Below are 144,179 nucleotides of genomic sequence, written 5' to 3' on the forward strand. Positions count from 1 at the left end.
TTATCTACATCTAAACTGTTTATTAGTGTTCAGTGCCTGTGTTGAGCCGAGCTTTATGCCATGTCTTTGGGAGTTCAGCAGCAGTACGATATGGATGCTCTCCCCAAGTCTAGCTGGCAGCCCATAGGCAGGAAATGGGATGAGTTGATTATGGGGTTCAGTAGGGGCTGCTGCCTAGTTGGGAGAGGGTTCATGAAACCTCCCAACAGTGCCATGGCAAAGAAACATGGCACTGTTGGGAGGCTTTATGTAAGTGGAGGGAGACTTTTTTCTCTAGGAGAAAAGGAGGGTAATTCAGCAAGATGTCCTTCCTAGCATTTTAAAAAAATATATTTTTATTGACTTCAGAGAAGAAGGGAGAGGGGGGAGAGAGAAACATCAATGATGACAGAGAATCACCAATTGGCTGCCTCCTGCATGCCCCCACCCCCACCCTCATGGGGATCAAGCCCGAAACTTGGGCATGTGCCCTGACTAGGAATCAAACCATGACCTCCTGGTTTGTAGGTCAGTGCTCAACCACTGAGCCACGCCAGATAGGCCTTCCTAGCATTAAAAAAAAAATGTTCCCACTGATCTCTAGAGAGGGACCTATGAGTGCTGTGACCAGGTGCTGTCACTAGCAAGTTTTACCTTGGCCCGAGTCTCAGGTCTGTCTTTGGGGCTGTGCACTAGCTCTCAGAAGTTTCTTGTAGCACTAGCGTTCTATGATTTATTCATGTATTTTTTATAGTGCTCTCAACACTTCACTTTCTATAAATACACACATGCCCACACATCTACGTGCACGCATTTGGAGCACTTTGGAAGGTCACATGAGCTAAAAATGCACCTTGGAGTAGTTCACCTAAGCGTTTTCTTTTTTCCTACATTGCTTTCATTGTCCTAGTTTGTTTCTTAAATAGAAATTGACTAAATGGTACTGTGGGTGTATATAGAATCTTAACCTCTTTTGTCAGCTGTTGAACACATCTGCACTTAAAAAAACAACTCTCCAATGCATTTATTTCCTCCCCTAATTAGTCATAGGACTAGGTGAGTAAGAAGGACGAAGGTGAGATATCACCCAAACCACCATGGTCAGGCAGGGCTCCACTTGTCTGTTCCAGGTGGCTGTGGTAGTTGGGAGAAGAATTGCCACAGTAGTCCTTCCTTTAAAATGCAAATTGGGGTTGGTGATAGTGAGTGAATACCCAGTTATTTCTCTGTATATGATTCCACACTTAATATTCTGTTAGAATTAATTTCTTTCAAGTTTCAGATTTGCTCATTTACACATTTTCTGCATTTTATTTGGATAACAAGTTCCTGAGCATTATCTTTTCAAGTATTCAGACATTTATATACCCTGATCTGAATGAAACATACTTATTCTTAAAGGTACTGATTTCTATTTAAAAGTAAAGTTCTTTGCTAGGCTACCTGTGGTGGATGGGTGAAGATCATTGATATTTTGGATTTCTTGTTGCAAGAAATGTCTCTGAAAATTCTGAAGTCCTTGAGGGCAAAGAGACACTTTTTGTAAAAAAAGTGTCTTTTTTTTTTTTTTTTTTTTTTTTTTACTGATTTCAGAGAGGAAGGGAGAAGGGAGAGAGAGATAGAAACATTAGTGATAAGAGAGAATCATTGATCAGCTGCCTCCTGCACGGCCCCTACTGGGAATCAAGCCTGCAACCGTGGCATCTGCCCTGACTGGGAGTGGAACCATGACCTCCTGGTTCATAGGTCGGCGCTCAACCACTGAGCCACACTGGACACTTTTATATTGTGATAGTTCCGTGTACACCATAGCTTGATGTTTATTGAGTGAATGATATAAAACCAAAGACTTCCTTTCAAACCAAAGACTCAATATAAGCAATCATCACTTTTTTAATTTTGGAAATCCCTGTAGCTATAAAAATGAAATCTTCAACCCGAGAAAATTCTGCCTCATTTAAAAGAAGGCAGCAGTTTATCTATCTAAACACCTTTTAATCTATATATCTTTATATCTATTTATATATACATACATGTATAAAATTTGAGGTGATCACCAGTAGTGGTGCTTTTGTGTGTGTTTGTTTTTATATCTCACTAGAGGCCCAGTGCATGAAATTTGTGCACTTGCGGGAGGGTTCCCTCAACCCGGCCTGCACCCTCTCGCAGTCTGGCAGCCTCTGGGGTATGTCCAAACCGGCAGTCAGACATCCTTAGTGCTGCTTCAGAGGCGGAAAAGGCTCCCGCCACCACCGCTATGCTCGCCAGCTGTGAGCCCAGCTTCTGGCTGAGTGGTGCTCTCCCTGTGGGAGTGCACTGACCACTAGGGGGCAGCTCCTGCGTTGAGTGTCTGCCCCCTGGTGGTCAGTGCACATCAGAGTGACCGGTCATACTGCCGTTTGGTCAATTTGCATATTAGCCTTTTATTATATAGGATACTTTCAAGTGTTTCCTGGTAAGGGTATCTCTAAAGGCAAAGGGCTGTTTTGAGAAATAACATCTGGAGGGCAGTGCATCTGTTACCTAATCCAAATAGAAATGAAAAGCAAAAATGGAAGGAAGGATGGGCTGCTATGCCATTCACCATATTGAGGCTTAAAACTGGGTCCAACTGTAAGGTTTATTGGTACATAATGGACCCCGGATCTGAAAAGCCCAAAAAAGGCGCGCTTGCTTTGCAAGAACAGGAAGAGGTGTTTATGCCAGTTTTCCTGTGGCTTCTGTTTGACAAATGAGAATGAGATTCTATGAGGAGATTTAAAAAGCATTCCCTGCCCTTGAACGTACCCATTATCAAATGAAAATAGATCTCAATTAGTGCTCGAATAAGAATTTCATACATTATGTGCTTCCCCAAAATAAATTTGAAGTTTAGTTTTAAGCCTTCGTGAAACTTATTTTGAGTAGTTGAGTTTTTCTAATTATTAAGCTCACTTGCTGAAAGGGATTCCAAGTAATTGGAAGTCGCTTTCTGTTCTCACACTACCTAGGTTACAACAAGTTACGCGTCAGTAAGGATGAGGATGATGACCTGCAGTGGTTCTCAACCTTTTTAATGCCGTGACCCTTTAATACAGTTCCTCATGTTGTGGTGACCCCCAACCATAACATTATTTTCGTTGCTACTTCTTAGGCAACCCTGCTAGCGGTTCTCAACCTGGGGAGAACCGCTGCTGTAGAGCATAAGACCATCGGAAAACACAGATATTTACATTACGATTCCTAACAGTAGCAAAATTACAGTTATGAAGTAGCAACGAAAATAATGTTATGGTTGGGGGTCACCACAACATGAGGAACTGTATTAAAGGGTCGCAGCATTAGAAAGGTTGAGAACCACTGACCTAGAGTCCTTGAAAGCCTTTCTAAAACTTCGGTGGTGTTTTAAGAAGGCAAATGGGGCTGCAGTCCATTTTAGGTTGCCCTTGACCAGGAGGAGAGGGCTGGGGGAGAACCTGTGCTCCAGGTAGCAGGTTCCCATTGAAGCACGCTGACATTTGCTTATCCCTGTGTAGCTGAGCTGCTCTTGGGCAGCACCATCTGGGGCTGTGCAGTGGCCCTTCCATGAGCTGACAACGTGGGGACACCTGCCGGTGTTGGGTGAGCTGGGAGGAAGGAATAGGAACGCTTCTGTTTTAGAACTTCATTGTTACACCCGAGGTTAAGAATTCAGGGTCCTTATTCAAGTCACCCAGACTCGCCAAGCTTTCCAGCTTCTCGCTGACCGGCAGGCAGATGGGAATAATGATGACACCGGCGATGAAAGCTTGGAGTAGGATGCCGTAGTAAAGCTCTCAGAAACAGTAGCTGTTTTCTTTTCTGGTTCCTGAATCGGAATTCTTTGGAAAACTGGAGATACTCGCTAATGTTTTTTTTTTTTTTTTTTTTTTTTAAATATATTTTATTGATTTTTCACAGAGAGGGATAGAGAGCCAGAAACATCTATGAGAGAGAGACATCAATCAGCTGCCTCTTGCACAACCCCTACTGGGGATGTGCCCGCAACCAAGGTACATGCCTTTGACCGGAATCGAACCTGGGACCTTTCAGTCCGCAGGCCGACGCTCTATCCACTGAGCCAAACCGGTTTCGGCTACTCGCTAATGTTAATGAGATCACTTTATGAGGAATTATTTGACTTTAGGGCTTTATTTCTACAGTATTTAGAATCCTTTGAATTTTGCATGAGGTATCCGATCTGTTCTATGTACCAGAGACCCCTTGGATAGCTAAGGTGAAAGGCAAAGCTGGCTCTCAAAGCTGGCTCTCACAGCTTTTGGGAAAGTGAAGAGAATGCAAAACTAAAGAGCTTGGATTTCTCTTTTCAGTGATAAATAGAGCCCTTTCAGGGTTTTCTAATTCTTAATAGATTTCTTGCCCAACTGTGTGTTTCCTGTTTGGTGTATCAGGTCCCTAAAGAAGCTTAGTCTAGCCAGAAGGGACCTGGGTGTGGTAAGGCAATTACAGGCTCTCAATAGATGAGGCACTAATTAGTGATCCACATCCCTTTCAAACTGGGGTGTCGGCTGCCTGGAGTAACAGGAGTTACTATTAAGCACCAATGACTAAGAATTAATCTTATTTAGCTGGAAGTGGGGGTAGAGATTGTAATTAAATGTGAGAAGCACAGTGATCAGACTTGAAAATGTAGGCCCTTTAGATTATTTCCGTTTCTCCCACCCAGAGGGTGGGGTGGAGGGAAGAGTTTTGTAATGGAAGAGATCTGGGTTCCAGCCTTGCTTTGACCTTGAGTGTCTTAGGAGAGCACATCCTTCATTCTCCGGGTTTTCTTCTATCTGTGTGCTTTTCTCCTTTAGATATCTGATTTGCTGATGTCAAAACCAGGGGAAGGGTTCCATGCTGTTATGAGTGACTTTGTTTTCCTGTGTAGAAGTAGTAGGTGAGAATTAAATAGTTTACTTTTATTTTGGACATTTTGTGGGCAGTTGTTTGGAGACAGGTGAAAAAATTTAAAAAGCTGCTCAGAGAGTGTCTGTCATAATTGGATAATTAGCACTTTAGAAGGCTATTATGATCAAGTTTTTAATAGTTCTTCTGCCCTTCACTTCACATGACCATCACCTGTGAGAAAATTTTGTGTACCTATCAAGGAAGAAAATGATCAAGTTTTGGCTTTAAGAACCTAACTGTTAAGTCTTAATTAAATGATACCTATTAGGTTGTAATTACATCTACCCATATGAAAGAATGATAGCAGATTTGATTGCTGGTTTTCTAAAGCAATTTTTTAAGATAATGAGTTTTAATTGCGTATGTGTGCTTGGGAACCATTTTAGACCATTGAGGGGAAAATAGACAAGACATTGAAAAGGAAAAGTGTTTAACTAGATATATAGCTTTTAGCTTGTGGTTTTGAGAGGACAGGAACAGAAAAAACTGACCCTTTTGTCTCTCCCTCCTTCTCCCTCAGGCTACTGAATCAGTCAGTATTCCTTCATTTTTATATGAAACTAGAGGCCTGGTGCACGAATTCGTGCACTAGTGGGGTCCTTCGCCCTGCACTGCGGGATCGGGCTGAAACTGGCTCTACGACATCCCCCAAGGGGGTCTCGGATTGTGAGAGGCTGCACGCCAGGCCAAGGGACCCCACTGATGCACGATTGGGGCCGGGGAGGGATGCAGGAGGTTGACCAGCCGGAGAGGGACCGAGGGAGGGCTCCAGGGCGTGTCCGGCCCATCTCGCTCAGTCCCGATTGGCCAGACCCCAGCAGCAAGCTGACCTACCAGTCAGAGCATCTGCCCCCTGGTGGTCACTGCACATCATAGTGACTAGTCGACCGGTTGACTGTCTGCCTCCTGGTGGTCAGTGCACATCATAGTGAGCAGTTGAGCTGCCTTAGCATATCATTAGCATATTACGCTTTGATTGGTTGAATGGATGACCGGACGACCGGGCACTTAGCATATTAGGCTTTTATTATAGAGGAGAGGATGTTAGAATATCAGTCAGATGTCAAAAGGATATGTATGGCATAGGAGTGGTTGTGTTAGCATCACTTGGAAGGAAACTTTTTCTTTGTGCCGGGCACTGATCTCAAGTTCTCGGAGCTCTTTACAGAAACTGCAGCACAGAGAGGTTAATGTAAGCCCAGGCACAGCTAATGGCAGAGCTAGAATTAGAACTCATGCAGTCTGGCTCCGGAGTGCTCAGTTATCATGGTACTGGAGTTAGGTGTCCAGGTTTTAGACCTAACATTGTGGGCCAGTTGGAGTACTGTTTGGCTTTTGTAACTTTTTTAGCATTGGTTTTTATGAACCGTCTCCTTGGATAAAAATAACTTTGTGGAATTTAGACACATTGAGTTTAGAACCTTGTGTGTAGGAGACAGGTGAAGGACAGCTCTGGCTCTGCCACTGCTGCCTGAAGCCTTCACTGGCTCCCTATACGCCAGATTTCAAACACTTTCAGGCAGAGTTCTCCATTCTTTCCCAAGTGCCATGTTCACCTTATGAGCTTAGCCAAATAATATTTTTTTACTTGAACGTGGTCAATGGATTCTTAACACATGCTTTTTATTCATTCACATATCTCATTATAGCAATCCTAAATCCTACACAATATCCTTTTCCCACCTCCTCTTATCCCCTGTCTTTTATTTGTTCTGTCATTATCTCCTCCTACCCCCCAACCAGAACCCCAACTTTCAGTTTTCATTTCTCCCAGTGCCTGGCATTCAAGGCTCATTTAAGTGTGTATTGCATGAGATTAACTTTATATCATGAAGATGACTCACACATTTCTTCACTTAGTATTGTTTATATTTACACCGATCCTGTGATGTATTACCGACTTAAGGATCATGCATTTACTTAGGGCTGTGTTTTAAGATTTAATTTAATTATTTTTAGAAAAGATACCTTTTTTGAAGTGCTTCTGTTGTTTGCGTTTTTTTTAAAAAAAAACATGCTTATATTGTTTTATTTAACAGAGCGGATGGATGTTCACTTGGTTTTAAACAAAAAGTAGGATTTATGCTAGATTTTGGCTCATTTTTCCCCTCAAAACTTAAGCTGTTCAAATCCTATTGTTAGCAGCCTGGAACAGACCTGGGCAGATTGTATCCATTGTATATATCAGGCCATTCGAGCATAAAGGTCAGGTTAATTCAACCTGCGTCCACTTAGCTAAATTGACTAACTACCATGTCATGCCTATGGGTTGGACTCTACATTAACCAGCTTTGCTTTCCATCATCCCATTCCTCATCCTATATGCATCCCTCATCTATCACATGCATCCTTCCTGTTGGCCGTAAACAGAAGCGGGATAAAGCGAGTGGATAAGTAAACCTAAATTCCTTCCCTCTATTGTACTAAATCAGTGGTCGGCAAACCGCGGCTCGCGAGCCACGTGCGGCTCTTTGGCCCCTTGAGTGTGGCTCTTCCACAAAATACCACGTGCGGGTGCACACGTACAGTGTGATTGAAACTTTGTGGCCCATGTGCAGAAGTCGGTTTTCGGCCTGGGTGAATCTATTTTGAAGAAGTGGCGTTAGAACACTCAAGGGGCCAAAGAGCCGCATGTGGCTCGCAGGCCGCGGTTTGCTGACCACTGTACTAAATGATCATGATATTGGCCCAGTAGGGCTACCTATACAAAGGACATAGACAAGTGCAGTTTGGGATATTGTGTTTTGAAGAGATTTAATTATAGAACTAAGATTAAATGCCTTCTTGTTCAGATAATCAAATCTGTACATAGATTTTGACAATGACAATGTAAAGGCCCCCTAAGGATGGTAAACCCTGAATACCTTACTTATCAAAAATCATACCTAGTGAGATAACTCACGGATCTTGGACCATAATGATTCTATAGCAGAATTATAATCTGGCAACTTTGTGGGTTTACTGTTAGAGTGTGAAGCTGTTTTTGCCTTTTGGCAGTAGTTTGCTTTCATCAAGATGATCTCAGCTTTCATTAAGTTTTCATCTAATTGAAAAGATTGATTTTCGAGTAGGTGAGGCCTTTTATGCAAAGTCTCAAAGGACAGAGTATGGGTCAAATCACTCTTCAAATGGAGGGTAATTGTGAAGAAGAGGCTTTTAAAATGGAGATAGCAAGTTACCCAGAGCTTATTGGAACTAAGAGCTTTTATATGTAATAACCTTCTACGTTTGTAAATACCGGGAACCTCAATAACCCAGCGAAAGCACCGAGACCAAGGCTTGAACCAGAATTATGCTTTTACCTTTATTATCCTTCTAGTACTATGTTTTATTGTAGGCACTCCTTCCGTAGTGGGACCTAGAAAGTTCATTTTTTTTTTTTTTTTGATTGTGGAAATATTGTCCTCTTCATAGTTCTGTTTCCTGTAAAATTAAGACTCAATGAAAACTCCAAGGACAAAATGAGTACACTTGCTCTGTGTGATATTCCACAACCTGGTGGGGAAAAAATAGTGAGATCAAGTAAGTCATTCATTTAAGTGTTTTCCCCAATCTGTAAGAAGGTGGTGGTGCTACAGAGCAGGTTGTGAAGAGGAGTAAGTATTAAAAATGATTGCTTAGCTCTTGGAAATACTTTCCTGGAAATGATAAATAGCAATACATCCGCTTTTAGAGAGGAGACACATTGCCATTAAATGTCTTGTTTTTGTGTCAGCTTTGTAATGAAACAAGGAATATTCTTTCTTAAATATGTGAAATCTTGAGATTTTTAAATTCCATTGTAAGATGTTTATGAGTCCTACTCTGTTTGAGGTCATTTTATCTCATTTTATCTACTACTAGAGGCCCAGTGCACGAATTCATGCAGGGGTGGGGTTCGTCAGCCTGGCCAGCGATTGGGGCCGATTGGAGCCATCTTGCCCAGTCCTGATTGGGGCCAGAGGCCAACCTCCCATGGCCCCTTCTCCCACTGGCTAGCTGGATTGGGACCATTGGGGCGGGCCGGCCGGCTGGTAGGAGGGACCGCGGGAAGTTGGCCAGCCAGGGAGAGGGACCGTGGGAGATTGGCCAGCAGTGGGAGGTTGGCTGTGGGAATACACTGACCACCAGGGGGCAGCTCCTGCATTGAGCGTCTGCCCCCTGGTGGTCAGTGCACGTCATAGTGACTGGTTGATCAGTCGTTCGGTCGTAATGGTCGTTTAGGCTTTTATATATATAGATTAGTGACTATGAACCTATTATTATTCAGTACTTAAAATGGTGTCTTGTTAGTGTCTTAATAGTCACTGGTAGGATCTTGAACTCTCAGAATCTTTTTATAAAATATAAACCAAATAAATTACTTGCTTAATCATGAGCCTATTACTCTTATGGTATATGAAGGCAGGGGCTTAATTTGTCTTTCAGGGTTGTTGGCTTAGAAAATACTGCTTAGAAATGTGTTTTAATATCTAAAGAGCAATAATGTTATTTTACTCCTGTGGTTTATTTTGATAGTTGTTGATTTGTAGGGTATGTATACAGGTGTCTTTTGATTTGTGTGTTTGCTTAAAGAGAAATGTTAATCCTTTTAGCTTTTGTTAATTTTTATTTTTCTGGGAGCTACATATAACTACCATGTATAGTCCTGAGCCTTTGCTTATTACTCTAATAATAAATGGCAGAAGTATTAATGCATACGTTGCCATATTTTACTTTTATCCCATTGGATAGGAAATCTTACCAGATTTGAGAGAGAGATGCCAAGTGGTTTTGTGTACTGGCTCGGAAAAGATTAAGTTGCATTTAACCACGTACATTTTAGAGTGATTTCTCTTAAACACTAGGACTTGATAGTACAAGCTTTGTGTAATTTTAATAGTCTGGTTTGACTAATGTAATTAATTATTTGATCTGAAAAGTGTTGATATTTTGGAATTCTCAAATTCTAGGAATTTTTAAAATGGAAAGGTTTCTTATTCAGCCTTGCATTGAGAAAGGGACTCTCTAACCAGTAAGGATTAGAACATACCTTTCACCTCTTCAAAAAATTGTCCTCAGAAGCTCTTAAGAACTCTGGTAGGACAGCTTGCCTTTCCTCCTGCAAGAGGCCTGCTGTACATGTGTTGAACAGTCAATCTGTCTTAGAAAGTGGGTGGTTCTTTCCCCTTTTTTTGATGGGAAGCTGATTGCCCAGCCCTCTTGGGCACTTGGTGTTCTAGGAAAAGAGAAATGTGAAGTGTCTGCATGTTATACTATCCGTTTGCTTCTGATTCGGGACCCTGCTTGTGGATCCACGTGGTGTCATTTCTCTGTACTCTCACCGCCGAGTTAGAGTGGGAAAGCGGCGCATCCAGCGGTGTGAGTGCTCTTGGTGCCTAGTCCGTGGCGTTGGAGTGTCTCTGGTTGCTGTTGGCTGCAGGCTTCTCTGGTTTGAGTCGGAGCCGTAGAGCTAAGGCTCTTTCAGTTTAGGTCTCCGTGCTAGTTAGGTCTCTACATAGAAACTACACTTACAGGAGGAGTCATTATCGGTGGGGTCTTAAAAGTATATGATACAGTGCAAGCTAAGTGACCAGGGAAAAGCTCTTGGAGGACTGTTTTAAAAGGGAAGGAGGGACTTGAAGGCGAGTGAAGTTTTCATAGCGATGAGCACACGTCTGAATTGGAATAGGGGAGGGAAGATGCCAGGTGGAGAGAGAATGGCAGATGTAAAAGTATGGAGGGTGGGAAGGCCAGTGAGGGGGATGGAGGTTCTTTTGGGAGGATATAGAATTAAGAGCCAGACATTCAATTTGGGGAAATCTTGATGTATTACTGTTGTTTGTTTGTTTTAATTTGTCAACTACATGATGAAAATCAATAGGGGCCCTAGCTGGTTTGGCTCAGTGGATGGAGCGTCAGCCTGCAGACTGAAGGGTCCCGGGTTCGATTCCAGTCAGGGGCACATGCTAGGGTTGCGGGCTTGATCCCCAGTAGGGGTCGTGCAGGAGGCAGCCGATCAATGATTCTCTCTCATCATTGATGTTTCTATCTCTCCCTCTCCCTTCCTTTCTGAAATCAATAAAAATATATATTTTTTAAAAAGAAATCAATAGGGATCTGACATGTTGACGCTCAGTTATGTCTTCACAAAAAGAGGGTGGAGGAGTCTTGTGAAATTCTCTGGAGAACTCATAGGGAGGGGATCATTGAAAATTGGGGAAAATCTGAGCAATTCCATTATAAGTTTTATTCTGGGATAGAGGTGGTGGTGGGTTTGGAAATAAAACAGGAGTTTTGAGAGGAGACATGCTTGAACTCCAAGGTCAGTCTCCGGGTGCCTCGTGGTCTCCATACCTTATGTGAAACTTAGGATGATAACATTTCGGGGAAGATGAGAGTCTGAAACTTCCTGAATTTCAGTTATGTATGGAATTACGTACGATAGTCCCCACTTCCTAGTTATACGGAGAGGGAATGTTCCTGTGTTGTGGAAGTTAAACATCGCTGGCTGCAAGTAGAGCATGTAGTCTGTTTGCAAGGGCTGGTAGAAGCCTCATGGTTTTTCTCCTTCCTACTCTCAGACCAGAAATAGTCTGGATGTGTTATGGAATGCATGGGCATGTTATGAAATTTGTGATTTTGATCTCTTGTTTTTCTTTTACTAGATGGTTCTGTCTTTCAGATCTTGTGCATGATGCCTTGGTGGGGCTAGCAGCCTATTTGAATGAAACACATTTTCCGGCAGAGAAGCATTTTAGAGTTTTTTGTTTTTTTTTCGCAGCCCCTTTTGATGGGACAGTGTTCTTCATAACTTCTCTCTTCCAGGCATCATTTTAAAGAGGAAATAGAGCAGAACGGACATTATAAGTTGTTCGTGAATAAAAGCAAGGAAATAGAAAAATGCAAGAGATATTCACAGTATGGCTGTGAGTCATTTTGACCTTGTGCAGGGCTCTTTTTTTTTTTTTTTTATGAGAGGTTGTGAGAAAACGTTAGGGTTGGCAGATGGTTAGTTGAAAAGGCTCCTGGATGCAGGTGTGTACGAATGCAATTGATGGTATTTGAGCAGATGATATAGCATGCGATGCTCTTGGGAAGTGGAAGCTAGTTAGATTGGAATTAAGGGTAGGTGGTGAGGGGAGAGAGAGAGGAAGAATTATATATGGTAACACGGGCTTGCCCTGGTGTCATGGAAATAGAGAAGGAAGGGTGGATGTTGGTGGTAGTGAATCAAAAATGAACAGTTGTGGATTCAAACGTGCTGAGATGTGGTTCCGATGTTCACCGCCCAGGAGTCCGCAAGGTTGGCTGACGGCATTAGAAAGCAAACTATAACTGAGAGAAAGAGTTGGTTTGGGGGTTGTATCAGTCTGCTCAGGCTGCCATAACCAAATACAGACTGGATTGTTAAACAAAAGAAATCCGCTCTCTCTCAGTTCTGGAGGCTGAAAGTCCCAGATCCAAGTGCTGGTGGCGGGGTTGGTTTGTGGTGAGGCCTCTCTTCCTGGCTTGTAGATGGCCGCCTTCTCACATGGCCTTTCGCCTGGTGTCTCTTCCTCTCCTGATATGGTGCCCTGTTGGATTAGGGTTCACCCTTGTGACCTCGTTAATATTAACTACCTCCTGAAAGACCCTATCCCCAAATACAATGACATTGGCATAAGGACTTCAACAAGTGAATTTTGGGACACATTCAGTTCAGAACAGGAGTTGAAGGTATTTGATTCCTCTGGGAATGAAGGGAAACTTGTCTCTTTCCCTTGATTTTCCATCCACAGCTTTTCTTGTTCAGTGTGGATAAGAAATATTTTCTGATCTCGACAGCTAGTCAAAGGCTCCTTGCTCCCACCCCCCAGGGATCAGGCATTTCCAATGTGGAGATTCCCCATCCCTCTCCCTCCTTCCCCCGCCCCTTCCACCCTGTACAACAGCTTCTGATCAGCTCTGCCTTTTAAAGTTGGGTTTGACAATTGATATACAATTGATTTCTCCTCTCATCTCTTCACTTCTGTAGTCTGACCTCTTGTTACAATTGCTTTTAAAGGCACGGTGCCAATGCTTTAAAAGCCACCTACACAGAACATAGCTGGAAGACAGGATGCTTTGCCACAGGTGCCACGAGGGTCTCGCAGTGTTCTCCCTGCACACCTCACCTGTCTGCTGCGCTGAGACCTCTGGGCTCCCTGGGCTTGAGCATCAGGAGGCCAAGCGTTCATCCTGGGACCTGTGATATTTGTCTTGGAAATGCTGAGATGTGAGGTTAGGGACATTTTTTTTGTTTCTTTTGCTTTGTGTAGTTGCCCAGGGCCCACCTCTGTAAGTCACGACTTCTTAATGATGGCTTGGTTTTCAAACTTAGAAAATTTGCAGTGGAACCATCTATATATATAAAAGCCTAATGACCAGCCAACCAGCCAACCATTCAGCCAGTAGCTACGACACGCACTGACCACCAGGGGGCAGATGCTCAACGCAAGAGCTGCGATGACTTGGCAGCTACGTTTCTCAGGTGACACACCCGGAACCAGAGAGGAGGGAGCCCGATTCCGGGGTGCATCATCCAAGAACTGCCCTTTTGCAATCCGGGACCCCTCAGGGGATGTCGGAGAGCTGGTTTCAGTCCGATCCCCGCAGGCCAGGCCAAGGGACCCCACTGGTGCACTAATCCGTCCACCGGGCCTCTAGTAATGTATAAAACACAAAACCAAAGGTTGGACGTAAATGGCTAGCAATGACTGTATTAGCAGGTCAGTCTATAGTTACTGGCCCTGCCCTAACTTAACTATCTCCCTGTCTCTTCAGGGTAACTATGAGATTCAGCCCTTACTGTCTCCTCTGGGGGCGTGCAGGGGTATTTTCTCTAGGCCGAGGTGTGATAGGTGTTTGTGGATTGAGTTGTGAGAATGGCCTGGAGCCTGAGCTGGGTATCATCCCATTTTCTTCAGCCAGGCTGTAAGTGGAGCCTCATTTTGCTTGAAGGTGAACTCCCAGGGCAGCTGATATGCTTGTAATTAATCCTAGCTAGAAAATCCATTCCAAAAGCAAACTGATATTTTCACTTTACCTGGGCAGGCACAGAACTGGGAAAGAGAATGTGGATTCAAACGGTTTGGTGACATTATCCCATCTTTTCATCAAGCAGGCATTTCCATGTATTTTGGTGCCCTCTCTCTCCTAACGCTTTTCACCATTTTATTAGGTTTTCCATTTTAGGATTCCCTCTCTGACCTCTCCCTTCAGTATAACTGTTAGATCTATTTTGTTTCCAGCACACAACAAGAGGACAGCAACAGGCCCTTCAGTTCTTTTAGAGTGGTTCTCTAGACAAAGAATGATTTCAGAGAAAATTTCTCATTTACCGAAAGGCTTTTCCCCCCTTCTTCGCAACAACTGTCATTCCATGTGTCTAATGGGTTATCCAAGCATTATCATCTTTCCCTTTGAAAACAGGTTTCAGGAATTAGAAATGTGTGCCCCCTTATGTCTGAGAGAGGGTTAAAGGAACACAGCTCTTTAAAAAGCATCTTCAACATCTTTTTCTCATTTGTAAACCACACTTGGGAAAGGCTTGAAAGATATGAGAAGCTAATACGTTTTACAACTGTACTCTATTTTTTTCCATGTTGGCCTCCCTTCCCCTCTCTGTAAGAATGCTTATTTTCATGGGGGAAGGAAAGATACCCTTACTCAGCAACTCAGTTTTCCATCATAGTGACTGGGCATGATAGTTTGCATAAGTTATTCAGGAAGACATTTCTTGCCATTTAGAGTGTGAGTTTAAAGATCACTTAGCTAAAAGATTAGCTACCAAGTGTGTGGGAAGTCATCTTAAGACAAAATAAGGTAAGTGAAGATGATTGTTCAATAGGAAATCTCGCAGACTACTACCAAGCTTTATCATCTGGCCGGTGTCAGATTTTAAGTTGTGTGGGTTATTTTAACCAATAGTTGAAAGTTTAACCAATCCTGTTACTAGATTTGTTTCCTGAATAATACTTGACCCCAAGAATTCACTCAAGGACATACAGAGTATCATCAATATATAATTTTGTATATAAGTTAATGTACAAATTATGTACATTTAATTTATCACTTATATAAATTTACCAGCCATTTGTGAAATAGCAGTCACTTCCCAGGGTGTGTGTTCCACCTTACCATTTAGAAAAATTTTAACTTTTTTCATGGCTTGGACTGAGGGAGAGAGTACTGTGATTGAAAATAGAATTTGAATAGACAGGTGCATTTACTGAGCCTTGAAAACTATCAAGGCCATTTAAAGGTGTAATGGTAAGAAGGGGAAAATTGGGATACTGTTTTCTCATACTGTACTGTATTAGAATACAGAAGCTCTGACTCTGTTTTATTTGGATTATCTCATTTGTTCCTACCAATAAGTGAGCAAGATGATGTGATTATTTTCAGCATTTTCTAAAGGAGGCTTAGAATGGTGAATCCTTAGAAAGGTTGTAAACACTTCTGATTGTTCAGCAAGTCCTGCTCGTTATCTGTCCTTTTGTAGCTCTGCCAGTAGCTTTAGGTTAGTCAATGGTTATTTCTTCCTTATCTTTCTAAAATTTATATCCCTTTTGTCACCTTAGTTATAAAAATTATTTCCCCCCTTCTTACCTACAGTCTTTTTTAAAAAATCTATTTTTATTGATTTCAGAGAAGAAAGGAGAGGGAGAGAGAGACAGAGACATCAATGATGAAAATCATTGATCAGCTGCCTCCTGCACGCCCCATACTGGGGAATTGAGCCCACAACCCGGGCATGTACCCTGACTGGGAATCGGACCATGACCACCTGGTTCATAGGTCCATGCTCAACCACTGAGCCATGCTGGCCAGGCCCTACAGTATTTAAAAGTACAAGTTTCCTGCCCCGGCTGGGTGGCTCAGTTGGTTGGAGTGCTGTCCTGTCCACCAAAAATGTTTCGGAATTTTTAAAAAGTACAGCTTTTCTCTGTTACTTTAGTCACTGCTCTGGTGACACTTGCCCTGGGCATGCTCTTGTCGGCTCTGCCTTCACACCCCCACTGATGGCCGCAGTCCTTTTCTCCCTAGAAGCTGGGTGTGTTCCCCTGTCTTTGACTACTTGACTCTTGCCTGTCTGTACCACCCACCTGATACTCCACTTGTTTTATGAAGGTCTTTGCAATGGCGCTCACCCCTGGCTGCACATTAGAGTCAAATGGGGTGCTTCAAAACATAGCAGTGCCTGGGCCCTCAGGAGAGATTCTTCCTTAATGGGCCTGGGGAGAAGCCAGGCATTGGGCGTGCGAATTGCTCTACTGATGTGTTACAAAGAGCATGTGCTCTGCAGTCTGAATAGACCTGGGTTTACAAGTTTTGTAGTTCTAGGCAAGTTAATATTGTGAAGCCCATTTCTTCCTCTGAAAAAGAGAGATAAAATGATCCATTTCTTTAGGTTGTTAGGATCACATGGGGATTGCTTTGCCTGGCACACCCTAAATTAGACTTACAGCTACTGTCTTCCTCACCCCATCCAAGAATGTCTTCCTTCCCAAATGTCCATATTCTTTCTCACATTTGCCATTTATACTAGGATATTGACTTTTCCTCCTTGTTTGAATTTATGACTTTCCCAGTAGAATTTGTTTATAGGGCCAAGATCCTTAATGATGTTTTATTCCATTGCGTGCTTAAGTAAAGTCATACCTCTTAAAATATATTATACATAAAAAGCTTACAAGGAAAAATAGACATTAGCATAAAAATTCTTTGAGTAGAAAAGTAAACTGGGTCATTTTAAAATTTCAGTGGCTTAAATTTTTAAAGGCTTTCTTTTTCCCCCTTGTCACTAAAAGACTATATTACTGAAGCCACTGCAAGAGTCCTGCTAATATACTTTAGGAACACGGGGTCTTAGGTTTTGTTGTTGTTGTTAATCCTCACTGGAGCATATTTTTTCCATTGATTTTTAGAGAGAGTGGAAGGGGGGGGTGGGGGAGGGGTAGGGGGAGAGAGAGAGAGAGAGAGAGAGAGAGAGAGAGAGACATCGATGTGAGAGAGACATGGATTGGGTGCCTCCTGCAAGTACCTCAACTGGGCCAGTAACGAATCCCAACGCAGGTACCTGCCCTTGACCGGGAATCAAACCCAAGATCCTTTGGTGTGCAGCTGATGTTCTAACCACAGAGCGGCACTGGCCAGGCAGGGTGAGGTCTTAGTTTTTTGCCTTAATAGGTTTCTAGTCCTGTCTTTACCTGAAGTTTATTCCCCCGCCCGCCCCCATCTGCTTATGTCTTCAGGATAACTTTCTGAGTGATACAGTCTGTCTCCAGCAATAAAGGGCAAATCAACACCAGGAGTAACTTTTTTTTAAAGATGGGTTTTTATTAAACTGCATTTTTCTGGGATGAAGAGAGGGTAAAAAGAGACTCTCTCTTCCTCAAAGCTCCCATTGTTAAGTCAGTCTTCTGATAAGTCAGTAATCACCTTTGGATTGTCATCATTTTAGCAATTCAGGCTTCAGTATGTTTCTAAATCATTCATGTCTTACAAGTCTTGGTATGAAATAAGCCTGCCTGAGTTCCTTGCCTGGCACAGTCTGAGCTATATAGTTCATCTCAATATAAATTAGATCTCTATTGCTGGCATCATTTTGGTAAAATTTGGCGGTAAGGCTTTAATTTTCTTGGAGTTCACCTTGACTTTCCCAGTATATGTGCTTTTAAACGGCTTTTCTTTCTCTCTGTTACTTTTAGTGCACACGATGTGGGTTTTCACAGCAATTCTTCTGGAAGGTGACTTTTCTTCAGTAACAGAGATAAATGCTCTGGTACAGACACAAATGTTTCTGATGTCCTTGGAAAGATTTAGAAATCTCTCAAGTTCAGCGAGCCTGAGACAGTTAGTGTCCAAAATAGAGCGTAGCATCAGTGAAGACCAGCTAGCTGTTCTTGCAGTGGATCCGTCAGCATTCTGGGAGAATTCCTGTTCAGGGTGACCCCATCCGGTGACTTTCAGGGCAAAAGGGTCTGGGATTCTTAGTTGCTGTTTCTGTTTTGGGACTGTAAACTACGTGGAAAGGTTGAGATAAGTCTCCTTCACGTGGGACCCAGTGTTGTGCCGCTTCTGTGCAGAATTCCATCAGCTGGTTAACTGTTTTTCCCCATTATATTCCTGCTCCAGTTTTAACCTATTATTCTTCGCAGGCTGAAACCTGGTCATATGCTATAGGAATGTCTGTTTACAGGTTGACCTGGACCTTGAGCAGCTGCTAATGGGCAGAGTAGGTCCAGGTTTCTGTTACAGCTGAGTGCCGGCAGTGGGAGGTTTGGGTTACCCAGACATGAGACAGTGAGGGATGAATTATAATAGCTCCAATTTGAAGGACATTCCCTCCCCCCCGTTATATTTCTTCCCACACTATTTGTAAAAATTTATAATGTAAGAATTGGAATATATGTAATTAAAATGTTTCTCTTTGACTATAATTGACTTCTAAGGGCAGCTGTAATAACTTCAGAGATTGAAAGTCCTTTTTTTTTTGTCTTGCAGGACACAGAATTGCATTCATGAAAATTCTCGGTTTATAATATACTTTGCTCTGTACATGGGCCCTCTTATTTTGCTGCTGAATAGTATTCAGTTGTGGGAATGTATGACTGACTGACTCTCTTCATGTCTTCCTGTTGATCTTCCTTGATAAGGACTGGAGTTTTTTTCATTTTTATGCTTTAATGAACAGTGCTGTTATGACTTCCTCTTAGTGGTTCCCCATGTCCTCCCCCATTCTCTCTGTAATAGTTGTTCCTCGATGTTTGTATTTCTCGGCAAGTACAATAAAAAATAAAAGTGTATATGAGGAGGTGGGGAGGGGCTGAGAGTTTTGCCAACTCTATCGCCGGGGGAAGGTATTTAAAAACATCCGACAGAATCTCAATTATCACTGTCATTTCCTGGATGCTTAGACACACAAAAGTAGGATTTTCCTAATTTCAGAAGTGAAATCAAATACATTTCACTTTATGAGAAACTCGCTACGTTTTCTCATTTTCGTCCTGAACCCGGGAGATTATTCCATGATGTCTAGTGAAGTGCTTGGCACTTTAAGCCCGAATCTGCTTCTTTTCCCTACAGATACCGTGTTCCTTGTACATTGCTCATTTACGGAGCTCTGATTTTCCAAGTGAATATTCTGATGGAAAAGCCCAGTGGGCAGTGTGGGGTGACGAATGGAGCTCATAGGCTGGGGCCTCGCCTTCGCCCCTACCTAGTTTACTGACTCAGAGCCAATCTCTGGGCTTCCTTTCCTTCGTTAGAGAACAAAGGAACGGTTAACCTGGATGGGTTTCAGGCTTTCTCTGGGTTCTTCAGGTTCCATAATAGTAAAGTTCTGCTTACTGGGCTTCCACATTGTGTGTGTGCCTGTTTCCGTCCCTCAGGGCGCAGGTTGTATCTTACTCATCGTCTCCCTCCACCCCCACAACACCCAGCTTGTTGCATGGCACCATCCCCTCCCTCCAAAGACCACTTACTGCCTATATCTAAACACGTTCCTTTAGGTCTCAGTTTAAATGTCCCTTCTTTAGTGAGGCCTTTTGTATCACCCTACCCATTTAATGCCCGGTTTTCATCTTTAAGTTTTAAAAAATATTTAGTTTTCTTCTCCTCCTTCTTTCCTTCTCCTCCTCCTCCTCCTCCTCCTCCTCCTTTCCCCCTCTTCCTCCTCCTCCCCTATCCCCTCCCCCTCCCCCTCCTTTTTCCCTCTCTCCTGAGTGCCTATCTCGTGGACTGTCCTAGTGGGCAGGCATGTATTAATTGGTTGAATCCACATGTGGCTCATCCCTTATTTGAACCTACGACAATGGATAGCCTAGTGTGTATGCCCATTCTCGGTCCTCTGAACCTTTGATTTTTGTTCTGTCATCCAGATATAATCCCTCCTGCTCACAGTTACCAGATTGTGTCCTGTGTTGTGGTTCTGCATGGGTTCAGTCTTTTGCTAGACACCAAAGTGGAACTCCTTATCCGAGTTATTGTGAGTGTCCAGCACAGTGCATCTTGGGGGATATGCATATTAGAATGAATGTGAGTGTCTTTGCCCTTTATGTGTGTTGAGAGTTGAGGCACATCTATTTTTTTCCATGTCCTTTTACTTGTGACTTATGCCTCATTTGAAAGCTTCGTCTGAAAGGATTCCTGATGCCTTTTATTCAGTAACAAACTTCATTTTTGGTGAATGGCCACTTTGTAGTTGTCCATTATTGTGCAGGTTTGTCTTGTCTGAAGTTATGTGTTTCTTTAACTTCTTTGGTTTTGCTTGTAGTCACTCCTGCTTTATAAGCTGAGATAGTGCTTTCTTCCGTCCTTGGCACTTTGAGCATTTTTTTTTTTTAATGTTCACGTTGTCTATTTTTATTTGAGCAGTAAAGGGTAACAGATGTGATAAGAATAGTTCTGCCCAGTGGATTATCAGGGAGGGTGAGGATGCCGTCTTAGAGAGCGTCGAGGTTGGCTGCCTTTCACAAGTATTGGAATACGTTTCCAGATAGTTTCTGCTCTTTTGAGGTGTGAGTTTGTTGGATGCATAGAAAATGAGATGGGCTGTCGCTCTCTAGCCAAATATTTACCAGTTAGTATCTTGGGAAATTTGGGAACCCAGCTGAGTTCTCAAATGGGAGAGGGGATGAGGGCTCTTTTGAGTAGCTGAGATATGAGAAGCTAGGAGGGAAGAAGAAGGCTGGGAATATGATAAACAAGACTGTGGAAAAGCCTGGCCATTGTTGCTAAGTGGTTAAGCATCAATTCCTGGTCAGGGCACATGGCTGGGTGGTGGGCTGGATCCCCAGTAGGGGGCGTTCAGGAGGCAGCCAATCAGTGATTCTCATCATTGATGTTTCTATCTCTCCCTTCCTCTCTGAAATAAAAAATACACACACACACACACACGTGTATATATGACTGTGGGAGACATTTGGCCTCCTCCAGCTTTTCTTCCTAGTTTTCCTACCGCCTGCGCCCTCTCCAGGGCCATCTTTACCTTCAGTGCTCTGGAGTTCCCTTCCTCAGTCATGCTTTCTTCTAGTGCCCAGGTCTGTTCTGTAGGCATGTCAGTAGTTTATCAGTAAATTCAGGTAAAATTGCCTCATCAGCAGACTATAATCTTAGTGTGACATGGCAGAATCATCTTCAGGCTTAATTTTAGTTCATAGTTCTAGCTCTTTAAAAGGGTCTAATCTCTTAGACGTTTTTAGGAATGCCAAGCACTTAACATTAATTGCAGGTGAGTCAGTTTGTTGACCATGCTATGACCCTGTGTTAAGCACTATAGTAGGCCCTGAGCAGATGCTTACCAGACACCTTATTATGAATTATCTATAGTGTATGATAATTACCTACACTGAGTGGCCAGATTATTATGATCTGTGAACACATAATAATCTGGCCACTCAGTGTATATCCTATATAATAAAAGGCTAATATGCAAATTGTTCCCTCGACCAGGAGTTCGACCAGCAGGCAGGCCGGCCAACAGCCTATGTCCCCTCCCCCTGGCCAGGCTGGCCGGACCCCACCCATGCATGAATTCATGCACCGGGCCTCTAATACACACACACACACACACACACACACACACACACACTCTCACTCTGAGTGGCCAGATTATTATGTGTTCACAGGTCATAATAATCTGGCCACTCAGTGTATAGTATAGGATAGCTATAGTGTATAATTCTTAAATTGGCATCTGAACACCACCATCAGCTATGTATCAACATATTGGTTTTTAAAAAAATATATTTTATTGATTTTTTACAGAGAGGAAGAGAGAGGAATAGAGAGTTAGAAACATCGATGAGAGAGAAACATCGATCAGTCGCCTCCTGCACACTCCCTACTGGGGATGTGCCCGCAACCAAGGTACATGCCCTTGACCAGAATCGAACCTGGGACCCTTCAGTCCTCAGGCCGACGCTCTATCCACTGAGCTAAACCGGTTTCGGCAAAATATTGTTTTTTTTAATTGGTATCTGCTTAAGCATTTCTATGTTAAACAGACTTTTCTCAAATAGACTATTCTGTCTGCTGTGGTAGTTTAAATATTTGGTACTTGGAACTTACTGTATGAGAGTATTCGGCCTGTTTGCAGGTGAGTTTAAGGTAGACAATGGCCCTCTTTCCGACTGAGTGAAGAAAGTGCAGTCTCACCTATATGCAGGCGTGTGTTGTGTGTATTTTTGTTAACTTTGAACAACTTGATGTTCGCATACATTAGAAATGTGCTGTTGGAATGAGGTAGTGATAGCAGAAAAGAGTTCTCAAGGTCTAAGAAACCATACTTTATATGGTGTCCTATAATTTTTATAAGCCATTCTTTTACCTATTATCTAACTTTGCGAAAAACCCTGCTTGCTAGTCAGAGTGGGAAAATCTATACTTAATAGATGAGGGAAGTTACTGATGTTAAAAATTTGTCAAAGATCAAAAAACTACTAAGCAGTACAATTAGGACTGGCAGCCAGCTTCTTTACTTCATGCGGACTTTTACTTTGATTCTGTTTCCATATCCTCATTAGTTGTCTGTTAGACTAGGATCTGGAAGGAGATATTGAGCCCCTGAGGTCAGTTTCTGGCCCTGACATGGGTTGATGTTGAAAGCTTTTACACTCCCACATTTCCCTTGCATGCTACCAAGTATTGAGACCTGTTTTTCTCCGCCAGGGTGTTTACCTTAACTCTTCTGAAGACCTGAACTGAAGCTTTCTTTTTACTACAAATGGATGCATTCCATTCCGATATTTTAAATGTGGGAAATACTAGCTGTGCTGGGGAGCTGCTGTGTTACATTTGATCATTTTGATTCGAGCACTTATTTCTGTTACCTTGGCCCTTAATGAGGGATATAGTAAGAATCTTGGTGCAGGCCAACATAATTAATGATGTGAACTAAGAGCTGTAATTTTTAACTGCTATTCATGTATTCTAGAGTTTAACTTTATAAGGGCATAATAGATGGACCAAAAATACGAGAAAGTGATAGATAATACAGAGATGCATAAGGACTTAATACTTGCAAACTTTTGTCAGATTTGGGGGTATTAGTATGTAGAAAGCTTTTTTCCTAAATTTGTTAGGCTGAAATTTCACCTGAGGGTTAATTGTAATCGGGTATTGAGGGGAGAACTTAAATACTTGTCAGTGTTTATCCTATATAATAAAACCCTAACATGCAAAAATTGACCGAACAGCGAAATAACCGTTGGAACCACCAGTCACTATGACACATGCTGACCACCAGGGGTTAGATGCTCAACGCAGGAGCTGCCCCCTGGGGGTCAGTGCACTCCCACAGCGGGGAGGGCCGCTCAGCCAGCAGCTGGGCTCATGGCTGGCGAGTGCAGCGGTGGTGGCGGGAACCTCTCCCACCTCCGCTGCAGGAGGGTGGTAAGGAGTGAGGGGCACAGGTCGGGATGAGGGACTCCCCCAAGTGCATGAATTTCATGCATTGGGCCTCTAGTATTTAAATAAAATGTGAGAATGTCAGATTCTTTTTAGAAAATTCTCTTGTTTGACTACTTAGTTTTGGAATCTCATACACTAGATTAGTAAACAAATACGAAATTATTATCATAACGTACTGCTACGTAATGCCAAATGTTGGTCTGTTCCCGGTTCACATATTATCACATATATATATATATTATCACATAGATCCTGGAAGAAGAGAGGATCTCCCTAAATTACATCTGAGGTTTTGCAGGGTGGGCAGTATGTTCCCCATGTTTGGGACCCATTACCTCCTTCCTCCTAATAGGGATTGGAAGTTCATAAGGAAGTTTGTAAAGGAAAACTAGCAGGAGTTCTGAAAAAACAAAAGAACAAAAATCAATTCTTGGCCGCTTTGAAGATTTGTAGTTGACAGAGAAATAATTTAACAGGTTCTATAAAACCCTCAATTTTGAAGTTCTTCCGGCTTTTTATGTTTAGCTGTGGCTTTTGGCTTAATGAGAAGAGGTGAAAAGTATCCTTTTCTCCTAGTCTCCGCCTGAAATCACTGCAACTTCCAGTTCACTGAGATTCTGGGGAGACCCTTGTTAGGCATCAGGGTGGTGGTGGTGCCTGCTCTTGGCTCAGACAGACCTCTTGTTTCCAGAGATTTGCAAAGAATGGTGAGTTAATTGCCTCAGGATTTTAACCAAGCTGTAATTGCCCTGATATTGCCAAATGGACCCAGGGGCAGTTTGGCAGTACTTGGAAAACTTACACCTGAAACAAAATAGCAGCTTCGGGACTATGGGAGAGTGCATTCAGCCTGCCTTCCGGTGGCTCATGCCATCGCAGCCACCTCCCAACTGGAGCTCCCACCGGCTGGTGAAGCAGCCAGTCCTCGGGCCGGCTTCCCCCAGGCCCAGGGACCGGTCGCCTTTGTCCACCACCCCCTGCCCCCTCTGTTGGTCCCAAGCAGGGTTTCATGGGATCTTTTCGGTGAAGCTGAAGCAGCTGGAAGAGTGTGGAGTAAGACCTCTTTTTTATACACTTTTTGTCCCTACTTACACTCTCTCCTACCTCAAATGTAATTTCGGTTGGCCATGAGAGACAGTTTTTACAGACTTTGAACTTAAAGGTTGTTTACATTCATTCAGGGCTTCTGGTATAATGCAAGGTGATCTTTATCTTTTGCGTGGGCTGGTCCCCTTCCCCCCTCCCTCCCCCATCCTTGCAGTCCTGGAGATAAGCACTTAGTAGACCCCTCCCCTTCTTTCTGGTATGAAAATATTTACTTAGGACTGAGTTAGCTCAAGAAGGGGCGGGGTATACTTAATTCTTTGTGGAGGAGATGGCTTTCTAGTCCCAATCCGGGGAGCACAGGATGCCAAAATGGATCTCATTTCATAGTGCATTGAGCGTATGTGGCCTTCATATTAAGACGTATGGAACACAGAATGTACGCTCTTTTGCTTCATTCTTTGTTATGGTTACCCCTGGGAACATTTCATGGGCTACTAGGTCTAAAATTAAAGATCCTGAGTTTAGATGACTATGATATGTCAAAAGGAGTGAAGAGGAATTCACCCCACCCCAGCCCGCCATTAGTTGTACCTCTGTGCTGTCTCAACAGTGACATTTTCAAGCATTTTGCACTAGGAGTTCCCGTTTCTACCCTTCCACTCCCACGTCAGTACGTCAGTACTCCCGTCTTCCGAGATCCTCAACCATCGCGATAGAAAAGCCGTACACCCTTCAGCATGTTTGACCTTTAGGCTCTGATGTTGGACGCGAGATCCAGCCCTGGCAGGAACCAGGGCGTTCAGGCACAGGCGTAAAGCTGGTCTTCGGAGAACTGCAGAGAAAGTGCTCCATTTAAAGGGCAGCCTGCTGGCTAGCAGCTCTGTGGCAATGTGGCCTCTGTTGCCAGTCTTCTCTGCTTTTTACTGACTTACGTTACTTTGTAAAGAGAAGCCAGTCGTGTTTTTTTTTTTTAAATAAATGTGAAATTGCTAAATTGGTGAAGTTTTAAAGGTTGAGCACTACTAGTTTTATAAAAAGACATTGGCTAGACCAGATAACACAGATGTGGACTAACCCCACCTCCGGGCTTCCAGGGTGGCTCTGGGCCGAGATCCCCGTCCAGTGCTAGGCTGCTTGCTTCTAGCTCTTGCTTTTCCTCCAAGAGCCATGGGCATGATCATAGGTGGTTACTGATTGTTTGTTTTGGGACCTTTCCTTCCTCCTTTCAAATGTGATCCTGGAGCCTCTTTTTGACTTCATGCATGGATTTAAGCAGAGTCCATTGCCACCTTTTCCTTTTATTTTTGGTTGTACTAACGGTGGTTACCAGACTCGGCCATTTATTTGAAAGTGTAATAACTTAGGAAGACTTTTGAACCCCCTCCCACCGCATGCTCCCTCTCTCCCCAACGTTTCTTCCTGCTGGTCAGAGCCACGGCCCTGTTCCCCATGCCATCAGGTGTGTGATGAACTTTGTGCCAGGAAGAATGCTGCAAGTGGCCACCTGGCTGTGGTGCTTTCAGGTATTTGTTAATGTGTAGCCAACCTGGACAGATAAATAAGAGGATTCAGTTGTTTGCATTTTTGGTCCGTTCTCAGGATAGGAGGTCAGCTGTCTTTAGTCTGAGCAAGTCAAGAAGATGGGGCATTTGCAGTTAGAAGGTAACTTTGGCGAAATACTGCTGTGTCTTGGCCAGTGATGCATAGTGATTGTTCCTTCTTGATCTGATAGCAGTAGCAGTGAAATCCGCTCTAAGGAGTGTTCCAATGCAGCGGAAGTGTTCTCTGGTCTGAATTTACCACTCCTGCTTCTACCTTGATGATTCCCTTCCCCCACCAGGGCTCTTGCTCTCCTCCAATTAGAGAATGAAAAATAGTATCCCATTTCCTCAACTCAGTTCTGAGTCCTGCACTCCCTAGATCTTTGTTGTGAATCCTGCCTGGGTTCTCTTCCTGACAAAAGATACATTTCACAAAAGCATGGTTGGTTGTGGGGGGAGGGGGTGGGGGGGAGGAGGGGAGAGAGGGAGGCTCAGGTTACCATTCTGCATTTGTTATGTGATGTTTCTCAACCAGAGAATCAAGATCATGTCAAGGAACTCTGTAAAATAGGTCTAAGAAACTATACTTTTGTAGATCTCTGCTCTCTTTATAGCAGTGGTTCTCAACCTTTCTAATGCCGCGACCCTTTAATACAGTTCCTCATGTTGCGGTGACCCCCAACCATAACATTATTTTTGTTGCTACTTCATAACTGTAATTTTGCTACTGTTATGAATCGTAATGTGAATATCTGTGTTTTCTGATGGTCTTAGGCTCTACAGTCGCGACCCACAGGTTGAGAACCGCTACTGAGAACCGCTGCTGTAGAGCCTAAGACCATCGGAAAACACAGATATTTACATTACGGTCCATTAACAGTAGCAAAATTACAGTTATGAAGTAGCAACGAAAATAATTTTATGGTTGGGGGTCACCGCAACATGAGGAACTGTATTATAGGGTCGCGGCATTAGAAAGGTTGAGAACACTGCTTTATAGGAAAAAGAGTGAAAAATTTGGGTTTGGTAGCCTCAAAAATGGCTTGAGGATCCCCCCCCCCCAAATGCATTTGAGATAAAAGTAATAGATGATGGTAAAAGTTTCTTTTAGGCTGACCCGAAAGATTGCAGTCATTCCTGCTGTAGACTCTTACATATTGCCTGTTACATAGTAGGTACCTTCTGAAAGTCCTGCCAAAGGTAAAATACTGTGTTCCTACTGCCAGACATTTGGTGTGTTAAATCTACTGTATTGAGGAGTTCTTCTAAAGAAGCTTGTTCTTTTTATGGCATAGCAGGATACCAAGCAACTCTTAGCAGTCCGAAATCAGAAAAACTTCAACCTTTGCTGCTTTGTAGTTTCAAATTTTTATAATGAGGCAGAAATCCAGTTTAATGTTGAAATGCGAAGGCTCTGCACAAGCTCCTATTATTCTCTGGCACTTTAAACATTCGGAAGCAAAGTGCTTCATGTCTTCTTAAATATATGCCCAGGCTCAGATGTGTAAGTTAGATGTGGTAGTTTCCATAGCAGCAATGACTTTGCCCTTTTATCTTTTTCTTAGATAGTACAATTTTTAGCATAGGTCACCCAGAGAGAGTGTTATTTCTGACTGTAGGTTCTTTAAAGACTGCCTGGCAAGCCTTTGACTTCTGGGGGTGCAGGTGTGTCCTGGAGGAGGTCCTTGAGGGGTGGAATACGAGTGCGTTGGGGGTATCCTTGTTTTCCTCGCGTCTAGCACGGTGCTCCTGTCTTGTCCACTGAGTCAGAGATGTTGCCTTCCGGGCCCCAGGCCGTTTCTTCCCAGCTTCTGGAGACCTTGGCTGGGCTGGCAGAGAGGGGGTGAACATCTGGGGCGGTCTTGGTTTTTCACGTTGGTGGTGAGTTTTGCTTATTTTTAACTGTGATTTGATGGCGATGGACCACTCCTGTCTTTCCCTCTCTCTCCCTTCCTTCCTGAGGCTTTTGTTGTTTTAACAAAGGCTTCTAGTTAGGATTTTTTCTTTTTTTTTTTTGAATGCTGATTCATCTTGAAGCTTGAGCAGATAATATAAGCATTAGTAGGTGTATCTGGAAGGGAATGTGTGTGTGTCAGTGGTGGGGGAATGACAGCCTACGACAAGGCTATCTTCCCCTTTATTAATGATCTGTGGAGATGTTGGCTCCTCCAGGTACAGAGAGTTGCACTGGAAGGTTTCCCACTTGGCAGGGAATGTAAACCCCATGAAAAATCCCACAAACAAGTGGGAATTACTTTTACATGCTGTGTTCATCTCATGGCAATGATGCTCTTTCTCTCGATGGATCTCCGCACATTTCTTGCTGAGGTGACAAAGGTGAGTGAGTGTCTGGGCTAATAGCACGGAGACTAAGCAGTCACAGAAGGCTTCCTGGAGGCATTGTGCCTCCTTTTGAGAGCTTAGGGTGTTTGCATTGCCAGGAGAAGAATGGTAATGAGGCGGTTACAGGCCCAGAAAAGAGCACGAGGCACAGTGGGAAGCAGCCCGGGCCTGGGAGGAGCCACAGGAGGTGGTGAGGGCCTCTGTGCAGCCGGGAGTGGTGGGCATGCGCCCGGGAGGTGGGTGGGAACAAGGTCAGGTGGGGTGCCTGGCTGCGGAGCTGTGCTCTGTAGGCAGTGTGCAGTCAGTGAAGGTCTTAGAAAGAGGAGTGGCTGTGGGCTGCTGGCCCCTTGTTAGGTAGATCGCTGTAGCACTGGAACGAAGAATGGATGGAAAATTGGAAGCAGATAGGCTTTAGATCAAGTTTTAGCACTGGTTTAAAAATCCTCGTTTCTCTTCTTAATGTCTCTATGGGCTCTTGAAGTTCTGCGATTCTCATTTGTAAATTGAAGCTACTGTACAGAGCTCCTAGTACATGAGAGGATTAAGTGGGATTTTGTTTGTAAAATATCTAACTTGAGGACTTGTCTGGAATGAGGGATCAATAAAGGCTGTTCCCTACCCTCTTTCAGTAGTTAGGATTCATTAAATTCTACAAGAGGCAGTCAAATAATCTGAATCTCTTTTCGGCAGCAAAAGGTATCCAAATCCTATGATTTGGTTCAGAGAATTCAGGAGGATGCCATATTTATTTTTATTTTCTTTTAATTAAACATGATCTTAAAACTGAAGCGCATGCTTAGAAGAAAGATGTTTAAATTCAGATCATTTTGAAAATTGCAGTAGGAGAAAAATGGGAGGGGACGGTTCAGTTGTCTGTGAGGTCATTTCCCTTATGTGTGAATTGTAGAAGCCGTGACACCACGTGATACGTCTCAATCTGCACGTTATCAACGTAGATTTTAGAGGACAATCATGGATGAGACTTCTACACTCTCTCCCTCTGTTGTAAATAATAAATCTAAATATAAGTGCAAGATGCTTGTATCATCCTTGGTGTTCTTAGCAAAAGGAACAGAGAGGTAGCAATTTCTAATCTTAAATATTAGAAACCCAAGTGGCTGAGCAGCTGAGCATGAGCGGACTGAGTTGGAGAGGATGGAACACATGTGCACTTGTGTGTGTGTGTGTGTGTGTGTGTGTGTGCAGGGGGCGGGTGTGGGGGCAGCAGTGGTGTACTTTTTAAAGTAAGGTATACTAAAATAGACAAGGTTGAAATTGTGATGTGAAAGACTTAGGCTATTGGTATCCTGTATATTTCAATAGCCCTTGGCGGTCTGGGATCAAAAATTGCAGCACTTTAAAATTCTTATCCTCCTTCGTCACCGTTTGTGACTGTGTTAAATGTAGGTCAGCGTAGCATCTGCTCCAGAGCCCAGCACGGGAGCTGGCGGCCATGATGGAGAAGTCTGCGCACTGCACTTTCCATCCACGGGGTTCTTCACGTCAAGAAGCTCCCAACAGCCGAAACCGGTTTGGCTCAGTGGATAGAGCGTCGGCCTGCGGACTCAAGGGTCCCAGGTTTGATTCCGGTCAAGGGCATGTGCCTTGGTTGCGGGCGCGTCCCCAGTGGGGGGTGTGCAGGAGGCAGCTGATCGATGTTTCTAATGCTCTATCCCCCTCTCTTCCTCTCTGTAAAAAATCAATAAAATATATTAAAAAAAAACAAAAAAAACAAAAGAAGCTCCCAACACAGCTCTGCCACCTTGTTGTCCATTCAGACATGGAAGGGGGAAAAAAAAAAGGCTAATCCATGACCTCAAAGCCAGATAAGCAGATTCTCTATGGTAACATTCTAAAAGAGGCATCTTCCTTTGTCCAGCGATAATGATAATAGCCTCTAATATTCACTTGGCACTTCACAGTGTGTAAAGTGCTTTCACGTATTATTTGACTAAATTATATGTGTTTAACCAAAGCTTTTTGAAGAACACAGACCCCTCTATCCCCTCTCCCTGTTTATCAATGTAGAAATATTTCAAAACCTAGATGCTTCTGTGGTTTGAGTCTTAAGAAAAATTTTTCCCGTGTTAAGATGCATCCTGTTATTAACATATGTGCCTTTTCCCCTAACTTCAACTATGGGAAATGGGATATTGCTTATCAACTCTTAGAAATAATGTGTGTACCTACATAAATAAGAGGTATATATGTTCATTCAATCAAACCCTTGCTTTATTGTTCATTTATGCAGAGAAGGGCTTGCCCCAATATACTTTGAGATTTCTTAAAGCACTTAGTTAAAATGTGCTTTACCTCAGTGATATTAAGGTAATTTTCAAAGAGAGACGTCAGACAGAAGTTGAAGTGACAGCCCTTGTCGGGGAACCTAAACGTTTTGACTCCTTTCCCTGTTAGGTAGCCAAGATCTGCCGCTAGGGGTGTGGGTGCCTGCTATGCATACAACAAGCAAGGGTCTGAGGCTGAAGACTTTTCCTGCTCTGTAGTCTATAGAATGGACTCCCTTTCTCCTTCCCAGCTTTAACTCTTCGCATTCTTAGGCTGCCGATTACCCAGAAATTTCCCCTTGATCCTCTCCCTCATCCACCTCCCCTAGTTGGAATCACTGGGACTAAAAATAACACTTTAATTGAATTCCAATTCTCCCTGCCCTCTTCCCTCTTGAAATTGTAGTAAATAACCGGGAGCTTAATTACCATAGGAAGGCGCAGTGGTACTTAGGTGTTTTTTTCCTAGCTGGGATGAAGTTTAAAGAAAGTTGTCTTTGGAGGAAGAAGGAAAAGAGCTAGACCAAAGGAAATAAAGTCTCTTTCTTAGTGTGAACCTTGTTTTTTAAGATGTTCCAGCTTTCCATTCTAAATAATTCCTAGTCATGTTTCTAAATCAAAAGGATGTGTCTCTTGGGAATCACAGGACTTTTAAGTATCAACTGGAAAGAAAAATACATTTCCTAGTGGAAGTCTAGGGGAAGTATCCATTGGAGACGCTGACATTGCAAGAGGAAGCAGCTGGCACCGGTGTTGATCAGGTTTACTCTCCTGCGGTGGCCGGGGAGACCTTTCCTCCTCTCCCTGGTGTATCAGTTCATTACAAGATTTTCTATGTCCCAGGGCTGTCTCGCATCATTTTCAGTTTTTCTGAAGTTCAGCAGAAATGTTTGTAGCCTCCCAACATTATTAAGGAAGTAGACCTTGTTTTTCTTACATTTTACTTGATTGACTTTATTTTGGTGTAAGCTAATTGAAGTTAACTATACTCTTGGCTTTCTGTCTGTGAGGCCTGCAAATGACAGTGACGAGTGAAATAACTCCTCAGGGCCGCTCGGAGTACCGTGGTCCTTTATTACACTGGTGAGTTAAAAATGGTACTGGTGACCATAAAACTTCCTTGTGTTTTCCATTCCTGGCAAGACTGGGCATACTGCCCTAGCCCAGTGGTCGGCAGACCGCGGCTCGCGAGCCACATGCGGCTCTTTGGCCCCTTGAGTGTGGCTCTTCCACAAAATACCACGTGTGGGCACGCCCGTACAGTGCTATTGAAACTTCGTGGCCCCTGCGCAGAAGTCGGTTTTCGGCCTGGGCGAGTCTATTTTGAAGAAGTGGTGTTAGAACACTTAAGGGGCCAAAGAGCCACATGTGGCTCGCAAGCCACAGTTTGCCAACCACTGCCCTAGTCGGTTTGGCTCGATGGATGGAGTGTCGGCCTGCAGACTGAAGGGTCCCGGGTTCGATTCCGGTCAAGGGCATGTGCCTGGGTTGCGGGCTTAATCCCCAATGTGGGGCGTGCAGGAGGCAGCCAATCAATGATTCTCTCTCATCATTGATGTTTCGGTCTCTCCCTCTCCCTGCCTCTCTCTGAAATTAATAAAACATATATTTAAAAAAAAAAAAGACTTGGCATACTTTCTGTTTTGGAACTTGAGTATGACAGTTCTTAGGAGCTATGTTTTTCCACCTACCGAATGAAAACGCCCAACTCCCGGGATTAGAAGATTTCCAATCAGTCTTTCACAAAGTTCTACTACCCTGAGGGGGCGGGGGGCCCTTTAGCTGTGACTTTTGTAGAAGAATGTCTTCACATTCTCATGTTATACTCATATCCCTCTTTAGGTTCCGTAGCCAAATAATGACATGGACGTTAATTAGGCCCACTGAGGTTAGAATGAAAGAATGAGGTTGGAATGATTCATCACTAGAAGGTAGTGAGTGTATGCAAACCTGTAACCAAGATTGAGTTAACTTCTGGCTTAACCATCCCTTAACTACTGTGGAGGTATATAAATAGCCCAGTTGAAGAATACAGATTTTAAAGTTTGCTTCCATTTCACAAAATAATAACTTATTCTCATCTGATTTGTTTCAAATGTTTGGGGGGGGAGGGGAAACTGGGAGATATTTTCTTATTTTGCATTTTTGACAGCTTTAATGGGGCTTCGTAAGTTACAAATCAGTTTCTGAATAGTACTCTATTTAGTAGTTGCATCTTTCAAGTTACTCTGGTTTTTTCAAAAAATTTACATTTGCTATTAAATGAATCACTTGCTCACTTCTTGGTTTAATATAAATTCAGGTTTTCATATGTTGGGTTTCTTTCAAAAGACCTTTCTTGTGTTTTTTTTTTCTTTGACATGACAAGCTATTTCTTTACTTACCTTGTATCCTTAGTGCCTGGAAATTAATAAATGCATTGGTGGTTTGTTTGAATGTGAGCAGTTGAAATCTAAACGGCTATCTTGATGATGGATTGAAACAGCTCACTTGAGGTAATTAAAGTTAGCCCGTTAGTAACAGGTTTCCTTCTGGGTATGCGCTCTTCCCTCCCCTCTGATCCATTCCTGGCTGGAGTCACCCCCATCAGACACCTTGATTACCGCAGTTGTTTTCCCCCTGGTCTTCCTGCTTCCAAAGTAGCTGAGTCCTCCCACACAATCACACAGTGATTTACTTTCTTTGGCTTAAAACCTCCCTGTGATTTCCTTTCTGACACTGGCCTCTGGTGGGGTTTAGGACACGACCCCAAAATATGGCACCTTGGCGTATGGACTGTCTTGAGCTGAAGGAGATTGAGAAAGCAGCAGGAGCAGAAAGTCCACTTTGGCCACCCCCACCCTCCCCCTTCCTCCCTGAAACGGGTCCCAAAACTTCGCAGGTGAAAGGTTCCCTCCGTGTACCAGGAGGAAGGAAGACATTCTCATCACCAGAGAAGGGGATTCAGGGCCAAGGATTCTGTACAAACTTCATTAAACTTACCTTGCTAGTTCTTCATCACTTAACTGTCCCTAGCCCGGACCCTTTTAATCTGTCAGTTCTTTAGACATTTAGTGTTTGTCTAAGCATACAAACATGAAAAGCTTTCTACTCGGGTCACATCTTTGGGTCTTCAGTTTTCTTGTGACGGCTCCCATGTAGATGTAAACATTCAACAAAGATCGTATGCTTTTTTCTCTTGTTAGTCTGTCTTGGTCAGTTTAGTTTTCAGACCCAGACAGAGGCCTTAGGATTTTTGAAGAAAACGTGTTCCTCCCCACTATGCCTCCAAGACCGCGTGTGGTCTGGCCTCAGCAGGACTGGCCTTGGGAAGACTGTAGTTTCTCTGGAGGAGCCGCAATGGACCAAGAGAGAAATGCCAGCATTCACAGCCGAAGAACATTCCCCTCTGTCTCAGGCAGCTGTTGCCCTTGTTAGCTAGCCCCAAAGCCCAAAAGCTACTTTGACAGGGCTGAGCAATCCATAGGGCAGGCAAGGCAGGTAAAATGGTGTGGGAATGGGGCGGGGACTTGACAGGGATTCTGGGATTGAGGAAGTCCCGTGAAGAGCGTTAAAACAAACGAATGGCTCATTCCTGTAGCTGACACACCAGCCCCATGGATTCGGGGCTTGGTGGACTCTTCTATTGCTTAATTCTGTGAAGCTGAAATGTGTCCCCAAAATGCCATTGTGGTGGGAAAGATAAAACACGGTTCTGTAGGAACGCTGTCTGCTAGACAGATGACCCCATTTGCTGTTTATCCAGTTCTCTCACCTGTAAGCTCGCATCCCTTCCCTGATTGTTTCCAGTGCTTAGATGTGTTTTGGCCAATGTTGCTGTCTTTAGGTAGGTTCTGCTCTTACACTTGAGAGACAAATGGTTTCTATGTGGTCAGAGGAAAGGTATGCCCTGGTACTGATTCTGCCCTGGTATCTTGCTACTCAGAGAACCCTCTTGCTGCAAATAAGTGTACAGACTAAGATCACTTGACCCAAGCTGGACCTTTCTAGTGTGAGAGATGCTTGCCCTTGACCTTAGCCCTAGTTCTTTTTAGAGCTGTTGTCTTGTAGGTTTGCTTAAACTTTCTAGTCTGTGTTGAATTCAACCTGTTTGAAGTTCATAACTTAATTATGATGTGTTTTTAAACACCTTTGTGTTAAAATCTGTTCATTTTTTTCACACATACCTTTGCTCCTGCCATTTTTCTCAAGTTAGATGCAGAATCCAGATGCTACTGCTCCAAAGCCCTGCTGGCCAGAGGTTTGGAGCACATTTGTGTCATGTTTTTGGATTTGTCTTGGCTTCTAGCTTTTTTTGTAGTTGGCAAGTTGGCATGTTAAGCTCTTGAAAAAAAAAAAAAAAGTACTCAGGTGGCTCCTGGCTGGTATGGCTCAGTTGATTGTAGTCCTCCTGAAAACCGAAAGGTCTTGGGTTCAATCCCTGGTCAGGGCATATACCTAGGTTTTGGGTTTGATCCCCAGTCATGGATTGTGCGGGAGGCAACCGATCGATGTCTCTCTCTCACATATATATTTCTCTCCCCCCCTTCCTCCCTCCCTCCCTTTCTCTAAAATCAGTGAAAAAAATAATTTTTTTTTTAAAGTACACAAGTGGTCAAAGTAATTTCCTTTGTTAGGCCATTTAACAATTTTTGGATTTTAGTTCGTAAGGATGACTGAAGAATTGTGCCAAAAGTTGACAACAGGTTTTCATGAATCTCTCTGGTTTGAAATACTTGAGATGGAATAGGAAAACAAGCTACCAAGTTTGCATGCAGTTAGGGAGGTGATTGCCCATTCCCGCTCCAGCTTTTTTTTACAGGAACTGTTCTCGTCCTTATTTATGTTTTCAAATGCTTAGTCTCTACACCCCCTGACATGGATGTGGGGTGGATTTGGCTGGAGGCCTTCCACAGAGATGGAACCTCATGAGCAAAGCCAGAGAATGTATGTCTGAATGTACTGCAACTGTTTAAGCAACACCAAGTGTTTCAGATTTTTCGTTACTTGAATAACTGGGCTTGTAGAGGCTCTCCAATATTTATAAAGTTTGTACAGAGTACTTTGTCCTTCATTTGATAGGCAGGAGTGGGGGGGTGGCTATTGAGGGTTTAGGAAAGTCCGTCTGGGAACAGTGTTGGTGTGGATCAGAATGATGAGGGGACCTTTTGGGAGGCTGGAATGCAGTGGTCCGGATGAGAGGTGAGGGCCCAGGTCAGAACGGGAACCATAGCATTGAAGAGACCGGTGCAGACAGACGGGCCTTACCAGGGCACGTGCCGCGGCCCTCGCAGCAGTCCTGCGATGACATTCCCCTGCAGAGGTCTGGTCCCCAAGTCATGTGGGTTCCAGGTCTTAGAAGCCTCCACTGCGGCCAAGGTCCTCAAAGAGAATTCTCGAATACATTTAGGATGCTTTCGATTAGCAATCTATTTTGTTTGGTGGCGGTCTCCCAGAGGTTTGAAATAGCAAAGAGGTTTTCAAGATTTTTTTTTTTTCAATTGGGAAGATTGGAAAATAGGAACTTTTCCTTTTCTCTCATGTGACCAGAAAACTGTTGGTCCCAGATATGAGAAATCAGGCACTAACATTGGTTTCCTAAAATGTACTATGGTGATTAACTTTTGAAATTAAAGTACACAGAGGGCCATTGAAGTAAAAGGGAAAACAATTCCATTTTAAACGTTTGTATAGATATATGGGAAGTAAACTGTGCGTGGGATAACATAGAGGTCACTCCCCCCTCCGATAAAATCATGCCACACCAAAACTAACACCTCATCATTTTCTCTTGGAATCCAGGGAACCTTTAGAATATTCTAGACTGATCTATGAGAAATTGCCTTTTCATAAATTACCGCTTGCCGAACAACAGGAGGAAAAGCAGTCTCAGTTGGCACAATTGATGTCAAAATTGAGACGTGAACATACATTGAGACATTTTTTTTTAAGCCTTAAAATTAATGGTTTTGTGTCATTCAAATACGGCCTTTTTCCCTCTTTCCGAAGCGTTTCAGAGCCAGTGGAATCTATAAATAGTGCCCGCCTGGTTGTCTGTGGTAGATTGAGTAGAGCAGACTCGCCTGTCCTTAAGTGAAGGGGAAGTAGCTTTACATTTTTAGTAACTGAATTGTTGGCCAGCATAAAGGTAAGGGCCATGTGAGCAACTTATTTATAACTTCCCATAAAGGTATGTGTCTGCCTCAAGCAGGGAAACTGTCTGGGGTGCGTGAAATGTAAAAGTGCAGCAGAATCATTTTCCGTACCCAGCTTCCCCTAGCTGGTTGGTGCAGTACAGTGATGGTTGGCATCCCTGGGGCTTTCAGAAACGGGGGTGTCAATAGATGAGTTCATTAGTGTCCCCTGCTATGGAATAGAAGGGGACTGAGGCCATTACGTTGGAATCTATGGTTTTATGTAGTGAACATGTTTAGATACGAACTCCCAAGGGGACTCAGGATATAACAAGCTTGGTTTGGCCTGTTGGGTGAGATCCTCCACCTATTTTACCCATGTAGGCGAACCATAATTAGGTTGCTGTCAAAATATTTCATGGGTTTAAAAAGCACTTTATTTTTTCACAGGTTCAGTTCAACTATAAGTTGTTGTGTTTTTGTTTTTTAAATAAAGAACATAGAAATCAGACTGAATTCTCTGGTAACAGTGGGAGAAGGGAAGAAGACGAAGCATTGTCATGGCATCCTGTAAAGATGGTAGATGCCAGAACATGGACTCCATTGTTACATGTTATTAATGCCATCACTTGCATGAAGAGTAAATCGCAGCCAGATTTAACTCTGAGGATAAAGTCTTTATCATCATAAATATGCAAGTGAAAGCTCTTTTTGGCCCCTCTTCGTTGCTCATTGTTTATTTCAGAGACTGAGTTTTTTGTTTTTGTTTGTTTCTTGAATATTACGTTGACCATGTAAATCATCTGCATATATGGCTAAATGTAAACTCTGGCTTTCCAAAACCGGTGGCTTTGTTTAGTATTCGGGCAAGTTGTAATAAGTCGTGAATGGCCCATTAACTATATTGGAGGGCCTCATAGCAGCACTAATTTCAAATCGTGCTGGGTTTACAATTTACATATTAAAAAATGTTCACTTGATTTCGTTCAGGGACAAAGCTGACATCCTATATACGCATTACTCCAAACAATCCTATTTATTGGTCCAATTATTTCAATTGAAGGATGCTGGTTTACTGCCTCTTAGTATATGTGAACAATTCTCAGTGAAACTGTGGCAGAATAACCTCACAGGGTTCCGATTCACTTTTAATTTTCAGTCCCAGGATTAAGGATCGTTTAAAGTATAATGTAACATTGTGGGCAAATATAGCTTCTCTTAATGCCCTTCTGATATTTTGAGGAAAGAGCGCTTTTATGCAAAGCATTCACTTATGAATTGCATGACTGCCTTTCTCACTATAAAATTTCATTCACATTTCCTCCCTTCTCCCACATCCATAAGAGTTAGGACAGCATGCCGTGTTTTTCTTCATTTTACGATTTAAAATATATATTTTTAAGGTAGTTCTTTAGGATAGATGCCAAGGTAACTAGTTAATACTGTTTTGAAATCAGGCTCTTAATTTAAAATGCTTAATTTGTGCAAGAAAACGACATGTTAAAATGAATTTGGAAAGATTAGATTGGAATTGCCTCAAATTCAATTACGCCACACTGCATGGACGTGCTGGGAATATTAATGCAATCACTGTAAATTTTGTACAAACTGATCTGTTGCATTATCTTGCTCATCTAACATACGGTACTTTTTGTGTCCATATTGCAGACGGCAACTCCAAACTAACATGGCAGTCAGACTGTGTGATGTGGCTTCTCTGCTTAGAAGTGGTTCGTGGGCAGCAGAGCCTTGGACTGGGGTCTGTGGGATTTTTCTTAAATTCTGTAGGCTGCTTTTTTCAAGCATGTTGCAGGAAGTGCTGAGGCCATACCAAACACTTGAACTTTTCATTTGGCATACGAATTACTCTTACATTCAGCCGGTGACGGTATGGCCATCATTAGGACTTAAAGCCCATGGCAATTTTAACCACGGTGGTATATGCAGCATCAGAACCATGCTTTTGTCTCTTGACTTTTTCTATTCTAAATTAGGATCTAGTGCAGACTCAAAGAAAAAGAGTGACAAGCTTTCTTTAAATAAAAAAAAATACAAAAAAGTTTTGGTATGGTCTGAATACTAAGTTACCGTAATTCTTTACATTCTGTTTACTATGTATTTTTTTGGTTACTAAATTTTTGAAGTTATTCACAATTCCTGACGCTCCCCAAAAGTTGTTGAAATGGTAAATCTGGCTGGAAATTATTTGCCCAGTAACTGTTGAAAGAGTTTGCATTCTGTGAACAGTTGTGTTGAGCCTATCAATGAAATATGCATTATTTGTAAAATATAGCACATTAGTATCATTTTATTCTGAGCAGATGGTCCTATAGCTGAGAGATGCTGTAATTTTCAGTGCACACAGCCTACTGCAGCTGTTCACTTGAATGTTGGCTTAGGAGCTCATTCTTGCCACCTGAACATGGAAATAAATGTGCAATTAAGTGAGGAGTGTTTGTTGTCCTTACTAAATCCTGCTAATTTCAGTCAGTGAACACTTTTATGTTTCAAATGCCATCCCAGTGAGCTTCAGTCCAAATCTCATCGTGGAGGCTCATCTAGTTTCTACACGTGCATAACCCTAACTTTTGAATAGCGAGTTGTTTTAATTGGCCTTGGCCTCTCTCATCTTGCAGCTCATTGTTTTCATAACTGCTGGGCAAAGGTTAATCCCACAAAAATTTTGCTGTGGGAAGTGACCCACAGCTAGTGTTCTACAAATTGGAACAGTTATGCTTTATTAGGAGATCTGAAACCTCCTTTTTCAATTTCAGGTAAATTTGGTAATTACAATAAAATGCACATCTTGAATTGTGTCAGATTCCCCCCCCCCCCCATTCAGGTTCCCAAATGTTTCTTTATTCCTTTAAGCAACTCCCTGAGAATACTTGTCCTAGAGCTGTAGCTTGCAGCTTGAAGAATAAAGACCCATTTCTTTGAAAAGGAAATGAAGTCCTGGAGGGGCTATGGGCTGTTCGATGTTTCCTAGGTCCTCTGGCTCTGTCTCCTATTTTTTATCACGATAGCACTGATTCTTGTCCCGTGCGGCCAGCCTCAGTCTGGTCAGTCTCAATCTGTTCTCTGCTGCCTTCTTTTGTAAACATCTCTTGCAGCAGAGATTTCTTCCTGTTTGCTTATGCACTGTTGTGTCCTTTTGTTTTTCCTAGGCAATACGGTTTTTTTTTTTTTCTAAAAATACTTTTTTCCCCTCTTTTCCTGTAACACCTTTTTCCTCTACTTTGCTTTTTAAATTTTGTCTCAGATTCTTTGCTTTTTTTATATGTTAAAACATCCCCCAAACTAGTATCCCATCCATTTAGAATTGTCACTTTTGAGAAGTGGTTTTTTGGTAAGATGAGTGGTGTATTGGATGAACGAGGAATGGTGATCCTTTCAGCGATGCTTTGGATTTTGGATCCCCCCACAATCTTGGCTATCCTGGGTAGATAGCTGTTGAAAGATGGTTTTAGAAAACTTGGGGCTGTGGTTATGAATGACTCTGTTGCTCAAAGAGCATAGGATTGATTTTTAGGGAATTAGATCCAAATTTCCTTAAGTGACTTTTAGAGTAGCCTGAAAAATTTGAGGCTATTTCCCCAACTCTGCTGTTGATGCTGCATTTGGAATTTATAGATGCATTTTCAACAGGCTGTGTGCTCAGTTGAAAATTCCTTGGGCTGGTCTGTTTGCAAAAGTTGATGTATTTACACTGCTGTTTCAGTGGACTGGATAGTTTTATTTTTTTTTAAATGTCAGACTTAAGGCACAATATCCATGTTGAATTGTTTGGGGATTTCATTTTGATGCTTTAGATCAGTTGCCTTGTTGGTGATCTTTAGCTGTCAAGGTTGACAAAAATGGCTAGTTAGATTCTATAAGGTACACTATAAGTGCTCATAGCTTCTTTCCCAAGATATCCTACAAATCCTTTCCACACCCTAGCATATAACATCTGATATTTTCTTATTTCTTATCAACAGAAGGGGTATAAGATATTGTCAATCAAAACCATTTTCAATATGTAACCAAAACAGTACATGTTGACAAATTTATATTTTTAAAGTACCTTTGCTTCTTCGTTTTAATTAATGGATGTCTGTCAGTTTTTAGAAGATTGAAATTCCTAGGCTAACTGAAAATCTCTTCAAAGTTAGGTAGGACATTTTTTTTGGTTTGTTTGTTTTTGGTAGCATGTTAAGCCTTTTATTTTCTAGTTTGTTTTTTAGTCAGGGTTCAATTCTGTGCCTTTTGGTGCTAAATTTTCTGAAGTCTGTGGACACTGCAGGTGAGTAAGGGTATGTGAGTAGACTCAGAAGGTGGTCCTAGAGAATGTTTAAGATTTAAATTGTGCTTATGTGCATGTATGGAATATGTACGTGTAAGTATCACTGTGATCTTAATTGAATAGCTTAATATGAAGTAAAAATCAGCATAGGCATTGCACTTTGTGTTGAAGCTTTACTGTCATTTCAGCAGAACAACTGTGTTTAAATTTTGGGGTGGAATTTTTAATAGGGGTGAAATATGAATTCTGACAGAATTCTGACATTTCTTACTGTCTCTGTGTTTAGCAGGTAATTGCTGCCATGGAAACACAACTGTCTAATGGGCCAACTTGCAATAACACAGCCAATGGTCCAACCACCATAAACAACTGCTCGTCACCAGTGGACTCTGGGAACACGGAGGACAGCAAGACCAACCTAATAGTCAACTACCTTCCTCAGAACATGACACAGGAGGAGCTCAAGAGTCTTTTTGGAAGCATCGGAGAGATCGAGTCTTGTAAGCTTGTAAGAGACAAAATAACAGGTATGCAGTTTTATATATTTACTCATCTTTAAAGGACCGTGTTCCAAGGTGTGAGAACACAAGTTTACTACTTGGCCTGCATTTTACACATATAGTTATTTCCTGTGTGAAACTTCGCTTTAAGAGTTTTATTTCCCTTTTTTAAAGCATAACATTGTTGTATGGGCAGTATCTATTATAACTAGACTTTTATATACTCTGAACTGTATAACAACATCTTGGAAAAATGTTTTAAATGTGCATGTGTCTGGGACAGCAAGTATCATGTTAATCTTTGGTTTTTAGCTTCCTGAGCTTACATGACTTAGCATTTCAGCAGTGAGATAATAAGGATACTAGTGTGTTAGGAGCGGGGAAAAACCCTCTTTGAATGTCCTTTCCCTTGAGTCTATATAGTCCTTCTGCGTATAACATATATGAACAGAGGAAATGGTAATATTCACATTGTCAGTGTATAAATATTTGCACTGATGCCGTTTGAGTGTAGCAAGATCGCTTGTTTTGTTCCTTGACAAGGAAAGGATTGCTCTTCTTATAAAGATAAGAATGAAAAGGATGGGTAATTTGGCCTTTAATGATGGGTGCTACATTTTGAATATCAGGTAGTAGAAAATCTCCTTGGTATTTTGTAAGATTTGACTGAATTTTTAGAATAAGCCAGAATCCAATTCGGAGCATGCTCTTGGGATAGAAGGGTTAGCGTTCCTGCAGGAGTTCTTTTCAAACACTGAGGCTGTATGACGTTAAGTGTAGACAGACTCTGTGGCTTTTTCACGGTGTTGTTAAATGTGAGTAATGATGTCTGTCAAATTGGTTTACCTGGCTTATAACAAAAATAAAACTGAATATTCCAAGTGAGTAAAAGAGACTTAAAGACAGCGTGACCAGTCAGACCTGGAGTCTGAACTTCACTCAATTACCTTGGACATGTCAACTCTTGGCTTCAGGTTTCTCCTGGTGAAATGAGGTAGAGGGCAGACGACAAGGTCACACTAGGTAATTTCTGAGGTCACTTGTGACCTAAAATGGCTTTAACTGTTCTTCTATTCAAGATAGCAGGGTTTTCCCAGCCGGTGTGGGTGGGTGAGCATCGACTTATGAACCAGGAGGGCACCCTTTGATTCCCAGTAGGGGCACGTGCCCAGGTTGCGGGCTCGATCCCCAGTCGGGGGGAGTGTGCAGGAGGCAGCCAATAGATGATTCTCTCTCATCACTGATGTTTCTTTCTCTCTCCCCCTCTACCTTTCTGTCTGAAATCAATAAAAATATATATATTTTTAAAAAGATAGGACTTATTCTAAGATAAGTAAGTTCTTAGAGCTATCACCTTGTGGGGGCGGGGTGTGCTGTAGCTCAGCCCAGCCTGCGCCCTCTCGCAATTCGGGACTCCTTGGGTAGGGTCCCTAGGCCTGGCCGGCAATCAGAGCCTGTTGGGCTTTCCTTCCCCCTGCTGCCGGCAGCTGGCCCTGCCCCTGCTGTTGCCACTGCTTGTCATCTGTGCAGCACTGTTCCCCCCACCCCCGCAGCCCCTCTCCCCACCTGTTGCCTCCCTCTGTGGGCGACAGGCATGGGGTGCAATTGCTTGGCTGGCCTGGGCCTCCCTCTGCGGGGCGATTGATCGCAGGGCTCTGAGATCTATGGCTCCGCAGAGGGAGGCCCTGCCCACCCACTGCAGCGCTGCCTGCTGGGTAGCCTGGCCCTCCATCTTTGAGGTGATCAATCGAGGGGCTCTATGATTGATCACAGTGCAGAGGGAGCCCCTGCCCACCCGCTGGGGCTCCATGATTGATCGCCGTGCAGGGGGTGGCCTGGGCCTCCCTCTTTGGGATCATTGATCACGGAGCCCACCCCACCGATAGCCCCACAGTGGCTCAGGTCTCCCTCTGTGGGGTGATCTTGGGGTGATGGCGGGGCCCCCCGACCAATCACATTGCACCCACCTTGGCTGGCCTTGTGCCAGTGTGTGTCATAGCGTGGTTATCCAGCAGGTTGTCCGGATGGTCATTCTGCTGTTTGGTTGTTTGGTCAATTTGCATATTATGCTTTTATTATTATAGATGTGTCTGTTATGATACTACTATTTTATTATTTTTAGCAAAACAATATCCTTTATGTATGAATTTTGCAACCTCTTTGACATAAATGGCTGTGTGGTAAATGGTATGAAAGCTGTGTTATAAATATGTGTTTTCTGGTTTGATGGCTTAGTAACTATCCCTGCCATTTAAAAAAATTGATGCTTGAATGAATACTGGCAAACTATATTCATATTTGTTGTCCATTTCTTTCACCCCACCCCCACCCGACTCCCACCACCGCCCTTGTCTCTTCACTGAAGGGAGCTAATAGCGTTTCCCACCATGGTAACATTTCTGTTTGACATCTCTGGTAAGCAAGTAGAATACCCAAGAAAACTGACAGCATGAGGGTCAAAGGATGTTTTCTAAGTTTCATGCCATATTTCTTGGAATAAGTCTTGCATTGACAGACAAGTTTGAGAAATTCTGCTCTCCCACCGTTTCCTATTGAAGATCCACACTGCAGATCATTAGCACATTAAAACTGTTAAAATGCTGCTGTAAAGAGAAACTGGTTTGACTTATAGTTTCCCAGCCTTATTTGACCACGGAACTCATTCTGTGGATCCCCCCAGACACTATATTCCCATTGGACATGTTGCTATAAAAGCTTTTGAAGCCATTTGTTAACTGGTTATCAGACAATTCTCCCGTGACCTTTTCACATCAATAAAATATGAGCATGTTTCATAAAATGAAAGTCCATGGTAATGAACTATAAGTTTAAAAAGTTGGGTTGCAAATCTGAATACAAAGGACCCCTTCTTCTAGTAATCCTGTTTTGATTTGGCCCATTGACATCCTTTGGATAGGTTTAAATAGTGTTCAGAATGGTCTGACTTCGTTTCAAGCATAAATTACTTTTTTTAAAAAAAATTCTGAGTTTCTGTAAATTGTGTGTATTGAACAAAATAGTCTACGAAATTATAGATTTCTAAAACCTGGTTTTAATGGTTGCACTTTGCAAAGTGGGCATAGCTTCCTAAGAACCTATTATTACCATTTCTCCAGAAGTGTTTGAACGAATTTGTGGGGATTTGGACCCTGCCCTGTGGTGTTTGGCTTTAGCCAGCTGGTGCAGTCCCTCCGTTTACACGTTTAGGGACAGGTCAGAGTTCCTTGGTCTCTCTCTAATTATCCAATTTACCCTTCTTCCTGGGGAGCTATTTGGGCCAGCTCTTGGTATTCTGATTCTGTAGGAGGTGCGCATTAATTGTCTGGGTCATCAGAAAACTCTGGGATAACTCTTTGGAAAGAAAATTTAAATCCCTCCTTTTCACTTCTCGTAAATCTTTTCTTAAAGAATGCTGAATTAGGAAACAACCGCAGGTATAAAAATAACTACTTAGGAAAGTGTAGGCCTCATTCCTGAGTCCTAAAAGAAAGTATGTAATTTTCAAATTGTGTTGGTGTTAGCAAATTAATGTCACTATTTTGATAGAACGAGGATTAGGGAAATACATTAAGACACGTCTTCAGTAGCAAATACAACAGTCTTCTCTCCAGCCTACATTCTATTATGTTGTTCTCCAGGCCCTCTCTTTGGGCTCGTCCCCAGCCTTATGCTTGCTTCTGTTTCCCATCTACAGGCATTCATCACGAGAAGCTGCTGCCGCCGCTTGTGCAGCTTAGCTGATGTGGGTTCATCCCTTTGAGTTGTTAAATGCACTTCAGAGTCCTTGACACCTGCTGATGCTGCATTCTAGAGGAGTGAAATGGATTTTATGATGCAAGAAATGAATAATAGAGCCTTTGAGTCAGAAAAGCCCTTGAGGTGACCGTAGCCAACTCTCTCACTTGACAGGTGATGAAAGGCTCAGCCTTGTTGAAGTGACTAGTCCAAGGCCACGTGGCAATGAAGTGGTAGAGCAGGAACCAGAATTCTGGTTTTCTTGTTCTTTCCTGGAATGTTTCCTCCTTGCCTCTTTGGAGGCCAGAGTCTTGAATAATGGAAGCGCAACAGCAACTGATGAATGTACAGTGAGACACAGAACTTGTACAGGAGGGGAGCACCTTGTGGGGGGGTGTGGCTCCGTTGGAAGGCCTATGGGAGATTTTTGAGAGTGGAGGATTGAGGGATCCATAAGACGAAGATTACCCTTGCCTCTCTAGAAACTTTATAATCTATGGTTGCAAATTTGGATATTTTAGTCCAGTTGTCCCAAATCTGGCTGCATTCTGACCTTTAAAAATAAAGATTCCAGAGGCTTTGTGAATCTTGTCAGAAAGCTCCCCAGGTGATTATGATGGGCAAGCAAGCCCTTTGGGGACTCAGCTTTTTGAAGTATGGTCTGTGGGTTGTACCTGTATTAGAATCAGTGGGATGACTGCCAGAAATTCATGTTCCTGGGCCTTGCCCCAACATACTGAATCAGAATCTCTGTAGGTAGAGCCTAGAATGTTCCAGGTATCTGGGAGTTATCCGCTTTTTTTCCTAACCATTTTGCAGAGAGATACAACCATAGACGGACTTCCAGATTTACCTGAATTCTGCCTGGCGGTGGGGGAGAGGTGTTATAACTGCAGTGCCTCACTCTATGGCAGACTAAGTTTCAGGTGCTGCCCCTTCGCATCAGTGGTCGCCGATGAGTTCATTCTGGGGTTCAGGACTAGAGATCTGCGTTTAAAAGTCATGAGGCTGTGTCTTTATTGAACCTCTTACCTGTCCCTGAAAGCCTTTGTTTGTGTATGTGTGCATGTGTGTGCGTGTGTAATTTTCAAAACTCCAGGATAGCTTATTCTGTTGTTGCTTTCCCTTTCTTCTAAAAGAAGAGGTAGAGAAATATGGTCTGTTGAAAAACCCCAGGGAATGAGTGTTGCTCTTTTCTTTTAAATCTTGGTGTGATGGCTTCACTCTTACTCTAGGAATTGTTTGAGGTGGGTCCTATGCTGACCCCATCAGCTGCCAAGTAGAAGCTTTCACACCAAAGGAAAAAACAAAGACGAAAACAACCAACCAACTACAAAGTACAAGAGGCCCGAGGAGGCACCTTGCCAAGGTGGATTATGTCTGAACTGGCAGTACCATGGATGGTACACTGGCCTCCCCTTTTTTCCCCTTAGAAAATCATATCTACACTAATAAAAAGAGTAAGATGCAAATTGACCATACATTCGCAACGCCCACCAGCCACTCAGGAGTGAGTATACAAATTAACCCAACAAAGATGGCATGTTAATTTGCATACGCAGGTACTGAGTGGCCGGGGGCGGGGCCCCAGCCGCTCCAGGCCTCTGGGCAGCGTTGGAAGGCGGAAAGGCAGCTCTGGGCTGGAGCGAAAAGGCGGCTCTGGCCGGAGCCTCGGCGGTGCCGGCAGCCAGGGGAAGGAAGGCCTATTCTTGCACGAATCTGTGTATCGGGCCTCTAGTATACACTGAGTGGCCAGATTATTATGATCTCTGAACACATAATAATCTGGCCACTCAATGTATATCCTATATAATAAAAGGCTAATATGCAAATTGTTCCCTCGACCAGGAGTTTGACCAGCAGGCAGGCTGGCCAACCACCCATGTCCCCTCCCCCTGGCCAAGCTGGCCAGATCCCACCCATGCACGAATTCATGCACTGGGCCTCTAATACACACACACACACACACACACACACACACACTCACACTGAGTGGCCAGATTATTATGCGTTCAAAGATCATAATAATCTGGCCACTCAGTGTGTGTGTGTGTGTGTGTGCGCGCGTGCGCATGTGTGCATATAGGTTCCCACCTAGGTTTAAGTTATATCTGTATTGCTTCTTGACAACTTTAAAGTTACTTTTTTTTTGATCCTGGTTTATTTTATCAGAATAATGTGATTTTAAACTTCATTTTAATGGCATGGTATCCTCCCTTTCTCTTTTTAACATACAATCATAGCTCCTTGGGATTGAAACAGATAAGTGGTATTTTATCAGACTAATACATAACTTCAAATTCAATAGCATTTATTTACTGTGATGCAATCAGTCAATCATACTGAGCTTGGGGGTGTTTTGATGAACATCAATTTGAAAAGTTGGTTGTGTGTGTCAGTTACAGTCTTAATGTCAACTGTTAGACGTCCATAGATAATATCAAGAGGTCAAGAATCTTGATTCTTGAAGAACAGTAGTTGAAAAAAGTAGGGTGAGTGGGTGGGGGGGTGGTGGTAGCCTAATAAACACCTCACTTTGCAGACTTGGGGTGCTATTTAGTTAGAAATTTGCCAGAAAGGGTGGTATGTGGCCATGTCTTCAGGAAATAAGATAATGGCTCCATGGATAAATGCTTTGGAGGGCCCTGGTGTGTTAACTGTGGGATGAGTACATTTAAGTATGGCTATCTTGAGAGTTTAGTGACTACATTTGTAAATAATGAAATTTGTATTTTTTAAAACCTAATTATTTTTACATTGTACCTTTGTCTTTTTCAAAGGTAATTACTAATCAGTCATTTAGAAAATTTGATGTTATCACTATAGAAACATTTCATAAACTTTAAAAATTGTTTCTTCTTGGTTCATTATTCCTACTCAAACCGTGAACTGGGGTGTTTTAGAGAACAATTTTCAGTGTCAGTATTGATTAACTTAGACAAAAAAATTTCAGGACAATGAAATTTGAAATTTATAAAGTTTAAGAAATCAAATACAGTTTTTTGTTTTGTTTTTGATTTGTTTGTGTTTTTTTTACAATTGTTAAGGCTGAAAAACTTTTTTTCTACCCTCTTTATTCACAGGCCCTCAGTCACTGAACCTAACAAGACAGATAATACAATGTTATATGTTGGTTTTATCTCAGTAAAACTAAGGGGAATAGTTTAAAAGGAGAAGAGGCACATAATTTTCATTAATATTTTAAGTGTACTGGAGTTCACAGGAAATAGTTGAAACTCAAGGAAGGGGGCTCATATTCCATTTTTACGAGGGAGGGAGGGTCTGGACTCGGAAGCTCAGGAAATTGTGGGGAAGTGACCAGGACATATATGGCGGAAAGTCATGGAGAATATCAGGCTATTTTAGCAAGGATTGAGTATGGGTCTTGGTGTTGGCTCTCCACCTTGGGTGGTGAGAGTTGCTCTCTCTTCCTGGTACAGGAAAGGATTCCTTCATTCACTGGAAATTTATGACCTGCTTTTAGGTGGGAAAGGAGAGGGCCGAGCACCCTTCCTGCCTCCGTTGCTTCTTAATTGCCCCCAGCTAAAAACAATCCTTATGCCAGAGTGGCATATTTGGGGTGGTCCATTCTGGAGCCCTTCACCATGAAACAAATTGTCTCTCAGTAAGCAAAACGAAACAGAAGAGTTTCTTCTTTGCATATTCTATGGTAATGAAACCTTAAATGGCTAGTTGCTGGGAAGAAAAAACATCTATTGAGAGGATGTAGACACACTTGAAACAACCATTCCTGGTTAATTTGTACATCATTTGGGTTTTTTGTTTCCCTGATTTCTTGATGCTGATGTCTGTGTTACTTTATATTTTATTCTACCAGAAGGAAATGAAATAAGTATCACAACTCCCAAGAACTAGATACTCATATGCCAACAGCTTTTTAGGACTGTTTGCCGGGAAATAGAGGTTGAACCTGATGGGTAAATGAGGTTTAAGAGTTTGGATTCTGTGTATTCTTGGCCTTGTCACTAGGATTTTTAGAGTGACCGTACTGTCTTGCCAGTTGACTAGGAACAACTGTTGGGCACCGTTGGCTTTCCTTTATTAGTTTGATCTGAAACACAAACTTCAGTAATGCATAATCCATAGAAAATAAAGTGCAGTTGAAGTTCTTCTGTAAGGATTTCCCCCTTAAAATTTAGCAAGGTAGGACTGCTTGTGTGCTATTTGCTATTCCAGACCTTCCACACTGTTTTTTTTTTTTCCCCCTAGTTTCTGTTTACCTTCGCATTGGGAGATTGCTGGTACTATATAGAAACCATGTTCAATTTATTAGTTATTGGCTGTCCTGGTAAAGGTGGGAAAATGCGGATGAGAAAAAGATCGTGAATTAGTGGGCGAAGATAAAGAGCAACTAAATTCTGATAGAGGATTCCTTCTTCCTTTTGTAATCTGTAGAATGTTAAAATCCTGTTTCTCCTCAGGTATGAAATTGACTTAATCCGCCCTGCCTGCCTCTCCTATTTCACCCCCCCCCCCCCCCCGCAATTAAACCTGCTTTTCTTTGGCTGATTTTTATTCTCTATTACTCCCTTATCTAGTATTATACTACCTGAGCACACCAGCCTTAGTTTTGTAACTTTCTAAATTATGACTAGAGCAAAGCGTTTTTATTTTGCACCTATTGGAACATTTCCTTTTAAATATTTCCTGAACAAAATACTATCAGAACTCGCAATTTCTTTTGCATATGTTCTAAGTTAATTGCCTTTCAGTGGAGTACACTCCTGCTACTGAATTTTGAGAGCTGTGGAAAGTGTGCTTTTCCAGCTAAAAAGGTCAATTTAAAAAAAATTTTTTTGGCATTTATGTTGTGTCATTTGATTTGTCAGGCCTATGTGGCGGCTCATTTAGCATGTTTGGTTTAGCTTCTTAAAGTTTTAGATCCAGTGTTTTGACACCATTGGATGTCTCTTCTACTGGTAATGGTACCTGTCATCAGATATTTTTTGAGGAGCTCTCAGCTCAGCTGTAAAGCCGTATTGCAGCTCTTCCAAGTTTCAGTGCATATACAGATCCTCAGTGAAAACTACCTTTTTGTGTTCTAACTATTCAGTAATCTCTCCCATCAACGTCATCGTTAGCTAATGGAGGGGTGATCATTCTGCATTGTTCTAAATTAGAACAAAAATTCCCACTCTGTATGCCTCCTTGAAGGAAAAAAAAAAAGCAAGATGGCAGTGTTTAATTTTTAAACTGTTTATAAGCATTCTTTTACATCTTCCCATGTGCAGTGAACCTGAATACAGTGGTAATAGGATTTTCCAAAGCCCTATATTATTATTCTCTTAGCTTGGGATCAAGTTCTCAGGATTAACATTGAAACAAAACACCTGCTACCTTCTCTCCTGCTAGGGAGGTGGCCTACAATTGTACTAATTTTAGAGGTTTTAGCCTAGAAAGAACATGTTACACTTGGGTTCAAATCCTAGCCTAGCTACTTACTTGTAACGTAGCCTTGTATGAGTTATTTGACTCTGAGCTTGAGTTTCTTCCCTGAAGTGCCTGGCACACAGCAGTACTCTCTCTCTGCTATTCCCTTCTCACCAGTTAATAATCAGCTACTTGACAATTGCAGCCTATTTTCTTCGGGTACATTCCCCCCCCCTCAATCCTTATCTGAGGATATGCTTATTGATTTGAGAGAGGGAGAGAGAAACATTGATTGGTTGCCTCCTGTACATGCGCCGACAGGGGCTCAAACCAGCAACCTAGGTATATGCCCTGACTGGGAATGAAACCGGCAACGTTTTGGTGTATGGAATGATGCTCATCTGAGCCACCCAGCCAGCATGGGAAAACTCATTTTTGATAAAATCTCCAAGGACAGCGTGTCCCAAAAAATGTATACATATGCTTTAATAGCTGATAGCTCAGTTTTGAAAATGAAATGTATTTTAATAAACACAGCCTTTGTAATTATTCAGAGTGTGTGTGAATACTTTTTTGGGGGAACACTATAGATCTGTTGTCTTAGCACTCTTACAGTTTCTCATAAAGTGGGAAGAATGCAAAGTTAATTTTCTATCCTTTGCTTTCTAGGTGATTAGACCAATGCAATTGATTTTCTAGGGGCGATTGCAAAGTGGGAATAGGAAGTAAGTACAAGTCAGGATTTGGGAGTCCAGAGGATGATTAATGCTGTTACACTAACCCCTGTGAATTAGAGCTCTGGAGTGTGGAGATATTGCTCTGTGTGGTGTTGTGCGAATGTTACTCAGAATGACCGAGCTGGACTTAAAATATGAAGGTACTCTCAGCCCAGCTTCCCCATTGGACTGTCATTGTCCAGGAAGGTCAGCAAGTTGTTAAATTGAGCCATGACGTATCGGTTAGATAAAAACTAACTGGAGGGCTTGCTTTCACTTTTACAGCATCTTTTCCCTTAAGATTAATACCCCTTTAACATAAATTGTAAATCCTATTACTAACTGTTCTGATTTAATAAAATAAGATGTTCAACTAGGGGAATGCAGGGGCCTGCGTATTTGGTTGTTGAGATATTCCTGTTGTGTTAGCAGATCAGAGCACGTAGAAAAAAGATTGCTGTCCCTCTGTTTTCTTTCTGTTGAAATATTCATTGAAAACATTTAAAGCCTTGCTTTCTTCAGTCATCAAGACTTTACAGATTTCAGTTTGTGGAAGGGGGCTGGTGATTTCCATGAGGCCATGGTTAACTTAGCAGATGCAGTTTTACATCTTGTTTTCATTTTTTTTTGTTTTGTTAAAGCCTTATGCATATTGTGAATTAGAGTTTATTTTTAGCTCTTAATGAGTTCTTTTCTCATCATTGTACTTTTTGTTGGAACACTGTTTTCTGCATGATGCTTTGATTTTGTAGGGGGAGTGTATGTGGCTTGCAAGTTTTGTAATCCCACCCTTCAGCTCAAATAAAATTTGCATTTTTGCATTTGAGGTGATAGATCTGGTTCCTTATTTCCTTGTAGAGTAGATGTGTAAATGCCCTGACTCTTCACCACCTGTCTGACTTTCAGGCTTTATCCTGAGAAAGTCCAATTCTCCTTTTAATTTAAATTTTTTACATATTTTTATTGATTTCAAAGAGGAAGGGATAGGGAGAGAAAGATAGAAAGATCAATGATGAGAATCACTGATTGGCTGCCTCCTGATCAAGCCCCCAACCTGGGCATGTGCCTTGACCAGGAATCAAACCATGACCTCCTGGTTCATAGGTCGATGCTCAACCACTGAGCCATGCCAGCTGGGCTCAAATTCTCATTTTAAAGTGAGGTTTGAAGGAGTTATAGATGCATGTAAACAGGTAAACCAGAATCATTTCATTGGATTCAAGGTCACTGGAGCCTGAGGGAACAACTTTCTTTCCTCATATTTTGATTCTTTAAATTCAGTCTTAAGGAGTCACTGGGTCAGTAACACCAAGGCAGTGTTTTCTGAATCCTTCTTCGACTCTGATTCTAGTCCTGAGAGCTTTGAAATAAATTATAGTTTTCTCTTATCATTAGCTAGCTCTAGAATTCTGTGATTTTTTCTCTTTTGTGACCATAACTGCTAAGTTATCTCTTCTTAAACACAGTGCCAAAGGATTTGATGTAAGGTGCCAACAGCACATTACCTTCTCAAGCAGAATAGTTTGGGATCTAACATTTTAACCTCAAGGTATTAATTAAACCAGTTTTTTTTTAAAGACCCTTATATTCTGAGTATTTCTGGGCCTTTATTTCAGGGATAAGTACCATCATTCCTGTTATAATAGGATTAAAATACAGAACTGGCAATAATGATTTGTGACTGTGTTTTATATGAATACATTTATTATTGTAAGTGTTGAAAATTAGAAACCTTTGCAAAAAGGCACGATACCATACCGTTGGATGTATTATATCCCCAAATTCCATATTCTAGAACATTAAAAGGCTCTGTGGTGCAATGGATAGCGCATTGGACTTCTAGAACATTAAAAATAGGACCTAATATGCCATATAGAAGTGCATTGTGGAATCTTTGGGGCTTTGCTTTCTTGCTCTTACTTGACATTTTAGTTCTCTTGAGTGTTTATGGAAAGCAACACATGTGGGCATAGGCATAGTGTAGAGAGGGCATCTGATATTCTTTGCTGGCTTCTAGAGCAGGATGGTGGGCTTTTTAAGAGTCCCTCCCCCCTTTATTTTAGGGGTGAGATTATTGCAAACGGACCTATGCTAGTTTAGTTTATACAGCTCGTAGGTCATTTTGGGTAGGTAAAAGTGGACACCAAAGAGGGAGGAGTGAAACAACCTCTTTTCAAGACCCAATTCTGCCACGTGTGCAGACATTTAGCAAGGAGGCCCGAGTGATTGACAGAACTGCTTTGCTTGTGGAAGCCCCAGTTCTCTGTTCTTGTGAAGGTGCTTGGATAACACCTACAGGAATTGTTCACTCTGAGCTGACACCATTCCAGAGGCAGGGATCTGTGCCCCTGTTTGCTTTCTTCAGTCATCAAGACTTTACAGATTTCAGTTTGTGGAAGGGGGCTGGTGATTTCCATGAGGCCATGGTTAACTTAGCAGATGCAGTTAGAAATCCTGCAAAAAGAAACCCTTCTAAACAGAGGCTGGACCCAGGACCATTTCACATTTAGGGGTTCTGTCCATAAGGATACAAGTGTCCTGTTTATACAATAGTGGCTGGTGTCTCTAATTCAGCCCATCTACATACCCTTGAATACCTTTAATTTTACCAACGAGACCCCCGTTTCTAACTCGCATTACACTTATTAACAAGTAACTAGCTTAAGGAACAAAAGCTCATTATGCTCATGAGCAGAGAATTGGTTGTTGATTTAGCTGTAGAGAGTAGATAGGCATGTAGTAGTCACCTTTGTATTCTGCTGCTTAATGACTACTGGACTGCATTCATGATAGTGTGTTAGATGACCAGCCCTAGAATTAAGGCTGCAACTCTGGGTGTACAGGTAAACTTACACTGATTCATACCAAATTAAAAAAATAACTTTAGTGTGATAAAATATACATAACATAAAGTTGACCATTTTAAGTGTGCAGCTAAGTGACATTAAGTACATTCACAGTGTTGTGCAACCATTGCCACCATCCTTTTCTAGAACTGTTTCTCATCTCAAACAGAAACTCGGTACCCAATAAACAGTAACTTCCCACCCTCAGCCCCTGGAAACCACCATTCTACTTTCTGTCTCTATGAATTTGCCTGTTCTGGGTACCTCATATAAATAAAAAGTGAAAGCTATATGTCATACCAAAGCATTTAAAAAGTAAATTATAGTGATTGTTTGAGGAGATGCTAGGTTTCTTTCTTGGGCTGTAAGCCAACCCCTCTCGACCCTGAAATAGCTTATTTATCTTCAAACTTAGTTCTTGCCACTTTCCCCATAAAAGGAATATCCAGTTGTGAAATCGGGAATTTGTGTAGCCTCCACCACATTGCGACTGCTTGCCCCTCCGCAGTTGCTCAGCCCGGTTCAGCCTTGTTTTCTTCTTCCTGGAAGTTGCCTCCAATCTCCATCACTCAGCGAGATGGCAGGCCACCTGGAGGAGGAGGCAGTGGCATATGGTAGATTCAGAAAGGAGAGAACAAAGCAGGCTTGCTCCCCAGTAGTCTCTGCCTTCACGCTTTCCTGCTTTTTCCTCTCCCAGAGTCACAGCAGCCAGGGAAGAACATCTGAGGGGGGTCCTCTGATTTCCTTCTCTACCTCGCATCCTTGTCTTCTGTTGAGAACCCGATGGAAATCTTGGCGGAAAACCATTCCTCAGTAGAAGGTGCCAAAGAGGGAGAAGTAGAAATTCTCTTCCAATAGTTTTAGCTTTTTCTTTCATCCCCCCCATAAAAAACAACAACAACAACAACAACAACACACAACACACACACACACACACACAACCAACTAGCCAACCAAACAAACAAACCAAGCCTTACAGAGCAGAGGCATTCCGTTTTTAGCCCGTAGAACCAGCCACTGGAGCGGAGGAAGCCTTCAGCGTTTTCCTGAAGCACCGTTGGGAGACAGATGCCGATGTGGGTTGAATTTAGAGGCAGGTGGCCTGTGGCCTATTTCTGCCTTTACGTTCTTTCAGATTCCGTGTTACCGAGTAGAGCAGTCTTCCTTTAAAATTTCAGGTCTCATAGCTTGGCCTCCTGCCTTCTCTGTTGGCATCAGCCAAATGCCTGCTGGCTGCAGGAACATCATTTCACACTTAGTGACTGTATTTATTTTCAAACGTTGGCTATTGACAACCGAAGAGCAATTCCATGAATTGAGACCTAGCAGAAAGCCTCCTCCAGGTTGTGCGAGTTTAACATAATAAAGATAATGCTTCTTATGGCTTAAGGTCTTAATTCAAACTTCATCTAGACTTTTCTTCTCTCCATTGCCTGATTAGCGGGGAGCTTCCCTAGGCCTCTTACTGGGATGAGGGAGATCTGCCTCGGGGGCTGTGAGGTCTTGCCTGGGAACAGTGGTGAAGGCCATGCAAGCTCAGCCCTTAGTTTGGCAGGCTTGTCTAAGAACCGTGTGCATGCTAAAGAATGTCAGCCCGTGTTGGGACACTTGGTTTCAAGGTAGGTTCTGTCTGTTGCCAAGATCCTGAGTTCTAAAACACTGATAGTGTAACTTCTTATGGTGGCACTTTATTATTGAGGTGAAACAGGTCTGCGGAGGGACCTCCCTGGCCACCCTTGGGAAGGAGGTGCAGAACGTGCTAAACAGGCAACTTTATTTTTGAGCAAAATTTAGAAGCAGTGTTTCATATATACATGGATGATCTGGTCTGTGAATGATTTGTTGATTATCCTGTTTGATGGTTCATCTTTGATGCAGTCTTTTATTTAAACAGAAGTAGGAGATGCATTTTTTTCTTTTTGTATGGAGAAATGGGTAAGGCCTTTTATGGATCTAAGGGAAGATTGTCTCCCTCTTTAATTAGGACTGTTCCATATTGGAGAATTCTCTTTGCTAGTAGATGGCTTGTCGGAGGATAATTCCAGAAGCCAATGAGGAAGGTCCTCTCTGTCCCTGCCTGAGTGTAGGCAAGGGGCCAGTATGGGGCCCACGTTAAACCAATTAGGTATTTTCTGCCAGGACCCGGACTCTTAAGGAAGTGATAGAGGGATGAGATAGTGACAGTGAGCCATCTCATCCGAGTCTGTCTGTTCTGGTTCTGAGATGGTGGTGGTTCTTTGTACTCTTAGCTCTCTGGAGCCAGGTGGCTCCCAGCCCCAATTAATTCTGAAAACCTCTGTGCCTCTCCCATAATCCCCTTCAGCTAGTTAGCTAGAGTCAATTTATATTATAATTTAGAAGTCCACAGAAACAATATGTGTTATTCACATTTTTATCTCTTTATGTCAGAGGTCCCTTTTCAACACATCCAAAAGTAAGCTTATTGATTTTTTTGTTGATAGTTTTTGAGCCATTAGAGGGTAACTTTTATAATTGCTCCGAAGTCCCTGCTTTGAACTCGCCACCTTGCCATACAGGCTTGTCAAAGGAAGTGGGGTTTCAGGCATCGTCTTCTGGATGCCTTTGAAAGTCCGAAGTGGAGCTGCCCGCATCTTGTTTAAAACAGAGTTTTCCATTAGGAAGTTCTTTGAATCCAAGTGGGAGACTGAGTCCTTTTCTGGTTCAGGTCATAAGACATGCCCAGTTAGTTGAATACCTTTCACACCTGCATCATCCTAACGTGAACTTTTAGTCTTCAAAGTACCTTGCACGCTCAGCTAGGTTCTGTAAAGCATCTATGCTGTGGAAGAACTTGGGTTGCTTTCTAGAGGCAGCTCTTCAGATGTATTGCTGAATAGGGACAAAAGGCATAGCTTTTATTCTTTTGTCTGGAATGGTTTGTACCTCTGCTGACAGAGTTTGAGGGCTCTTGTTTACAAACTATCTTTCACTTCTAACAAAATAGTCCCCCCTTTTGTAGAGTATCCTTCATTGCCAGAGCCCTCTAAAGTTTACATCCTGACCTTTTCCCCAATGTCTGCAGGGCCCAGTTTTCTCCCTTTGAACCTATTTGCCATAGCTGTGATGGATGAACTGCCGAAGCAGACTACCTATTGCCCACAGACCTTTTTCTTTGTGGGACAATGTTTTCTTAGTTTATTGAGTTGGATTATAGTTCTTTTTTTTCTTCTTCATTGAATTTATTGGGGCGACATCTTCTACTAGTCCTATATCATAAAAGGCTAATATGCAAATGGAACGACTGGTCACTGTGACATGCACTGACCCCCAGTGCATGTCAATGCAGGAGCTGCCCCCTGGTGGTCCGTGCCCTCCCACAGGGGGAACGCCGCTCAGCCAGAAGCCCTGAGCTGGGCTCATGGCTGGCGAGTGCAGCAGTGGTGGCGGGAGCCTCTCCTGCCTCTGCAGCACCACTAAGGGTGTCCAGCTGCCAGCTTAGGCGTAAGCCATCAGTTGGACATCTTCCGAGGGCTCCCAGACTGTGAGAGAGTGCAGGCCGGGCTGAGGGACTCCCCCCCTCCAGTGCACGAATCTCGTGCACCAGGCCACTAGTATACATATAAAAGCCTAAGCAACCGGTCGCTCTGACATGCACTGACCACCAGGGGGAAGTCAACTTGGACAGATGGAAAGAGAAACAGGCCATTTAGTCTATGAAAGATCTCAAGCATATGGGGCTGAGCTGCAGTTTGCATTGAGAGGCTGGGACATTGGCCCAAATTCCGCCGCTCCCCAGGCACTGGTCCAGAGGCGTGGTGCCCCAGACCCCCGTCAACCCCTCTGGCCATGTCTTTCCAGGCAGCCAGGACCAAGGGATGGAGGGAGGGAAAAAGGAGACCAGGAACTCCTTCCCTAGTGCCCACCTCCTCCTGTCAGACCGGAGCCACCCCAGGACTTGCAGGATGGTGCGTGAAGTGGGCAGCCTCACCATACAGCTACGGCGACTGCCCAGGGGCCCCTCGGGCACTCACCCCACTTCTCCGAGCCTAAGTCTACACCCCTAGCGAGGCCACGTGACTCCGCCCTAGGGACCCACTTCTCCATAGCTGGGTGCGGCAGACCAGGAGATGCAAGAGATAGTGGTGGAAGAGGGGGGCAGACACTCAGCTGACCTGGATGAGCAGGGCTGGGATGGGCAGGAGCGGCTCCTCCCCAGCCGCCTGCTGCTTCGCGCACTACTATATCCCTCGGGGATGTTGGATGCTGGTTTCAGCCCGATTCCCGAGGTAACTCACCAGTGCAGGAATCCGTGCACCAGGCCTCTAGTTGGATGACACAATTATATAGGTTTTCAGGTGTACAGTTCTATAATACATCATCTGTAGGTTGTATTGTGTGTTTACCACCCAAAGTCAAGCCTCCTTCCATCACCATTTATCTCCCCCTATGCCCTCTTCTACCTCCCCTCACTCCCTTTCCCTCTGGTACCCCCAGACTTTTATCTTTGAGGAAAACAAAAGCTATTGGTAAAGGAGTTTGTCTGTGCTTTGAAAGGTATGTATTTTGAAAATAAAGTCATTTGTCTTTCAAATAGCTGATTCATTTGATTCACATTGTAGGTATTAGGGGAAATCAAAGTTCTGATATAATTATGCAAAAAAAAAAGAGGAACAGTGAGGAATATTGATTTTCCCACCAAAGCAACATCTTGTGACAGCTCCCCCATTTTATTATGTTTTACTGTCGCTACTTTCATTGAGTGTGACCGAGAACAGCCTGGAGAATGTCTGAGAGGACTAACAGCAGTGGCATCTTCTGTGATACCCTTCTGGGTGTTTTATCTCTAGTTTTTAATCTTCAGAGGTCTGTAATATTGTGACTCCTGCATGTGTAGCAGCTTATGAGAGCCATATATACCTTGCACAAAACAGGCTTCCTGTGAATGACCCACATTTATTTCTTCTGCTACTTAGTCATCATTTAATTAAAACCCTTTGGTGTCTAGTCACATGGGGTCATAGGTATGCTTGGAGGTGTTAAATTTCTGTGTCTTATGGAGTCAGTGAATACATCATCAGCATCAGTGTGTGTGTTTTTTGGGGGGTGCAGTCTTCAGTTCTCTTTGTAAAGATCAAATCCTGATTTTTATCTTGGTAGTTTTTTGTTTCTAACTAGTCACTGAGGCAGAATCATAACTGTAATTGTAAGAATATCCAGTCAATTTGATCTGCTTACCTTGCACACTGTTTAGCTACTTAGGTAAGCCTAAAGCATTAGAATGGGCTTTCTGGTCAAGTAGCTTCAAGTAAAAACATGGCATGGAGTGGGGAGAGGGATGGCCTGGCCAGGATAGCACCAGGTTTTAGGAGATGATACAGAAAATCTTGGAACAACACCTTAATTAGACTGTAGATTCTGCATTGGGATAACAACATTCCTATGGATATTGTAAAAATCTAATTTAGCTCCTGGTCACAGTGTGTGTGTGTGTGTGTGTGTGTTTTCTTGCTGGGAAATACCTTGCTTCAGGAAAACTAGATTGGTGATCTAGGTATAAATGGAATACCTTAATGATGATGGTGTGTATTAGGAGAATTGGAATTAGCACCAACTTCATAGGTTGTAGTTGTTATATTTGGGAATAGGGCTTAGCTAGTGAGTGACCTAAAGCATAAAATTTTTCAAGTTTTCCCCAAATAAAGCAGATTAGTTTGCAGTATATAGCTCTTTAGTTCCCTGCTACTTTATAAATAGCAAGGCAGAAATTGTCAGCAACAAAATAGGAACACTCCTTGACACTAAAGGCTGTTGGATATTGGAATGAGCTGGAAGACTAATGTTTAGTGAGATCTTCATTTGAGTGGTGTACTTGCAATTGAGTACCTAGTGTTTTGTATAGCTTTTTACAGCATAGCCTGCTCTAGTTCTGATGTATAGGTCTGACTTTGTTTTTGAAACAAGGGAGGTGGTGGAGAGGTGGGGGAGATAGCACCTTGAGCCCACCTCTTTTTATAGAATCATTTAACAGATCGGACGTAAGGCTGGCTAGCAGAAGCTTTAAACGCCCAGTCATCTCCTTTTCTTTAGGAGACACTTTGTGGCCAAAAGATAGATTCTTCCGAATGAAACACCTTTTGCCACCTCTCTTTCCCCGAATCCTGAAATGTCTTCGCGGAGTTGCCATGTAATATGGGCCCAAGAGCTGAGAAGCTCTGTCTATAGAAGTTACTTCCCACATCAGATACTCCTTATAATTAATTGTTTAATCTGGTGCTGTGAAAACACAGCCCCTTCCCCCAGAGTGAGCCTCAGATATGTGACTAAGCAAGTAAGTAACCAAGTAACTTCAGTCACGAAAGAGCATCTTCAAAAAGGTTCTTAACATGGGGAGCTCTTTCTCGAATATGATTCTTTTTACTCCACCTTGTTGTTGTTATAAGCTCATGGGTACTTGAGGTGATAAAATGGCAATAAATTAAAAAGATTATTTTTATGTTTAGATTTTTCCCCGTTTCATGGGAGGAAATGTGTCTAGAGGTCGCATCAGTGGTCCGCTGTACTAGGTTGTGGAGTACATGACTTGAACATTTCATTTTTAATAACATACTCGTCAGTGAGAGAGAAGTTCCAGCACTTCTCTGGGTGGGTGTGATGGTGCACTTACCGCGATGCTGATGTGGACGGCGTCTCATCACTTTTGTATGCTCATGAGTCATTGTCTGGGCAGAATTTTTTAAGCATTTGCTGCTTCTTAATCAAAGTGTTTATGTGAATTTCAAACTGGGAGGATGTCAGCAGCTAACCTTTCCAACTTCTAAACCAGGTGACTTTGCACGAAATGCTCCTGTGTGATATGAATGTGGCAATCATCAGAGCTAGGCCATTTTGCATTTCTCTTTCGAAGCCATCTGTTAATTGGTGGGCAAATTGCCCTGTGGTCTCAGAGTGGCTTGCTGTCACAGAGCTGTCCCTTTATAAAAACAGAACGGATGTTTATTTCTGTCAGGGTACCTCTTGGACTTAATTTGTAACCATGGTTCCCATCTGACCCACAGCCTTTAAACTTTTACCGTGTGCAGCTCCGCTTCCTCTATAGAAGGTGCCCCTCTGGGATCCTTTCCCTTTTACTGCTTCAGAGAAGGCTTCCTTGAGGCCCTGGAAGCTGGAAGCTGTGTCTGCAATATTTAAATAGGTTTCTTTTATAGTCAGCATTTATACCCTAACCTGCCCAAACACAATGGGTCTGTTTGGGGATTTCTCCTAAGAATAAAAATCAGTGCTTTTGTGTGCCTATTTTAAATTGAGAGGGTAGGGGAAAAAAAACATGTTCCTTATACTCTCTTGAAAATGTAACTGCCTTTCTTTATTAAATATAAACCAAACACAATGTTCTGTACAAAGAAGGAAAATCACATGTTATTTATACCTGATTCTTTGTGTCGGCTGGGGACAATGGATGTCCTCTGGAATTTTACCTCCTTTGTCTTTGCTAAAAATATCACTAATGTTAATTATGGTCTTTCTTTTTGAAATAAAATGAACTACAGTGGAGAGTTGTGCCAGATGGGAGCCTTATAACGTACATGAAGGATGCTTTATCAGTGATATAGATAGGAAGGTGAAAATATCCATCTGCTTTTACTTTATTTGAAACTTTTTTTTGTTTGCTCTGATGATACGATGCTCTCCACTGGCCCTTTCGTGAATGACCTAGTCTTCCTCTCTCACACTCTCTTTTTCTGTTTTGATTTTGTATTGCCATATTATATGGGAAGGACTTAGGTATGTGTGTACGCCCAGAAGTCATATGTAATCTTGTGATTGCTGCATAAAATGTCAAAATAAGGTTTGTTAACATTTGGGCCAACTTACCGTAATTATTAACATTTTCTGTCCACTCATAATAGCCGCTTAACCATGGGAATAAAAGGATTCAGGTACACACGTTTTTGCAGCTATATAAAAGCTTTTCCCAGGCAGTTGTCTTGGGTTTTACCTTCTTGGTGGCTGGGGTTATCATCCATACCTGTGAGATGCATAGTGAATACATATTTGAGAGACTTTTGGGTTGGTGCTCTATTAATTTCTGGGGATTAACCTAAATTCAAAAGGTTCCTTGCCCTCTTACTTCTCTTACAAAGGTGAGAGGTTATCACGCCAAGGAACCGCAGATCCTGGGGCATTGAGGGTTGCCTTTGATTCCAATCCTGGCTCTGATTCTGGAAGGCTCACTGAAGGGGAAAAATTACTGGGCCCAGAAGTTCATTTTTGGGCAAAAGGGAACTTGGATTGAGTTAATTCTTATTCTAAGCTACGAGTGAATTTGGCACAGGCTCAGAGAACAGCACGAGCAAAAAGGTTTTGTGTGCCTTGGATAGAAGATTTGGGCTGGGGTTTGACAGAGGAGAGGTTAGCCATGTAGGATTGGGGCAGTTTGTAGGGATTTGTGAAAGAGATGGTGGATTGCATCCTTAAGTTTTGCTTTTAGAGCTCCTGGGGACTTGATTGGAAGGAGTCCAATTGACTAGTCAGGAGTCCAAATCTAGTCAATTTCTAGTCAGGTCTTCTTCCTGGGCCAGCACAGCTTCTTGCCTTGATCCTAGACCTGCATCTCCCCTGTGGCCCAGGCCACCACAGCATCTTCCCTAGGTCTTGCCTCATTGCACCTCCCTGCGTGATGCATCCATTGGTATGACCACCACTAACCTTCCCAGGGGACACCCCGTTTTCAGGGTGAGCATCTGCTCCCTCACGTCTGCTCAGACCACTTACAAAGAGAAAGTGAGTCTTTGGTGTGACCATCTCTATACTTCCCTACGGATTAGCTCTTCTCCAGAAACCTACTTCCTTAATTAGGCTGTTAAGAAACCCCTGCATTTTATCCCTGTTTCAACCAACTGAAGACTTCTCTTTTCTAGATTGTTCTGGTTACGTGTGACGCCCACTGCTTAATCATAGGTATTCCATGTTCATTAGGTGGCCCACATCTCCCTTATTTACTGTCATGCTTTAAATTTCTGAGCTTCAGATCTTAGAGGGCAGAAACCATGTGGTACCGATCCCACCTGCTTTTCTACAGCTCTGGAGCCACCCTCTGCCTAGGAAAGCATTTTAGTGCAATCTGCCGACGAGAGAAGTGTCTTGTGTGGGAGACGATTTTGGCAGTGGCAGACAAGTTTGGCTTTAGCCATGAGAATTGCTTTCTGAGTTTCTGGAAAAGGAGCATGTAAATCAAATCCTATTTTAAATGAATCTTTTTATAACGTGGATATCTCTAATCTATCTATTTTGTAATGATAGAGTTGTTTTGAGGGTTTACGTGATTTGTGTACCTGCAGGATGCTATTCTTTTTCTTTTATACATAGTATCTTGATGGATTGAGAAAGAATGTTGAATTTCTAGTCAATAGATTACGTGACAAGTAACCAGAAAAAAATGCAGGTATAGTTGGAGTTTATGATGAATATACTGGTTGCAAAGTTATGAATTTTGGGTGCATAGGTGTCTGCCTCAAAATAATTTCCCAAACTTGGCCAGAGGCAGCGAAGTGTATGCCAGGAAGACCAAAGTGGGAAAGGTCAGTTTTGATTTTAAAACCTACCTACCTCTTACCAGCTAGTTCTGTGCCTTTGAGCAAGTGAATCAGTAACTAGACCTCCATTTTTATATCTGTAAAATGGGTAGAGATGTTATCTACACAAAGTGTTGTTGTGAGAATTAAATGTGATAACTGTATGTCCCATAAAGCTCTTAAGTTGCTTAGTAGCGGTTTAAAACTAAGCAGCGACAATGTATGCCTCCAGAAAGCTACATAGAAACATTTATGGGAACAGACTTTTCCTAGACGTAGGGGGCTTTTCAGATTGGAAGGTTTTGGCTGGTGAACCTTTTAACTTTTGAATGAGAGAGATACCGTTTTTTAAAAAAAACACAACATTCTGTGTTCAAGAAGAAAATGAATCATGTCTAACAAGAATTTTTTTTTTATCATGTGGACCTGGTAGGATTTTTGTAGTCTGACCAATGTTTCCCCATTGTCTGGTCAAAACTGGGAGCTCTCCACCCATAGTGGTTGCAGGACTGACAGGATTTCAGAAAGGGCACTGAGCTCATTATAGTGCCGAGGGTCTGTAGTGTGTTTTTTCTTGCAATATCTGAGGAAAAATGATCTCTTACACAGAGAGAAAAACACATTAAGAAGCCATACTGCTTTTTGATGGACGACTTACTGGTTTCCGTGTGTGTGTGTGTGTGTGTGTGTGTGTGTGTGTGTGTGTGTGTGTCTAGATTGGCACCAGCTGGCAGGGTAAGCAACAGCAGATGCCCTTTTTACTACTGCACTTGTTAACTGGTTTCCTTCTTTACCACAATAATCTTTGTGGGATATAGTTCGTTTGCCCTCATCTCAAATGATACTTACTTGAACAAGTCCATCGCCTTTTAAGTAAGCACAAGATAAAGCAAGTCATGCAAACTCCCCCGCCCCCTCTGTGGTGAGGGGAGGGAGTGTGTGGCGTGGAATCTGTATACTGGCAGAGTTAATTATAATTAAAAAGTAATGAGAATATTGCAGCAGACCTACATCTCTCACTGAGAGTAGATTTTGCCTTAGCTCAGAGTTGTTAATGTTGTAACTTTTTTTGAACTGTAGAGTCTGACTTTCTGGCCAAACTGACAGTTTTTTGGCTTTTGCTCTTATCACGGGGGCAGCTCCAGTGTTTGAAGGTAGAAGTGCTGATTTTTCTTTTAGAGCAACTACCTAAATCACTAAGTAATGAGAACTGGCTTTTGTCTTAACAGCGGTGTTAAGATGCTACAATAAGTCACTCACTTGTCTCTCAAGCTAGAGAGCCTGCTAAGTTTAAGTCTTATCCCAGGATGTGCATTCCAGGTGAATTGGTTTATTTTCCCACTTTAGATAAAGAGCATTTTCCCCAATCTTCTTGGTCTTGGATACAAGACGTCTTAGTACGCAGGGGCAGGATGGAGGACTTAGAGGGTTGAATATGCCGTTGCTGTGCTCCACAGCCCAGGACTGAATCGTGTGGGAGTTCTTAATGTTTCCTGAAATGGTGATGTATTAAGAGCCCACAGTTTCGCCAGCTTAAGCAAGGTCACGCTGCATTGCCAGCAGATTCATAATTACTGGGACTGGAGCTATAGGAAAATAGACCTCTACCAGTTACATAATCTGAGGAGAGATATGGCCATTAAAATGAACTAGGAAAGAAAATACCCTGCTGCCCAGGTCATTGCCTGCTCCCTCTAGAATTAGGCCGCTTAGGGAATATTTACCAGATGATCACTATTTACAACTTTGATTTCAGCAGACAAGTTCCAATCGAAACATTTCTAGGTTACGTCTCCAAGTCTCTGTGAAGTCCTGAAAATCGCTTTAAAATCTTGGGGCAGTTTCGTCAGGGGCCAGCTTGATCAGCATTTGGGTGGAAAAGGCTTCGGAGCGAGCCATCTGTTCTGTATTGTGCCAGTGTCTAGGTTGAAGTCTCCAGCCTGGTGCTAATCCCTGGGGATGCTCTTTGGGGAGCTGGTCGAAGTGCTCCAAGCTTTCAGCGAGGCTGGCTGGGTCTGCAGCAACAGCATCCCACCGGTCTCCCACCTCACCATCTGACCTCTCTCATGAGAGGGCGGCCAGGAGGACCCCTTTCGTTTGACCTGCGTGCACCGGCTGTTTAACTGGGAGGACCTGCTGCATCGGCGGGGACTCAGGCTGAGTCAGGAGTTAACATTCGGAGAGGAACGTGACTAGGGAAGAGTGCACCCCTCTGTTGTTCTAAGATTCTCTCAAACCTTTCCCCTACTATGCGGTACCTGCCTGGTTTTGTTACATATCAGATATGAGATCCTTAAAAGCTCCTTTGTCAAGTCTGGTGTACGTTGCTCTGGTGCCAGAGTTGCAGTGCACAGCCTGTCTGAACAGACACACGTAATGAGTGCCCAAGAACAGAAAGTCCATCTGAAAAAATACAGCACATTTGCAGCTTTGTTGTATGTTTGAGGAGGAAGAAGGAAGGGTATTAAAATGAGGAAAAGCAGTGGGTGTGTCCTTAAAAACCAGTATTGCCCCTCTCCCCGCCCCCCCCCCGTCCCCCCCCCCCGCCCCACACACACCTTGGAGGGAAAAGTTGCTTTTCCATATCAAATTATTTGCTTACTTAAAAAAAATGAATGTTAAGGGATGCAGTTTTATATAGGGCTGTTTCTGAAGATAGTTTAAATTTGTCTCTCTGGCCCCGCCCCCCAAGTGTTACATTATTAGTCCTTCGGTTGCAAATACTCTTGCTTGTCAGAGAGGACCACACCATAGTGACCTGTTCCTGCTAACTGTGGGATTTCAAAAAGATTCATGCTGCTCTTTGTCCTTTTTTATTTCATAATACATCACTACTGCTCTAAATGAAATAATAGATACACATCAATCAGCGTAGTCACCTTTAAATGTTGATTCAACTACCCGGTTTTTACAGAATTCACTCTGCATTTTATTTGACTTGTACTTGAATAGTCTCGGCAGACTTAATTATATTAGCGAGAAAGCACTTTCAACAAAATTATATGCTGACATGCCATAATTCATACTTACAGATTTGTGAAACAGATTTATGTAAATCTATCAAATTACTCGAGGTGACATTATTTTTTTTTAAACTGGGACTTGATTTAAATGGTATTTGTAGAGAATTTTCATATGAAAAATTTTACAGGAACTATTTAAAAATATCTCTCACATCACTCCCTTACCAAGTCAGAATACGGTAACATTTGAGCATCTTGTCTTCCTTTGTTCTGTCATCCATCTGGTACAATGTAGGGACATGGGGAGCATGTTTATAAGGGCATCTCTCGTCTTCCTGGAAGGCAGATGGCTGTTTCTTCGTTTGTTCCTTGTTCATTAGCTCGCTTGTTCATTCGTTCATTTTTTTTTTCCCCATTCAGTGACCATGTCGTTAATAATCTGTATAGGGTCTTCTGAGCCTTGCTCAGTAGTCTGAAGGGGAGGCAGCCAGATGGACCCAATACCCATATATGTACTAAGATGAAAGGGTAATATAAGGACTGTGGAAGGACTAGAAGGAACATGGAACACTGTGTATGGGAGTGGGACAAATCGGGGTAGGTAATGGTCTCAGAGAAAGTCTCAAAGGATGTACGGGAGTTGACAGTTTGAGAGGTCCCATTCCAGGCGCAGGGCGATGGAATGTGCACTTTAGGGAATGTGCACTTTAGGGAATATGGTGAACATAAGCAAGAAGACGATGATGACCTTGGAGACTACAGCACAGTCAGACTCGTCTTTTAGAGAGATCGCCAGACAACATCGTGATGGAGGATGACTGGTTTTGAAGTTAACAGGAATCTGGGGAAGGCATGCTGGGGATAGGGCATTGTAGCAGTAATCCAAATAAGACATGAGGACCTGTGCTGAGGCAGAGGGGAGGGAGGAGGGGCAGATGGGGCTGGTAGACTTGGTAGGAGGTGATACCTGTGTGGTAGAACTGGCCTTGAAATAAGTCTGCTTGCACAGCTTCCCTATTAGACTTGAAGCTATTTCCTTCAAGTCTTCGATTAAATGCGACCGTTAGGATGAGACCCACTCTGACCACTGTGTTTAAATAGCAGCCCTGACCCCTCAACCCCCACTCCCCACACTCAGCTCTCTGCTTCCTTTTCCTTCCTTAGCTCTTATTTTCTTCATGGTAGATATTTCTTTTATCCCTTCTACCAGGATATAAGTTTTATGAAGAGGAATTTTTTGTCTCTTTGCTGTAAACTCGGGGACTACCAAAATGTAGACTTTCTATAACTGTAGAGCGAATGAATGCTAAATGTTGCTGAGAAATAATGTAGTATGACCTTTTTGTAAATACAGAATTTTATTTTTTACAATTCTATGTTGAGAAGGTTCTCACTTAGTATTGGTTGGATAAAATTAAATTAATGTGCCAGGTTTATAATCAAGAATTATGGCGGTCTATTGCCTTTACCTTTAAACCTGAGGGGACAATTCTGTACACTGGTAGTAATTTGAAGTAGAAAAGACTAAATAAAGTGACCTTTGAATTAAATGGGTCCAGAAGATTGTGTATTTTTAATTAAAATATGCAATTAAAATTTTAATTAAAGTGTGCCATTAAAAGCAGTGTAGGTGGCAAGGGAATGCTGCTGGTTTGAATTATGCACAGTTTGGCATAAATTGGAGTTTACTGTGTCTGCCACCAGCACTTTGTCACTACATGGATCCTCTTCCTGTTTTGCCCTTCCTGCTCTGACCCTCACGTGGCTCTCACCAGGCTCTGGTCCCATTCAGAGGCCTGTGAGAATCTCTGCTCTGTGCTTTAGATTACCTGACCTTGGTTCTAAGCAGCCTGTCTGTAACCGTTTTCTTTTTGCCAAGCATAGTTTATAAGCGAGTTTCGTCTCTTGGGAAGAAGAGATCCTTTATTGTGGCAAATGTGTTAGATTAAAAAAGAGGATGCAAAGCAAAGGCCCTCACGCACACTGTACGTAAAACATGTGCTGAAGTGCATGTCGACCTGGAGTTCTCAGCACTGGGTGACGGTCTTAGGCTGTATGACTCTTCACATAGCTTGCTCCATAGTGAAGTCCCTGCCATGGCTGTCAGGGCCAAGGCTTGCTTTAATGGTTCAAAAATGCCTAATAGTCTGCGACTATAGGTAGTTTGTGGGGACAGGTAGTGCTGACCTCATTCTTGATGTTCAGTTACCAGAAGGCATTGTTTTTTGGTTTCTAAAGCCAGGATATATATATATATATGTGTGTGTGTGTGTGTGTGTGTATATATATATATATATATATATATATATAGAGAGAGAGAGAGAGAGAGAGAGAGAGAGAGAGAGAGAGAGAGAGAAGGGGGGAGAGAACGCCTTAGTTTTGTCATTTTGTTCAAAATTTTCTTTTAATCATATTGATTTCCATAATGACTATATTTGGAATTTAAATGTAGAGCTTCATAAATTTTTTAAAGAAACGATTCTTGGTTTTGGGATTGTCAATGTGCACATTCTAAATTCAGAATGATTTGAAGAGTAGATTTGGGTGATAGGGATAAACGAGGCTTGGCTTGCAAGCCTTCCCTGGTGGGTTATGACTGCCACTAGCTGATGAATATAAGAGCGGGGAAAAGTAGATCCAGGCTATATATTTTTTATTGATGATTGACTTGACATAGTTTTATTTTTAAAAAATCTGCACTCACAATATCCTGAAATAGGCACTGTATAAGATACAATTTACTTAGTCATTGGAATTAATAACAGCAGAGTAATTCATATATAGGGATACTGATATTTGTATAAGAAATACAGGAATTTGAAAAACAGTGGGCCACTGTCACAAAACAATTTTTTTTTCTTTTGCCCTGTTAGAAAATGCCTGCCTGTTACATGATACTTCAGGCATATTAAAGATGTTCTGGGCTCAGATATAAACTAGTTCGAATTGAGTAAGAATATAGCATTTGAGGGTCATGGATTCAAGTCCTGACACAGCTTCCTACCTGCTTTTTTAGTCTGAAGAAGCTGATTGACTTTGCCTACCTTCAGATATCATTTCTCCCTGCAGGGGAAGAATGAGTCTCTCACATGATTAATGTGAGGCTAAATTTAAATAGTAAAACATTACACTGAGTGGCCAGATTATTATGATCTCTGAATGCATAATAATCTGGCCACTCAGTGTGTGTGTGTGTGTGTGTGTGTGTGTGTGTGTGTGTGTATTAGAGGCCCGGTGCATGAATTCGTGCATGGGTGGGGTCCGGCCAGCCTGGCCAGGGGGGAGGGGACATGGGCGGTTGGCCAGCCTACCTGCTGGTCGAACTCCTGGTTGAGGGGACAATTTGCATATTAGCCTTTTATTATATAGGATATACACTGAGTGGCCAGATTATTATGTGTTCAGAGATCATAATAATCTGGCCACTCAGTATATATAGCTGAAAGGTGAGAATGGGAGTCTTGCCTATCTTGGTGTCATCTGTGGTATTCCTATTTATTTTAAACATCTAATAAATATTGGCTGACTTGGCTAACTCACTTTAAAAAGAAAATCTGTGAGGTTCCTAACTCCTTTGTGTTCCAGTGCCAACATTTTAATGCATCTAGGAGAGTGTATTTAGGAATGCAGCCTTTTAGCTGCAGATAGACCCCGTCAGATGATTTTGCTGGGGCTAATAGTAATAGCAATTTGGCTGACTCATCGTTATTATAGCTAGCCATGATTGCTCCAGGGGGTCAGGTCAAAGATCCATTAAATGGATGGGCCATGTGATGGTGATGTTGATAATACCTTTGGTTAAATACACAACACCATAATGCTTCTCATTTATTCACTTAGCAAGCTTTTGAGTGCCCAGTGTGCTGGGCATGAGAGCTCAGAGGCCAGCCTGGGGGACAGCTAAGCAGGGACTGGGCTTTTCCCTTCACCCGGTGACCCAGCTCCGCAGGCACTACTGTGCTCAGCGTGACCTCAGCCGGCCAATGAACTGTTTCTCTGAAGTGATGGGTAACGTGATGATTTTAGAAGAAGGATATCCACTTATACCTTAAGGCATCTGTGAAAGGCACCCTTCCCTGCAGAGTCACTTCACGTGTCCAGACTACAGCACCCGGCCCTCCTCAGGCTCCCAGAAGCCTCATTTGTAGCCCTTAATTATCTCTCCCCATGAACACTGTGACTCTCAGCGTTGGTCACCAGGATTTATAAAACCTAGTACAGTGCTTTGTAATAGGCCAATAAAATAAAAATCCTTGGGACTGGGTCTTAGACCTCAGTTTGTTTTTCTTTTTTAAAGCTTTGAGGATTATTTTATTGTGCAACCAAGATTGAGAAAGCACTGTGATTAGAAGCTGCTGAAATGCAGGTGTGAGGGTAGTGCCAGAAGCTAGGAGAAATGGACTCCTAATGCTGGTACAAGTGATGACTTGATTTATTTTGTCATAGAATAGCAGTGTGACCAGAGGACACCATGTTTGGCTTGCCTTTCTATTTCTCATCTTCCTGATTTAATGTAATTATTAATTTATTTGTGAATTTGTCTTTAATGTTGAAAGTCATACAGATAATTCCTTTTTCTCCCCATGGACCTCCTCTACCCTGCAGCCCTCCAGGCCTTCACCAAAGTATTATCTGTGTCCATGCATTATGCATATACGCATATAAGTTCTTTGGTTGTATTAAACACCTTAACCTATAGTAGAAATACGTACTTTTTCCTCACTTTATGTTTTTCTTTCTTTTTCCTGTTTTTTTTTTTTTTTTTGGTCAATCCTCACCCCAGGATATTTTTTCCATTGATTTTTAGAGATCGTGGGAGGGAAGTGGGGAGAAAAGGAGAGTGGGGAGACATCAATGTGAGATAGACACATCAATTGGTTGCCTCCCGCATGTGCCCCAAATGGGGCCAGGGAATTAAACCTGTAACCCAGGTATGCACCCTTGTCTGGGAATCGAACCGGATTCAGTGCGGGGGCTGATACTCTCTAACCATTGAGCACACCGGCCAGGGCTCCTCACTTTATCTTTCGGCCAGAATAACCTTCCGTCACAGCAGATGTTCGCAGCACTGTTGCAGCAACCTCATTGGGTAGGGATTCTCCTTCTCGTTTTAGAAATAAGGAAGTGGTGACTCAGGGAGGCTAAGTAGCTTCTCTAGAGTCACACAGCTGGTAAGTGGCACAGCCAGGATTGGAAGCCCTTGTGTCTTTCTCCAAAGCCCGTATTCTTTTCATCATAAACTGCTTCCTTGAGCAGGTATTTTTATGTTCAGCCAATTTGAATCCTTCTCAGCAACAGTAGAGCTGAGGCACATTTCCTCAGAAGGCACTCACTACGCTTGCAGTGCACACGTGGTGTTTGTCAAATTAGTATAAAGCTGAGTGCTTAAAATTACAGTGGTTTCACCTGCAACGTTTAGAAAATAGAACCATGAGTAAAACACAGTCTCTATGATTAGTAGGAGAGAAGCGGGTGAACTGAGTTAACTTTAGCTGTCCCCTACCGCCCCCCCTTTAAAAAAAACAAAACAAGAAAAAAATACAACTTGATAAGAGGGCATACGTTAGCAATGATTAGGCCAAATAAGGATAGTGGTCTCCAAAGTATAATCACAAGTTTTCATGATTGTTAGGTATTGTGTTTAGCCTGCCTCCATACCTTCCCCCACCTCCATCCCCCACTCCCTCCTTTCATCCCCTCCCCTCCCCCTCCGTGTCTTTCTTGTTTTCTGTGTAGAACCACATCAGGGTAACCAGAGTGGCTATTCAAAATTCCAGTATTCATAACCACTAAGGTATCCCTTAACACAGGGGTGGGGAGTCTTTCTCCCCCAAGGGTCATTTGGGTATTTATAACATCATTCCCAGGCCGTACGAAATTATCAGCTTAAAAATTAGCCTGCTATATTTGGTCAAGCATTTAATTAACTCACCCCTAATGCCTTGGCAGGGCCAGACCAGATGATTTTGTGGGCCTTAGAGGGCTGGATGTTCCCCAGCCCTGCCTTAAAAGAAAAAACAATCCCTCATCTCTTTATGAACTTGATACAAAGATGCTGTTTATTTATTTACTTTTTTAAAAAAATATATTTTATTGGTTTTTTACAGAGAGGAAGAGAGAGGGATAGAGAGTTAGAAACATCGATGAGAGAGAAACATCGACCAGCTGCCTCCTGCACACCCCCCACCGTGCATGTGCCCGCAACCAAGGTACATGCCCTTGACCAGAATCGAACCTGGGACCCTTGAGTCCGCAGGCCGACGCTCTATCCACTGAGCCAAACCGGTTTCGGCTATTTATTTACTTTTAAAATAAGTTTTTATTGATTCTAGAGAGAGAGGAAGGGAGCGGGGGAGAGAGAGACACACATCAATCAGCTGCCTCCTGCATGCCCCCTACTAGGGATCAAGCCCACATCCGGAGCTTGTGCCCTGACCCGGAATTGAACCAGCGACCTTCTGGTGCACAGAATGATGCTCAACCAACTGAGCCATACCGGCCAGGGCCAAAGATGGTACTTAATGCAAAGCATTTGTACCTCACTAGGCATCTTCCAGGAAAACCTGCATTAAGTGTGGTTTTCCTTTCAGTGGACCATCCCTCTTTTTATGTGCGTTTTGTAGTGCTTCTCACCTTTTCAAACCGAGAAACCTTCCCCTTGTTGAAAAGTCGAGGCCTCTAGGATTGGCTTTCCTAAATGTGCATTTCATTGATTCCAACCCCTTGTCATTTCCTGTTGTTTTAGAGTTGGGGCGTGATTGAGCCAGCGGTGAGAGGGCTCAGATGACAGGGAAAAGCAGCCGTCAAAATACTTATTTGAAACAACTCTTACTCCAAACATCCTGTTTTGTTACCTTTGTCTGTGCTTTTTTTTTCCTTCCCACATGCGCTTGGGCATCCTTAGTGCAAATCTTTGTGTTCATATTTCCCTGCATTCCTCACCTAGGCCAGTGGTCGGCAAACTCATAAGTCAACAGAGCCAAATATCAACAGTACAACGATTGAAATTTCTTTTGAGAGCCAAATTTTTTAAACTTAAACTTCTTCTAACGCCACTTATTTAAAACAGACTCGCCCAGGCCGTGGTATTTTGTGGAAGAGCCACACTCAGGGGGCCAAAGAGCCGCATGTGGCTCGCGAGCTGCAGTTTGCCAACCACGGACCTCGGCCATCAAACCCCTTTTAGAAAATTGGGCTCAGTTTATCTGAAGAAGCTTTCCTCTGAAATAAATGTCTGCCTACATACAGCAGTGGGCAAAAGTAGGTTTACAGTTGTGAGTACACAGAACAGAGTTTATTCTTGTATTATTTACTAATTATTTGTATTACAACTGTAAACCTTCTTTTGCCTACACATACATAACACACACACATTAACACACACATACATATGATTTTTCACCATTTTAGACTCTGAAATAATTGTACTTGGTAAAGGCTGTTAGTCAGGGTTCGATGTACGGAATACTGACAGGTTTTTGGGTGGTGCTTCCTGCCCTCCCGTTTTATGGGTAGGAAACTGAAGTGAAAAGGTCGTGTCCGTGGAGCCCACTCCATGTAGATATAAAAGAAAAATCCGGTTTCCAAAGCTGAGTGTTGCCTTGCTGTGCGCTCCGGCTCAGGCAGGGCCGGTGTGCTGCTAACTCGGGGGATGGGTGTTTCTTTAAGTGGCACAACTTGCCGAGTTCTTATTGATGTTTGAACGTGCACACGGAGTGGAAAGGAGATGAAAAAGACCACGTCTGTCTTCCTAGAGGAATTAAAGGGGACTTCTTTTTACTATGGAGAAAATACGCTGGTGTTAATGGCAAGACCACATGCTGGAATGAAAGGGGATCTCTGTCATCAGCATGTAGAACTGATGTATGCCTTTTTTCTTTCTTTTCATTAGGACAGAGCTTGGGATATGGCTTTGTGAACTACATTGACCCTAAGGATGCAGAGAAAGCGATCAACACCCTCAATGGATTGAGACTTCAAACCAAAACAATAAAAGTATGTTGATTTTTTTTTTTTTTAATATCTACTTGCAGAACAGATTTAAAAAGATTAAGGTCTACTTTTAGTTCTTTCCTTTGTTCATTTTGTGCCCACATAGACACTTCTCTGGGGGTTTAGTGGAATTTTTTGTTTGGTGACATGATGGGGAAAGTTTACTTGGGAGTACTTCATGTAATCACTCCTGTATTAACAAAGGGACAGCAGCAACTTTTTAAGACAAGTACCTTATGAAGCCTCGTGAATTAAATCTCCTTTCTGTATAGCTAATTCCCTGCCATATAATTCGAGGAATCCTTAGGCCAGTTCTTGTAGTAACGGCATACTTGTTCTGTAAAGGGCCAAGTGGCAAATATGGTAAGGTTTATGGGCCACAGTGATTGTCACAGCTTCTCAGCTCTGCTCTTGTGGCTTTAGTTCATAGCTACTACATGAACTCATAGGTGTGGTTGTGATCCTGTAAAACTTTATTTATGGACCCCAACAGGTGAATTTCGTGAAATGTCCGTGTGTTGCAAAATGGTCTTTTTATTTTACCCCAATCATTTAAAAATATAAAAACCTTCCTTCTGTAGTTCATGGTCTACAGAAAGACAGGTGCACACCGGCTGCAGTCCTGGGCTGGAGGTTGGCTCTTATCTAGCAGGTTCAACTTGGCTTTGAGGAGACTGACAAAGAGCGCTCCCATGCCACACAGGTTATTCCTCCTGTTATATTTTTCTTTTTAAGACACATGTTAAATAATTTTGTGGCTATTTTTCTGTGTTGTTGTTGTTGTGTGTGTGTGTGTATTTTTGAAGTTCTTATGTGGATTCTCTCTGGTAAGAAGTTAATCCAATTGGCGGTATAGATTTTTTTCCCTTTAGAAAATAAAAGGGATGTTGCCTCTGGCAAACTCTTAGTACAGGAGCCATCGATTTTCCCTCTCCTGCTCGGTGCAGACATTGCCAATCAATCACTGTAGTCTTTCTCCCTGAGTTTGGATGTGGCTCCCAAATATTTTTCAAAATAGTGTTCCAGACAACCTCAATCAATTGACTCGAGTTGGAACCTGTTTTCCACACTTGATTTAAGAAGTGTGCTCAGATTATAGCCTGAAGTGGTGAGGGGAAGTTAGTCAAGGCTGACGGTGGCATTCATCTTGCTTAGAGACTTGTCTAGGAGATTTCTGCTCATTTCTTCAGGCATCTGGAAAGGCAGTGTCATCTTTGTGCTTATAAGTGGCTTCTCTTAGAATTGTCAGTTAAAGTACTTCATTAGCCCTGGATGGTTTTGTCACCTCATTCTTTATATTTATTGGCCAATAGAAAAAATGCCTCCCAACTCCTGACTCATCCAACGGAGAAGTACATGTGTTGGCCCCCAAATGTACTTGGATGTAAGATGTTCAAGAGTTCTACATGTTTCTTGATCAAGAAAATGTCCTTTGTATGAAAAGGTTCACCCTTGGATCAGAAAATGAATTGGTTACTGTTATCAGAATTTGAGGGGGAAAAATTAGATCTCTAATACAGTCTCTGCTCACCAAGATTGAAGTTTGCTTTGACCTTGGTTTTCCAGTCTGGACTGCTTTTTCTAATTGTTCTTCCTACTCTGCATACTTTCGGTTTGTGTCACAGAGATGATCCTTTTAAAAGCACTATTAATTAAGCGAATGCTCTTATTAAAGAAGATATTCGATATCTGATTACATTCGGATTGGTTTGTGTGTTCTTGATCCTGTTGCACATTTTCACGGGCCTCCCAGCTTAATTTTATTGTCAGGATTGCTGCTGAGGGATCATAATTTTGAAGTTCTGGGTTGTGGTTAAGAAACTGGGATAGATGGTTGGGATGGCTCGTTTCAGGATATACCCTTTTCTCTGCTCCAGAAATAACCACCCTTATTTTATTCTAGTGAGTTAGTTACTTTGCTCCACGTCAGTTCTTTGTCACATTGTCCACAAGAAAGCAGAAATGCAGGGGAAACAGGTCGCCATAGAATAGATTCCAATCGCCTGCAAGAAAGCCCTTTGACAACAGCTGCTTCCTCACTGTCCATGGCCGGCCTTCTCCGCAGGGCCCAGCTGGCCTGGGCGGAGTGCATGGGAGATAGGACAGTCATGCCTTGTGGCTTTTACTCTGTGACATCTGCTACTTCTCTTCTGATTTTCTGAAATGGGGGTGGGGGTGGTGGGTAAGCAGCAGGCTCCTTCCTTCCCCACCCCCATTCGGTTCCTTCAAAAATATCAGATAACAGCTGGTCTCCTCAGTTTGGCCCAGATTTCTCGAGAGGCAAAGCAGACCATTTTCCAAAACTACATACATAGTACCATTTTTTGGTCTGTTTGTTCTTTCTGTGTATTTTTTTTTTTTTCAATTAGATGTGTTTTGTGTTCTTATCCAGCATCTTGAGCCAGTTCTTTTCTGGTGTTCAAAGTTACCTTTTGGAAGCTCTTTTTAAGCCCCTTTCGTTCCCTGGGATACTGTTCTATAAATTACCCTTTTTTTCCTTCCTTCAGTCCACCCTGGAGGAAGGTGTCAGGATAATCTTAGAAAAACACAGTTTCCTCATGTTACTTTTCAGAATTCTCGAGTATTTCCCTACCGCTTCACCATATCATCTGGCTTAGCAAGGAGGGCCTGGGAGAAAGCAAGAAGCAACAGGGAGAGCCCAGACTTTGGCTCCTTAGGAAGGTGATGGGAAAAAGAAGAGAGCCGAGGTGGGGCTGCCGTCAGCTCACTGGGAAGTCAGAGAAAATGGGGCCTTGGAGACAGGTTCAGGGTGTTGCTAGCCCGGGACAAACTGCCACTGCCCATTGCCCTCCCCTGCTTGCAAGTCTCGTGGGGACCCTTAGAGTTTAGGAGAAAGAAAATTCCCTCGAAAAGGAGATTTCAGTGGGTGTGCCCCAGGGAGGGCACGGTGGCGTAACTTTGGAGCCTCCATTGATATTAGGTTATTACCACCCTCCACCGTAGTCAGACGGGCCCTTTGCTTGCAAGCTGATCTTATTCCTCCTCGCCTCTGCACGTATCTCATGTAGCTCCCACTTCCTGGCATCCCCTTTCCCACGCATTTTAGTTTAATAGTGGCCATCCCCATCTTTCGGAGCCCATCTGAAGTCTTCCCTTCAGCGGCTGCCTTGCTGGGTTGTTGCAGCCTGGATTGGGTTTTCTCTTCTTTGAAATCTGTTCTCTTTACCCTTGAGAAACCACGGAATCTTTGGGGTTGAAAGCACCCATGTATAATTTAGACTTAAGCATTACCCTCTGTCCCCAATGAAAAAGTTGAGACCAGTAGTTTAGCTAAGATCAGGGAGTTAAAGATAGAGCTGGGACTCAAATCCTTGTCTTCTGATACCTCTTTCCTGTAGAGCAAGCATGTCAAACTCAAAGGCTAACACGGGCCAGATACACAAGGTTTAAGTTTAAGTGGGCCGCAAAAAAACACACAAAAGCTTCAATTTTCGTGGAAACGTAGGTTTATTTCGATAGAGACATGCTGAATACAAAGGGCTGAAATAAATGAGTAATTGTTAACATAAAATAATAGAACATTTTAATAAAAATTAATATCTTTCCTTGAGCATTAACTTAGCAGACACTGAATAACTGCACAGATTAATAAGTGTAGTGCAAATAAACCTATTTTTCTTGTTCTCCGAAAGTGAAATATTTCCTGTTTCGCACACCAAACAAGTCAGTCCAAGACTAATGACGTGGCAATCAGCTGCTAAAATATTCGCTGCTGGTATTAGTGGAGAGAAATGGTGCGCCTGTATGTAAGGCTCATAAGGGAAATGAATGCAACATGATTATAGTAATCAGTCATTAGCGAACATTGTACTTATTAATAATTATGTATAACAGGATATTGTAAAAATTAAGTTATGAAATTTTTATTAAAAGATCTCTTACATACCGTTATATTGGCTGGGCCGCAAAAATATTCGTTGTGGGCCGTGAGTTTGACATGCTTGCTGTAGAGAGCTGCAGCAGATTAATTAACATACATGGTATATACAGGTATACACGAGTTTGTGTACTCCTTGAGTGCAGGTTTCTGTTGTTTTCTAAGCCACCTAGCATGTAGTATGCATTTGGTAAAATGCCTGGTTATTGGAATATTGAAACAGTGCATCAAGTGCTGTGAACGGTGGTTTATTTAGCAGTTTCTCTCCGGGCTTCCTAACAGCATTAGCCCAGTAGGGTTTTGTGCAGATGGATCTTGTGTTGAACAAATGACAACTATTCAGTATTTCTGCAGTGCATGACGTGGAGTCCCTCGGGCACTGCCAAACGTGGTTGCATCAGAATCACAAGGCGAGGGAGTTAGTAATACAGGTTCCGGGAGCCACTTCAGACCGATTAGGTCAGTGTTCAGAGGTGAGACACAGGGATCTCCTCAAGTGCTTCCCAGGGAACGTGTGAAGGCAGGTCTAAGACCTAGCACTTAGGAACCTCTAAAACATACCCTTTTTTGAATGGATTTCCTAAATATTCAATAATTTTGCATGCAAAGTTCAGTCTGTCTTTAGCTTTTACCTTTGTAATCCTCTTGTGGATAATTCTTTTAACCGCAGTATTGCCCATGCTTTCTCTCGAGCATGCTGAACGATAGCTCAGCATTCAGAGTAGAAAGTAGTTCATACTGTTTTCACTTTTTAAAAAGCGAGGCTTAGAAATGAGAAAACCTTAATTATTCATCTAATTTAGAAAGGTATTCATTTTAAGTAATAGCATTCATAAGTTAAAGTCTCAAGGTGGTTATTTTCTTCTCCTAAGATCACTTCTTTCTCAGGTTGGGGCGATGTCCCAGCAGTTTACCTGGCTGGTGACGTTACACCATCTCTGAATTGTCTGGGAGGCAGGCAAGACAAGTAAAGCCTGTCCCTGGCATTGAGATGGTAACTGACATGTAATATTACAATATTTTTAACTTCTGCTATTAGGGAGGGCAGTGAAAAGGTAGCACATGTGCAATTCAGACGTGCAGGGGACAAGAAAAATCTCATGGCCATGTTAAATATCGTATGCTGGGGTTGGGTGAGGGGCCAGGGTTCTCCTCTGAGCCCTCTGGTCCCCTGTAGGAACCCATCATTTTGTGGACTATTCCGGCACCAGTGGTTGTGACTGCTTTGTTCAGTCTTTGTGTGATTTCTCTACTCATTTTGGTTTTAAAGGGGGTTAAGGACAGCATTGATAAAATCTAAAGACTTGTGAAACATTTATGGCTTAAAGCCAATACTTTTAACCTTTTGCCTGGGTTCATAGTATCACACGTTAAGTGCATGATTCAATTCATGCATTTCTAAAAATACTTAGAGGCTTTTTTCTCCATCAAGTACTGTGACTAGGTGATTATCACCCACACAGTGAAGTGGATGCCTGGACTCAGGCTTCTCTCCTGATTCCCCCCTCTTCTGCTACAGGCTTAGGAAGCATAATTATTCCTGAAATGAGCTTATTTTATCAGGAAAGTAGGAGCCCTGATCTCAAGGAATAGAGCTTTTCATTATTACTGATAGCTACTACCTCCAGGAATCCATCTATTCCCTACCCCAAAATCCTGTCTGAAAGTACTCCCAGAATAGGAAAACTACCTCAGTTTGGTTTTAATTAAATGAATCTTTTTCTTAATCATTCAGACATAGACCAGGCTAAATTTTACCTTTGCTTAAAAATTAATTGATACTCTTGAGATTATCACATTTAAGCGAAGGAAGTCAGATAGGAAAGGAGAAAATGGTATGATTCTACTCATATGTGGAATATGGAACAGAAAGTAACAAACTAATAAAATGAACAGAAACAAACTCATAGATACAGACAACAGAAGGGTGATTACCAGTGGGAGAAGAAGGTGGTGGGAGGGCCAAGTGGGTTAAAGGGGGTCAAATATATAGTAACAGAAGGAAACTAGACTTCAGGTGGTGAGCACCCAATAGAGTGCACAGATACCCCATTATAATCTTGTCCACCTGAAAATTATAGAATATTATTAACCAGTGTTACCCTAATAAATGTAATAAGAATTGGTATACAACAATGTGAAATTTCTTTAAAAGAATTAAACCACTATTTAAGCACATAAGGAGAAATTCTCTTGTAAGAAATTTGGGATATTAATTACAAATAATAATATCTACTCCTTAACGTGTTTGATTTATTAGAGAGTAAAGAAAGCTAATAAACATTTATTCTAAGCTACTGTATTGCTTTTATTTATTTTTTTGTTAAATTTATACTTTTTCCTAATTAGTCTTTCCTTTTCTCAATTAGTAAATGTCATATACACAGACTTTTTTCTTTTTCTTTTCTCTTTCGCTTGGACTCTCTTTAATATGGAAGGAATATAGAACTACTGTTTTGAAATCTTCCCTTCCTGGACAGTGCTAACATGATTTAACTGGTTCTGTGATCTTGGACAAAATCTTGGTCTTTTAAGTTTCCATTTACATCTATAAAATGAATGAGTTTATTTATCATTTAAAATAGTTCTTCTTTTAAAAGTTTTCATGGTCTGCCAAAGTGCATATTAAGTAACTGTTTTTGATGCGCTCTTGCTTATCATGTAGAATGACGTAGTGATGAAATGCAGCACCGAGGACATAATTTTAACTGTTTCCTTCCACTGTTGGCAGTTAGCAGCCACAGTAAACTGAGTGCTGGGAAGCATTTTTCTAGCTCAACCTTCTTTTTGGTACAGGCTCATCAGGGGTAGGGTTGGTAGTTACTTATTCATAACTAGCCTGTGGATGCTGCCTAATCCGACTGCCCACTGTGGAGAAGGAAAGGAAGGGCATGACGGGGAATGCAAGTGAAGCCAGACTCCGACCTTGCCACCTGGTCGATGCTCTGCCAAATTCCTGCAGCACTCACTATTCTGGGTGTTTGCTATAAACGGGCTTTATAGTAGCACTGATGCCGAGAGTTCATGCTTTTCTAGGGAAGTTTGAAAACAGATGTGAAGGAAACCACATGTGCTAGAGCAGAGAGCAAGGATTGGGGAATAAGGTGGCCATGAGCCCCAGAGCAGATAGGGATCACAGAAGGTAGGAGTACCGTGCCCAGGAATCACGATTTTGTGTGGTAGGTGAGAGAGAACCACCAGAGTTCGAGCAGAGCAGTGATGGGATTGGACTTGAGTATTTATTAGGAGGGGAAGGTCTGCTTTGGGCTTAAGCTCCCCATCTCTCGGAGCATCTCAAGCCACCCTTATGGAGTTGATGTTAATTTCCATGAAGGTACAACGACTTGTTGAAGAAGTGTGGGCTTCGCACCCTTATAAAGCATCTCCTATAAAGTACCCCTTATTTCAAAACTGGCATATACAGGTCATTAATGACCCTTTTACCTTGACCAGAGTTGGAAAATTTGGAAGTAATAGTCTGAAGGATAGGCCTCAAATTAACTGGAGCTTTTGAAGTGTTAGCCTAAATTGTTTAGCTGGTCAGAGTTCTGTTTGTGGAGGGACATAAAAGGTATAAAAAGTACATATCGGGAGTGGAGGCAAAAGTAGAAACTGAGTAAGCAATTTATTTGCCTTTTTAAAAATACAGACTGAGGGCATATTTTTCTAACTTAGTTTTAGCCCACGGTCTGGAGCGTTCTAGAGCCCAGTGCAAGGTTTTAACAGTATATACCTACATCTGATTATCAGAAGCTCTTCAGTGCATTTAAACAAATTCTTACCTGTTTTGAGTCCAGTTTACACAGTCCTGTTTGAAATGAGGAATAACAGGTAGTTTAGTGTGCTGTGTAATGCCCAGCATGTGTCTGTAGGCTGCTCCATTGTCAGCTGTGATTTTTTTTTTTACACACTTCCTTTTATTTTTATTTATTTATTTAGAAAGGAAATAGTATTTTTTAATCCATGAAAAGTAATTTTAATTCTTTAATTCTTCATTGTTGAAAGTATTACATATGTCCCCCCTCACCCCCCACTGACCTCTTCCAGCTCAGCCCAGTCCCCCATCCCAGGCCTTCACCACACTATTGTCTGTGTCCATGGGTTATGCATATATGCATACAAGTTCATTGGCTGATCTCTGCTGTGATTTTTTTTTAAAACACAAAAGCCCCTGAGGTTGTTACTTGTACAGGGTGATCTAGAGCGGCGGTCACCAACCCCGGTGGTCCGTGAGGTCTGAAAGGTTGGCGACAGCTGATCTAGAGAGCGGGGTGGGTGGCCTCGCGGGGTCCACAGCGTGGTGGTGTTGACGTCAGGCCTGTTGTCTTACTCCTGCTCCTTCCACGCTCTCACCAAAGTGGGAATTAGACATTCGAAAATTCCGAGAGGGCAGAGGCTGGGTATATTCCCTGAGTGGCTCTTCTGTAGATACTTTCCCACAGTTGTTGGGGCAGAGCCTGCGCCCGCACAGAGGGAAGGCTGAGGCGGAGGGTTCCCCTGTCCGAGCCTGTTTCCTGCCCATGCCTGCTGGGAAGCCTTGGAGGGTGGTGGTGGAGAGGGTCTCTGCCGTTGACTGAACCATCTTCTTTTCAGGAGGGGGTTTATAGATCCTTTTCTTACCTGAGCATGCCTCCGCCGTTCCTGCCTGTTTCATGGAAGTGCATCAGCAGAGGCATTTCTGCCAGCACTGTTACCGCCTGTCTGCGTGGTTCTCCTCTTGCCCTTTAAGGGTAGGGCAGGCTAGGGCTTGCCTTTCATTTATGGCTCAGGAGTAGGTCAGTTTGGTGGCTGCAGTCTGTCTTACCAAGCTGGTTTGAGAGGTTAAGTAGGTGTGCTAACTTCTGAAGAAGGGTCCCTTAATTCATTGTTGCACCTGCTTTTTGTAGTGTTTTCTTAGGGCTTTTATCCTTTTACTTGTCTGGATTCAAAAACAACCATCTCTTGTAGGTAGGCAAATACTCCCTTTGATCAGTGAAATGAAGCTCAGGTTAAGAGACTTGTTAAAAAAAAATATATATGGCTAACAGTACTTGTTACCGGGACCAAAATATAATGCTGGCTGATACCTGTAGCTTTTATTGTTGTTAGTTTCCATCTCACATTATTGATACTCAAGTGTTTTCCTTAGAACCAGGTTGTAGATTCCGCTGTAAACAAAGTGGATGTTCTCTTGGGGACCTGAATTTGGGACATTTAGTGTCCCGCGACTTTCCGAACCAGATCTCTGTAGGTGCGAGGATGTGGGGCTGTGCCTAGTGGCGGGAAACCTCTGCTGTCTTCCAGGCTGAGCGCTCAGCCAGCCAGACCTCCAATTTGACAAGAAAACACATATCTGAGGGTCATATTAAGCAGCTCGGTGAGTTAACATCGATGTCAGTATTTTCACTGGTAATGGGACAGTAAAGGAGTTATTAGAGTGACTTTCTGAATCTCTTTTATAGGGTGCTACCCATTCTTTAACCATTTTTTTTTCCTGGTAAGTTCTTGCAGGTCATAGATGGCTAGTTTAAAAAATGCAGCAAAGTGTGTCCGTCTCTAATTAGTGTGGACTCTGTAGAAAAGCACCTGTGTCCGTTTTCTCTTACCCCGCCCCCCCCCCCGCCCCCCCCCCCCCCCCCCAGCCAGATTATCCTGCATCACCTTGAGCGTCAGCTCTCAGCCACAAGTGCCGAAGCAGAATTACTTGTGGAGGTTTTACTTCTGGGAAGTTTCTCAACACACTGTTTATGGGCAAGCGAGAGAGGGGGCTTTACATTTGTTAAAACAATGCAGGAATCTGCTACTGGCCTGCCCACCCTCCTGACCCCTCCTGTGAAGAATCCTTTGAATACTGCCTCAGGACTTGGAGTCGCAAGTCCTGGATTTGAGCTCTGCTTTTGTTCTGTCAGTGTAGTTTTCTCATTTACAAAACGAGGGCGAGGGTACTAGGCTACACAGTTATTGTGAAACATTTTGCTTGACATCTGGAGGTAGGAAGTGCTTGTGCTGACCTGTTACTTTCAGAGAGAGAAGATCGAGACTATTCCGTGGTTTTCCCATCTTCCTTTTCCATAGGAAGTCGTGTTTTAGAAACCTAGTTGGGGAGGAATGAAAAACTACTTTTACTCTTAAGAAAGTCACAGTATTTAGTTGGATATTTTAAAAATTACAGTAGTTACCTGGTGTTGCAGAGAGATGGATTTTGAAAAAAATCTATACATCGTGGTAATGCGATCTGTTTTGTGGTCATTAATGTAAGGTTACTTTCTCCCACAGGAATGAGAAGTTCAATCCTTCCTGCTTAGGTTCCCAGGGTTGCTAATGAGTCTTGAAGTGAGCAGCAGGGCAAGGAAAAGCAGAGCACCTGCCTGGTCCTGGAAACAGGCAATTCAGAAAAAGCTTCAGTTTCCACAAATTTTGTCGTAAATGACTCTAGGAACCCAAAGGTTGCCGCTTGCTTTACCCAGACGACCCTGTTCTTATGCCCAGAAAGCTCTGACCTCAAAGTCAATGAAGCACAGCAGCCCTTTGCAGAGATTGGCCAAGCTGATGGGCTGCCTGATCCAGCTGGGCCACACCCAACCAGTCTGTTTTCTGGAACTACCTTTGGATTGATTTTAATGGGCTTTGTTTTACTTTTACATTTCTGTATTTGTGGGTAATTTATATTCACATGTTCTTTACTTTCAAGATACCTGGGAAATTGTCTTATTCAGAAACCAGGAACTTAACATGGGTTGGTGGTGAGGGAGGAGAGTTCTCCAGGGAACCCGGATTCACCCCAGAGTTTGAGGATCACCTATATTAAATCCCTCTGCATAAGGGACTGCCAAAACGTGAGTGTTCCTCAGGATCACTGACGTAGGGCAGATGGTAAAGTTCAAGTTTCTGGAGCCCAATCAAGAATTGTTGTATCTGTTTATCTACAGAATGAGGCCAAGGGAGTTTTATTTTGATGCCACCACAGGTGAGTCTTACCAGGTGGTGGTCTGATGGGAGAACCATAGTGGACCCTAATGATTTGTGCTTGCATAGGTCTGGGTTTCAAAAGAAATCTGTATGTAAATAAGATGTTTGCTTGTGGATTCTGTCATAAACTATCTGGGATATTTAGGATTAACAGATATACTTTTAATAAATATAATACCGGAATTACTTTAAAAAATATACACTTATTTTCTCTCTCTCTCTCTCTCTCTCTCTCTCACTCTCTCACACACACACACACACACACACACACAATTTGCTCATTTTCGGAGCATTTGAATGATGTTAAATACTTTTAGCATTACAAGTACATAAACATCATTTAATATTTGATTCTGACATTGGGGAATTTATAGTATAGTTCTTCTGGCACCCATTTATTTAAAATGAGTGTTTTGTAGTATAAAGTTGGGGAGTTGAATTATATGATCCAGGGTGGTTGTGAATCCTTAGATTATGGAAGTTGCTTTTATAATGCAATTAAAGTTTGACTCATTTATAGGCTCCTAACTGCACTCTTCTCCCAGCCCTCCCAGTATCTGGATATTTGAACTTTCTAGTCAGGGTTTGAACAAGTCAGAATTTGCTCTATTAACATAAGAACATCCCTGCAGAACATATTATAAGTATTTAAAGGGAAATATTAGTGTATGCTGCCTTAATTTATAAACCTTTTGACTTATAAGCTGAATTTTGTCCCACATTTATATGAAAGCCGTGTATAGTATTGCCAGGTAGCTTAGCATGCCTCTGTTCTGCTCAGATTTGCAAAAATGGGTTAATAAGTCATCGTCACCAACTTGCAGGATTTTCTTTAGTTCTTCTTCATTAACCAGTGTCTTGGGGGAATTGTGAAATATGCATTGTCTGCAAACCACTCTGGTGCACAAAGTCAAATGAACTGTGAAGGTGAGGGCTGAAAACACCCCTCTCACCTCTGTGCTTTGTTCTCTGAGTATTAAAGAACATTGATTTACCAAGTGGCAAAGGGTCTCCTCTTTGGCTGTTTAATTACAGCCAGTGAGTGTTATTGATGCTATCACTCAGCAACCCAGGGAAGGACATGGTGCCTGACCATTCGGTGCTCCCAGCAGTGCAATTAAATGCCGCAGGACCGTCTTCTGAAGGTAAAGCGAGGTGCTCCCACACGCCGGGAGCAGGGGAGCAGCCAAGGTACTGCCTCTTTAAGTTTCTGGAGGAGTTCTATGAATGACAATGAGTGAATGATACGATCTCTTGATTATGTCCAGTGAAGGTTGTTGGTAAGCGCTTTCCTTAAAAACACTCAATTTTGTAAAATTGTGACAACCGCCATATAGAAGGCTTTAAGAATACACTAATTACTTTCTGTTAAAACTGTTTGGGGGAATATACAGCTCAGGTATCTAATAGGTATTTGGAGGATGAGGGATTGTCTCAAATGAGACTATTAGTCCTGCAAATCAGTTCATTTAGAAAAGCGTTCCCTGTGATTATCCTCTAATGTCTAATCATGTTGAGAGAAAAAATACCTTGGCAGGTTTGAAGTTATAAAACATTTAGTAATGTTGTAGGGACTAGTAATGTCCTAGTAATATTTCAGGGGCTATTCCTTTTAAATTATATACTGAATAAATTTTTTATAGTTTTATAACTTATGCCATATTTATAAAATATGTATAGGTAAAACTTTCTTTGGCTCTGGGAAGGCTTGTAATAACATTTTCATTATCCTTTTTTCTATCATATGATATATGTTTCTTTTTCATACATTACACACACATATATACATCTCATATCTCACACAAATTTTCATGCAGGCCTATTTGAGAGATGGGACATGCCAAAGACAATCCAAAGTATTTCCTGTAACTGCCCTGCTTTTTTTTTTTTTTAATATTTTTAATTGATTTCAGAGAGGAAGGGGAAAGGAGAGAGAGAGAGAGAAACATCAATGATGAGAGAGAATCATTGATTGGCTGCCTCCTGCATGGCCCCCACTGGGGATCGAGCCTGCAACCCAGGCATGTGCCCTGACCAGGAATCAAATTGTGACCTCCTGGTTCATAGGTCGACACTCAACCACTGAGCCACTGTGGCCAGGCTGCCCTGGTTTCTTTTTAATGGTAAATGGTTTATACCAGTCAGGCTTACCAAGGACAGGCTTGGTAGAAAGAAAGTGAGTTGGTTTCCTAAAATTTTTGTGCTTGAAAGAAAGTGAGTTGGTTTCCTAAAATTTTTGTGCTTGTGTGTGTGTACACATACACATATGTACACACTAGATACTTGACAGTTGGGTCAAAACACTAAGTCTTGGCTATAACAGTTTAGTTGTGATTCTGGCATAACCCAGAGATGTGGGTTTGAGTCCAGACTACCACAAAATAATTGGTAATAATCTTTTTGCTAGTGTAGGGTCTTGCCTTCAATTTGTAAAAAAATACACACAACATCTGTGAAGCACAGTAAAACCTGAGGTCTGCCTGTTGTACAAGCAGGAGGTCTGCCTGTGTAAGCATGTGGTCTGCCTGTACAAGTATGAGGTCTGCTTGTATAAGCATGCGTTGCAGACTGTTTAACATTTACATCATGTGTTTAAAGGGGGATTATCCAAATAAAATGTCCTTTGTTTAAGAGAAAGATTGTTAGAGGTTTTCCTTTGGAAGTTTGAATACTATTTTACTATGCATTAAAGGTTCAGTGAAACCGATTATCATCTTCAAGAGTCCCATCCCAGCCCTAGTTGGTTTGGCTCAGTGGATAGAGCATCGGCCTGCGGACTGAAAGGTCCCGGGTTCGATTCTGTTCAAGGGCACATGCCTGGGTTGCAGGCTCAATCCCCAGTAGGGGACATGCAGGAGGCAACCGATCAATGATTCTCTCTCATCATTGATGTTTCTATCGCTCTCTCCCTTTCCCTTCCTCTCTGAAATCAATAAAAATATATTAAAAAAAAAAGAGTCCCATTCCATTAGGGCCTTATTATATTATAGGCAGTCCTCAGGTTATGTCGGAGAGCTGTTCCTACTGTGCGACGTAATGTGATTCTCACTGTAAGTCAGAACCCACCTGCATAAGCACCTACGTCACTCACATGGAGCACATACACAGCAGTAATGAAGTGACACAGTAAAAAAAAAGATTAAAAGAAAGATAACGATTCCTGACCTTTCCTTGTGGTAAATAAATAATAAAAAACATAAAGCACATATATACATGTGTCAAAATGACGGAACTTTTTTTTTTTTAATAAATAAATGGGAGATGGCAACGTAACCACGAAATGACGTACATCGAGTCCAACGTAACCCGAGGACTGCCTGTATATGGAACCATAACAAGAGCAATGGTTAGCCGCTAAGTTTTCAGGGAAGATCATGTGCTCTAAAAGTTATTAATGTTCATCCCCCTCTCTCGCACTCTCTCCAAATTAAGGACAAAAAAAATTAAAGGTAATGTTAAAAACATTTAATTGCAAATTGTTTTCTAAGTCTGTACAATCATGGTTATACCATCTGGGGTGGGGGATATCTGTGAGTAATTAAATAAGTACTTGATTCATCAAGCATTTTAAGTGCCTAGTTTGCACCAGGCAGCGGTGCTAAAATATGACAAGATGTGGCCTGTTCCTTGATGTCATTGTGTAGCAGAGGGCACAGCTCTGACTCATGTGGCCATCATCTGAATGTGTAAGGGACTGAGAGCGCAGTGGATGGATAAGTCACTGAGGAAGAAGAAAGGTAACACATGAAGGAATGCCTCGTCCAAAGGCACAGACACAGGCCTTTAAGTGACATGTATGTACTTTTTGGAAAAAACTTCCACCTGAAAACAATAAAGTGTGCTTATTTTACCAAGTAATAACCTTCTACCAAAGAATGATTGGTAGCAAAATTTGATTAAACCTGGCCCCATGTTTTACATGTATACTTCTTAAGTGACGACCTAATTTATAAAAGCTACAGGGATGAATTTTGGGCAGATGAATTCATTTGCTTGTGGACACATCTGCCTCGTTCTGCAAAGATCCCTGGTGACCTGTGAGTCTCGGTTAAGATATTTACAAATAGCAACACAATGGACATTTTCTATGGAGTATTTAGTGTCCACACAGAGACAGGATCATCGTATTTTCATTACTGTGTGTGTACGTCGGTCAAAGAAGACTTGGATAGCTGAGTGAACTTAAGCTAAGCAGCTTTTCTTCTAGCTATAGGACAAAAGAAAACTTATTGCAGATGATATTTAAATTAGCTTTTTATTGCCACACTGATTTTGACTATTCTCCTCACCTGGCTTCTGATGGCAAACCTGTGTGCATATTGTACAGGTATGTGACATACACATTTCTGTAGACTGTCTCACCTGACATTGAAGAGCTCCAGAATCTGCCCCAACTCTCCCTATTCAGTGCTTTCATTGTCCTACAGAATTTTTATCTCAGCTGGGTTCTTCATCCTTAAATATGTAGAATCTGAGTCTTACCGCTGCCTATACCAGTGGTTCTCAACCTTCCTAATGCCGCGACCCTTTAATACGGTTCCTCATGTTGCGGTGACCCCCAACCATAAAATTATTTTCGTTGCTACTTCATAACTGTAATTTTGCTACTGTTATGATTCGTAATGTAAATATCTGTGTTTTCCGATGGCCTTAGGCTCTATAGTCACGACCCACAGGTTGAGAACCACTGCTGTAGAACCTAAGACCATCGGAAAACACAGATATTTACATTACGAGTCATTAACAGTAGCAAAATTACAGTTATGAAGTAGCAACGAAAATAATTTTATGTTTGGGGGTCACCGCAACATGAGGAGCTGTATTAAAGGGTCGCGGCATTAGGAAGGTTGAGAACCACTGGCCTATACCATTGTCATTGTTCACCACGTTTTATTTGGCGCTTAAAAGGACTTAGTTTTCACTGCACGTGACTTTTCTCTCCTGTTTGTGGTTTGCTCTCTGAGGGCAGGCGTCTTTGTCTTCAGAGCACCTCACAGAAAACTTAGGCTCCTGGTGGTAAATCCTGAATGAGGAAGTTCATCCATATTGTTTATAAGAAATAGTAGAGACCTTCTCTGAATTCTCAAAGAGAGAAATATTCACAATTTAAGTGAAATTAAAAGTGCACCTCTCACTTCTTGGTAGGCATTACTACTCATTGAAGATACAGTCAAATGAAGGATGTGTGAAGGACTTACCTGCTCCTTTTTCTTCTTTCTTCAATAAATGAAGATTTCACTGTTGTTAAAGATTTTCTGCGTAATGTCTTCTGCCCTTGTCTTTGCCTGTCAGTCTCTCTCTCGTATATTTTCTCCCTGTCTAACTGTAGATGAAGGAGTTTGTGAAAGCCCTAGGATGTGTATCCACCGACATTGTCTTGTTGAAAACCGTTTTCCCCATACATTGCTAACCAGTACTGGCTTTTATTCTTTTTTTTTTTTTTTAATCCTTCCATGAGGATATGTTTTTGGTGACTTTTAGAAAGAGAGGAAAGCGGGGGAGGGAGGGAGGGAGGGAGGGAGAGAGAGAGAGAGAGAGAGAGAGAGAGAGAGAGAGAGAGACAGACAGACAGACATCAGTGTGAGAATTGTCGATTGGTCACTTCCTGTACGTGCCTTGACCAGGAATCAAACCCACAACCTTTTGGTGTACGGGATGATGCTCCAGCCAACTGAGCCACCAGGCCATGGTGGTTTTTCTTAAACAGCTCCACTCTGCTTCCACCAGGTAGTGTATTGAAAGGACCCTTCAGAAGCTGTTACTGGAGAACGGCTTTCGAAGAAGTGGATGAGTACGTCTGTTTTTCTGCCAGTAGAAGCCAATTTAACTTTTGTATTGTTTCCAAGAGGCATAAAAAGCCAGGTAGTTTGGCAAGTACTGCACCTTCTAATCATCTTGCCTGAGAGGTACTTCAGAAGTAGCCCCTGCAGGATGCCCTGGAAAATATTTACTCGGCAGGTATTGGAGTGCCTACGTGGGGTATGTGTGTGTGTATGTATGTGTGTGTGTGTGTGTGTGTGTGTATGTATATACATATATATATATATATATGTATATATACATACACACATACACACACACATACATACATACATACATACATACATATATATGTGTGTGTGTGTGTGTGTGTGTGTGAGAGAGAGAGAGAGAGAGAACAACCCTGTAGGAGCTTAACGCCTGATAATCTAACAGCATTGCTACCCTGGGAAGAGGCACTGAGGCAGCCTGCTGTCTGGCTGCGTAGAAGCCCAAACACCTGGGATACTGAGTCCTGAAGCCTTCCTTTCTTCCTCCGGTCTCTTATGTCCTCAGAGGGTATTTAATGGAAGTGTCTGGAGTGAGGAATTCACAGTGCTACCTACTAGTGTAGCCTTCTTAGTGTTGGTTTATTCCCTGTGCAGTCACGTTGCTTTAGGCACTGATCGCAGAGCCTTGTAGCCCATTCCACATGCAGAAACATACGTGTAGCCCTAGCCTTAAATCAGGCGCAGCTTGAAATCCCTTCATTGTTTCTACCACTGTCTCCCCAAAAGGTATCCTCTGTGTTTCATCCTGCACCTCTGAGGATCTAGCAGATCTCTACAAGAGAGAAGGAGGGAGTGGGAGGGTTTTGATTAGAGAAATAAAATGAAGTTGGCCTTTTGTACCAGCCTCATGCTTCATCCAGGCTTCAGACTCTTCACACACTCATCTGCCATTGCCTACAAAATACAAGCAATATTTTATAATATCATAATTATAAGTCATAATTACAAATTTATATTATAAATTGTATTGTAATGTAATAATTAATATACATTCATTTTTTAACTGCCATGGACTTGGAAAACACCTTAGTTATTTCATCTTTGAACTGCTTTTCTGTTAAAGCGATGCCTCTTCGTTGTGTCAGGTTCTCCCTCTCTGTGTCTTCTTACCTGATCTAAGAGACAGTGGTATGTTTGAGTTTTTTCTTTCATAAACTGGGCTGCTGAAAATAATACTCGGTTCATACACTTGTGAGGATCAGTTGAGTTAGTATATGTAACATACCCAGACTAGTGCCTGGCACATGGGAAGAACTTAATAAATGTCAGGGGCTGTCATTAGCTGTGTTGTTACGAGATTATACACATGAAATCATTACATTATAATTAAAACATTACTATGGTTCTCCAGCTCTGTGTTAATAGTTCTATTACTCTATTTAATCCTTATGAGGTCCCTGTGAGGTAAGGAGTATTAAACATCAAATTACAAATACAGAAATAAAGGTTTCAAAGTACCAAAGGGAATTATTCCAGAGTTATGTGACTGGCAAGCAAGCAACAGAGTCCAGATCTGGACCTAGCTCTGTGCGACTCCATGCCTTATGCTTTTACTCCTTGACTTTGCTGTGGTGCAAGCATTAATTTCTGGCCACTACTTCATATTACACTCTGTGGTAGCCAGAGCCTCACCAGTAATAATGCATTTTCTTCCACCTCCTATTCATGTTTAAATTTTTTAAAGATTATGTGCCCATATAAATCTCATTTTTACTTACTTTTAATAGTTTTTTAAAATTGATTTTAGAGAGAGAGAGGATGGGAGAGGGATAGAGATTTAGAAACATTGATCAGCTGCCTCTTGCTGGAACCTGCAACCCAGGCATGTGTCCTGATCGGAATTGAACTGGTGACCTCTTGGTTCATGGGTCAATGCTCACCCACTGAGCCACATTGGCTGGGCTATGTCTCATTTTTAATGTTAAAAGTAAAGGAGTCTGCTTTCTTAACCACTACTGACACTTCCTAAGGCAGAGCGGGTAGGAATGGACTTTGCTGGTTACAGTTGGAACTCCATCTATTTTGTGTGTATGCCACTTTCGTGTAATCGCTTCCTAAAATTTTAATGGACTAAGTGATGGCTTTGGGTTTGGAAATGGAATATGGAATATTTTGATGGATAGATTCCTGCTTAGACCTTGGCATGACTAATCCACCACCACTGCGGTAGTGAATTTCATTTAACTGCCACCACTCCTTCCTCAGATGCCATATTCATACCATTGCTCTGCTTGTGTTTTATTCTTTGTTGAATTCTTACATGCAGAGGTCTTTAGGAATTTGGAAGGCATTTGTGGCTTCTCTGAGTTGCATTTCAAGAATATCTCTACCGTGGACTCGCTGTTGGCCTTTATCAGCACGAGAACCCCTTTTTGAACCAAGTGAGTACAGCGGCCAAGCAGAAGCAACAGTACAAGGACAGATAGGATCTGCCAACTACCACACTTCAATAAAAAATGAAGATGTCTGTCAAAGACAGCCTCTTTAGACCCTCATTTAGTTGATACACACGGATGAAACGGTGTTCGGTAGCATTTAATAAATTCTGCTCAGCCTAGGTTTACAGAGGCTGAGTTGAAGGCGTGTGAAAAAGGAAATCTAATTTGCCATCTCTCCAGTTTATGATTCGTTGCTTAGTACAAATCTTTCAACCAGAATACTTTTGTTTTTCTGTGGCTATTCAGTAGGCTTTGTGTTGCTTTTAACAATGCTGTCTATAATCACTTATGACATTATTTAGCCTTATCTTTGTCTGTAACTTGGATGTAAGAATCAGCTGCGTGGAAGTTTCGTATGTTGCACTAAAGCTCTAACATGATGTGAAGTTGGGCAGTCTCTCTTCTGTAAACAGCCACTTGCTGTTTTCACTTGCCATTAAATGGCATCCAGTTTTTAAAAAAAGCAGGCATGTTTGATACTTAAGAGATTCTGACTATTCTAGGTACTTTTTAATTTAATTGGTGTAAAACACTAGTTTTAGGATTCATAGTTTGCTTTTTCTCTCTTCAATCCTCCTCCCCACATCCCACCAATATTAGATTTTCTCAAATATGTAAATAATTCTCAGGAATTACTAGAAGAAATACAGTAACTATCGTAATGGGATGACTCATTTTGATTTATGTCAGATGTATATAAAAAGATATTTAGCAAAGCTAAGGTGGTTACCTTCTTGAATATCTCTTCTGGTATTTCCTTGTAAATGTCTGGTCATCTTCCCAGTCACTCACTTTGCCAGAAACTTGTGTGGTTTCAGACTGTTGCAGCCAATGGTTTAAAGGAAAACCCCTTGACAAAGGGTTAAGGTCCTTGACTCCCCCTCCAAGGTTTTGTTTGGTGTCTTTGGACACAACCAGGGAAGTGAGAGAGCAGAAAGCTTTGGGAAACATTGAAGGTTGTGTGTTTTTATGTGGAAGACGTACTTAGTGTCCTGAGCATAAAGGACTGAGACATTTGAAATTAATCCTAGAGCATTAGGGAGCCCCTGAGGGAATTGAAGCAGAGCATAACATGATCAGATGTATTCCTCCGTATCTCTGAGCTACTCGCTTGAATGAACACAATCTTTGTGTAGACTTAAAGAATTCAACAAATCCAGTCTCGGTAACATTTGAGGTTCCATCTGTATTTCCCATTGATGTAGTTTTTCTAAATTCTGTGTCTTGAAATACCTATTAAAGGTGACTACCCCATTGTATAATTCCTTCGCTAAGCCTTCCTGCTAGGTGTGATTATTCCTTATAGCTCTAACACCTTTGCTAGAGCTATTCTTTAGTTTCTGATGGACCTATTTCTGTTTGCTCTATTCTCTCAGGCTTACTCATTTGCAACCCTTCGTGAAACATGTCTGTTTTTATGTAAAACCTAATCTTGGCCTAAGATACCTGTATATGCCTCAATGTGTGTTTGAATCCTGTTCCTGCTAGGATTTTGCATTTAGGAGATCTAAGTACACGTACTTGTTTTGGGTGAATTTTGAGGTCTGTGGCCTGAATTGAGGTTAGAGATCACATTCTTCTGTGTATTTTACTTCTGAGCTCTTTTGTAGGGTCCAGTGTAGTCACCTGTCTATAAGCCTTGCTGTTGCCACAAGACCTCTGTTACTGTGCACCAGAGTCACAGCTGACTTTCATTTAGTGATAGTGTCATTTTTCAGACAGTCCCATCAAGACTCCATTTTTTATAAGAACAGCAATTAACTCTCTATTTAAATAGGCACGGCGATGACCGACTATGAGCACCCCCTTTCGCGGGAGAGATTGAATGGAGCTTCAGAAGTGGCAAGTGTCTAGTTTTCAGGATGTTTGTAGTCCTAGGTCAGTAATTGACAAGTGATAGAAGTTGTTCAATGGTGATCTCACCAGTGGGAGATTTTTTCAAATGCCCTCCGTTTAATGAAGAAGGAATTGCTTTGTTCACTTATAGACCTTATCATCTTAATCTCTTGCATTAATGTCCATTGTCACTGATCTTTTCCTTGATGAATCAGAGAACCGGAGGCAGTTGTGTTTTTGGAAAAAAGCATTTAAATGGGCTTGTATTGAAAGTAATGTTCAGGGATTTTAAACTTTACTATGCACATTTAAAATACCAGTTATTATCCATATTTCCATTCCTTTTAATTCTGTATATTGTAATTGTGTACTTTTTTTTTAATCCTCACCTTGAGGATATGTTTTTACTGGTTTTTAGAGAGAGGGGAAGGAAGAGAGAGAGAGAGAGAGAGAGAGAAACATTGATATGAAAGAGAAACATCAATCTGTTGCCTCCTGTACCCACCTCGACCGGGATCGTACCTGCAACCTTTTGGTGTATGTAATGACGCTCCAACCAACTGAACCACCCAGCCAAGGTGATCAACTTGGTTTTGATAGCTCATTCTTCATATGCTTCCTTGAATGTTTAATGTATAATTAGTTTCACTTGCTGATGAAGAAATGAGTTTTTAATTATAAGAAATATACTGTGTTTTAAACTATTCCGTTTTTGAGACCTAATTATTTTGATACATCTATTTTTATCTCTATTTTGTCCAATCTGATCTCATTCGTGAAGAACAAATGGAGAAACCATTGGCCAGAGTATTTATTTGCCTGGTACTTGCAACTGCCTCCCTCTCTCTTCCCTCAAGTAATCTCAGTATTGCTTGTCTTTGTTTATTATATCACTTGGAAGGTTGTGGGAAATTCCTGCATCAACCTGAGCTTTAAATTGCTGTCATTGGAGTAGATTGCTGTTCAGTGTAGTACTCCCTGTGTTATCTTTAAATATTTAAATTGCAGACTCTCTAGCTGCCTCTTAAATTAGATCCTTCACTTAGTAGTTTTGACATTTTGTAACCTTGCTTCTCAGGCATTAAATATTCACCTGTTTAAATGGCAGTGAAAATTTAAAACCCAAACCCATCTATTAATCCAGAGAACGTTGTTTGGAGAACAGCTTGCACTTGGTGAAGGAGTAGCTGTCCTGACCCCCCTGGGACAGACGCTGGAGGCTCATCCTGCTGAAGTATTTCTCTCTCATACAGAACTCGCCACAAAACAGAACCATCTCTTGGGTCTTCTCCGAGGGATTTTAGCCTGGAAGAACCACAAAGATAGACAACATTTCGAGGTGTAAGGTAGCCCAAGAGTGGTTCTCTCAGTGGGTATTAAAGCAAGGCACCAGTACGTACTCCAGAGCCCCAGAAAGCGTCAGAATAAGGAAGGTAGCTGACAGTTGCCAGATGCAAAATTTGATCTGGAAACTTATTTGGACCTTCAGAGGTGCAAGTCCTTATCCTACTGCCAGCCTTCTTCCTCCTTTGGTCTCAGTCTAGTTTCTGTTTATAATCCTTCACGGTGGAAGAAAGAGAAGAAGACATATTTTCCTGGAAGGGAGGGTGTGGGTTATAGTGCTATCCTTGCTAGAGGGAGAGAAAGGGAGCCGCTTTGCTCCCAGAAACAATCAAGTTTCAGGCATGAAACACAGCATAACGGTCTGGGAGGGGGACAGTTGCCCTTACAAAATTCCGGGAAGTGGGCAGGGGTGGAGTGGGGGTGTTGCATTACTCACTTAATTACATTCTAAAGATAAGAGAGTAATAAAACTAATTCCAAAATTCTGATAGCGATGTGCAGTTTCTCTAGTTCATTGCAATTGGTGGCCACTCATCCTTTTCCTGGAAAAAGTGACTTTTAAAAAAATATTAATGGAAAATGAAATAAAGTAACTTTTGGCTTAATTATAATTTCTAGTACCATCTTGCTTTCTGCTCTGCTCACTTTCACTCTGTGAGTATTTAAGAAACAACCAAGGGACATTTAATTTTTCTCAACTCTCAGAACAAGTGTACCAAGCCAGTTACTACTGTGTGGTGTTGAGAAACCAGACAAGTAGACAAGAACATGGGGTCAGAAGATCGGAATTTGAATCAAGCATTCAACACGTGTGTGTAACCTTAGGCATGTTATTTGCCTTGTCGATAACCTATTTCCCCAGCAATAAAATACTAATGTGTGCCCTACCTGCCTCACAGGGTTGTTGTGAGGCACAAATAAATCACTGTATTTGAAAATGCTTGGCAGATGAAGTCTCAGAAGCCCCTCACTATAAGGGAAATGGGATTAGGGTTTGTCACCTCCACGAGTTTGCATACAATTTCGTACCCCTGTCCTGCCTATGGTGATTGGAACCAGTTCATTGACAAAGTTACTAAAAAATACTGTTTTGAGATTTGTTATTAGTTCTTGGGGCCTTTACAATATGGTTATGTGCTGAAAGTGTACCCAGGATTTGTGTTAATCAGGTATGATAAGACCTGCAGACGCAGAAATGATAGTTATAAAAGAAGTTTATATTCACAAATGTCTAGAAACCGACACAACATGCCAAATAGGGACATATGGGGAAGCACCAGGGGCAGTCAGGTGTCAGAGGGGAGAGGGCAGAGCCTCCCCGAGCCTTCACTGGGGTTCCTGTGGAAGGAAAGGGTGAGGCAGGATAGAGTAAGGTGAGTCAAGTTAGCATTCGATAGTTGGAATAATTTTGGAGAGCTCTGGGCTACAGGCTGGTTCCTAGTTGCCTAGTACCTGGCCCTGTAGTGATTTAGGGCAGGGGAACTATTGGTTTGGTGAGTTAGATCAAGGAGATAGCAGTGTGGGCTCTGGATTGGTTGGTTTGTATCTCAAAGTTGTGCTCACCAGGGGAGTCATTTACTATCTCCAGGAAGGGGCAGGCTCTTCAGGATCAAGGCCCTGCATGTATCAAGCACACAGAAAATAAGACCATATAGTCAGCACAGGCTGGGAATTAAAGAAGCAATGTGAACTGAAGGAAAAATAAAAGCAGATAACATAACTGACCCAAGTATGTTTTCAAAGCTTTTATATAAGCACTAAATATAAACCCGTTTCCCTAAATATATTTTAGGATAACTTTTAAAACACTCCACCCACACTCCTCTGAAATGCACAAAGCAGTAAATGTCACTGCGTGAGTAAATTTTCTGGAGCACAGTAATGGGCTCAGGTTACTCCCAAGTCTAGTAGTCTGGGTCTTACCTACATTTTCAGGTGCATGTAGAGGTAAATAATACTTATAATATAGTCACCTAGCTTACCCAGAGGATTGGGAATTGTTCTTTTAGGCTCTGTGCTCAGCATTTTATGTGCTTTAGAGATTATTTATTTAATTATTCCTAATAACCACGTAAAGCCAGTACAGTTATGTGGTAATGGACTTAAAGAATTTGTCCATCATGAAGGGAGCCTAGTTTTGAGGCCAGGCACATTGCTTAGCGAGCTAGCACCTTGACACCTACTATGTTACACTTTTCATGCCGTGTTTGAGCTCCTGGAGAGCCTGCCCGCCTCTGCTGCCTGCTTCATCAGCCATTGCACGCTAGCCGCCTGACTTTGAGAGGATGCTGACTCTGTTGCCCATGGGAAGTGGCTCTTCCTAAAAGGAACACTTCTTTCACCTGATCCGGAGCAGACTGACAGCTGACTTGCTGAGAGCTCCCTGCCCCTGAAATAAAGCCCCGGAGACCGTTCGATACCAGGGGTGTCCAAGCAGTGGGATTCCAGCTTACCCGGAGAATTGGGAATTGTTCTTTCCTCACTGACTGCATACGAAGACATTGGCTTTATGTTTATATCTGTTTATCACTGTCCCAAGACTAGAGTCCATTTCCGTTGCTTTGTTGATCACTTGGAATTTTCCTTCATTTGTTATTTTTCACTTCGATTATAGTTCCCCAAGTCCATTGTTCCTCAAGTTCATCGTTCTTAAGGGTGTAGGCAGAAAAAAGAGTAGCGTATGAGTAGTTATTCATCTTCTCCTTTTGCCTGTAGGTCAGGGCAGTGCTAATATAGCCTTTGGGACAACAGGTGTATTTTCGCTTGTTAATAAGCAAACTTTGAATGAAGGATAAGAGTATTCACACTATTAGGACAGGGATAAAATATAGCAAGACCTTTTATTAAAGTAGTATTAAACCCGGCCTGCTTTTTAAACCCCCTGGGAAATTTAAAAAAAAAAAGGTAACAAAGAGCTATGAGCATAATAACCACGGAGAAAATATTTCATATCAAAGACTGTTTAAATCAATAAGTTTTTAAAAATATATATATATTTATATATATATATTTATATATATTTTATTGATTTTTTACAGAGAGGAAGGGAAAGAGGGATAGAGAGTTCAAAACATCTATGAGAAACATTGATCAGCTGTCTCTTGCACACCCCCTACTGGGGATGTGGCCGAAACCAAGATACATGCCCTTGACCAGAATCAAACCTGGGACCCTTCAGTCAGAAGGCCGACACTCTATCCACTGAGCCAAACCGGTTAGGGTGAAAAGAATTTTTTTTTAAAATAAGCAATGAAGTAGATTAAAAGTGGATACTAATGGATGAAAGCAGGCAGAAGTTACCATAACACGGTACCCCGTAAGTCAGTCCTAGAATTAGACCCATTTGCCTTTGTCATGAACAATCTGGAAGAGGGGATATAATGTGAAGTTTTTACCGTTTAGATAGACTCAGCTATCTAAAACTTGGCAGGGATAGCTTATAGGCAGAGAGCAATCAATTACAATTTGGGTAAGGTCTAGATGACTTGATGAACTGTCCCTTAAACGCTGTGGTCCCGTAAGCTGCTGTGGACCCATCGGATCAATGGGGTATTACATTGGCTTTACTCAGCAGATATTTTAGCATCTACCATGTGCCAGGAGATTGAGGATACAGTGATAAGAGATAAGAGAGTTAGCCATAGTTCCTCCCTGCGTGAACTTAAGTAAAGAATGTTGATTATAACTTGGACTTGTTTTCTCTTCCATCCCAGTAGGATTTGGGGTACTATATGTCAAAGATGGGAAGCTTTTTGATAGGTTACATAAAATTGCAGGTAAAGTCAATAAACAGATTTAAGATGTTTTGAAATCAAGATTAAAAAAGCTTGTGGGCAAGACAACAATAGACAGGATGATAGGCGATACAGCTCAATCACATATTTAAATCTGGGAATTTAGAGGCGATAAAAAGTTATTTTGGAGTAATCAAAGGGACATACTTAACGATAACAGGGTATATTGTTTAGAAATGTGGCACCATCTCCCCCGGAGATGGGAGAATTGACAACAGGTTACAGTAATATCAGATGACTTTATAGAGTCCTTAAGCTTAGTCATTGGATTGAGCCTAAATCCCTAGCTGAGGACAATCTGTTAAGCACAAGTAGCCATGTGCTGTGTGCATCACTGGTCTGTTTTCAAACTTACAAATCTAGGGGAAAATATTCTCTCCACCCAGGGGGGATGGCATTTCCCATTTGTTTAGAATTTCTCCAGCACTGAGTAAAACAGTCAATGCTGGGCTTGCTTTAACTTCAGTGTTTGTGGTACGGTCCTTACGGACAAACCACTCACTCACTTGAGGCCACCTTTGAGGTTCTGCAGGGAGGTACTTGAGTTTGCATGTAACGTCTGATTTTGTTCCCCTTTCCAGGTTTCCTATGCCCGCCCAAGTTCAGCTTCTATCAGAGATGCAAATTTGTACGTCAGTGGACTCCCGAAGACGATGACTCAGAAGGAGTTGGAGCAGCTTTTTTCACAATACGGACGCATTATTACTTCTCGCATCCTAGTTGACCAGGTCACTGGTAAGTAGGCAGCCGCCCCGGGGAATCTTTCACACTTCCTGCCTGGCAGATTGTGAAATGTGCTGCCTTCCCATACAGCAATCTTGCCTCTGGAACACATCAAAGGTATATGTGGGCCAGAAAATGCAATTTTCTGCTGGAATTGTTCATAAATATGCATGGATAAAAATAGGTTGTGGAGTGGAGTGAGTGAGCTTGAGTCAGTGCCACCCTGAAGGTGCAGGTTTGAAGCCTGTTTCATGGCCTGTAATAAATTTACAGATGCTGTAATCTTCATTTCCAAGCTGCTCCGTGAGAGAAGGCCCCATCCTCCTCATAAAGTACTAATAAGCAATTTTATTTTTGTGAAACGCGTAGTTCAGTGCAGCAACATGCATCCAGTTCTCCAAGGACAGGTCATACTACAGCAACGCTGGCAAATTGCTGTTCAGGCTGATTTCCAGGCCCGTGCTGTGTTGTGTAGGCACGTGTAAGACTTTGAAATTTTGAATGTTAAGCATTTATTTTATGCCTGATGTTAACTTTTAGCCGGATTGAAATGAGAAGACTAGTATGTTTATTAAAACTTTTGTATGCCAGGGAGCTCTTCTGGAAAGCTTTTAGTTGAAACCTAGCAATACAGATTTGATTATGGATTTTAAAAATAAAGTACAGGTATATTTTCCTATTACAAGCGCAGTACTTATTCTATTTAAAACATATTGAAAATAGAGAAAAGAGGGGGAAATCACCTGTAGTGCCATAGACTCAAGCACTCACATTAAGATTGTGTGGGTTTTTAAAATGAAAACAGTAGGTTTTCCTCTTTTCTTTGTGTTTCTTCTCTCTCTCCCCTCTTTCATTCTCCCTCTTCTTATAATGACAATACCACTAGAGATTGTGTACCAGAGTATCATATTTTGTACCAGAGTATCATATTTTGTTTCTTTTAAAAGAGGCGGATTAACCACAGAATTAAATCAGGCCAAGTGTTTAATTCTTCAAGAGAAGACCAGTTAGTTGATCTGAATTTGATCAGGAGCCACCCATGTTAAGCTCCCCTGTGCTGTTCATTGGACTCACAGGAGGCTAAGCACCACACGTAAGAGCTGGTGTGTGTAGAGCAGTCGCTCCCATCACGTACATGCTTGGGAGGATGACCCATAGGTTTTGCAGTGGATTGTGAGGAGGTGTCACCTGTGGTACAGAAGGGCCTTGTCTGACCTGCAAGTCTGTCCTGAGTCCTCAGGCTCACAGGTGGACCTGCCCTGCCACCTGGTTTAGGCGGTGATTCTCACTCGTGGTCCTGCACCTGCAGCATCCGCATCCTCCTGGGACATTGTGAGAAACACGAAGTCCTGGCCGCCCCACCCAAAACCCAATGCCTAAAACTGGGAGGGTGGGCTTGGCGCCTGCTCAGGTGTGAGGACTCCTGGGTTAGATGACAGGCTGTGTAGAGGCCATTTCAATGCTCATCCGATGTTTTCTTCATGGAATGGGTAAGCCCCAGGGGTTACTAATTCCTAATAGGAGCAAGTCGATAACTAAAAGAATATATTCCCTGTCATTTCACCATTTCATCTTTATACATACGCTTTCAAGGCAAAAACTATTCATTTTACCTGACAGGAAAAACCTTGCAGTTTTGTTACTCACCCATCAGGTGGTAATAACGTGCAACAGATATACCTAAAATAGGGAAGGTGAAGTGACAGGGGCTGTCTGAAGTAAGCATATTGGGGAAAAAACCCCTTACCTACCTTAGAATAAAATTCTAAGCCATTGACCGTAAAGCAAGGAGACCTGCATGTGTTTTCAAAGTTTCCATAAATCAGGACGGTCTATTGTGTTTTCTCAGCCCATCTTTCTCAGTAACCTCTCATTCTTTTCTTCGATGACATTCTCTGAATCATCCAGACGTTTCTGGCTACTAGTCCCAAGCTGGTACTGCTGGTACCGATTCGCTCGCCAAGGAAGTGTTTCCTTTCCCTGCAACTGCTCATCTCCGGACGGCCAGCCGCGGCCACCCCCACTGGCCTGTTTAGCTAATTAAATGGAACGCGTTGGGCTTCCCCCTACCATTTCTCAGAAGCTGGGCCGGTATTAGGTCATCCCTCCGCTTTCCCATTCTCCTCTCTCCACGTGGGAGCAGCGGGAGGCAGGGAGCGGCGTTCCGTGCTCAGGAGTAATGCTGCTAAAGCCAGGTGCTTTGAGGCTTCCCTTCTGTTTTATTTATTTTTAAAACCTCTTTCACCTCTTTAATATAAAGCACAGCTCGGCTAAAGCAGCGGAGAAGCCTCAGGGAACCCGGAAAACCTCTTCAGACATTTTCCTTAAAGGACCGGTATCCTTATATTTTATTATTAAGTTGAATTATATTTAAAAATTTAGCCGAAGTAAATCTTTCTACCACTGTGCATGTATTTTTAGCATAGCTTTTAAAGCGTTTTCAGCGAATGCCTGGTTCTGTTCTCCTTGTTACAAGAAATGGAGCTACTGTGCCCGTCATTACTGTGTGTCCAGCAGCATAATTGGGAAAATGAAACTCAGGCATGCAGCTGACATTATTGAAGAGAGTGTATTGGAGGGAGAGAAAACATGGACGTACAGTGTGTTCCCTCTTCTTGTTAGTGTATCGGGAGGTCTGTGATGATGGGTATTCAAATTGTATAGGTGGCTTCATGCATTAAAACTTGTGATTCTAGACTTAATGACTACTAAGTTAAGGTAAAAGTCTCATCCTCTGATTTTGTGGCAGATGTAACGTGGGGGTGAAAACACATTCTTGAAAAGGAAAAATTAATTTTATCCTTTCTTCTTTTCCTCCTCTCTCTTTCCACTCTCTCTTTCCCAAATCCTTACCCAAATCTACCATAGGCATATCAAGGGGTGTAGGGTTTATCCGATTTGACAAGCGGATTGAGGCAGAAGAAGCTATCAAAGGCCTAAACGGCCAGAAACCTCCTGGTGCCACAGAGCCAATCACTGTAAAGTTTGCTAATAATCCAAGCCAAAAAACCAATCAGGCCATCCTTTCCCAGCTGTACCAGTCTCCAAACAGAAGGTACCCGGGACCATTAGCTCAGCAGGCACAGCGTTTTAGGTAAGTCTGGTCTGGCTCTTAAGCCAGACTACTCAACTCCGAACGCTCAGGTTCACTGTCCAATACTTGTATTAACAGGATCTCTCGTTTGCTACTATTGTTATTGCTGCTTTCCTTCTTTCCCTTAGGGCACAGAGTAAACCTCCTTGGGGAATAGTGTCTTTTGCTAATATTGCAAGTGGGGACAAAGGGACAGTAACCTACAGCATCGAACCTCAGCGGGTCAGGGGACAGGGGGGTGGGGGGGTGTTATTTTGCCCATCAGGGGACACTTGGCGCAGGGTTGGCGAAACTTGGGTGGAGGGTGCTACTGGTATCTAGTGGGTAGAGGCGGGGGATGTAGGTGAACATCTCGTAATGTACACACAGCCCCCAACACCGCAGATTATCCCAGCTGCCAACATCAGCAGTGCCAACATTGAGGATCCTTGACCTACTCAATACTGGGTTCTTCTTAACTGTTTCCAGTGCTTTTGATCCCCCACCCCTTTTTTTTTTCTTCTTCTTCTTCTTGATAACATATTTTTTTCCCTGTTTCTGATTTTAGGTCAAGATCTTTCAGTTACTTTGGTTTATAATAGGTCTACCACTAAGGATATATAACCTATTTGACTACATTAAGTTTCTACAAGTGGGTCCCTCTCCCCTCTTTAAATTTGTATAGGGGTTGGCGAACCTTCACTGTAAAGGGCCAGATAGTAAATATTTTAGACTATTTGGGTCAGGGTCTCTGTTGCATGTATGTCTTTAAAAAACAAAACAAAAACACAACTCTTTAAAAATGTAAAAGCCATATTTGCCTCCTGGACTCCCCTGAAACAGACTGTGTCTGGACTTGGCCTGTGGGTGGTACTTTTCAGACCCCTGTATAAGTCCATCGAATGCTCATGCATCTTTCGCAGAGAAGATACTCTGTCTGATAGATAAGTAGAAATATTACAATTTTTGAAGTTCTGTTCTAATCCTGAGATAACAACCAAACCACGAGTCATTTAAAAAAGCCTCCCTAAATTTGAATGTGCGCAGAACAGTAACTTTAAGATGTGAAACAGAGCGCACAAGGCACAGTCACTCGGTTTTTATTTTCCAGAATGTTTTTTAATATCCTTTGTGGCCACGTTGTGTACTGCAGCCACAGTGCCATCTAACCCTGTGCTATTTATTTATTTATTTTTTCAAATCACAAGTGCAATTTTAAATCAATTTTCTTCCTTTCCTTGCTGGGGCAGAATAGTTAATTATCAAAGATATAGTCACAAATGTAACTTAATAAGGAGTGACGTGTTTTTAAGCGTAATCACGTGCATTTTTTTCATTGAGGTATTTAAAGTGCTGAAAAGAAAGTGGGAATAAAAACCAGTCAGATATCTCCCTTTAAAAATAACAGTTGTGTCATCTGAGGTCTGGGAAAGAAATTGCTATAAACACTATGTTCATTTCCTACCGAGGGTGGCTTTGCTCTGGGAGAAGAGGTGACACATTGAAAAGGCTCTGTTAGGAACCGGGTGAATGGGTACCAGTCGACTGAGCCTGGTGTTCACTTTGCGCTTTAACTTTGTGAGGTTAAAAAAAAAAAAAAAAAAAAAGCGTTGGTAGGAAGGAAACACTGCCCCCTCTGGCTGAGGTGGGTGGTATGGTGATGGGCTGGAGGGAGGCTGCATGGCCCTGCTTGATGCCGCTGCCCTTGGGGAGAAAGAGATCCTACAAAGCCTTCCGTTCTTTCTTTTTTTAGCTATGCCTGTAGGATTCCTCTGTGGCATCTTAAGGGAAGAATAGCTTTCTGTAAATTTAGCACAGACGAGCTTGCAGGAATTCTGGAGGTGTTTCCTAGGCAGGCCAGCTCGTTAACGTCAGAGCTCCTTGGGGCTTAGGCAGGGAGAGGCAAGTTCTTTGGAACTTGTTGATTTTAACGCTGTGAGAGTATAACATGTTTGACGTTAGTAGGAAGCTGTATTCATTTAAATTGTTATTTTTGGTGTTTCCAATTTAAGCTCTGGTTTTTGTTTTATGGTCATTACTTAGTAAAACTAAGTTTTTAGAATCAAGATTGAATCCTGAGGAAGAGATTGGGCAAAAGGACTGAAGTGACAGGATCTCCAGGAGAGTCCCTGATTATGGAAATGGCAAGGCATGTTGGTGACTCAAATATGAGGCTGTTGATAACCACTGTATCTGCTCTCACCTTGATCAAGTCCCTCTGCCTGCAAGCTCTCTGCTTTTTATTTGCAGTTGGGTAACGTTTTATAGGATGTTCCCACGGTCAAATTTAATACCTTTTAAAATACCTTGTGCCCATTATGCGCTTTTATCTCTTAGCTCCATATGTTATTAACTTGGAAAATCTTTCTTTCCTTAACTCCTATAAACATTTGTTTCAGGGTTGAGTGGGTGAGGGAATGAGTTGTCTGCTGTAAGGGAAATTTGGTTTCAGAAAATAGGGCAGAATCTTATTGTCATTTCATGTTCCTAACTCTTGTCTCCATCACTCCACTTCCCATTCCCCCCCAAACCTCTGTCCAGATGGTAAGTTCTGAACTAGTCTTTGAGCTCAACGAAGGTATGTGTCTAGATGGAGTATTAGGAGAAATGAGAGCCTTTATTCCTAGAGTTCAGGTTTAACCTGATGTGTGTTTGGTTGTTTTGTTGTTGTTAATTATCACCTGAGGATATTTTTTCCATTGGTTCCTGGTCAGGACACACACCTGGGTTGCAGTTTGATCCCCAGTAGGGGGCTTGCAGGAGGCAGATTGATGAAGTTTCGCTGTCATCAATGTTTCTCTATATTCCTTTCCCTTCGTCTCTCTCTAAAAAAATCAGTAAAAAAATATATTTTTTTAAAAAGTGGGCTTGTGACGTTTATGACTCAACCCACATGAATCATTAGAAAGAATTCACATGAGCACTGCTGATCTAAATTGCTTATTTAATTGATTACAGTTTTCAGAATAAAACCATTCTTACTTATTTGGATGGCTAGTGTAATTTAAGCCCCTTAAGTATATTCTTGGGACATGGTGTCTGAATGAAACTTTCAGCCAGATTTTTTTCCCTCTCTCTCCATGTGGAGCAGCTTTAATTTTATTGAATGTGATCTAGTCTAATGGCTTGTGTGCCGGCTTCGATAAGCCTTTATGCATTTTTCAGGGAGCCTTTCAAATCAGCCCTGGAGTTGCATTTAAGGCATTTGCTGGTTGCATTATCAGAATTTCCTTTTGGGAGAAACTAGTATCAATTCTCCTGAATGATTATTTTCTCTCTTAGAGAACAGATGATACTACCTAATTGGATAAGGGGGTAAGTTGGTGATCTTATGGTTTAACCTCAAAGCAGATCTTGGTCAGTGCTTTGGAGCACTTTTGAGAACTGATACTTTTAGGGTCCAGAGTTCTATTTTCTTATCCTTTGGAAGTAATCTCTCTTTATATTTTTATTTGACTTGAGTCAACTTTGAATTTTCTCTTTTACTTGTGTGTGTGTGTGTGTGTCATAGTGTGCCCTAGTGTTTACTCCCATAGTGTGTTAGCTAAATGTGTTGGAAACTAGGCAGGTACCTTCATTTTAGTCTTTACTTATCAACACCTAGCTTGGAAATGGGAATGCTCTCCCTAATATTTGGTTCTGTTCGAAGTACTACCTAGTTATAGGCTGAGTTGTATTCTTATATCCACAGTATATATTTTTCCATAAACTGTAGGCACCTGGGCTTGTGCTATTGTATTCATTCATTCAGAAACCCTGATCAGACATAGAAGATTAAAATAGGCTGAAGATGAAATAAACATATCAAAGGTCTTGCTAATTGTGATGACTGGCTTTATATTTCATTTACCAATATCTTAATGGGTAATATATACCTTTTAAAAGCAAGAGTCACAAAATTATCTTCATAATTTTGAACTTGTGGTCTGACTTCAGGTGCGACATGGATTGTCTTGTGTCTGACCTCCTGATGCAGTTGGTACTTGGAGTAGAAGACTTAACCAGCCCTCCCTTTCCTTCCTTATGATGTGGGTGACCCTTACTGTTGTCACCCTCACTCGGATCGTGATGATGGTGGTGGTTTTCGCAGGAATCTTTTTGAAGCTACCTATTCTTTGAGGATTAGTTTCATTGAAGCTAGGTTTGCGTATCTAATCCTCCAGATCCACTTAGTGAGTTATTTGTAAAGTGTATCCAGTCTGAAGGCTAGGTGAGAGAGAGTGGCCCTGTCCCTCGGCGGACTGCTCCATCTTCCCTCAGGAGAGTATGTGATGCACGGGCAATAAGTGAGGGTACTGGGTGTAGTGCACTGATTAAATATGAGTGAAGAATACATTTTTAAAGTTTAAAAATACATACTTGATAGATGCTTGCCACACTGTGCTACATCATCCCACAGACCCCCTGGATCATTCTGGAGGCTACTTACTAACTTGGTCTCCACTAAATATTGGCTTCCATTTTTAAATGATCTCCCAGAGAAGATGTGTAATCTGGAGATTGGGGGGGGGGGGGGCAGTCCTTGTGTCTCAGCTAACTGTAAACAAGGCCATTACAAGAGAACATGATGTGGCGTGTGCCATGATCGCTTATAACTGTCTAGTTTATAGTTTGCCGGCTGCTGCAGGACTTGGGGTGTGTGGTACCCATATGGAACCCCCGTGCCTTCTCCCAGTTCTCATGAGAAACATGGGTGTTGGTTACTGAGAGAGAAGAGAAGAGAGACCTGCTGGGCCCACCTGCTCCCAGGTAGGAGTTCTCAGCATCACCTAGGTCCTGTTTCTTAAGTCCAGTGGTCCTCCCTGCATACCTTGTTGATGTGGGAGAGGGGAGGGGAGAAGGAGAGGTAGAGGCAGATAAATTGGTTTAAGTTTCAAAGAACTAAATTTCTCCTAAAATGGGCACTGAGTAAAGAAATCAGTGAGAGCCCTAGCCAGTTTGGTTCAGTGGATAGAGCATCAGCCCACAGATTGAAGGGTCCTGGGTTCGATTCCAGTCAAGGGCAATGTACCTGGATTGCAGGTTCCATCCCCGGCCCTGGTCAGGGCCTGTGCTGGAGGCAGCCAGTTGATGGGTCTCTCTTACATCCATGTTTCTCTCTCTCTGTGTCTCCCTCCCTTTATTCCACTCTCTCTAAAAATCAATGGAAAAATATCCTCGGGTGAGGATTAAAAAAAGAAAGAAATCAGTGAGGGTCCTGGTATCACAAAGGATTTCACAGGTCAGATAATTGTGAGACCCACTGGGAGGGTCCTCAGAGATCCTAGGCTAAAAGCCCTAGGCCTCCCTCCTCCCTGGAGATTCCTTGGGTGGAGAGTGGGGAATGAATTCTCTCTCCCTTAACGCATATAATTCACTTCGATTTCCACCCTGTCTTAAAGATAGTGAAAGCTTGCTTAGGAGAGTCTATCCCGGTACTTTGGTTGGTGTCTAAGCTGCTGTTGGCAGAGTGTAACAGTTCCTGCCTGGGCCCAGTTAATGGGCACAGATGATATAACTAGTTGAGTGAATTAATAAGGTTACTTCTGCCTCTGGACCTTTCACACCTTGGAAGGAGACCTCAGTATCTCAGTATGCTGTTCTGTTCTACAGGTATCACACGCCAGATGCATTCTCTGTTGGTCATTCCAGCAATTTTATGAAATTACCTGTATCTTATTACTTTATGGTTGGTGATGGGATTTGTGTGCATCTTTATTTCTGGTATTTGTGGCCTTTATTTTGGAGTATAAAGACATGGCATCTTAGACTGTAGTCATCACCTCTGCAGAAACAAAGCCCATTCGCCTGTGCAGTCTCTCCACACATGTGCTTTCTCCCATGCGTGTCACACAGGCTCCCCAGCCAGCTCTCCTGATTACTTTTATTCTGGATTAAGCAGTTAAGGATAATGTTGGTAGCCTGATCGTTTTTATTCAGTTAAACCTGCAGGATCCCAGATCCGTGTTCCTGCATCAGTGATACAGTGAGGATGAACTATCCCTGGTCATGAGAGGGTGGTGGGACAAGACTCTCTCACTCTCTCTCTCTCTCTCTCTCTCTCTCACACACACACACACACACACACACACACACACACACACACACACACGGATCCTTGGTCTCTCTGATTTGTTCTGTCTCCTTACACTTTGCATTACATCAGTCCATTTCTTTATTTGCATTTTAACAAAGCACACAATTGCCCAGGGGTGATAGGGAAGAGGAATGTGTGAGATTCTTTTTCTAATTCTGAAAGACCAGAAAGAGAGGTGGTGTGGTTTTTGTTTTTGGCTTTTATAACACTAGAAGGAGTTTTCTCAAGTGAGTTTGAGCTTCCCTTGAGGCTGAAGGCTGTTAGACCATACGGGTGAAACATTTCATTTCAAACTTACCTTTCACATAGGGATTAAAAGAGTAAAATTATTCCCCGGACCCAGGTCTTCTGTGGAGAATGTCCAGCATTGTGGCCGTTAAGGGTGGCTACATGGGCAGTGCATTAAGTTGTGTCCACCGCTCCTAAACACATGTAATTAATTGGTATGCATTGTGGACATTGGGAACTCTTTGCAACTGCTAAGTCAAGTTCTATACAATCCATTTAACTTCTGAAGTAGGAAAGGGATGTGGAGAGTTCTAAATTAGAGTACTGACTCACCCCAAATACTTGCTTTTTAAAACATTTAAGAGAAGTTCAATTTGGTTGGTTGGTTTGCACCTGGCTTCTTACACCTTGAGCAGGGTTACACTCCTTGTAGCAAAATAAGCCTCAAGCTCGGGGCCTGAACTCCTCCCTGCACAGCTCCCTGGTGTGGGGAGTCTCTCGTCTTTCTTTCTCTGGTTCTTGGCTGAGCACAGGGAGAAATGGGAGGTTTAGCGGAGGCTGTGTATAAGGAAGCTCCTTTCTACCTGTTATAACACACTTTGATTCTAAGAAATGAAAGTCCTTCAAAGTTGGGAGGTTGAAGGGAAGTTTATGGACACCTGCAAACTGCAGAGTTTGACTATCAGTGCCACCCCTGACTAGTCCTGTGCTCCTGGGCAAGTCACTTAAGCTTGTATGTGCGTCTCAGCATGCACAATAGAATTGTGAGAAATGAAGGTAGTGTTAAGTACGTGTAGGTGTATGTGGAGCGCTCAGAACCTCCTGGCAGAAGATGAGAACCCAGGTGTTAACTACTCCGGCACCTTCACACTTCCTCTCTGAAGAGCATCCTCAGTGACCACCAGTGTTTTCTCTGTGTTGCACTGGCCCTCGTAGAGATACACCGTATCCATCAGAAGAGCTAGTGTCTTGTGGCAGTGGGAACCCACTCTCTGGGAAAAGCCCCACTTTTTGATGTCCCATCCAATTAGTATACACATATCCCCTTGGAAGATGGCAGTAACAAGCCCAGCTTTCTTGGACATCAAGGGGAACAATTAAAAACTGAAATTTGCTAAATGTGTGTTTTGCAGGTTGGACAATCTGCTCAATATGGCTTATGGAGTGAAGAGGTAATGATAGAGGTTCATGACGCTCACAATCCCTTCCCTGAGTGATTAGTTTCTTTGATTTGGGGAGTGACTCTCTTCTCAGTTTGTGTTGGGTTTTCTTTTGCATGTACGTACCCAATGAAAAGCTGCCTTTTGAAGCACGGTTGACTCAAGGGATATCTTTGTATCACTGGATGCCACCCGGTCTTTAAAAACCCATTATTCATTTTATATTGCATTGCGACGTTATAGCATGTTTACATATGTGTTGCGCCCCTCCCCCAACCCTGCTTAAATTCCTGAAGCCCCTTCTCAATATATATATATTTTTTTGCTATTGTGGACAATACTATTCAATACAGCATATAATGGCCATTCCATAACGTATTCATACCTCGATAGTACAGCATGTCGCTGCAAGCCACACACAGACTTTGGTTGAAACATCAAATAGTTGTATGCATCTGTGGGGGGAGGGGAGTTCCTTAAAGCTCTGGGTTGGGAAAGGGGAAGGAAGTCAGTCCATTGCTGTAACAGCCTGTTTCTGTTGTGTGTGTGTTTGTGTGTGTGTGTATGTGTGTGTGTGTGTGTGTGTGTGTGTGTGTCCGTGTTTCCCATTTTGTTTAGTAGGTTTTCTCCAATGACCATTGACGGAATGACCAGTTTGGCTGGAATTAATATCCCCGGGCACCCAGGAACAGGGTGGTGTATTTTTGTGTACAACCTGGCTCCCGACGCCGATGAGAGTATCCTGTGGCAAATGTTTGGGCCTTTCGGAGCGGTCACCAACGTGAAGGTCATCCGTGACTTTAACACCAATAAATGCAAAGGCTTTGGATTTGTGACTATGACAAACTATGACGAGGCCGCCATGGCCATCGCGAGCCTCAATGGATACCGCCTGGGGGACAGAGTACTGCAGGTCTCCTTTAAGACCAACAAAACGCACAAAGCCTAATGCGCTCTTGTCCTCGGTCCATTTCTATATGAAAACTACCCAACAAAGGCAAGTTAAGAGAAACTTTCTACATTAGTAAATGTCTTTGTAAGTCAGTGTTGAGATGGGGATAAAAACGACTACTTAGCATCCTAAGAAATATGTGAGATTTTTTATTGCTAGTATTTGAATTAAAACTTCTTAAATATCTTTTATGTTTGAATATGGACAAGAGGTACAGGGTTTTTACCTGTCACATTGCATTCTATTGCCTTCTTTGAAGAAGGTGGACCTTTTAAAGTGTTTCAGCTAAGGGATGACATTTCTTTTCTTTTTACATAACTGCCTTGAACCTGTGAGTAAACCTGGAGGCTTTGTGTTGTAATTCCTCAGTTGGTTGTGTCTTTTTTTCCCCCCCCTTTTTTTCTTTTTCTGATTAGCTTTGTGTTTTGTTTACATTTGAAGCATCGCTGTTATGTCTAAGAAAAGTATTTTGAAGTTTACATTTTTATTTATGAAGTTACAAACAGTATTTATTTTATAATTATGATTTGGGTTGGGGCAGGGGGGGGCTACATTATAAACGCTTATTGTAAGAATACTGGAGAACTTTTCGTAAAGCAGTACCTTGCCAAAGAGATAAGAGCCTCTTTGATGTGGGTTTAAAAAAAAGCATCTATTTTTATAAAAAAGAAAATTTGGAGAAACTTTTTACTGGTCCTGGAACAAATATTTTGACTTGAATACTTTGAGAAATCTCTTCATATGACACCTAGTGAGCTTTTAAAATTTACCAGGAAATTTGCAGTGGTTGGAAAATTTAGAAAGATTTATGATGTAGAAAAATACTTTTGAGATCTTTGTACGAAAGGAGTAGAATCAGTGGGGGGAAACAAAGGCTGCTGGTTTCGTTTTTGTAATCACCAGTGGAGTGTCTGGTCATCCTGGTTATTATGTGATAGGTGGCTCACATTGATTTGTGATTTTGAAACAAATAAAAAAAATTTACAAAAGAATATATAAGAGCAGGCAAGAAATTTAAATTACCAAGAGATGGGGGAAAAAATCTGTTCTTCCTAAAGAAATCCCTTCAGATAGAGCTCATGGTGTTTAGTGATGTACTTGCAGTATTGTTTGAAGAATTGTTTTGTCTTAAGGAAAAAGATGTTGCACATGATTTGTACTGCAGCAAATCGGCAAAAGTGATCTGAGTTGGATATATTTGAAGGTATTTTGAAAGTTCTGTTCAAGGCTAACACCTGAGCTTTGTGTAATGTAAATAAGACCTTGTGTTTATGACCCTTTCAGCTAATTTGATTTTCTTTTTCCCCTTACATGCCAAGTGATGTTCAGGATTTGAATGTTTTTGTATCCGTTTTTTCCTTTGTAAATGGCATTAACATTGTTACTTGAGGTCTTGCTTAATCACTTTTGTTGTCCTGAGGACTTGAATTTACAGTGCATCAGATTTGTTGCTAATTTTGTCTGTAGATAGTCTAGCTTCAGCTGTTTATGGTGATGCTACCTTTTCATTTATAAATATGTTTGTGGTAAAAAGAAAATGAGTATAACCATAGGTTTTGAACAAATTTCCTTACATTTTTCATACAAAAATCATAAATATCTGTATGCTATTGAAATTTAACTTTGTATGATGCTTAAACCACTATTTGGGGAAAATAATAAAATAAGTCTTTACCATGTATGAAAGAAATTTTAACAAATACAAAATATTTTCTGATTAGCATCTAGCTTATAATAAATTTTCAAAAAAGCTGAAGGCAGAAACGCCTTCATCAGGATGCACTGAGAACTATATAGTTACGTCCTGCTTTTTGTATAAACTGAGATGCTCACATGCTTCCCCTTAGAACAGGCAATGTGCTATGCATAACATAGTTGTACATTATCTTTGCAGTTGCGTTGAGTTTAATTTTTTATTATTTAAAATTGTAGTTATAAAAATTTTCAGTATAGTACAGTACATATACTGTGAGGCGCGTGCTAAAGTGAATAAGCGAGTTTTCATGCTGACCCACTCAATGCTATTCCGAGATCAATTGGCTTAGCACTTTCTCATATCCTTAGGTGCATTTAGATTGTCAGAGTTAACCTTCTGCGTTTAAAAAAAAAAAAAAAAAAGCTAAAAAACTAAAAAACAAAATACATGTATATACTTAAAAAAAAAAAATAAGGTTTCCCTGGCGGGAAAACAGCATCTACATGCTTCTTTCCTATACTACTGTAGCAAACCGAGGCATTGATGAGAGGGCATGCAAATTGTGCTTCACTTTACAGTGTTTATCAGAGCACTTAATAAAATGTAAGGCTGGTATTTATTTGAAGTTGTACAGTATGACTTAATTCACATCTGTTGGAATAGAAAATATATTCTGTTGAGTATTTAAGAGGCTGTACATGTTTTCTTTTGTGTTTGGATTCTTTGTACTTTTTCATGTTCAGTACATCAATAAACAAAGTTGAAGGGAAAGAACAGTGTGGTGAGTAGGTCTTTACACACATTTTGGGGGCTCTGTGCTGTCTAATCAACTTGCTCTATTGAATTAAAAGAGGTTCCCTCCAAGCGTTAGTTGAAAGCTGAGTTGTCGAAGGTAAGAATTCCTAAAGGCATGCCAATTAAAGTAGAATGTGCAAAAAAAATTTTTTTTTGAATGACATCTTCTGATTAGGTAGCTTTCACATACCACTTGGTGAATAATTTTTATAGGAATACGTGCTTTCATCGGCTAGTTGTAAAGTTTGGGTAATTGGATGCTGACATCATTCTATAGCTTTGATTTAATAACCATCACCTTTTTTTTTTTTTTTTTTTTACAAATGGGAGTGGTTCTCACACATTTCTTTGAGCAAAAGAAAAAACAAATGGAAGGAAGGTAACTTATTCTGCTTTCCCTGGCGAGATTTGACTCACCTGTAGAGCTAACTGTTGGTGTATGAAGTTTGTATTTGTTGTCCAAGAGCCTCTTCTCTAAAATCAGAAACTCGGTTTTCATTAAGTTAGAGTCCATGTGAGTAGTGCATGGGTACAAAGCATGAGCTGTGCCCATCCCGTGTTTCATGTATATATTCCATTCTTGTGACATCCCAAGCACACCCGTGGAGGGAGAAGTATGTTTCTTGCTGATCTTTTATGCAAAGGTTGTACTTCTATAGAACTTCAGAAAATTTATTATAAAACATTGATGTTCTTTTTTTCTTTTTCTTTCTTTCTTTCTTTCTTTCTTTTTTTTTTACAAAATCTACTAAATAGCTTCCTTTCATTTCCTTGTATCTGTCAGCTTTTTTGGTAAAAAGCTATTCTAAAAAGTAATTGTCCTGAATTCACAACTTAGCAGTCAAGGGCGTATCTGAGTGACAAGACGATTCCTTTTCTTCCAGCGTGCAATTAATCACAGATCTCCACACTCCCTTTTTTATTATATGAATCTATACTCTAACTTTGTGGTGTTAGAACGTCCTCCCTCACCTCTCTCCTCTGACATGCTTATCAGTATTTTGACTTGCTTGCATGCCAGCAGTGCTCATATTTGATTAGATAGTGGAAACATCTCAAGGAAAGGTGGTTTGTGAAACTGCTTGACTTGAGAAATGTGTTTTCCTTAGAATCCTTTCTCACCTAATGCTTGGAAATAAATCATCTAGGGTATCACCATTCAGTGTTGGAATAGCCGGCGTAAATTTTTTAATCTTAACATCATTTGATATTATTTTAATACTAGTAGCCCATTTGCAGGAAGAATCCTGCAAGTGGCCGCTGCCGCCAGCCCCGCCCACCCCGCCCCGCCCGGGCTTTCCCTCTGGCAGCCACCTTGCTTTCTGCTTTTCCTCCCTCTTCCTTCTAAGTTGTCTTCAGTCTTCACTCCTCCCTCCCTCAGCGTATGCAAGTTAACCACCATCTTTGTTGGGTAATTTGCATACTCACCCTGATTGGCTGGTGGGCGTGGCTTGGGTGTAGCGAAGGTGCGGTCAATTTGCATATTACTATTTTATTAGGTAGGATTATTTGAGAAAAGTGTTAGCAATTTAACATTCCTGTGTTTTTTGTGTGTTTTTATTTTTTAGATAAACAGATTGCAAGAATCCTACCATTACTTTATAATGAGGATCAAAAAATGTAGTGGAAACTTGTAACTTCCTGTTCAAAGCATTACCCAGAAATAAGAAAATGCATGTATTTTAACAATAAGTATGTTGAAATTTTAATAGCCTTGTAGAACAACATGCATATATCTTTTATTGTGTAGAAGATACAAAAAAAGGAGGCAGTGGTTTTGATCCTTTATGCCCATGCCTCCATTTCGGAACCTCAAACAGTGAAGAAGACAGAAATATCGCTAAAATTCTGACAGAATTTGTTATTGTTTAAAGAACATTTATAGCTTCAGTTATTGCAACAAATGGTTTATTTTTTACTATTCTTTGTACTGTTTCTCTGAAAATTCACCAAAGTTGGCTCAGTGCCCTTCAAATTGGAAGGATTAAAACATCTACATCATTAACACAGGAAGCCTGTATTAAGCTTTCCAGAATTCTGGAAATAGAATTCATAGAAATAAACCAGAATTCTGGAAAAAGGTATTTTTTGGTTGTGCAGCACAGGCTCACTGGTTATTCTTGTACTGTGCTGTGCCCTAGGTCTATGGAAATGAACAAAATGTGGCTCTTAATCTTCTTGGAAACGGTCACCCTGGAGGGAGGACAGACAAGCCACCAGGCCAGGCTGTACTGTCCTTGTGCTGGGAAAGTCCAGGAGCAGGCGTCAGGTTAACGTGCTGTAGTTTTTTAGAAATAAACCCAGTTACAACTTGCAAAACTGAGCCTGCTCTGCCCTTCTTACAGAAGCTGCTTTTCCTTATTTGGATTGATGATGAGCTCATTTGCATATGTTTCATTCTGACATCAGTATCCTTCAGCTTGGCGAATCTGAAGATGCTCTTAAATTCATTCAGTTGTCTAAATCCTTTCTGAGACAACATAAAAGTTACATACCTTAAGACACTACCTGGATAGTTGGGTTGCTGGAGGCATTTGGATGTTCTTGCTTTCTCTAAACATTTAATATATGGAGTAATAATTTGCAGAGTACTGATATGGTACGATACCCTGAATATTAAAAGTATGCTGACTGACTTTATTCTACTTTGAATTAAGACATGTCACAGTGTTGGGGTCTCACATTCAGTATTAACATTCCATTTAGTTTAAATAACTAACCACGTAGGTTAAGATGTAGTAGTTGATACTAACCCCCAGAAATACTCATGGCTCCTGTGTTTACAAATACCTGATAGCCACCAGGCATGAACCCCTGCTGTGTACAGTGTCTTAAAAAGAGCAGACATAAGTGTGTGGAAGGCATGTGCCTCTGTTCTCACTCAGCTGCTCTTGTGCTCCTCCTCTGGCCACGCCCACAATTAACCATACAAGTCAACGTCAAGGGTGCCGTGTAGAAAGTGTGTGAGTGTGTGTGTGTGTGTCGGTGGGGAGAGTAATTCCTTGGGTGGGAGTGGGAGATGGCACAGGAATGAGAGCAGTTGGACTGGGCCATTAAGAGTATGTGGGATTGGAGAGATTGAGAGAGAGAATTCAAGAAGAGAACACTGGTCAAAGACATGTTACCTAGGGTAAGCCTTTGTCAGCCCAGGTCAGCATTTAATATAGACCTGAGTTCATTAAACGTTGTGTCCAGGACTAGTTAAATATCAGAGGAGTCATAAATTTAAGTCCATAATGAATTACAAAATATCTACACATCTAAAAATATCTGCCAAGGTAAGCTATATGTGATTTTTTTGGAGTGGAGACATTTATTTAGAGCACGTGGTTCAGAGTACTCAAAAAGGCCAAACAAAAACACAATCTCCCAATAATACCATTCTGGACCAGTGTATTTCCCAGAGTATATACCTTTCAAATGCAATAATTTGAGATGATGAAATCCTTTTTTTAGTATTTATAGTATTTATAGTGCCATAATGCCTGGTTTATGCTTAAGTTTTGATATATATTTTATATTTTTTCTTACCCATATCACTCAAGTATCACCTTCATAGAAGGTAAGGAGAAAATTATAAAACCAAATGTGTTTGGGATATTTCTAAGATGAGGTTTCGGCTTCATAGCTTTTTATCTTTGGTTTGGAAGCAACATGGGTTAGGAGAAGACCAGGAAAGAAAGCCCATTTAGATAGCTCTTTAGGGAAAGGGCTGTCTGCTTTGTTTTTTTACTCCGAGGGGTAACCTTGATTGTCGCTGTGCACTCCTTCCGAGAAGCCTCCTCGCCCAGGTTCAGAAGCAGCCAGCCCCTCCGTGCACCTCCTGGGACACAGGATGGAAGCAGCCGCCACTTCCAGGGGAACCTACCCTCTGGATTGAAGCACACAGTTGGCAAGGTAGCTCCGTCCTTGGATTGCACTGCAGATGGGACAGAGGTGTGGCACACCGTGGCACTCAGGTTGGGAAGCTCTGCTTTCAGTACTTTGTCTTTTTAAAAACGTCCCTTTTGGCAATTCTCTGACTGACTGTACATTGAGCTTCTGCTCTATGCCAGTTGCTGTGCTGTCTTTCAGGGCTGAAGATTTCCTTTCTGTTTTTACTCGGGTTTTGAGTTGTTCAGCACCTTGTTTTGCAGAGGTGTCAGGCCCAGGGAAGTTAAGGTGCTCCACGGTTCTTTTGCTAACTTGAGACCAGGTGCTTGACCCCAGCTCTCACAGCTCTTGGAATGCTGTCCTTTGTTGTCATTAAAGTACTAAAATAAACACTGAATTAATGTGCATTAACTGTGCCCTTTTGTGGGGTCAGATTTCTTGAATCTTGCAGGAAATGTAAGGCATCTAAAAATTGACTGGAGGTAAGTACATTAGCATTCTATTTGACACATTCTATATAATTTACATCCTTGTGGATAATTTCAATCAATAATAATGTAGTCACTGGAGAAAATTTATTAAGTACAGCAAGTACAAGTGGAAAGTTATCCAGTCCTCCCCTGAAAAAGATACCTATTTTCTCTTGATACTTTTTTTTTAAATATATTTTATTGATTTTTTTACAGAGAGGAAGGGAGAGGGATAGAGAGTTAGAAACATCGATGAGAGAGAAACATCGATGAGAGAGAAACATCGATCAGCTGCCTCCTACACACCTCCTACTGGGGATGTGCCCACAACCAAGGTACATGCCCTTGACTGGAATCGAACCTGGGACCTTTCAGTCCACAGGCCGACGCTCTATCCACTGAGCCAAACCGGTCAGGGCTCTCTGATACTTTTTGTTTTAAGATTGTGGTTACATATCTAATCTTTTCTTCATAAAGATAAAACATTCAAATTTGTGAGGGTTTTTTTTCCCCTCGAGAAGGATGTTTTCCCTCTTTTTGATTTATTTACATGAGTTGTATGGGAAAGGTTTTTTTTAAATAGACATAAAATAATGCATTTCTAATTTTGGTTTAAGACACGGTCCAAGCAAGCTGTTGTCTGGTTTTTATTGCATGGGTTGCTGCTGACATTTTGTCAGGGAGGCGTCAAAATCAGAAACCCTGCTTGGTTTTCCATCAACACTCCATCCTCCAGGCTTTTATCAAGGCTGAAGACAGATTGATGTCCAGAACCTAGGGGTGATGTCGTCATATCGCAGTTTGGGGAGGTGCCTGCATGCTTACTGCCACTCTCAAGGTGGGCAGTTTGGTTTGCAAGTTTCAACTAAGGAGCAGGAGCCTGGCGGGGGGAGGGGGGGGGGGGGAGGTCAAGTAGGAAGCTCTGAGTCCTCCTTGGAGACAGAGGACACAGAGATGCCCAGAGTACTGATAAGTCAACTTCTCTCCTTCTTCTCTTTAGCAAAAGGAAAGGCTCCCTTCCTGGACAGAGACAAAGAGGGGAGGATGACCAGCCCAATTGTGGGTGAGTAATTTCCCCTCTTTTCCACGGGTCTCTGATTGCAGTGATGTGTCTTGCCGGGGTCTGGGTAAATGCTGGCTCCTTCGTGCATGGGCTCAGAGAGGTCGTTGATGGTAGATGAGCACTTTAAAAAGGATTGAGGGAGCTGAAAGATGCTCGTTAGAGTGCACCTGGATCCTGCCATGACATCACAGGCGGCCCATAAACAGCGCTCCGGGAAGCAGACAGCCTTTTCGCCCCTTTCTTAACAATGAGACGTAGATTGGGCCTGTTCTCTATGCAGGCATCCGTATGAGTAAATGTCTATTTTTACGGTAGAGCTGCGATTTAAAAATAGCTCCAATCAATGCGACTCTTTTCCCCCATATGTTAAAAAGTTATACATGAGTTAAAATATCTCAGATTGCTTAAATTCTCCCAGACACAAGGCACTTTCCTTTTTCCTTTTTTTCTCTTTGGAGGTGAGGGTGTGGGTAGCAGAATGGGATGAGGGCATTAATGGTGAAATGAGGACTTTCCTTCTGGCTTCCTCAACCCTGTTTGTGCTCTTAGACTTCTTTATCAGAAGCAAGGCTTTCCAACCAAGCTTTGAGCTATCCGCCTGTTGAAAAATTTATTAATATTTGGCGGGTACAGTCTCCTTCCTGGAGCGATTGTTTATTTTGGTTGCTGAGAGCAATTAGCTAGAACAGTCACAGTTGCAGCTGTTAGATACTGTACACTCCAGCGGAGATCGCAAAAGGCCTCCCGTGCATTTAGAATCTGTATGGGGACGGTTCTTCATGTGCTGCTTCTAGAGTCTTCTGTGCTAGCCAGTTCAGTTGGGTGGTCCGGAGCCAGATCAAGTGCTCGATGGGATCGTCAGCGTGCTTGCCTCCATCAGAGGCGCCCGCACACCTTGCTTTGTGGAAGCCCGTGGCTGTGGCCGCGTAGTGCAGGAAGAACCTGTACCAGCCCTTTCTCTCTGAATCCTCCCCACGCTAACCTGGATATGGCTCATCCCAAAACACTCCCCCTTTTTTCTCTCCAAAATGTGTCCTTTTTGTGTGTTATGGCTGTTGACTGCTTGGGGCTTTTGTGGGCTCGTCTGCATGTGTAAGTGTGAGAAGGAGACCCACAGACACACGAGCACATGTTTAAGGGAGAGGGTCTTCCCACAGTGGCTGCAGTAGGATGCCTGCCACTCCAGAAAGAGCGGTGAAATCCAGGGATTGTTTCGCTGTTTTTATAGTGCCTGCACTTTTGCCTTTGGAAATAGGTTTGATAGAAAAGAACGGGTGTGCACATATTTAAAAAGCATACTGCTCAGAATTCACAATATGCTTTTTTTTTGTCCATTTTCTTGTTTGGATCTCACAGTAACCTTGTGAGGCAGGGACTTGTCCTTATATTACAGAAGAATGGATAGTCTCAGAGTCGGCAAGTAGCCAGCCGCCTGCTTAACTTTTCTGTGCTGTAGCCAGTTACTTTGGTAAATAAGACAGTAACGTATTTGGTGTATTTCACTCCTGGCGTATTGAGCTGAAGCAGGCTGATGAACTCGGCTTGATTTTAAAGGCTGCCGGAACTAGCTCTAAGACACAAGACCAGTTTATAGTGGGTCCTCGGTAGAGTGGGATCTGGCTCGCCCAGTAGAGTGAACTCGTGTCTATATTTGAAGGAATAACTTGGGAATCTTAGAGAGTTTTGGGGATCCAGAATGTACAATGGAAGTTGTTTCCTGCTAGCTAGCATAAGTTAATTAGAAGTCATTATGTTTTGATTAGATGTAGACACTTCTATGAAGATATATTTAAAGCAGCCTTTCACATGGCAATTGGTTGACCAGATGGCAACCTGCTTGTTCAGCCAGCTTAGATCTATTACTTAGTCAAGTGGAGCAGTTCTTTAGTCACACCCCCTTCCAGTAAAAATGTTCATATAAATGGAGAAGAACACCGGTGAGTTAAATAAATGTTAACTTAGTAACTTGAATGAAAATTTTCTGTGAAATCTTTCTCTTTTTGGTGACTTTATTTTTAAGCAACAGCATAGTCTTCTAACTTGAACAGAAAACATTCAGCGGAGTGCAAGACTTTGTTCCTTCCTCCCTTCTGAAGATTAAATATGTGTAATAATATGACTGGTGGGTGGCTTTCTTGATTTTTCAAACTCTGTGAGACAACGTCTTACGTTTATAAACCTTTTGGAAACCTAACCAGTATACACTAGGGCCGTGGTCGGCAAACCGCGGCTCGCGAGCCACATGCGGCTCTTTGGCCCCTTGAGTGTGGCTCTTCCCCAAAATACCACAGCCTGGGTGAGTCTATTTTGAAGAAGTGGCGTTAGAAGAAGTTTAAGTTTAAAAAATTTGGCTCTCCAAAGAAATTTCAATCGTTGTACTGTTGATATTTGGCTCTGTTGACTAAAGAGTTTGCCGACCACTGCACTAGGGTACCACATATACTAGAATTGAAGTGTGTCTGTTAGACAAAGTTTTTACTACTCAGATTTGATTATAGATACTTTTGAAAGCAACGTGGCAGTGTACTCTGAGGTAAACTAGTTCACGTAGATTGGCCAGAATATTAGAACAGAGGAGCTAGGGGACCTCCATGTGACGCTATCCTTTCCATCGCAGCAGACGGCGGCTGAGGGGAGCACCCCGTTAAGGAGACTTCTGGATGGGATTTTGAACAGAGATCCTGAGGTTTTGAAGACTAGGCAGCGATATTAGCCTCAAAGGAAAGCATCATATCTGAGCGGAATCATGTCTAAAGCAGATCTTGCACTACTTGTCGAATGTGCTGCCCTCCACAAGGGTTCTCCAAAGTAGGTGTGCACGATACTCCCTTCTGAAGCTTGTTGATATAGATGCTTGAGGCTCACCCCTAGATTCTGGTTCACTGCCGCTAGGGCAAGTCTCAGGCTCCGGAACAGGCTCCTACTGGTCTAGCGGTTGGAATGAGCTGCTGAGGATGTAGGAATGCAAGGTGTCCCTACTCTGCCTATTTTCCCTTCGTTCTCTCTGGTTCTCTTCAGGTCCTGAGAAGCCTGTGGTTGTCTATTCCTACCTTAGTTTTCACCTAAAAAACTTATATTTGTTTGCATATTTTGAACATGTTAAAAAGTTTATAGGGAGCGTGTCAGATTTAACATCACAAGAGAGGTACCCTAATGATCTCTATTTTACAGAGGAGTAAATGAGACTTAAAGAGGTTAAGAAGCTTGTCCAAGGACTATAGGCAGTAAATGATTTGAGCGGCCAGACTGCTGTGCACCATCTGACTTTAGGGCCTGCCGCCCTCATGACCAACAACCGGAATGGTTACCAGCGGGCTACCATGTTGGAAATAGTAGATTTTACCCCAAAATGAGGCAGTTTGGTTTTATTGCTACAGATACATCTCCTATTGGAAAAGAGTCCAGCTGGTACTTTCTGTTTGTTTTTGTGACGTCTACAATATGCAGATATGCCATTTCATGTGTTAGCTCGCATTCTAGACTGGGAAGTCCCTTAGGGTAGAGTCTTTCTGTGGCTGAGCTCAGTTTTCTTTCCCTCTGTGCCCACCATGGTGCCTTATACATCGTAAGTGCTCAGAATCCTTGTCCACATAAAAGGGAAGCAGGAAGTTCGAGCAGCTGCTGCTTGCTCACCATTAGGGTTGTTGTGAGACATAGTTTATTCTTACATTTATGTTCTCTGTCCGGAAATTAGTGTTTCTAATATCAGTGTTTCGCAGGTATTTCCGGTTCGCTTGCTTTGTTTTGAGGGTGAGTCAGGGTTGGAAATCATACCTAAATTGTAAAAGGATGATGCGAAGAAAAGTGTGGAAAAGGAATTACTGTGCTCCAGGAGGAAGTGCCAATCGATACTCCAGGGCCTTTTTGCCGCACGTTCTGTTTTTATTCCCCCTGGATAAGAAGGTCTGCAAAGTGTGGCTATAGGAACATGAACAGTTGATTTTTTTTTTTTTTTCTCTTGGACAGTGTGTGAGCTGGTCCCATGTCTGAATGGTGTGTGAGGCAGAACTGTAAAGAGAAATTGAAATCTTTGGTTCTGTGTCTCCAGGATCCCAAGTGACCTGTTATTTGGTGTACATTTATCTATATAAGATTTCACAGCTCTTCCCATTTTTATGTGTGTATTATGGTGTTAATAGCCAGAAAACAAACCTGGCCTCTTTGAATTTGCTCTGTGTAACAGAATATTTCCTGGATAGAGTTTATAGCTTGACTAATGGGATTTCTTGACCAAATCCAAGTCCTAAGAGAGTCATATAAGAATATCAGGATGTTAAGTATAGTTTCTTAGTTCAGGCTGCTAGAACAGAGTACGTAGATTGGTAGGCTTATAAACAGTGGAAATTTATCTCCTAGTGTGGGGGCTGAGTTCCGAGGTCAGGGTCCAGCAGGTGGCGTTCTGGTGAGGCCCGTCTCCAGGCTGCCGGCTGTAGGCTTCACCTTGTGACCTCACATCGTGAGAAGTGGCAGCCTGCTCTCTCGGACTTACTTGGATAAAGTCACACCCCATTCATGAGAGTCTACCCTCATGACCTAACCACCTCCCAGCGGCTCTGCCTCCAAATACCATCACACTGGGGATTAGATTTCAACATGTGAATATTTTGGGGGGCAGAAACATTCAGTCAGCGACATACAGTGTGGAAGTGTACGGTGTATTTGGACAGATTATCTCTAACTCACTATCAGAGTCATGCCATAACACTGTCTTGTCTTTAACGGCTTTCTTCCATTGAAGGTCAGCCATGACTCTGTCACGAGGTGGGGCATTTCACCTGGGTTATTGCAGATTTCGTGGTCATTCTGAAAGGTCATGATATTACCACTCTTTTGCAGCTGGGGAAACCTGAGGCTTGGGGAGACCGTGGAACTTGATGGAATAAAAATGCCTTAGCTTCTTTTGTCACTGCTAACTAACACGTAAAGGAGAGTTCTCCATCTCCAGGTAGGTAAGCGATAAAGGATGTGCCATAGTCCCCCATCCACAGTTTCACTTTCCATAATTTTAGTTAGTTATCCATGGTGAATTGAGGTTAAAAAAAATATTAAAGGAAAAATTCCAGAAGTAAACAATTCATAACTTCAAAATCACCTGCCATTCCGGGTAGCGTGATGCAATCCCACGCCATCCCACCCAGGATGTGAATCGTCCCTCTGTCTAGCCTCTCCGCACTGTAGATGCTCCTCACCCACTCGTCACTTAGTAGTATCTTGGTCACCCATCAGATTAGCTGTCATGGTATGACAATGCTTGTGTAAGTCACCCTTATTTTCCTTACTAAGGACCCTAAAGCACAAGAGTGGTGATGCTGGCGATTTGGAAACTATAAAGTGCCTCCCTTAGGTGAGTAATAAGATATTTTGAAAGTAAGAGAGACCATACTTTGCATAAATTTAATTAAAAATATTGTTACAATTGCTTTATTTTATTACTACTGTTGTTAATCTCTTGCTGTGCCTAACTTACAAATTAAACTTTATTATAGGTATATACATAGAGGAAAAAATGTAGTATAAATAGGGTTTGGTGCTATCCACTGGGGATCTTGGACGTAACCCCTGTGGATAAGGGGGAGGGTACTATTGTATTTGGTAACTACCTTTGGGACTGGAACTCAGATGATTCCTCGTGTCTTGTAGTACATGCACCTCCAAGAGATCAGAAGTCTTGTAAACTTGAATGGGACCTCCTTCAAATTAGTATCTTAATGTTTCTGTCTTCAGAGACAGGAGGGCGTGTGTTCTTTGGTGGTAAGATGCTCAATTATCTTACTGCTTTCTGTGGATAGAAAATTCTTCCTCGGTAGCAGTTGTGGCTATTTCTGTGTTTACTGTTGCCTATTGGTCGTGCATGTTACTGTGCCTGGAAAGAGGATATACGCCTGTGGATTAGTTGGTAGAAATGCCTTCGTATGGCAGGTGAAGAAATCAGGGAAGGGAGAAGCAATTGAATTGACCAGTGGTGAGCACTTACTGTGTGATTAGATCCGCAGACCTCCAGGTGCCGGGCTGTGATTTAGAAACTGAGCGGTATCGTGTGAAATGATACCTGGAATTACATTTTGCAGCAGCACTCACCGTCTAAATTGAAGTGCATAAAACTGGAAGGTATGGGTTTTTCTAAAATAAAATGCACAGTATTTCAGGCAGGGGTCCATTTACACCATCACAGCCTCTTCCCTTCAATCTCACATCATCTTGGCTTCCTAATTAGATTGCTAATAAATTATTACAGTGCACAGAATGGGAGTGTTGGACTCTGTTCTCGAAGGTCTTGCTATTCTAAGTGTGGTCTGTGGCTCAGCAGCATTGATGCACCTGGGAACTTGTTAGAAGTGCAGACTGTCTCCCACCGCCAACCTACTGAACCACACTCTGCATTTTAGCAGAATTCCCCGACTGATCCCCATGCACACCCACACTGGAGAAGGACTCGAAGGCATGTTTCTCAAACTTGAACGTGCTGGGGAGTGACGTGGAGAGCTTGTTAAGCACAGAGTGATGGCCCAGAGATTGACTCGACGAGTCTGGGGTACATGTGTTGGGAGTTGCCCTGTCCCTGGACCCCCCTGCAGCATTGGTTGCATGGCCGCTGGTGCTGGGATACTACTCTAGGTGTTATTTGAATGGTTGAACTCAGTGAGGTTAAGGTCCTGTGCAACCACCTCTGGGCCTTTTACTAAGGGCTCAAGAGGGAGTCCACAAGTGTTCCACTTTTATTTATTGCAGAGTTACTCTGTAAAGGACTAAGGTGGATGGAAAACTCTTCTGTGGTCACTAGGAGAAGGGAGGAACTATGTATACTACTAGATAAATAGAACAGGACAGCCACATCCAAAGCAGTTTCCAATGAACCATTTAACAGGTTGACCAGGTGAAGCATTGCACTTTTTATCCATTTAAAAAAAAAAAAAAGGTGGGGGAGCACATCTGAGCTTTTCTAAGATTCCACTTTTTCCAAAGAACGTGACAATTTCTCATCCCTCCCCTTGCCAAGTACAGGACACACAGACCAGACCTTAGCAGCTGACGTGGCCATCCGTGTGCTCCTTTTAAAATGATTTAGGATGGTTTTTGTGCAAGCAAGCGTTGGCCACCTACTACGTTGCCTCAAGGTGTATTTTTGTGTTTATCTATTGAGTGGATAGTGTGCCTCTGAGGCTTGCAAACAATCCTGCTGATTAGTGTGGTCAGGAAGTACAGAACCCACAGGGTAAGACTGCTAAATCTGCAGGGTGGTGGATATGGATGGGTTTCAGTAAGTATGAGTGCCTTTGTGTCAAAAGGAAAACTCTTTGAGTTTAAGCGTATTCTGGTTTGCATCATGAAATTTAAAAACAGCAGTGGCACTGGAAAATGCACACATCCACAAAATAATTTTTTCCAGAGGATTTTACCCCTATAAAGTTTAAGTATTTGATGCCTTAAAAAAAGAAAACAGCCGAAACCGGTTTGGCTCAGTGGATAGAGCCTCGGTCTGTGGACTGAGGGGTCCTAGGTTCGATTCCGGTCAAGGGCATGTACATTGATTGCGGGCACATCCCTGGTGGCGCGTGTGCAGGAGGCAGCTGGTCGATGTGTCTCTCTCATCGATGTTTCTAACTCTCTATTCCTCTCCCTTCCTCTCTGTAAAAAATCAATAAAATACATTAAAAAAAAAAAAAAAAAAAGAAAACAAATTTGGTGGGTCTGATCCTCAGCAAATTGCTTTTTGAACTTTGCAAATGAAGCTTGTGTAAGTGGCGTTACACACACACACACACACACACACACACACACCCTATGTAATAAAGAGGTAATATGCAAATTAACCCTCACACCCTCACAAAGATGGCTGCCTACGGCAGTGGGGGATAGTGAGGGACGACCAAATGACTGAACAGCAGGCTGCATGGGGTGACCAGGCCGGTGGGGGGGCCGTGAGGGGCAACCAAGCCAGTGGAGGGGGCAGTTGGGGGTGACCAGGCCAGCAGGGGGGCAGTTGGGGGCAACCAGGCTGGCAGGGGGGGCAGTTGGGGGTGATTAGGCCAGCAGGGGGGGCAGTGAGGGGTGACTAGGCCAGCGGGGAGGACAATTGGGGGAAACCAGGCTGGCAGGAGGGGCAGTTGGGGGTGATTAGGCTGGCGGGGGGGGGGCAGTGAGGGGCAACCAAACCAGCAGGGGGGGCAGTTAGGGGCGATCAGGCCAGCATGCAGAGGCAGTGAGAGGCGATCAGGCTGGAGGGGGGGGCAGTTAGGGGCGACCAGGCAGGCAGGCAGGTGAGCGATTAGGAGCCAGTGGTCCAGAATTGTGAGAGGGATGTCCAACTGCCTGTTTAGGCCCACTCCTGTGGACTCCGAACCTGGCATGCTTTCTCAGGCCTGCCCTACCTGTTTGCCAAAAAGTGTGTATAAAAGAGGCTGGACACATTGTTAAGCAGAATATCTCAGGGCAGTTTATAAAAAGGCAGTTTTTATAAAAAGGCTTTTGAAATATACCTTTTCCCCCCCCTCCCCCCATCCCATGTAAACCGTCTCTGGCAGGAAGCTGTGTGCTGGGGAAGACCACCTGGTGAAACGTGTGATGACTTGGGGCCTGATCTAATACTATTTAATGCCATTGTCTTCAGAGCTTAATTTTCCTGGGAAAAGGTTTTTAAATGTGCTCCCCTTTTGATTTTTATTATTTTTTAATATATATTTTATTGATTTCAGAGAGGGAGGTAGAAACATCAATAATGAGAGAGAATCATTGATCTGCTGCCTCCTGCATGCCCCCCCCCCCCCCCAGAGACAGAGCCCGTAACCCGTGCCCCAACAGGGAATCCAGCTGTGACCTCCTGCTTCATAGGTTGATGCTCAACCACTGAGCAACACTGGTGGGGCTGCCGTCCCCTCTTTGTTTTTGTTTTTCCCTCCCCTTTTTAAAGTTAAGTTTTCTTTCCAGTGGATTGATCATGCTTACTGGAAAAGTTTGTTGATCTTTTCTCTTGTGTTGCAGTTAATGTTTGCTAAATCTTTAATTTGTTTTTGTGTGTGTACATAAAAAAAAGAGCCCTTACTCACCATAGAACATTTTAGCCTCTTTGCAGGAGAGACCTTTAGAGTTTGAAGGTAGTGTCCAGTGTGAACACTGTGTCTTTGATGGTGAATGTCACAGGGGTGGGTTTTTTCTCCCTGGAGGGTGACTTTGCTTTCATCATGACCCATCATCAGACCCGAGTGTCTGGCTCTGCCTAGTCATGTGTGTGGGTGTGCGCTTCCTGACTGGTCCCCCAGGCTTGGGGAGTGACTTGTGACCCTGCCCCGAGAGCCTGCTGTAGAGGGCTGGCAGACTCTCCAGTCCTGCCGTGAGTCCCTCAGGCTGGGGGAGGGACGACAGATGGTTGAGCTAAACTCGGAGCCACCTCTCTACGTCACGATGAAAAATGACCAGCCTTCGGTAAGTGGAAATCAGAGCCCATGCACTTTTAAAGTCTGAGAAAGAAACAGGACATTGAAACAAACACGGAGTGAAGAAGGGGAGGAAATCCTTTCATAAGTTACCAACCTGCCTTTGTTGGTACTTTACTTACTAGTAGGAAAATTCCTCATGTACATATTTGTTCATCTGTATAGTCAATATGCATGGACTGTTGGGACTGAGCACTAATCCTCTGTGCCCTTTGGATATAAATAACCTCTCTAAAAGCTGAAACTGTGAGGCTGGATCACCCAATACAGATGCAGAGTCTCATTCTGTATGTATGAGCAGCATGAGGCCCTCGCTGCTCACAGCCCTTCAAGGTTGTCTGCCTCCCATGACTCATGCTGAGGCCATGGCATCTGCAACCCTTGTGGCCCGGGCTTTTTTTGCACCATTGGTACCTGATTCAGACAGTCTGTCAGTGGGCTAGTCAGGGAAAGCTACAGCATGGAAGCAAGTTGGTAGAGGGCAGAAAAGCAGGTGGGCAGAGTAGCTGAGTCCCAGCTGTCATGGCATATGAATGAAGACTCTTGAACTTGGGCTGCCTAACCCCTGTAAGATCCCTATCTTCCTCATTACCATTCACATCCTATGATAACACTAGTTTAAGCTGGCCCACTCGAGGTGCTGTCCATGGTACTGGAGCACAGCCATTGTACGTGAGTCTGAGGGCTTGGCTTTAAAGCCATCTGCCCTTTCGTAGTTGATGAGTTTTGGGAAGGGGTCCTTGCCCTATGTAAGCATCCGTTTTCTTCCCCTATAAAATGATAACAGTACCTGCCTCAGAGTGTTAATACATAACAGATGAGGCCCTTTGCATAGTGCCTGGTACAGAGTAGGTGCTCAAAAAAGATTAGCTGCTGCTATTGCTATTACTATTTTTATTGTCATCACTCAAAGGAAACTAAGGAATATACTCCCCCCCTATACTGAGAAAGTAGGAAGTCCCAGGGCTATCATTGTTCAGATCTTGACCTCTGCTACGATTGTGTTGGACCTTTAACCAGTGACATTAAATCATACAAGGTTTTTCTTTCCTTCCCTTAGCTAAACCCCTAGAACTCTGACTGTTGGCCTGACCTTTGTCTATAAACCTGAGGCTGTTTTCCACCGCTCCTATTTGAGAAACATTAGCATACAAAGGGAGCCCCCACGTCCCATGAGCTTCAGACTACTGAGGGAGTTGTCTTCCTTAAGTACATAGGCACTTTAAATGTCTCTCTGCAACCAATTATAAAAAAGGGATTTTAATGATGTTCTTCCATATTTTCCCAGATAACCGTGGTTGATCACTGAAGTATGCAAACTGACCATATCTTGTTTCCCTTGGTGAGCAGGCTCTAGGTTCTCTCCTGCTGGTGCCTGGACCAGGTCAAGAAGGTGAACAGACAGGTCGTTTATCTCTGGACTGTTCACCTTTGGCTAAGCGCCCTGCTTGTGTGCAGGAAAGAGAAGTAAAATAATTATTGAGGAGAACTTCCCACTGTTAGTGCTGTGACCTCCTTCTCTGGCAGCCAACTTTTTAAACAAGCATCTTACTATTTCAGCAGATGGTGCTAAGGTTTGTGCAAGCAGCCCACAGTATTCCCAGTTCATTCCCACACTTCTGGATTCTTTGTAATTAGCTGACAACATGGATGAAACTGAGCTCAGATGTAAGGGAGCCGCTTGGAGCTGGGAGGAGAGGCATCTGCTGAGGGTGTGGGATGACCTTGCTGTGCTTTTAGGGAGCTGCCTTGGGGGTGAGCTCGGAGATTAGCAGCGGCTCCCAGCCGCTTCGATCCCTGCAGTGTGTTCTGTGGTCTGTCCTGGCTACACGGGCACGGCCAGATACACTTCGAGTACTGAGTTCACTTACAAAACCCTTGGTAATTTTTGTCCCGAGCCTAGTTTTCTTGAACATTGGCCCTCACTCCTTGGTTATTTTTAGTTCATTGTCTCTGCCCCTGTGTTTTGTACATGTATCTGGGGATCACATGTGGAAGGTGTTCCAATTTTGGAAAAAACATTGAGTTAGATTTTATATACTAAGAACTAATGTGTCAACAGTGACATGAAATCGTATAAGGCTTTTCTTTGCTTTCCTCAGTGAACTCTTACTGTTGGTCTCACCTTGAACTCTGAACAACCCACTTGGTGCCTAAATAATGCTGGCTGGCTGGCAGTTATCTCTTGATTAGTTGATGTGGCAGAGCATCATGTGCAGACACCTCTGTCATTTGAGGCAGCATCTCCTCCCTGGATGCTGCAGCTTGGGTGAGGTAGTGTTGGATGCCCTGCAGGTTACCCCACAGCTGGTTTGGGACCAAAGGTATTCTACGCGTGGGAGTGTTGTAGTATTCTTAATGATAGGAACAGTGGATGTAGAATTCAGTAACATTTCTTCACTAAGAATTTTCCTTGTCTCCAAGTAGATGACTGAGAAGAAAGTCAAGGAAGATATCTTTCCCTCAAGACTGCTTCCAGCCCCCCTGTGTTTCTTATTCTAACAGCAACTGTGCTCTTATGTGGAATGTGGCTCAGGAATGGCTGATAAGTACACCTTCAGGACCTACTGTGACTCAGGGACAGCTGAGTGATCTATGTGTATTTTCATTCAATTCTTACAATAACTCCACAGGTAACTTGGTTATGATATAGTTTAACAGATGACGAAGAATGTGAGATTATCCAGATAGTATATAATACAACTGGGACTTGAACCCAAGTCCATCGGACTTCAAAGCTGCCAGCTGAGGCCGAATGAAAAGAATCCTTCATGCCCCTGTTTCTAAGTTTCCTAAATTTTCTTCTGTGTCAGTTCTTAATTTTACCTACTCTTTATCTATGGACTGAACAGACCCAGTGTACACCCTACACGCTGTGGAGCTGAATGAGGAATGAAATGGGGGGAAACATCATATCTAAGTTCATTAAGTTGGCAGATACATGGTTTATTCTCAGGGAGAAAAACGCTTTAGGACAACAAGGTGAGAATACCAAAGCTGAGTGAGAGTGGTTAAAGAGCAGGCGAAGCATCGCTGTGCCTAGTGGAGGCTGCTGCTAGCAGATGAGGCGGTAACCATTGCTCCTCCTGCCTTCTGCATGTGGCACAAAGATCGGGGTGTTACTTTTCTCACCTGAGAGGCTGAGTGTCAGAGCAGTGAGTAAGTTCCTTGAAATGGAGTCTCTAATGGAGTGGTTAGCTATTCTGGTCTTCATCCTTATAATTATCTTCTGTCCTTTTAATTATTTGAGATTTCTTGTCTCAAGGGCAGAATCGGAATGCTTGACTGGCATTTGGACAGAGAGCGAATACCTGAGTTTCGTGCCTTGGTACTTAGGATTCCCCTCCTGAATGTTGAGCAAATTCAAATGGCAAAGGTTCTCCTAAGGAATCCTTTTTGGCCAGATGGAGCAGGGCTACATTTCCAAAATTAGTGCTGCACAGAGAATTCTCTCTCACGGACTAATTCTTCTCCCCTCTCTCAGGACCATCTGTCTCATGGGCAGAAGAAAAATAGGCATCTGTTCAGATCTGCAGGGTTGCCACCTGGACCCGTTCCTATAGAGTTGCCAAGTGGAGGGTTGTGCTGTCTTTGGGCCAACCCAAAGCCTTAAATACTGGGTCTTCAGTGAAGAATTATAGAATCAAGACACAATAATTTTGATCCAGAGCCTGGTTTTGTAGAGCAAAGATTGGTGAATGAGTCATCATCCCAGATCAGGGATCAGCCAACTTTTTCTATAAAGAGCCAGATAACAATGTCCTTGCAGGCCATGTGATCTCTGTCACAACTGCAGGCCATGTGATCTCACAACTGCAGGCCATGTGATCTCTATCACAACTGCTGGCCATGTGATCTCTATCACAACTGCAGGCCATGTGATATCTGTCACAACTATTCAAGTCTTCCATTGTGACACAAAAGCAGCCACAATGAGTGGTCATGACTACGTCCCAACAAAATGAGTGGTCATGACTACATCCCAACAAAACTTTATTGACTAAAAGAGATGGCTGGCAAGATTTGGCCTGCAGGCCATGGTGTGTTGACCTCGTTCTAGACCACAAGAATTCAGTGTAAGAGCTAATTCCTTCAAAGGATTTGGGTTCATGCAGTGCGGTTGTCAAGGCTGATGTTGTGAAATTTATACACTTAGATTCTTAGATTTTTAAAGGTAGTTTTGCCCTCCACCTTCACGATATCCACTATTATACACCATTCTGGTTATTTGGAAGTAATTTCATCATTAACACAAGACTCCAGAAGAATACCAGATGTCTTTGAAAGTCAGTCTCAGCACATCCACTTAGATGTTCTGCTTCTAAACTGAGGGTGTCTAGCTTAGTCTGGACATCCTTGGAGTGCTGACTGAAGTCAGGCATGTGGAGTAGACAATTACTTCTCAACTTTGCCTCCACAGGAGTTGGAGTTCTTCATCACAAAACTAATGACTTCCTTCTAAGGATGCTGTGGGTGGTTCAGCTTATTGCAATCACTGTGATGGATTTAGGTCTGGTAACTTGGTTCCCTTCCCCCTCTTGGCTCTGAAAGGATACATTGAAGGAAAAAGGCTGCAGATGTGAGCCACCAAAATAAACATACTTGTGACAGAACTAACACTTCCTGTTTCCTGGTTTGGGCTTAAATGCTTCACATCCAGACTGATGGCTACCTGTCTAGGCAAGTGAATTAGATATTGTTTACAAGCTAGAATGTGAATATCAGTGAAATATATCAGCATTATTTTGCATCATTTCCTCTCTCTTCCTTCTCCCTGGGGAGGGGTTATAATTGTGTCCATCTGAAAGTTGTCTCCTTTTACTGCCCAATTTAAAGAGACAGTGACTTATTAGACATGTGCAAGTGTTGGCCTACTTATTTGTGATCAGGAATATGTGGTATGGAGAGTTACCTTTTGCTAAGTGACTGAAAGGCAGGATACATATTTATGCATTGCTTTTAAGACGTACTTTCTTTGATCAGATGAGTCAAACAATTGGGCAACTGCTTGTGTCCCACTTAAAATACACATCTCATTGTTAGAGATACATGGACACCTTAAATGCACATAGCTTGTTTTTACTGGGAGAGTTCACTGTCACATAACAGAGAAGAATGGGCGAGAAATAAAGAAAGTAAGGAACTGTAGTGAGTAGAGGGATGGATATTGGCATATTTTCTGCCATCTTATTTCTAGCTTTCAGGCACCATTCATTGATGTTAATAGAGTTTATACAGTGGTCTCATGAAAAATGGTGCATGGTGTCATCACTGTCATACTCTGCTCTGTGTGCTGTGTAAACTCAGTGTTGCACTCGCACTCTGACAGGTGTCTGTCCAGCCCTCAGAGGACCAGCTGAGGTTGCTATCTGAGAGGAGGTAGGAGGAGGAGAGTGGAGGAAATTATGTGAATACCATTTATTTTCTTTAGTGTTTTCTTCAGTGTGGGAGTAAGAGTTATGGAAAATGAGCAAATATGAGTAAGTACAGTGGGATCGGCTTACCATGGAAAATAGTTGCCTGAGATTGCCGGGATTTAATGATGAGATCCTCCACAGCTTAAGACGATGGGAAAGACAAAAAGGCCATCACAACACGGAATGGTGAGGGAGGTGTACCAGGTGCTGTGGAGGCGCAGGAGGTGCTTCTAACTTAGCCCTGAAGAGACTGACCTGTCTTCCTGGCATAAGTCACAGAGGAGCCGAGATGAGGGGGAACCAGCTGGGCATGAGTGTGAAGCAGGGAGAGGCATGCTGTGTGCAGAGCCTGGCCTGCCTCTCCAGACATGAGAACGAATGGATGTGAGTTTGAGAACTTCCCGGGAATTCTTTTTAACTAGAGCATCGGGACAAGGGGGAGAGAAGTGAGAAGCAAGTCTTGCAGGTGTTAACATGGGCCCCATTTTGAAACACCATGTTAAAAAGAGTGGGTGTTTTATGCAGAGCCAGTGGGATCCCTTGAAGAGTTTTAAGCAGGGGAGTGATGCAGTTAAATTTGACCAGTTTAGAAAATAGGGATGAAGGATTGGGAGGCAGTAAAGATGGGAAGCAAGGAGATCCACTAGATCTTGCTATAAAGCAAATGAGAGATGATGGTATTCAATTCTGAAATATATATAATTAGAAATTAGTGGCTGTAGAAACTTTTTAAAAATTATATTCAAAACCAGAGCAAAGGAAAGATAGGAGTTTGGATGAGGGTGAGATTTTGAACTTGGTTTTGACATACATTCAATTGCTCATATCTGGAGATGGGGAGCAGTGGGGAGACCCAGGGTTGCAGGGCGGAGATGAGTTTACTGTATGTTATCACAGCCGTCACAGCTATCTGGGAAGAGGCCTAAACTGACAGATGTAGAAAGTGTGTCCAGAGGTGAAGCAAGGGACCCAGTTAGGGCGGTCCGCGAAGGCTCTGCACGAGGCCAGGTTTGCAGGTGAGGACTGGTGACAGCATCTGGGCCCCATTTGAAGGAGAACTCAAGAGAAGGGCAGGGACTAGAAGACTGAAAGTGGCTTTTGCCTTAGGCCAGGCGAGTGGAAGAGAAACTGCCTGTGGAAATGGAAGGAAGAGATTTGCAAGAAAATGCAGGGAGGGCTATCAATGGAAGAGGTATTGGCGGTGATGTGGAAGAGTCCAGTACTATGCCAAAGCATCTCTCTCTTGTACAACAGCCCGATCCTGCCTTCCCAGCCTTACTTACACTTCCCGTCTCCTGTTACATCTCAGCCAACCTGAATAGTTTGTTGTTTTAGGAACATGTGAACTTCAGTGTTTTGTGTTTTCCCCTACATTTTCCCTTTGTCTTTCATGCCCTTGTTTCTCTTATCAAAGCCTGATGAGTCTGGAAAGGAGAGTAGGATTCAATAAGAAAAGGGGGCTTTCCTCCCTTCCCTTCCCAAGCCTCACCCTCGGCATCCTGCCCCCTTGGCCTGAAATCTGTGGTGTGCCTAATGGTTACAGCATCGATGGCATGTCTTGACTTAGTCATGTTTTCTTTTCCTCCACTATACTCAGTAGTTTGTTGGGAAAGATCTGCACTGGCTTATTGGCGTCAACAGGCAGGACTGAGCTTGTACTATGTCACTTATTGGCTCTGGTCCCTGGAGCAACTCATTTCGCCCTTTTGAAACTCCCCTTCGTCATTTGGAAAATAAACACAATGAAACCGAGATTTCTGCGAGGGGTGAGTTGGATCACGCAGACCCAGAACAGCACGGCAGTTGGTGCATGACGGCTGCAGTTCAGGGGCGCTACTGCTGGTAGTTGGGGAATATTGGTTATGCGGCTGCTTTTCACAGGGATTTCCTGTGCCTAAGGGAGGACACCTGCAGTCAAGGATGTGCACGGTGTTTGCACGAGGGGACGTCTGGATGGTGGATTCTAATGATTTCCCTCCACTTGGAGGAGAGCTGGCAGACGCCTGAAACTGACCGGAGGAGCCTGACGGAGAGGAGACCTGCAGCCTTCGTAAACCCACCCATGCTTTACTCGGGACGGAAGCATATTAACCCCCTTTTTAATCTACTAAATTACAGAATGAACCCTGCCCCCAGATGTGGGAAAATATTCAGGTTCCAGGTTACACGGCACCTCAGTGCGTCTCGCGTCTCGCCACGTCAGGATCACACAGGAAACGCCTTAGAGGTGCCCTGGATCAGTGGTACACCTTAAAACGTAGCAAATCCGCTGGTGCCTGCGTCCATTCGAATCTGTTGAAAGGGTGTTTCACAGTCCTGATTCCTCATACTTACACGTGGCTGTGCTGATGCTTAAAGGTTTCTTAAGACTTTATTTTACTTTTTCTTCTTCAGAAGACATTAGTTACATGGATTCTAGAGCCCTTTTTCTCAGGGTTCACATACATGTCTCACTAGAAGAAGTGGACTCCGCCCTACTTGGGTAACTAACAAACTGGTCCTTGTAGGATCCAGGTTACAAACCCTCCCACCCCTTTTTCTTCTCTACCCTCATCAGATGGGGCAGATTCATGGAGCAGAGTCTATAGCCTGTATGTTCCTCATCCTCCCTGTGGTGGTGCGTGTGTGCCTCATGCATCCCAAAAGTTGAACATCTAACACAATTAACTTGAAGCGGAATCCGTTTGTGTTCCTAATCCACACAGGCAGTTTCCCACGCTAATAGAGCTTTCACAGCTGAGTACTACTGATCTCTTGTGTTCTTGAAAATGATTGGTGATTAAAATCACCCTTTCTGCAAGCAGTTACCCACTGGTGCTCTCTGCAGAGAATAATAAACGGCCAGACACAGAAATATGAAGATACCACTTCGACTGTTAGGATTTTAACCGCTTCGTGGGGCTGAGGCACAGGGGCCGTCCCGCCCCAGTGCCCGTTATTATCTCAAAATTGGAAACGGGCCTCGAGGACCTCGGTGCTCCCCGGGGGCCCGGCGGCCTCCTGCAGGGCCCTGTGAAACGTAACTGTGATCTGTTGTGACTGATCCCTAATGCAAGTGTTAACAGCGGCCACTTGCCATGAGTGGGGAAGTGAGAGTGAGTGTTGTTTATCCAGACAAGAAGTGATACCAAAATGAGACTGGAGGTGCGATTCTAATTTGCACCTCCATTTCGTTTGCCTGGAGGAACTTCATTTCTTTGTCATTATTCCTGAATATATATAGTGACAGGGGGAGGCCTCCCGAATGTACTGCTAACAGATGTGGCAGCCGCACTTGTGTGCGCCCCTCGCTTTGCTCATTCGTGCCCCCCTTCCCCCCCACATCGCCGTGGGCTTTGAGAAAAGGCCCTTACCAAACTGCCCCACTCCCAGCAAGTACGAGATACGCATCATAATGCCCACGAGCATTTCGAAATGTGTTCATTGCCCCGTGTCCTTTCTGTGTGGTGATACTGTGTTGTACACTGTACTGTGCAAAGCCTCCTCCTGATGGACACGTAGGACACAGTGAAGAGTGTGCGTGTGACAGAAAAGGTGGAAATGTCTCTGACACTTTGAAGTGGCCTATCCCAGAGATTCCCAAAGTTTATTCCACGCAACACGGGCCCTGCACAGCACGTTGCGCTTTATGAAAAAGAACTCGGTGGTAAGTTTTAAGGGATTCAGAGCACAGGTGAGAGTATTAAAGGCCCAGAGGAATTCTGCAGGAAAGTGTCCCTTTTTAGCTCTTGTTTCACTCTGAACCTCCTGATCAGAGAAAGCGTCTGGCCCTCCATGTAATGGATTACGCTGTTGGACGTGCTGACCTGTTCTGACTGTTAGGATACACATTTCTTGTTACATTGATGGGGCTCTCGTGGCCTTGAACTCTTGGAAAGACCCGTGGGACCTTCGTGTGGAAGCAAGGTCAAGATGCAGCAGGTGTTCAGTAAGAATATCCGTGACACTCATTACTGTTACTGTTGTCATCGGCTTTACACTTCCCTATCCTAAGACAAAGTGTAAGGTCAGGGAATGATGATGTATCGTTGGAATCAAACTGACATCACTGCGTTTCTCACGCAGGCTTGGCGAGAGAGGGGCAAGTCCTGCTAGGAGCCTCATCTTAGCTGCTGCGGAAGGCTTCGCTGAGGAGTGCTTTGACCCCATAGTCTTCCCTGTTATTAGAAAGTCCTGTCGGAGGTTTACAAATTGAGACCTGTCTCCATCTCTAGCCCTTCCTGTGGATTGTGGAAATAAAGCTTTAGGAGATGCATGATCAATGACTGCCCTCCTTCCTGTGTGACTTTTAGCAGTAGCTCACAAGTCGTACTTTGAGGCAACGAAAAAACTATTGTGTTTAAAGAACTACAATGCAAACTGCACAGCAGCACCTTATGAAAATGCAGGCAAAGCACACTTCTGGCGAATACGCTTTGTGGCCAGCTGTTTATCCATTAGAGTGGCACCCACATCCCTGGCTTCCGAACTGTGGTGTGACCGCACCCAGTGGTACCTCAGAGAGGAAAAACGGCCTGCGTCCTGGGGTCTGGAGCTAGCCAGGGAGGAACGGTGCCTGCAGTTTCACTCTGGTTGCTGTTCTGAAGTTTGCACCTCAAGGTAAAGAAAATTAAATTCGAAGGGGAAATGCCCAGATGTCAGTCACGGTTAAATCGAGGATCTTTCCCAGAGATCCTGGGGAGGCATCGCCACTGATCCTCCCATAGCCTGTGAGCAGGAAGTTGGAGAGACGGGTATGAAAATAACTGCCTTGTTTTTCCAAAACACAGCCCCTTGTGGCATGAAATTCACACTGGCAGTGTGAAAGGATTAAGCCTCTCTCTCAGCAGAGAAGGCTCGGGGATGCTCCGTACTTTGGGGAAAAAAAATGGTGCAGGAGATGAACACATTTCATGCTCCAGGCACACGTTCTGTGCTAAAGAACCAGGTGAGCAGATTCTTTCCCAGGCCCACGCAGGAGCCGAGATCTGGGAGGGTCTGATTTTCCGGGCGAGAGAGCGGTTCTAGCAAAGGAAGATTTCCCAGGGCCCGGTTCCTGGACTTGCTGGCAGCTTTCAGGCTGTGTCTGGCCTTGTTCGGGTGTAGGGAGATAACTCACTAACTGGCCCTGACAGGTTATTTTATCTCCAATTAAGTTGTAGCGTGCCCCGCGATCACACTGTTCGGCCCACATTAAAGATGTTCTCTCTGTTGCAGCTTGTGAAGCAGGAGTTGGACCACAGGAGCGAGAGGCTGGTTGCTCCACACTAACCAGCCACAGACAAGTCAGTGAGTGTCCGTCCTGCTTCCACGTTGCGCTCTGTCCTGGGGAGGTCAGGCTCTCTTGGCGGCCAAGGTGAGGACTAGAAAGCAAGCCCTGACGGGGGGGAACCTGCCACAGGTAGCGGGAAGTGACAGGGCAAAACACAATTGCTAGTAGAAGATGACATCAAGCCGGTGAGCTCTCAGATCCTGCGTTTCTAAGCAAAGACTCTCATTAAAGCTTGTGCCCGTTAATTCTCTCCCCGGTCACGGGTCCGCACTATTACCTCCGGGTCTTGCTGACTCAGGAGAAGCCTCAGGCTGAATGAAGAAGATGGTAGATAACTGATTTCATTCAGCAAACCTTTAAGGACCTGCCGTGTGCTGGGAACCGGAGGTCCCCAGAACCTCCAGCTGTGCATGCAGCCTGATGGTAGACAGTCCCTACCATGGATTGGGTGGGTTGGTGACTTACCTGTTAACACACAGCATCAGTGTGAAGACCAGTCAACTAGGAAGACATAGCCCCTTGTGAGAGCAAGTCTGTGTTTTGGTGATGGGCTCAGAGAACAAGAACAGCATAAGATGGCCGAGAACTTGACCGTGGGATGGGGAGCAAGCACCATCTTATGGGGTGACCTTTATCATCACCAAGACCCTTTTGTTCACACACGATTGTTTTCTAATAAAGCAGGTAGAAGATCCAAGGAAGAGAGCAAAGGGACACACACACTGGGTTATTAATTTATTCCACAATATTGATTAAAAATGTATGCCTGGCCCTACCGTAGGGTCCAAGGGTACTGAAGGGCACAGATATGGTGTCGCCCTAATGAATAGGTAAATAATCAGAATAATCACTCACTTACTGGTTGTGGTAACATTTTTGAAGGGAACATGAGACCGAGATGGAGAATCATTGGCAGAGGGTGAGAGGAAGCCGTTTTCAAAGGTTATCAGACAAGGAGACATTTAAGCTGAGACTCGTGTAAGAAGGAAGTTGTAAAAGAGTGTGAAAAGGAATATTCCAGAAAAAGGAAACAAGCAAAGCATTCTTGTGTTTGTTGAAGTGAAAGTGAGAGAAAAAGTGTTATACTAGGGTTCTCCAGAGAAACAACCAGTACGTGTGTGTTTGTTTATTTTATAAAGAGTTGGTTCTGCGGTGATGGAGGGGGGCATACCCCCCAGGGTCTGCAGGATGAGTTGGCAAGCTGGAGACCCAGGAAGAGGGGCCGGGGTAGTTTAAGTTGAAGGCTGGCAGGCTTGAGACCCTGACGAGTCGATGTCTCAGCTCCACGCAGGCAGAAGCTTCCTCCTACTCACCTGAGGGTCAGCATTCTTGTTCTCTCCAGGCCTTCGACTGACTGGATGAGGCCCACCCTCATTAGGGAGGGAGTCATGGTCCATTTTATGTGTCAACCTGACTGGACCACAGGATGCTCAGCTATCTGGCTAAACATTCCTCCTGGGTGTGTCAGTGATGGCATTTCCAGAAGAGATGAGCATTTGGATTGGTGGCTTGAATAACATAAATCGCCCTCCCCAGTGTGGGCGACAACCCACTGAGGGCCCAAATGAGACAAAAAAAGTAGAGGAAGGTCGAATTCTTTCTCTCTGCCTCACTGGTGCATCGGTCTTTTCCTGCCCTTGGACTGGGGCTTAGATCTTGGGACTTCACAGCCTTCATATTCCCACTAGCCAATTCCTTATAATAAATCTCATTTCATATATGTAACTAAGTGACATATATAATTTATTCTGTTTCTCTGGAGAACCCTGAGTGATACAGAGAACAATCTGCTTTCCTCAGTCAACTGACTCAAATGCTAATCTCATCCAAACACATCCTCACAGACACAAGAGAAGAATGGCCAGATGTCCAGGCACCCTGTGGCCCAGTCAAGCTGATACAAAATTAACTCTCACGTAAGGTCAGAGATCAGGAGAGGAGCACGGATGCGGTAGGGAGAGAGGCAGGACCTGTGAGTCCCGGTAAGGCGTGTGGAGCTTATTCTGGCTGCCTAGCACCCCTCTTCCTCTGGAAGCCCATCTCTGTTGGTGCCGGCCAGAGAGCCGTGAAGGGTGATGGGAGAACAGAAGAGGCGGGTGGAGACAAGCGGACTCTGCAGGAATATTTTGGAGGCCTGGGCTTGGGGAGGAAACAGCGTGACTCTGCTATGACCAAGCCTCGGAAGGAGGGCTCGGAGCTGCGCCGCCTCTGTGGTAGGACGCTGCACGTGACATCGTCTCATTCCCTCATTTGGAATCGGCAATCCGTAGCCCCCTGGTTTTGCATGTCCCGTAAGAATGCTCTTTATGTTTTGAATGGTTCCAAAAAAAAAAAAAAAATCAGTACTTTGTGGCCTGTAAAAATTATATGAAGTTCAGATTTCAGGGCCCACGGTTCTATGGGAATACAGCCACGCTCATGGCTCATTTGTTTACCTTGTGTCTGTAGATGCGTTTGTGCTAGAACAGTGGAGTCCATTAGTTGCAACCGAGACTCTGTGGCCTGCAAAACCTAAAGTATTTATCATCTGGCCTGTTACAGAAAGTTTGCCAGCATCTGTGCTAGTTTATTCCGCGGTCTCGGCAAAACCGTGCAGGTGCCTCTTGGCAGAGCTGTTACAGTAGGCGGTCAGCTAGTGAGATATTAACAAAAGAGAAGGCAACAAAACTGGCTAAGCCTAAGCCTGGTTAAGTCTGGAAGTTACAGCTTCAGACACTCCAGGAGTCAGCCGAAGGGACTGAATCCCTGGGCAGGCAGGAAGATGGCTTTCCAGTCTCCCAGGGGCTGGGTAAACTGCGCTTCGCCTGGACTATGGGGCTGTGGGGGGAGTTGCGGGGGGTGGAGGAATAAAACAATAGGGGAAATTCCTCTGCTGAGGCATGCGCAATAGGGGCAAAAATGGTGACATAAAGGGGAGGAGTCTTAATCTAGGGAAGTGGTCGGCAAACTGTGGCTCGCGAGCCACATGCGGCTCTTTGGCCCCTTGAGTTTTTAGCAAAGGCCAGCTTAGGAGTACCCTAATTAAGTTAATAACAATGTACCTACCTATATAGTTTAAGCTTAAAAAATTTGGCTCTCAAAAGAAATTTCAGTCATTGTACTGTTGATATTTGGCTCTGTTGACTAATGAGTTTGCCGACCACTGGGATAGGATAAGGGCATGAAACCCCAGGAGATCCAGGAAAGGGATTGGATAGGGGGAGGGCCCAGCACAAGCCCCCTTAGAGCCAGGAAAGAGTTTGGTTAGCTTGGAAGAAAGCTTACTCCTTCCCAAACCCCAAGGAGATACAGTCAAAGTTGAACAAAGGCCCGGGGTTCGTTCCATTG

At 42.8% G+C, this 144,179-nt stretch overlaps 1 protein-coding gene across 7 annotated transcripts; it reads left to right on the forward strand.

The window, feature by feature from the left end:
* The first annotated feature begins 38,302 nt into the window (after positions 1–38,302).
* On the forward strand, positions 38,303–112,853 carry ELAVL2 (ELAV like RNA binding protein 2). Of its 7 annotated transcripts, none has more exons than XM_028129097.2 (7): positions 38,303–38,374; positions 41,187–41,427; positions 74,476–74,579; positions 101,226–101,379; positions 104,236–104,461; positions 111,878–111,916; positions 112,523–112,853. In XM_028129097.2, exons 1-7 carry the CDS (start codon positions 38,303–38,305, stop codon positions 112,851–112,853), a joined length of 1,167 nt encoding a protein of 388 aa, XP_027984898.2. The 7 variants fall into 7 exon arrangements, with proteins under 7 accessions (XP_027984898.2, XP_027984894.2, XP_027984895.2 ...); XM_028129093.2 differs by having other exon boundaries at positions 112,526–112,853; XM_028129094.2 differs by having other exon boundaries at positions 41,190–41,427.
* Positions 112,854–144,179: the final 31,326 nt, after the last annotated feature.

This window comes from Eptesicus fuscus, chromosome 15 (genome assembly GCF_027574615.1).
Source record: "Eptesicus fuscus isolate TK198812 chromosome 15, DD_ASM_mEF_20220401, whole genome shotgun sequence".
Classification (NCBI taxonomy): Eukaryota; Metazoa; Chordata; class Mammalia; order Chiroptera; family Vespertilionidae; genus Eptesicus; species Eptesicus fuscus.

Excerpts from the sequence above, each read along its gene's own strand:
- ELAVL2 (XM_028129097.2), top strand. The coding sequence starts at position 38,303 with ATGGCAGTCAGACTGTGTGATGTGGCTTCTCTGCTTAGAAGTGGTTCG. Across the intron at positions 38,375-41,186 it reads CAGCAGAGCCTTGGACTGGG|CAGGTAATTGCTGCCATGGA; the intron begins GTCTGTGGGATT and ends CTCTGTGTTTAG. Across the intron at positions 74,580-101,225 it reads TTCAAACCAAAACAATAAAA|GTTTCCTATGCCCGCCCAAG; the intron begins GTATGTTGATTT and ends TCCCCTTTCCAG.